The 144,179-nt window shown below is 34.2% G+C and overlaps 4 protein-coding genes across 17 annotated transcripts; all 4 read right to left on the bottom strand.

The window, feature by feature from the left end:
• Window positions 1–45,487: 45,487 nt before the first annotated feature.
• Window positions 45,488–46,305, bottom strand: LOC128036163 (uncharacterized mitochondrial protein AtMg00860-like). The gene is made up of 3 exons (XM_052627056.1): window positions 46,221–46,305; window positions 46,012–46,130; window positions 45,488–45,829 (listed from the first exon to the last, which is right to left on the bottom strand). Exons 1-3 carry the CDS (start codon window positions 46,303–46,305, stop codon window positions 45,488–45,490), a joined length of 546 nt encoding a protein of 181 aa, XP_052483016.1.
• A 3-nt stretch (window positions 46,306–46,308) lies between these two features.
• On the bottom strand, window positions 46,309–48,222 carry LOC105782546 (uncharacterized). The gene has a single exon (XM_012607347.2). It carries the CDS (start codon window positions 48,220–48,222, stop codon window positions 46,309–46,311), a length of 1,914 nt encoding a protein of 637 aa, XP_012462801.2.
• A 2,256-nt stretch (window positions 48,223–50,478) lies between these two features.
• Window positions 50,479–64,703, bottom strand: LOC105782548 (CMP-sialic acid transporter 3). 9 transcript variants are annotated; one of them, XR_008193001.1, is made up of 16 exons: window positions 64,338–64,703; window positions 64,093–64,239; window positions 63,107–63,163; window positions 61,946–62,023; window positions 61,697–61,741; window positions 61,310–61,369; window positions 61,038–61,160; window positions 59,766–59,843; window positions 59,543–59,612; window positions 58,031–58,138; window positions 55,458–55,591; window positions 55,212–55,291; window positions 53,356–53,528; window positions 51,685–51,733; window positions 51,509–51,570; window positions 50,479–50,863 (listed from the first exon to the last, which is right to left on the bottom strand). XR_008193001.1 is itself a non-coding variant. In XM_052626968.1 (16 exons), exons 4-15 carry the CDS (start codon window positions 62,551–62,553, stop codon window positions 51,523–51,525), a joined length of 945 nt encoding a protein of 314 aa, XP_052482928.1. In that variant the 5' UTR covers window positions 62,554–62,576; window positions 63,107–63,163; window positions 63,574–63,644; window positions 64,093–64,224; the 3' UTR covers window positions 50,479–50,863; window positions 51,509–51,522. The 9 variants fall into 9 exon arrangements, 6 of the variants coding, with proteins under 6 accessions (XP_052482928.1, XP_012462803.1, XP_052482925.1 ...); XR_008193000.1 differs by having other exon boundaries at window positions 53,294–53,474; window positions 64,338–64,699; XR_008192999.1 differs by having other exon boundaries at window positions 53,356–53,474; window positions 64,338–64,698.
• A 12,793-nt stretch (window positions 64,704–77,496) lies between these two features.
• Window positions 77,497–106,727, bottom strand: LOC105782804 (putative acyl-activating enzyme 19). Of its 6 annotated transcripts, none has more exons than XM_012607805.2 (17): window positions 106,413–106,727; window positions 105,387–105,890; window positions 99,694–99,860; window positions 98,652–98,855; window positions 96,425–97,147; window positions 95,298–95,980; window positions 93,595–93,670; window positions 93,408–93,494; window positions 91,580–91,623; window positions 90,240–90,348; window positions 84,126–84,185; window positions 79,199–79,283; window positions 79,034–79,098; window positions 78,767–78,826; window positions 78,496–78,540; window positions 78,021–78,133; window positions 77,497–77,943 (listed from the first exon to the last, which is right to left on the bottom strand). In XM_012607805.2, exons 1-17 carry the CDS (start codon window positions 106,720–106,722, stop codon window positions 77,730–77,732), a joined length of 3,549 nt encoding a protein of 1,182 aa, XP_012463259.1. In that variant the 5' UTR covers window positions 106,723–106,727; the 3' UTR covers window positions 77,497–77,729. The 6 variants fall into 6 exon arrangements, 5 of the variants coding, with proteins under 5 accessions (XP_012463259.1, XP_052482705.1, XP_012463257.1 ...); XM_052626745.1 differs by having other exon boundaries at window positions 99,694–99,890; XM_012607803.2 differs by lacking the exon at window positions 84,126–84,185 and adding an exon at window positions 89,240–89,299 and having other exon boundaries at window positions 99,694–99,890.
• Window positions 106,728–144,179: the final 37,452 nt, after the last annotated feature.

Genomic DNA, 144,179 nt, shown 5'->3' on the forward strand with positions numbered 1-144,179 from the left:
CAGAAATGTTATTGCAGTCACTAACACTGGAAGGTGCAGTGACAGTTTAAGCTAATAAGCATTACAGTGGAACTTGAGTAAGGGCTAAAGGAATTTAGTCCACTTGTTCTTAATCTTTCTATATTCCCCTCATCGGAAGGTGAGGTTAATGTGCATGGTTAAGTCCCAGATTAAATAGAGGAGTGGCATTTGGTAAGACATACATTGAATTTTATTGCATCGACAACCACCCATCTTCTATACCTTGTGAGTACTTAGTATTCTGCTAAAGATTCATGTTGGGGATCCCAGTTTATCCATAGAATACTTTATCTTATTATTTTCGAGTTATTGCTTTGACAACTATCATCACAATTTATCTCGTTTCTATCTAGTTATTGCACCAACATTAATAGACAAAAGACAACCGTCCCTATAACATCAATAACTGACAGACTCACATCTGTCTACTATACTTGCACATTATTATTGTGACGTTTATAGCCGATCAAGTTTTTGGCACCGTTATCGGAGAGGGAACTTGTTTAATGTTTTTTTGTGTTTTTTTTTCATTTTGTTCTCTTTATATAATATTTAGTACTCACTAATTGGTTTTTCTTTGTTGTTAATTCTTCAACTTCGTTTTAGGTGTTTTATGGCCTGAGGCAACTCGAATTTTCTTACCGACTTTGATCCAAAAATTGAAAGAACTATTCAGAGAAGACTTCGAGAACAAAGAAATATGGATTTACCAGGGGACGATGCAGCCATAGCCCCGATGCAACAACAAAATGTTTATAACCCATTGTTGCCACATAATGCTCACATCCAAAATAGAACTATACGAGACTTTGTAGTACCTGTCTTGGATGATTTACAATCGGGAGTTGTCAGGCCAGCAATACAAGCTGGGAATTTTGAACTCAAGGTGGTGTTCCTAATGATGCCTTAAAGATGCAATTATTTCCTTATTCCTTACAGGGAAGAGCTCACACCTGGCTTCTTGGGCTACCTGCCGAATCAATTACTTCTTAGAATGCTCTAGCCACGCAATTTGTTTTGCGCTTTAACACGTCGACAATGAATGCTCGTCTTCAAAATGATATTACTACTTATCATCAGCTGGATGATGAAAATCTTCACACCACATAGAACATTATAAGTCTTTGCTTCGACATTGTCTCATGCACAGCATTCAATCAGAAACACAAATTAAGATTTTCTATAATGGTCTGATTTCTCATTCAAGGAATCTTGTCGACACATTAACTAATGGACCTCTGCTAGATTGTATTTATAATGAGGCTGTGAGAATTCTTGATAGAATTACTCAGATTGATTATCAATATCCCATCTCTAGAGCTGCACCAGCAAAAACTACTTTAGGAGTTATAGAACTAGATGCAATATCTACGCTAAGTGCCCAAGTCTCTTCGCTTACAAACATGATTAAAAATATGCAAGGGATCAGTGACGTTGCGCCTATACAGGTGGCTCAACAATTGGATGTTCCTTTCTTCTGCTATGAAATTTGTGGTGACAATCATAGTTATCAAGATTGTCCGCAACATGCAGAAAATGCATGTTACGTCAGTAATATTCACAACAATTCTCATGGAAATTCTTACAACAACTCTGTAAGCAACTAAAAGTTTTAGGGAACTCAGAATGTTGGACAAAATGCTACGACATTCAGATATGGGAATACATCTACTCAGGGCAATTATAATCCATGACAAGGGAATTACAGTCAACAACAGAACTACAATCAACATCCTCAGTTATATCCACAACAAACTCAGATTCAATCACATCAAACTTAGATGCAGCCACAAATGATGAATCCAAATGATCAAGGACAGCAACAACAACAGTATACACAAGCTTTTACTTTTGACCCATTAACTACTCTTGAGGTGTTAATACGGGAGCATATTACTTGCACAGAAGCTATTGTTCAAAGAAATTCATCTTCCATTCGAGCATTGGAGGCACAATTGGGACAGCTTGCTTTAAACCTGAATACTCGACCACAAGGCTCATTACCTAACGACACCAAAATTCCCAAGCCAAGAAGGAAAGAGCACTGTAAACCCATCACTCTTAGTAGTTATAAAAAAACTGGTGAGCCAGTTATAGATTCTAATATAGCATCCCCAGACGTTGATGATGTAAGCCCTAATAAGAAAGGTGCATCTGAAGAGCTTCTCGATGTATCCAAAAATGAAGTACCACAAATTGTCACTTGCATGCCTTATATTTGACCTTCAAAACTGTGGACGCAACCAAAAGTGTCGCCACAACTGTAACATCTTGAAATAGGGCCTAAATGGAATAGTTGTTGTGAAACCACGAATCTAAGATAGAAAAGTTTATTGTTATTAATTTTTTATGATTTACCGATTGATTGGATGCATGTGTTAGAATACCGATAAGAAATTTCAGTGATTGCATGTCTGAATTGCACATTAGGATTTAATTGCAAAAGTGGGTAAATATGAGTTTTAGATGATAAAGGATTTAATTGAAGTGCATAGCTGAAGTAGAGGTCCTTAAATGGTAATTAGACCATTAGATTTTCATGGACAAAACTGGGCATGCTAGATAAAAATAACAAAAGTTTTAATGAATGGCATTTTAGTCATTTGGTAATGAAAAGAATTAAAAGGGAAAAAGTTGGCAAAATGTGCTCATCTTCTCCATAAGGGCTGAAATTTCAAGGGACACCATAGCTAGGGTTTCTTCATTTTCTCAAGCTTATAGTAAGTTCATCCAAGCCTTGTTTTTAACGTTTTTTTTACGTTTTTGGAGTCCTTGTAGCTTGATTTAGCTTATTCTACCATTAATTCATGTTAGGGTTCATATTTGGAAAAATACCCATAGGTGAAATGTGTTTATTTTGATTTTTAATGATATATGAAGCTTTAAATTATGTTAAACAACTTTTGATAGGCGATTTTAAGTGAAAACGAGTAAAACGAAATATTCAGTAAAAATACCTAATGTTCATAAGTAAATGTTAGAGTGGGAATTTGATGTTGCCATAGAAGGGAAAGATGTTCAACATGTCATAAAACATAAGAATAAGGGATGAAGTTTAATTTCCAAGCTTTGGGGAAAAGGTGTAAATATGTAAAAGTTTAGGGGCAAAATCATAATTTTTCCAAAGTTCTAGTCAAGGACTGTTTTGATGAATGTGAGTATTAAATAAGCTAAATTTGCTATTATAGATCAAGAAGAATGAAATTCAGAGTTAGACCGAGGAAAGAAATATGATCTATAATAAAGGCAATACTTCAATAATTTTTATTAATGTTGTTATTTTCCAGCAATTATGTACTTATTTCATGAAATTATTTAATGTTGACTCAAGTATGAGATGATAGAGAATCAGTGTTAAAAAGTCTCGGTGAAACATTAGGAATGTATCGGATACCAATGTCATGACATTAAGGGAATGAGATCCCATGTAAGGTCATGTCTGGGACATGGCATTGGCATTATTGAGGTTATGAGAGGTCCGATGTAAGACCATGTCTGGGACATGGCGTTGGCACCGAGATGAGAGGTCCCCAGTAAAACCATGTTTGGGACATGGCATGGGCACCGATATGAGAACTCCCATGTAAGACCATATCTGGGATATGGCATTGGTAGTACAGGAAATATCCCATGTAAGACCATGTCTGGGACATGGCTTTGGCATGTTATTATAAGACAGGAGACCCGAGTAACCTTAGTATTCCAAGTGGTTCAACGGACTAGTAAACAGACTATGTTACATGAAAGTTCAGGTAAAAGCATAATAAATATATTCAGGTGAGTTATAAGGGTTAGGAATATCTCAGTTATCAGTTGAGAAAGAAATTTCAGCAAGGGAGGAGTAAGTTATAATCATAAGTTATTTAAGTAAGCAAGTAAGTAAACAAATAAGAGAGTAAGTAAAGAAGAAAGTAAAGACCATGATACTTGATGAAAATTTATGAGTATAATTATTTATGATAAATGTTGTTATTTATTTGCTTGTAAACTTACTAAGCTTTACGCTTACTCCCTTTATTTTCCTTCTTTTTTATAGTATCGTCAAGCCAATTCAGGTATCGTAAGGGCGTCGGAGATCGTTTCACACTATCAACAGATCAACTCGGTATTTTGTGATACGAAACGTTTAAAGTTATGGCATGTATAGGGACTTAGTCATTTTGAGTGTGTGTCCTTATGATATGGCTAATGAATAGCATGTAGATATTTGCTAATGATTAGCTATTGAAATGGCTATTTCAGAACATGTTTTGGTGTTATGTATGCCTAAATGATAGTTAATACAAAGAAATTATAAAAGAGTGAACATTTGCAATGGAACAGTTATTGGACAGCAGCAATGACGTGATTTTGAAAAATCACCAAGGATAATAGAAATAGAATTAGAGAGTAAATGAGATATAGAATTAAATCTTATCGAGTCTATTTTCATATGAAAGAAACTGTGTAGGCAAAGAAATTTTATATTTTGAGATATTTGAATTTTAGTGAGATAGAGCCAGAATGGTTTTTGAAGTCCCCTGTTCTGACTTTAGAAAATCATTAAAAATTTTATAGAAAGAATTATGAGTCATAATTTATATTTTTAGATTCCTTAGTGAGTATATTTTCAATAGAAATAAGCAGAATCATCATATTAAGCTTGTATAATGAGATAATTGATTTTTTGTCAAGAGGGGTCGGAACTGTTGAGCAGTGAAATAGTGGAGAATTTAACGAATAAACTGTACTATTTGGCTAGTCCAAAAATTTTGAAAATTTTATGATAAGAATATATATGAGTCTAGTTTTAGGGAAAATTTATGGATCTAAATTTCAATGCTGATACTATTTATCACTTTCATTCCTCCTAAATCTTTGTGGAAAAGGTATGGGTGGAAGTACATCCGGCTGTTGTAACACCCCTTACCCGAGACCGTTGCCGGAGTTGAGCACGAGGCGTTAATTGACTTAACTTACTAGTTTGGAGCATAAAAATTTACTTTTAAAATTAATTCGCTTACATTCAACAGGCATGTCCCTAAAAAGAGCCCTCGAGACCCTAAAACATGCAATGGAAATGGTTCGGGTTCAAACCGAGAACATTAAAAAATTTTTGAATACTTAAACAAATCAAAATAATTTATTTTACTGTTCACAATAAAACTGTCCACTCGCGTAACAGTCACTAATTTAATTATAACTCGAGTTACGAAACTTGAAACAACTGCAAATCAACATTTCATTAGTGAACTCTCTGGTACAAATTCCGAGTTATGGGAAATTTATGAAAGACTTCTTGTCCAAGAAGAAAAAACTTGCTGATACTGAAACTATTGCACTCACAGAAGGTTGTAGTGTTGTTTTGACAAACAATTTGCCCCCTAAATTGAAAAATCCTGGAAGCTATACCATACCATGTTCGATTGGCAACCATTATTTGGGTAAGGCTTTATGTGATTTGGGAGCTAGCATCAACCTCATGCCATTATCTACTTTCAGAAAATTGGGAATTGGTTACATGAAACCTACTGCAGTGACATTGCAAATGGCAGATTGATCTTTAGCTCAACCTGAAGTGCAAATCAAAGATGTTTTAGTTCGTGTCGATAAATTCACTTTTTTGGCTGATTTTATCATAATTGACTACGAGGCAAACAAAGAGGTTCCCATAATCTTGGGACGACCATTTTTAGCCACCGTCCTAACTCTTATTGATGTTTATAAAGGAGAACTAACCATGCGACTTAACGATAAGCAAGTTACCTTCAGTGTTTTCGAGTCTGTTCATCACAAGGATAAAGCAGAGTGCCATGCTGTCGATGTGCTAGATGATTTAATTTAGGAAGAATTCAACAACCAAAGCACAGTCCTTGCTAAAGAAATTGCAGTGACATCTAAGGCAGAATCCTTAGACAATTGTGGTAGCATGGTTGAAGCTAGTAATGTTGAAATCAAGCATAGATGGCAAATTGAATCCTTAGACTTAACCAACAGAACAAATCCAATTTTCAAACCATCAATTGAAGAAGCGCCTACTCTGGACTTGAAACCACCACCTCCTCATCTCAAATACATTTTTTCGGGTGATCACAATACTCTTCAAGTTATTGTCTCTGCAACAGTAGATGAAACACAAAAAAAGAAATTGGGTCACATTCTCAAGAACACAAACGAGCTATTGCCTTGAATATTACGGATATTAAAGGTATTAGTCATCCTTTTTGCATGCACAAAATCAAGTTAGAAGATGAAGGTAAGCAATTGATTGAACTGTAACGAAGGTTAAACGAGAAGATTAAAGAAGTTGTCAAGAAGGAAATCATAAAATGGCTTGATGCAAGAATTATTTCTCTGATTTCTAATAGCAAGTGGGTGAGTCCAGTGCAATGCGTCCCAAAAAAGAGTGTCATCACAATGGTTTGCAATGATCAGAACGAATTAATACCTACACGCATCCTCACGGGATGGAGAGTTTGTATGGATTATCGCAAATTGAATGCGACCACAAAGAATGATCAGTTTCCACTTCCCTTCATTAACCAAATGTTAGATCGACTTGCTAGAAAAGATTATTATTGCTTCCTAGATGGCTATTATGGGTACAACCAAATTGCTATTGCACCGAAGGATCAGGAGAAAACAAATTTCACCTGTCCCTTTGGTACTTTTGCTTTTCGTCGTATGCCTTTCGGTCTTTGCAATGCACCAGCCACATTTCAGAGGTGTATGATTGCAATATTCTCAGATATGATCGAAGACTCTTTAGAGGTTTTTATGGATGAATTTTCAATTTTTGGGAATGATTTTGATCATTGCGCTAACAATTTGGATAAAGTACTGAAGTGATGTGAGGACACTCATCTTGTTTTGAATTGGAAAAATGTAATTTTATGGAAATTGAAGGCATTGTGTTGGACCATCACATCTTTAATCAAGATATTCAAGTAGATAAAGCTAAGGTGGAAATCATCGAGAAATTACCCCTACCGAAAAATGTGAAAGGTATTCGTAGCTTTCTTGGACATGTGGGATTTTACCCGTGATTTATTAAGGATTTTTCAATAATTGCAAAACCATTATGCTCATTGCTGAAATAGAATAAAAAATTCCTCTTTGACGAGGCATGTCTGGATGCCTTTGTTTAGTTAGAGAAGCAGCTAGTCAATGCACCCATTATCATTGCACCGGATTGGTCTCAACATTTCAAAGTTATGTGCGATGCAAGTGACTTCGTCGTGGGTGCAGTGCTAGGACAACGCAAGGGAAAAATATTTCACGTCATTTATTATGCTAGTAAAACTCTTACAGGGACTCAATTCAATTATACCACCACAGAGAAAAAATTGTTGGCCATAGTCTTTGCTTTTGACAAGTTTCGCTCTTATCTTGTTGGCGTAAATGTTACAGTATTCACTGATCACTCTGCATTGTGATATCTCTTTGCAAAAAAAGATGTCAAACCAAGACTGATACAATGGATATTATTGTTACAAGAATTTGACATCGAGATAAAAGACCGAAAGGGGTCAGAGAATCAAGTTGTCGATCATTTGTCTAGATTGGAAATTGGCAGCGAAGAGGGAAAAATACTTCAAACTGTCGACACATTCCCAAATGAGATGTTATTCGCTATCGATGCAACTCCTTGATATGCAAATTTGGTTAATTACTTGGTGTGTGGAAAGCTCCCTTTGAGTATCACGGGCCACAAAAAAGAAAGATTTCTTCGTGACGTAGTGAAGTATCATTAGAACGAGCCATATTTATTCAAGGTATGCAATGATAACATTATTCAGCATTGTGTTTCGGAAAATGAGATGCTCTCAATTCTGAAGCATTGTCATGATGCTCCTTACTGAGGTCATTTCGGTGGTATGAGAACTACTGCTAAGGTTCTCCAATCATGATTTTACTGGCTATCATTGTTAAAGATGCTCATAACTTTGTGAATCCATGCGATAAATGTTAGCGCACCGGTTCTATTTCCCGATGCAATGAAATGTTGCAACAACCAATTATGAAAGTTGAAGTGTTCAATGTTTGGGGAATGGATTTTATGGGACCATTTTTAAATTCATTTGGAAATTTTTATATATTAGTTGTTGTTGACTATGTCTTGAAGTGGGTGGAGGTTGTTGCTGTCCCGAAGGACAATGCAAGGACAATGCTTAACTTTTTTCACAAGCATATACTCACCCGTTTCGATACACCAAGGGCATTAATTAGTAATCAGGGTACACATTTTCATTGCAACCAAGTAGCAGCCGCATTAAAGAGATATGGAGTTAATCATAGAATGGCCACTACCTATCATCCACAAACCAATGGACAAGCCGAAGTATCAAATCGACAAATCAAGAACATTATCGATTGGTCCTCCCGATTGGATGACGCTCTATGGGCTTTACGGACAGCATACAAGACTCCATTAGGGATGTCACCGTATCAATTGGTTTTTGGGAAAGCATGTCACTGTCACTTGCCAATTGAACTGGAACACAAAGCGATGTGGGCAATTAAGCAAGTGAACATGGACTATGAAGCGACTGGAAAGAAAAGGCTATTGGACATCACCGAGCTAGAGGAGATTCGAAGAAATGCTTATGAAAATGATGTGATTTATAAGGAAATGACCAAACGATAGCATGACAAGATTATTTTGCAGCGACAATTTATCGCGGGGCAACAAGTTTATTATTCAATTCTCGACTTAAATTGCACCCAAATAAATTGCATTCACGTTGGTCTGGATCGTTCAAAGTTGTCGACGTATTTCCTCATGGTGCGGTGATAGTTCGAAATTTATGTGATGGACACCAGTTCATAGTCAATGGACAGAGATTGAAACACTATTTTGGAAATAAAAATCAAGAGCAAGCAAAGACCACTAATTTGCTACTAACATTTTGAATTTTTAATTTATTACTCCTAGATTTCATCTTATTTTATTCATGTTTTGAAAAGCTTGTTTTCTTTCCTTTTGTAGAATAATAATGTATACCGAATGATCTTCGGAAAAAAAATCTAATATCCCTTCTAGAATTCTCTTTACTTACTAATCAATTCTTGGCTCTGACCATATTGTTACTAATTCAGTCGTTGAATTCTATAGCTTCTCTTTTGCAGACTTAATCAACATAATTCTTGTAAATCCCATTGTGTAAGACTTTGAGGGTGAGGGTGTGGAGATCGTAAAGCCTCTAAATTTGACTCTCAAGAATACACATAACATAACATTCATTATTAACATAACATCATGAACTTCTACTCTCACCTTTATCAGTTTCGACTCATCAAGAGTAACTTTTTAATTAGACACTTGAGTATCACTTTCAGCATTATCAGAATTAGCTCAATTGGAAAACATCTTTGTCTAAAAATGAAACAAATATCATTAGAGTTACGAGATATCACACTATCATGGGTTACATAATGGCATGTATTTCTAGACTTCATACATGCTATGTTTAGTCTAATAATCGACTAAATCGTAGCTCTAATACAACTAAATGTAACACCCCTAACCCATATTCGTCGTCGGAATAAGGTTATAAAGCATTACTGTAAAGACATAGCTCAAACCATTCGTTTCTAATCATTTCATAAATCATAAAATAATCCATTCAAACACATGTATATCGTCCCTTATTCAAGCAATCGGGGCCTTAGAAACACTTTAGAAATGATTCGGGACTACACCAAAAACATTTAAAATAATGAAGAAAAAGATAGAAAAAATCACACTATAGGGGTCACACAACTGTGTGGCTAGGCCGTGTGACTCACATGGCTGAGACACACACCAGTGTCTTAGGCCGTGTAAGTATCGAAATAGGGACACACGACCATGTCCCAACCCGTGCCCGTGCCCGTGCAACACTCTAACTTGGGACACATGCCCGTGTGCCAGGCTGTGTAACACACGAAATAGCCTCACATGTCTATGTGCCACGCCGTGTAATTTTTGAAAAGCAACCTTTAAAACCGACAGAAGACACACAACCATGTCGCATGGCCATGTGTCACACAAGGCTGAGTCATACGCCAGTGTCTTAGGCCGTGTGGACAAGAAATAGGCCAAATTCAAGCCATTTCTTTCACCAAATTCAAGCACACACCTACAAGCCATTTGCACATATAATCAAGCCTTAAAACATACCTAAACATGCATAATAAGACCAAGTCGAATACCAAGTTCCATTCAACCAATATGTTGTATAGACACCTCAAATGTATACATACAATTTATCTAAACATATACATGTATTTAACACATTTCATTCATCAACACTTGATTCATTTTCCATTTCAAAACTCATCATAAATTGACCATATTTATACAATTACAAATAGTTCATATCTACCTCAAAGCATAACTCCACTTAGTCTCATATAAACATACCAAATATGGTCATTCCAAACATACCTAAACATGTGCATATTTAAACATACCATATTAGAGTCATACCATATCAAAATAACCTTATAATTTGGGTCATTTCTCGCATACATCAAAACCATCTAAATAACACAAATCTAGCCATTTCCAAATGGTACCAACAACCAACATATATACAAACCATATTTCAATCATGCACATCTATTGAAAACCTTTCCAAAGTATACCATAACTTGACCATATTGGGGTCAATTCATTACCTACCATTTTTCCCACTCAAACATGTATTAACACATTGTCAAAATGGCACACATCAATAAGGCATCAAAAGTACCAAGGTTATATCAACCAAAATGACATATACAAGCCAAACTCATCAACTATTATAAACCACAAGACCACCTATACATGCCATTATAACCTTGATCAAGACATCAAAATCTACCAATATAATCATTGGATAGTGTGATAGATCTCCTATGAGCTTCCAACCCGGTCAAGCTTTCGATAATCTGTAAAGTAAGAGAATATGACTACATAAGCAATGAATGCTTAGTAAGTTCGTACAAACTTGAAACAACACTAATACTTTAACGTAGTATAAACCTATTGAACACCATACAACTCACAATTGAGTATTTTTTAAACATCACATACACCTTTCATTCATAACATAATAAGGTCTCATAGATTGACTTACATATTTATCAACCTTTCCTTAAAACGATGAACCATTTCATTTAGTTACTTACAAGTTCATTCACTTAGCATAAACTTAGGTAACATCATTAATTCACTAAATATGATATTCGTTTTTAATTAGGTAACTTCATCCATAGCATATTTAAGCTCCTCATATAAGTACATCATTGAACTCATCAATCCCTTTTCATCATATTACAAATAAACTATGAACTTATCATTTCATTACCTTTCCTCACCTGTTTCATATGCATAACATACAATAACATACAAGATATAAATGTAACATTAAACATAGCCACAAGATAGTGCATTTAAGCATAACTCTTTTAGAATCAACTACACATTAAATCAATTCATGAGAAATTACATACTTTGATTCTTACTTCTCATTCATGCACATAAGCATCTTTCCATTTGGTCACTTACCATTTCAATGCATATCTTTAAAACTAACATAACACAATCCAACAAATAGCTTGGCACAAGACTAAGCATCATCAACAACACATACTAGTGCATCAATTCATAATTCACTTGAATTAATATAAGATAAGTAATTAAACATGAATAACCTCACTTGAATCATCAATTTCATGAACATAGACATAATTTCATTTAACATTTCCCTTTCATTCCTTTTCATAGTTTTCATTATATAAGTCATTTGAATACTTACCATTCCTTCACTTTTCATGACCGTTGAATCACTTAGAATAATATCGAATACGCAAGAAAGCTCACACAATTTGTGCTAAACATATGGTCGAAACCATTCCTTTTCCTTTTCCTTTTCCTTTCATAGATGCTCGTATGAGCCATAATTGGATCTACTCAAACAAGATGTCGGTGGAACGTAGCTACACGGTGCTGCTCACACAAGTTGTCGAGTATCTGCAACAAATGTCAAAACTTAGCCACCGGTAGGACACTTAGGACCAACACCCAGAACATGGTAACCCTAATGACATGTCTTTTGTATCATAAATATTCCTAAGGTTCAAATGGGGCTCGATTATCGTCGAACATCGTTGGATTTCCATCGTTACTTTACTTGATAAATTGAATTTTAACACATATATATTTTGATTCATTTACAATAGAATCACACATTAAACAATCAATTTAATCAACATTTAAGTTATTTTAGTTCATACAACCTTACCTGGCTAAATTGCAGAAATAACAAAGCATAGGGGATTTTTGGTAATTTTCCATTCACCTCGATTTTCCACTCGATCTTGATCTAAATTAATAATTTCAATCAATTTATTAATTTAGATAGTAACACAATTTATTTTATGCAATTTATTCATTTTTACATTTTTACAAAATTTCTCCTAACATTTTATTTTTATTCAATTTAGTCCCTGAGCCTAAAACATGCAAATTAACCATTTTTATTGCAATTTCCCACTAGCTGAATTTTCATAGCCTCCATTTTAGCCCATTTTTGTAACAATTTCACATCAAGTCCTTGAACTATTACTATTTCAACAATTCAGTCCCTAATCGATAAATTCATAGCCTCCGCTACTGCAATTCGTGAGTCAGAATCCCCCAGGCTAGTGCAAAAAAAGGAACCAGTAATCTATTTGAATAAAGAGGCAAGGGAACGATTTTCCATTCTCCTCGATTTTTTACTTGATCTTGATCTAAATTAATAATTTTATTCAATTTATTAATTTAGATAGTAACACAATTTATTATATGCAATTTAGTCATTTTTGACATCTTTACAAAATTACCCATAACATTTTACTGTTATTCAATTTAGTCCCTGAGCCTCAAACATGCAAATTAACCATTTTTATTACAATTCCCAACTAGCTAAATTTTAATAGCCTCCATTTCAACCCATTTTTGTAACAATTTCACATCAAGTCCTTGAACTATTACTATTTCAATAATTTAGTCCCTAATTAATAAATTCATCAAAAATCACTTAAGAAAATACTTTTAAATAATAACTAATATCTCAAATTCATCATTTAACATAAAAAAATCACTAGATTCATTAATTGCAACATTCAGTATCTTTAACAGTTTCAAAATCGAAAGCACGGGTTAGCTAGACCTAGTTGCAACGATCTCAAAAATATAAAAATTACGAGAAACAGGTTCAAAACAGACTTACATGCATCATCCAAAGAAAGTTCGAAGCTTGAAGCTTCTCCCTTTCTATTTCCAAGGCACATTCGGTGATGCAAAGCAAATGGAGAAGAAACATTATGTTTTCTTTATTTTTTGACCTTTAATCTTTATTTTAATAATAAAACAACATATAAAGCATTATAATTAAAAGAAATTAAAGCATCCAACCGTCCCACTATCTTAAGGGTGGCTAATTTAATGAATAAGGTCATCCAATTATAATTCTTTAATCAATTAACGGCTTTAAACTAATAGCGATTGATTTTTTCAACTATTACGATTTAGTCTTTTTGCTTAATTAACTAACAAAACATTAAAATTTCTTAATGAAAATTTAATACGATCTTAATAACACTTCGTAAATTTTTATAAAAATATTAACGGCTAAGTTTATAGAAACGAGGTCTCGATACCCCGTTTTCTAAAACCATTTGAATTTAGGGTCTTACCACTTGAACTTAATAAATCGTTTATATAACATAAATTATCAAATCAAAAATCTTTTTAGAACCATGATTGACTCGTAAATATTAAATAATAATATTTACAGACTTGCTTGTCTGATTTATGGCCCCTAAACCATTATTTTCGACGCCACTAAAAAATGGGCTTGTAGAATTTGGGCGCAAACTCTTTCACAATTTATCCGTTAGGCACGAGGTGCCGTGTATCAATTGGACTATATAGCAAGGTTATATGAACCATTGAAAAAGGTTGGTTATAGGTATTACTAAGGAAGATTTATATTTACTTATGTATATATATGTATTCATTGGGAGATATGATATGTTTCTTGAATTGGATTATTAAAGTTGTGAATTGAATTCAAATGCTTTAGATATATTTATGGTTATTCGAACAAGTGAAGTTTATTTAATATGGATTGGTTTCCATGTCTACAGGTAGGTAAATAGTAACTCAGACTTAGCATCCTACAAGAATCCTATACTCAATGTCACTGATGTGCTCTTTTGTGTTTTTGGCATATACCCCGGGGGTATTAGTTGATTAAAATTTTTTGAGTATAGATAGTTTGTATAGGACATTTTGTAGTGGTATCTTGTGAATATGTTAATGGTGTTTTTGTATATATATATACATCACTAAATTATGTCATTTTGGTACCTTAAAATGCTTGTAAATGAAATACTCTTGGTATGTGTATGATAGTCTCTATAAATGAGGTAATATTGGCATGTTTTGATAGTTGAAGTTTTGGTACAATTGTTTTACCTTTGAATGACATATGGTTAGGTGATTTAGGTTGTCTGAAATAGCATGTTTATGTATGTTTGGATGGTATTTGAAACCCTTGAAGATGTGCCCAAATTTTATGAATGGTTAGGTAGGATTTGGTTTTGGAACAGCTTGATTTTATGTAAATTTTGGGTTCAAACGGCCTGGGACACGGGCTATCACACGGTCGTGTGAGGCACACGGCCGTGTATCATCTAAGGATTTTCTTAGGGTTCAAGTCCTTGAGTTACACGGCCTAACACACGGCCTGGCACACAGGCGTGTGACACGACCGTGTGACTCTACTTAGTGAGTTACATAGTTGAGGACACGGGCTGAGTCACGGCCGTGTGTCCCTTGTTTGAAAGTTACACAGCCCTGGGGCTATGTCACACGGCTGTGTGACCCTTGTTTTGTAATTTTTGTATCTTTTTCTTAAACTTTATGCTTTGTTTCAAATTAGCCCCGACCTATTTCTATCATATTTTTAGGGCCTCGAAGGCTCGATTTAGGGACAAAGTGCATGTGATTGAATGGATTATGATATGTTTAATCTATTTGAATATTATGATGTTAAATGTTTTAGATTGTACGGTAATGCTCCATAACCCTAATCTGGTGATGGAGACGAGTTAGTGGTGTTACATTTAGTGATATTAGAGCTTACAGGTTTAGTCGATTCTCAGACTAAATTAAGCTCGGAGTTGAGTCTAGAGGTACATGCCATTCTCGAGTCAAAGTCAGGATTTGGATGCTGACTTTTAATTATTTTGTCTTATATTCAAAAATGTCCAATGAGTTGAGCTATGTTGTAGAATAGAAATTAACAGGATAATTATTTTGTAAGAAGTGAACGTTGAAAGAAAGTAGCAGCATGATACCGGTGTGGATCCCTGGAGTACTTAGCTTGAGGTTGCTCGATAAGTCATATGAATGTTCCAGCTATAATTTTGAAATATATCCCTGTAGCTAGAGGTCAAGGAATCATTATTGATGAATTAGTAGTATGGGAATTTTGTGCCCGTATATTTTTTTTATGATTTAAAATTGATTTATGATGTTCATATGATTGTGGATTAAGATGAGTTATAATTATCGTATAAAATGAATTGTGATTATGGGTATTGAATATTGAGAAATAGACTAAAATGAATTGAATAGAAATTTCTTGATTCAATTGTTCGTTGAGGATTAGTAGGAAATTGAGTTGTCGCATATGTGTTATATGATAAATTAGTGACTTCATTGTAAAGTAAGAATAAATTAATGTAAATTATTCTAGATATAATGAACCAGAAACTTGTTATCCTATTAACTGTTCTGGTATAGTTGAATATAGTTAAATACCTTAGGACCTGAATGCTATATGAAAGTTATCGTTTTCAGGCAACCCGGGGTGATGAAATTTTGTACCTGTACTAAGTAAGAGTCTAATTAATAGAGCTTAAAAAATACATGAAACAAACAAATGATGATAAAATGAAAGTAACGAAAATATGAAACATAACATATTGAGGTTTAAGCCGAAAATGAGCCCCAATGGCTACCTGAATACGAGTAAATTTATAGACTAAAAAATTGCTAAAAAGTTAATTTGGAGTTGAACATGCAATGTGTGTGAAATGTATTTTAAATGATGAAATATCACTTGTGATTTAAATGGTAGGTTTATATATCTATATGATAAATAAAAAAAGTAGTACGATTTAACCGATTTGTGGCACTCGGTGTTAAATTGAGTTGAAATATATTATGTACTGTATTGGGATAGTGCATTGATGAAATTCAGATTGATAGAAGATGGACTGAACTTATAATGGAATTGAAAATTAGTTACCTGTTAAATGTACAGGTGATTCTTCGGTTTATCTGATAATGCACTGTGTGTGCCAGTATATTTTCTTTTGTATATCTGATGGTGCACTATATGTGCCAGTATAATTTCATTGGTTTTTCCAATAATGCATTTTCATGCCAGTATATTTTCGTCAGTTTGTCCGATTATGCACTCATGTACCAATATGATTCTTTCGGTTCAAGATTGAGATACGAGTTAGTTGATTTAAGTATCTGGCTTGAGTCTGAGCAAGATTAATAAAATAATAACATATGAATAGGATAAATGAAATTTGAATTGGGTTAGTACCGTGATTAATTATTTGAAGGTAAATTTGAATATATGAATATCGATAATATGCGAAAAACCATACGATGTAATTAAACTAGCTTGAGGACAAATATGGAAAGATAGAAAATGAATTAATTCGATTCGAAAATGAAATCTTAGTACCCTACCTCTTAGAGGTAAATTTTGGGGACAAAACTTCTTAAAGGAGGGGAGAATTGTCACGACCTAAAAGTCAGTGAAGCTGGAGAGGTGGTTTTAGAATATTGTTTCCCGATGATAGCAGTAGTGAATATTATTATTTGTAGTTATGAAGGTATTACAGTATTATATTGAGGTTGATCTAATAATTTTAATTATTTGGAAGGTTAGACAAGTTACAAGTGTATCAGTTCTAAAGTCGATGGTTTTGGAAATTGACGTATCAGGATCTCGTTTCCATAAATTGGACTCATAAATATTTTTATTAAATATGTATATTGAACTTTGGTCCAAAATTTTTGTGATTTCATTGTTAATTAAAGAAAAATGACTAAATTATAAAAAGTACAAAAGTCAACTTTTATTGATAATTTGGGTCAAAGGGTTATAAAAATATTATTGCATGGCTTAAAGTGGTAATTTGTCCATATTGGGATTTAGTGGATGGTAAACATTCATTTTAATTTTATTTTATATGATATATATGTTAAATTAAATAAAAGGTTAATATTATAATAAAAACAAAAGAATGAAAGTGTTCTTCTTCTTTATTTTCATCTATCAACAACCGAAAACTCCATTTCTAAGCTTTGGAGCTTCGGTTTTTCTATTTCAAGGTGCATGTAAGTATTTCTTCGTTCATTCTTCATAATTTTTAAGTTTTAAGCTAATTGTGATGAAATCTAGCTAGTTAGTGGGCTAATTTGTGAAATTATTAAAGAATAGAGATTATACCATTGATAATTTTTTAAAGTTTTTGGTGCTAGTTGGTTTTGTTGGAAGCTTGGTTGTTAGATATGATTAATTTTTAAAGTGATCTTTTAGTGTTTTTGAATTTAGGGACTAAATAGGTAAAATGTTGAAGTTTACTTGGTTTTATTGTAAATTTTTTAAATTTAAGGGTTGTACCAAGATGGCTTAAAACTCGATTACATGGGTATAGAATTTAATTCTGGGAATAAGCTTGTTTCGATTTAAGGACTAAATTATATAATGTGTAAAAGTTTGAGGAAAATGTGTAAAAAATTGTAAATAATAAATTATATGCATTAAATTGATTCGAATGTGAAATTGAGGCTAATAATTTAAATAAATTATATTATAGATCAGGATCAAGTTGATAATCGTGGAAAAAGGAAGATTGCTTATTAGTCTCTGCAGTTTAACCTTGGTAAGTTCGTAGTCTCGAACTTAATCTTTCTATTAATCACTCATTGTATCTTTTTCTTAAACTTTCTGTTTTGTTTCAAATTAGTCCCGAACTACTTCTATGGTATTTTTAAGGCCTCAAAGGCTCGATTTTGGGACAAAGTGCATGTGATTGGATGGATTATGATATGTTTAATCTATTTTAATACTATGATGTTAAATGTTTTAGATTGTATGGTAATGCTATGTAACCCTAATCTGGCGATGGAGACGGGTTAGGGGTGTTACATTTCAAAATTGTTTTCCAAAGGTATGTTTTTCTAACAAAATGTGTGAACTGGGTATCGCAACCTCGGCCACGAGCCTTGCACTCAAAGCATTTTCAAGACCAAAGTTTCTTTTCTTTAAAAACTCTGTTTCTAAAACAAATTCTAATGTTTCTAATTGTTCACTCAGTTCGCAATGAACTCACCCACTCTTTTCTTACTTCTTCTAAGTTAACTAGGTCACAGATTAGCATTGGGGAGGTCGATGATGTAGCAAGGTGCACTCCTAAGTAATTGTTGGTGAACCTAGGTTAAATAAAGATGGGATTATTGTTATGAGTTTAGAATTTAATGTTATATTTCTGACTTTATGAATATGACAATATTATTTGAATTTTAGACTGTTTAGTTACATTTAAATTCTTAGTACATTGATTTACAAATCATGTTTAAAGTACTTATTATTTCATAAATAAATTTGATGTTATCCATGTATGAGAGTACTGTGTTTTATTTACTTGCAGGAGTTATGATTAAGGTTTATTACATGCTGACTCTACGATCCCATAAATGTAAGTGATCTCGAGTAAGTGATGTGAACCTTAATTTCATGAGTACCCCTATTATGATTATTTTATTACATGCGAACCACTGGTAAGATATGCTAACCCTATTGAAATATAATAACCCTTGCATGCATGTTCCTTATGATTGCGCAGTCTATCTATTTGCGAAAGCATGATATATCTATGAACTATTCATATTTAGTGAACTCTTTCCTTTGTATGTAATCCTATGTGCTTTGCAAACTTATGCTAATTGTTGTTAAGCGAACTCTTGTATTATGTGATTTCATGCGAAATCTGACAAGTATGCAAGCCTATTCCTTAAACTGAACTATGAACTCATATGTTTTCTTGTTATAAGAAACTATATTGTCATTTGAAAAGCCTAAGTTGTGATGCAAACTCTTAAGTATGTTGCTATAAGGCATGCGAAACTGCTTATGTTTGTTTGTGAAGCTTGCATGTTTTTTTCTGTTACCCCTATTATTTTTCAAGTTAGCGTAACTTTTTTTAAGACTTAAGTGGGGTGTTGGAAGTTAGGTTGGGAGTCAATGGAGAGTCACCTCGGTGGCTAATGTAGCTCGCCAAATTCAGGATGAGACTTCTAGGTCGAGTTTGGGGTGTTACATTCTTAAATTATTTTCCCCCAAATTGTCTTACCGCTCAAGTTCTTTCAAAACCCTAATATATTTTCTTCTACTTTGTCTTCTTCTTTTATTCTTCTACACCCACCGAAGCATTACTGTTGTTCCTTCCAAAACTCAATCAGTTCTAAAGGTAATCATACATTTTCTATCTTACTTTGCTTCACTTTTCTTTGAATGGCTAAAGTCAAAATAGGCACAAGGGGTAGGCTCAATGGTCGTGATGGTCAAATTCAGAGAGGCCAGTAGAAGGTGGCGACAAGCCACGTAAATGCAAAGTCGATACACCAATAGAAACCACATTTTATAAATGTACAACCACCGAAGAGGAGATGATCAAGCACTTGGCAGCTAGGGAAATTAGTTTGCCCAACTTTGTCTATGATTTCAAAGTCATAAAAGGGGAGTGTCGATTGAGTGACTCCAATGATGGTTTCATTCTCCCTCTGTACCTGTTAGAGGCAGGTTTCTTTCTTTTCCTACATCATTTCTTTTGCACGGTGCTAAAAGACTATGGAATTGCATCGGAGCAACTTATTGGCATCCCATGGTGGACACTAGTGACATTCTTCATCGATTGTAGCAAACGATGTGAGCCACCCTTTATTGGCGTATTTCAACATATTTATCAGTTGAAGGTCATCACTCAAGCGACGTCAGCTAAAATGGTCCATTTTTGTACTCGCATGGGCCGCGAGCCCGTTCTCTAAAATTGGGCTTCATATATCCATTTGAATCACCAAAAAAAACATCCAAGTAAGGAGCAAGCTTGATGCTGGATTCGGTTTCCCTACCAAGTCGTCCATCCCTTTAGAGTCCACTTGTCTCTAGCAGCAAATATTTGATTGCGAGATTTCTATGGCATAATACAGCCAGTTAAAATTTGGTCGCACTCAAAAGCTAGAGAATTTGCTAACAGTTAGGAACATTTTTTGACACTATTTGGAAGGGCAGAGCCCCAATGGCTTTCGAACAGCGGACTTGATGTTGGGTGCGGATCCCCCAAGAGTACAACCTGCCACTAAAGCGTGGCTTTATGGGATCAATAATGAGATAGGTTTGGTATTGGTATAGAAGATAAGGGAACCTACCAAATTATTTTACATTATTTGTAACAGACATCCCCACCATTGGTCTTCCTCGTTAACAGGTGATAGAGGTGAGTCTTCCAATAAAGCTCTATTTCCCAGTAGGGCTGACTCTTTGTTGTTGCTACTGTAGGCTCAAACAATTCCTCTAAGTCTTCTAGTACTCAGTGCAACATCGACGTGGAAACTCTAATGGACAGTTTATGAGAGGATGAAGAAGTGGTTGCCCCGGGGGCAAGGGCCAAGAGTGGTAATCGCAAAGCACTACGAGTGGATGAAGGGTCACATAGCATTAGGGATAGTAGCGGTGAGAGGTTGGTTCACTTCAGACAAGGAAAGAAGTAGTTACTTCTTAGGGAGGAACCGCTTTGCCTGATGTCTCTCAAATTTCTGAGTCTCCTATAGAGTCCACCAATCCTATGGACCTGCTTGCACCTTCTACTGTGCCACCTCCTACGGAGCCTACCAAGGCCAACCTGAAGAACTATATGCCTAAGTTAAGACTGAATCTAATGTTGCACGCCCAAGTGGTTATGGGCCCTTTTGATGCGAGTCAAGTAAATTTCAATTCCCTACACAAACTCACATATTCGAATCTTGACTTCAACGTTCTCAACCCTTTAGGCATCGAGTGGGAAGAATTTCAAAAGGGATGGAAAGAGTCAGGTAAACTTTTCTATCCCCTGGAACCAAAGGTAACAAGCCCTGCTCCCGTAAAAGGATCTAGCCATAAAGAAGAAAGCACGAAAGGTCCCGCCACCACAGCTCCTCCAACTAATGAAGGGAATTAGAAATTTTCATGTAAATGTATTTGCCTCTCCATCAATTAAATTTTAACTATTCCTTCAACTTTTATGATTTGCTTCCTTTCCTTTCTTACTTCCTTTCCCCTTACAATTTCTTGAATGTTCGTACTACAATCAGTAGATGCGGTTTACCCTTATCATAACCTTCCCATTTTCTGTCTGCAAACACATATATACTTGATCTGCAATAATTTAATGTAGTAGATTAAACTAGTTTTCGCATTTAAGGAGCTCGAATACAAGTATTTTCATTATGTTTGAGTTAAGTTTTCTTAGTTTTAGTTATATTCAATAAAATGTGCAAATTGAGTCTTTTTGTGTAATGCACTTTTTGTGTAACACCCCTAATCCATCTCTGTCTCCGGATTAGGGTTACAAAGCATTATTGTATAATTCAGAACATTTATCATCAAAATAGAAACTAACATACAATTATATATTAACATTAGATAACATACTTTATTTATAGAAAAAATACTTTTACAACCTCAAATCGAGCCTAAGAGACCCTAAAAATAGTTTAGAAATAATCAGGGACTAATTCAAAACAAATCAAATAATTTTGGAAAAACATGAAAAATTGGGAAACAGGGGTCACACAGTCGTGTGGCCAGGCCGTGTGGACATTCGAACTATGGAACACGCGGTCGTGTCCCAGCCTGTGTTTCAAACCGTGTATCTCACTAACTTGGGTCTCACGACTGTGTCACAGGCCATGTGAAACCTGCACCTAAAAAAATAACACGATCGTGTAGGGTGACCGTGTGTGGCACACGGCCGTATGGCAACCTGTGTCCCAGACCATGTTGATGCGATCTCGTATTTGAGGTTGATTTCGAGTTACAAATGTTCCTAATCGTAAATTAAGCAGTATCAATGTTGTAAGGCTAAGTATGAATGGTTTCGAAAAATGTTAGGTTTGCAAGGGGTGTTTTTAGATTGATGGAAATGGCTAAGTTGTGTTTAAAGTTAAGGTTGAAGAATGAACCAATATTATAAGAGAATATTGACCCGATTCTTATGTCAACACTTAGTAATGGATATTAAGTTCAAAATGAATCAAATTGACGCCACTAGACTTGCTAGATAAGTCAATTTGAGTCACAAAAGAACAAAGAATTGAATAACTCACAAATTGATTAAAATTCATCAAAGGTTCAAAAGTTTCTCCAAATGTTTACAAAACAACTATTCATAGGAAAATATAAAAAAAGATGAATGGCCAACATTCAGCCATTAATGTAGTTCATGTACACAAACCATACAATGAATCGAATGATTCATGACCTCCATTAAATGCATATAAATGGTTGTTCACTCCCCTTTGATGGTTCATGGACGTTCTTCCCTTGTATTGGCATGTATTTGGATGTTCATGCACCTCATTGAATGTTATTCATGCATGAACTTTAACTTGAAGAGTCACATTCTTCCTCTCTTTGTTGTGCATGAATTCTTAGTATAGAAGAAAGCTTCAAGTGTCTTGTATGATCACCAAAAGTCTCATTCATCTCCTTGGATTGTTCATGCACTTGCATGGAACATGCATTCTCATAAATAGGCACTTTAATGGCATGTAGGTTCATGAACTAGTTACATATATCTTGCAGATTCATCCTCCATGATGTTCAGCCTTTAATTCCCCTTCAATCCCCCTAGGCCGAATGATAGATGCATGGGATATGCATCTCCTTTAATTGAAGCTTTAGTGCATCTTGAACACATGAATGGGTAGTTTGTATTTAGTTGATTCATCCTCTAATTTCGATGCATGTATATGCTGGTACATTGGCTGAATTAATGAGCTGCTTGTTAATGAACTTGAAGCATGTATCTTGTGGATTCGATGTGTGACATTTAAACCGTACAAGCCCCTTTTGGAGTGCATGAATGGGTAGATTCAACCCTCTTGAATAATTGCATGTATGAACATAATTTAATGATTCCAATTAAATGTGGAACTCCTCCCCTTGCTTCCATCCATCCATGCACTTTGTGAATGGCTATGAATCTCTCCAATTTATGACTTGCATGAATACATGAATTCGGTTTGATGGATGGAGCTTGAAAAGCCAAGCCTTGCCCATTCAAACAACCACCTTGAATATTACCCGAATATGCATGTAGTTCATTATTGATGCTTGTGATGCATGAATCTCCTTAAATGTGTTTGTGCTACAGAACAGCTTGAAGGAAACTTCCTAGTAGTAGGCAATGTGAACAACCTGTTACACATTAAAGAGATGGGTCAATGCCACATTAAGCAAAGTTTGACACACTTTAAATATGTAGGAAATTAAACGAACATTAAAGATGTCCGAATTTAAACATACTTAAAACATGTATTAAAGATGTCCTAAACTATAACATAATTAAAAACTCATATTAATCGTGTTCAAATTATGACATAATTAAAGACTCAAACTAAATTAACTAAAGTAACTAAAATGGATAAACATCCTTATTTTCCAGCAACCAAATTAACAAACTAAAATTAAAACTTCATTTTGCACTTGGGCCCTCGTGCTTGGGCCAATTCTGATGTCATCGAATTTTATCATGACATGATGTGGTCGTGCTCGCATCACGTGTGCTCCAAAATTAACCCCTAAAACAAGACAACTCAAGGCCTATGCTTTCATTCCAATACACCCTTCTTGTAACACCCCTTACCCGTGTTCCTAGCAGGAACAGAGTATGAGGTATTACTAGAACTCAACACTTATAAATTTTTTTTTATAAAAATTTCGACAGCATTTCTGCTTATCTTTATATAAAACCCCCTGCAAATTTTCAAAGACAATTTCAAACAACTTCAATATTTCCAACCAATTATAGTTATATGTTCAGACATAATTTATCCATTAATAAACACCAACATATTAAACCGAACAATACTGAATATATACATATTTATACCACATTACATAAAGTCATCTATACATGCCATGTTTCCAAAGTATTAATTGCAAAATACGCAAAAATTTGATGATAGTGTGGATGATTATCTGACGTCGTCCAAGTTCCGAGCTGATTGATGTCACTATAATCAAGGGAAAATAAAAATGAGTAAGCATATAGCTTAGTAAGTAAACATATGACCAATAAATAAATTCCTCACATGATTACATAGTAACATAATTTTAATCACACATAAACTTCATTGTTTGCTCAATTTCCAGCAAGTTGTTTTTCTGCGTCCTGGTCACTAATTTATTTTTATCTGGACCTACAGGGCTCCAAATTAAGTTCTGTAAATTTTTCCCGAAACTAGATTCATATAACTTTCCACCATAAAATTTTTAGAATTTTTGGTTTGGCCAATTAGTACAGTTTATTCTCTAAAGATTCCCTTGTTTCACTACTTGACAGTTCTGACCTCTCCCTACTAAAATTTACTTAACTCCCTGTACAGAATTCAAACGATGTTTTCTTTTGTTTATATTAAAAATAGACTCATTAAACAATCCAAACATATAAATTTCAGGCCATAATTATTTTTTTACAATTTATGGTGATTTCCCAAAGTTGGAACATGGGATTTCGAAATCAATTCAACCCTGTCTCAATAAAATTCAAATATCCCCAAATATACAACTCTTTTGCTCTATTTCTTTCATATGAAAATAAACTCATCCAGCTTCAATTTCATATATTATTCAACCTCTAATTCATTTTCCACCATTTATGGTGATTTTTCAAAGTTGCCCAACTGTTATTATTAAAAACAGTTTTGTATTTAAATTGTTCTTTTGTATTTTTTATATTTCCTCCCATCTTACATATGGATTTATTAAGTATCAAAACCCAATATTCCTCCCATAAACTTGTCCACCATATATAAATATTCACCTTTCCAATTTCCTCGTTGAACACTCGGAATGTTATCCGTTATCGGTGGATTCAGCACTTAACAACCACCAATGAGTCAGGGAATCAGCACTTAGCAACCCCTTTCACATTTAAGATACGGTGGGATCAGCACTTAGCAACCACTAATGATTCGGGGAATCAGCACTTAGCAACCCCCTTCACATTTAAGATACGGTGGAATCAACACTTAGTAACCACCAATGAGTCGGGGAATCAGCACTTAGCAACCCCTTTATATTCAATGTAATCCGACCTATTCCGAGTGTTCAACCGGACACCGTGTTTTTCAACACTTTACCACCTTTCCCAACTTAACCACACTTTTAGAATCTTTGCCAAATATTTATTCTATGTTCAAATAAATCTCAAAATATATCAAATAATATAAAAAAATATGCATTATTTCACATGTTTACTTACTTCGGTGCAAAATATCGTAATTTTGCAATTTACTCCACTATCTTCTCTTTTCCCCATTTCAGGTAGTCTTCTCGTCTTTCTTGATCTATAATAGCAAATTTAACTCATTTAATGTTCAAATTTAATAAAATAGTCTTCCACCCAAATTTTTGAAAAATTACTATTTTGCCCCCAAACTTTTGAATATTTACACTTTTGTCCCTAAGCTCGGAAATTAAATTTCATCTCTCATTATTAAGTTTTACAACATGATGAACACTTTTCCCTTCTATGGCAACATCAAATTCTCACTCTAACACATACTTTTGAACATTAACTATTTTTACCGATTATGTCAATTTACCCGTTTTCGTTTAAAATCGCTTAGCAAAAGTTGTTTAACATAATTTCTAGCTTCATATTCCACCATAAAACATCAAAATAAACACTTTTCACCTATGGGTATTTTTCCAAATATAAACCCTAGGTTAATTTATTGCCAAAATAAGCTAAATTAAGCTACCGGGACTCCAAAAATGTAAAGAACATTAAAAACGGGGCTTGGAATCACTTACTATTGAGCTTGGAAGCTTAAAAACCCTAACTATGGCTTCCCCCTTGCTGATTTCTTTCACCATGGAGAAGATGAGCACATTTTGTCATCTTTTTCCCTTTTTAATTCTTTTTATTACTAAATGACAAAAATGCCCCCATTTAAAAAAATTCTATTTCACCCATTTCTTATGTCTATTTTTCTCCATCAATTAACTAATGGTCTAATTACCATATAAGGACCACCAATTTATAATTTCATAACAATTAGACACTTCTAACATGTAGAACTCAACTTTTGCACTTTTTACTATTTAGTCCTTTTGACTGAATTGAGTGCCCAAATGTCGAAATATTCGAATGAAATTTTTATGAAATTTTTCTGTGAAATTGTAGATCATAAAAATATAATAATAATAATAATATTTTCCCTCATCAGATTTGTGGTCCCGAAACCACTATTCTGACTAGGCCCAGAATCGGGCTGTTACAATTCTCCCCTCTTAGGGATTTTCGTCCTGGAAAATCTTACCGGAAAAGAGATTTGGGTACTATTTCCTCATAACTTCCTCCAGTTCCCGCGTTGCCTCTTCCATTCCATGTTTTTGCCACAACACTTTCACTAAGACTACACTTTTATTTCTTAACTGTTTTACCTCTCGAGCCAGAATCTTTATCGGTTCCTCCTCATAAGTAATATCTGGACGAACATCAATTTCTGTAGGAGAAACTATATGTGAAGGATCAGAACGATAGCGTCGTAACATCGATACATGAAATACATTATGTATTCTTTCCGACTCTGCCGGCAAAGCTAACCGATAAGTTACTGGTCCAATTCTTTCAATAACTTCATACGATCCAATAAAGCGTGGACTCAATTTGCCTTTATGACCAACTCTCAAAATCTTCTTCCATGGAGATACTTTCAAGAACACTCTATCACCCACTTGAAACTCAATCTTTTTCCTCTTTAAATCCGCATATGACTTTTGCCGATCTGAAGCAACCTTTAAACAGTCACGGATTACTTTTACTTTTTCTTAAGTTTCTTTCACCAAGTCATCTCCATGAATCCAGTTCTCATCGAGCTCAGTCCAATATAAAGGAGTTCTACACTTATGCCCATATAATTCTTCATACGGTGCCATTCGTATACTTGACTGATAGCTATTGTTGTAAGCAAATTCAACCAATGGTAGATATTGCTCCCAACTGCCTTCAAATTCTAAAATACAACACCGGAGCATGTCTTCAAGAATCTGAATCACTCTTTCTGATTGCCCATCAGTTTGCGGATGGAACGCAGTACTAAAGTTCAATTTTGTACCCAAAGCTTCCTGCAACTTTATCCAAAACCTCGATGTGAACCTCGGATCTCTATCCGATATAATAGACTTAGGCACCCCGTGTAGTCTCACTATTTCAGCAACATATAACTCCGCCAACCTGTCAAGTGAGTAATCAATGCGTACCGGAATGAAATCCTTCTTTTTTGGAGTCAAAGGCAATCCCATCACAAAATCCATCGTGATAGTATCCCACTTCCACTCTGGAATCATTACCGACTGAAGTAAACCCGATGGTACTTGATGCTCAGCTTTCACTTGTTGACAAATTAAACACTTTGATACAAATTCCAAGATATCATTTTTCATGCCCGGCCACCAATACAATTTCTTCAAATCATTATACATTTTCACACTACCTGGATGAACTGACAAATCACCACTATGTGCCTCACATAAAATGGTCTGAATCAACTCATCATTTCTCGGTACACATACCCTATCACGGAACATTAGACAATCATCTGATCTAATTCGAAAATCTGAATCAGCACCTGCTTCACACTGAGCTCTCGTAGCTTGCAATTCACTATCATTCTTTTGTGCTTCCCGAATTTGTTGAAGGAATAACGGTCTAGCCCTCAATTTAGCCAAAATTGAACCATCATTAGATAAAATTACTCTCGTATGCATAGCTCTCAAAGCAAATAAAGATCTTCTGCTCAAGGCATCAACAACAACATTAGCTTTTCGAGGATGATAATCAATCACTATCTCATAATCTTTTATTAGCTCGAGCCATCTTCGTTGTCGCAAATTCAAGTCTTTTTGATTCATTAAATACTTCAAACTCTTATGATCAGTGAAGATTCGGCATTTCTCACCATACAGATAATGACGCCAAATTTTTAAAGCAAAAACAATGGCAGCCAATTCTAAATCATGCGTCGGATAATTCTTATCGTGCGGTTTCAGCTGTCTCGAAGCATAAGCTATTACTTTTCCCTCTTGCATTAACATACACCCAAGTCCATTCAACGATGCATCACTGTAAATTATAAACTCCTTCCCTTACTCAGGTTGTACCAACACTGGTGCCTCAGTCAATAAAGCCTTCAATTTCCCGAAACTTTGTTGACATTTATCGGTCCATTCAAACTTGACATTCTTTTGCAATAACTTAGTCATAGGAGAGGCAATCATCGAGAATCCTTTGACAAACAATCTGTAATATCCGGCTAATCCCAGAAAGCTTCTAACCTCGATCACATTCTTTGGTGGCTCCCAATCAACAATTGCTGAATTTTTTCTTGGATCAACCTGAATACCTTCACTTGAAACTATATGCCCCAAGAATCCAACCTCACGAAGCCAAAACTCACTTTTGCTAAATTTAGCATATAATTTCTTCTCTCTCAGAATCTGCAACATAGTTCTCAAATGTTCGGCATGCTCGGATTCATCTTGAGAATAAATTAAAATATCATCTATGAACACCACCACAAACTTATCTAGATACGGCCGAAAAATTCGGTTCATTAAATCCATAAAAATAGCCGGAGCATTAGTCAACCCAAAAGGCATTACCAGAAATTCATAATGGCCATACCTCGTTCTGAAAGTGGTCTTTGGAACATTGGACTCTCTAACTCTCAACTAATAGTAACCCGACCTCAGATTAATCTTTGAAAACACTGTTGCTCCTTTTAGTTGGTCGAACAAATCATCAATTCTCGGTAAATGGTACTTGTTCTTTATAGTCACTTTGTTGAGCTAACGATAGTCAATGCAAAGTCTCATAGAGCCATTTTTCTTTTTCACAAATAATACAGGAGCACCCCAAGGAGAAAAACTTGGTCACACAAATCCTTTATCTGTCAACTCTTGTAATTGAGCTTTTAATTCTTTCAACTCAGTCGGAGCCATCCGATACGGTGCAATAGAAATTGGTGCAGTACCAGGTAACAAATAAATAACAAACTCAACTTCTCTAATCGGAGGTAACCCAGGCAATTCCTCTGGAAATATGTCTGAAAATTCACAAACTACCGGCACTGATTCAAGCTTCGACCCAGTTATATCAGTATTCAACACATAAGCAAGATAAGCTTCATATCCTTTTCTCAAGTATTTTTGAGCAGACATGTGTGAAATCACCATAGGCAATTTATTCGACTCTTCTGCTTCAATCCAGAGAACTTCACCATTTTTGCATTTCAATTCCAGGATTTTCTGTCTACAATTTACCTTGGCATCATGCAATATCAACCAATCCATCCCCAGAATAACATCAAACTCATCAAATGGTAACAACATCAAATTAGCCGGGAAACAGTGACCGTGAATCATCAGAGGACAATTCCTACAAACCTTATCGACTAAGACATATTTCCCTAAAGGATTTGATACTTTAACCACAAATTCAGTATTTTCAACAGGCAAATTCTTACTAGATACTAAATTCACACATACATGTGAATGAGTAGACCGAGGGTCAATCAAAGCAACAACATCAAAATCATGAAGAGAAAATGTACCAGTAATTACGTCAGGAGATGATGCATTCTCACTAGCACGTATGGCATAAGTTCTGGCAGGCGCTTTAGCTTCTGATCTCCCAACTATATCTTTCGCCACACTTTTACCTCTGACTTTGCTCTCAACATTCCTGGGTGGTCTACCTCTACTAACAATATCACCCGATCTAGCTCTCTTCAATCTTTCTTCCTCTATTCTCTCAGGGCAATCTTTTATACAATGTTCTTGAGAACCACACCTGAAACAGGCTCGTCTAAATCCCTAACACTCTCCAGCATGTCGCCTGCCACACTGTTGACACTCAGGTCTAGTATTTCCCACATTGCCCACACTTGCCATCGAGGTAGTTTGATTTTTAGCTCCGGGGTATGATTTCCCTCAATCTCTACGTGAATACCCAGCTGAACCAGTTGATCACGGATCCATCCCTTTAAGCTTCTTTGGTTGGGATTGAAATGTCCTGCTCATTGACCTTTTTCTTACATCTCGAGCTTCAATCTTCGCTCTTCTCTTTTCTTTACTCAGTTCTTCAGCTTTACAGGCTCGGTTAACCAGTACTACAAATTCTTTCAACTCTAAAACCCCAACGTACAATCTGATATCTTCATTTAACCCTCTTCAAATATTTTACACATAATGGCCTTCGTGGGCACACATTCTTGGGCATACTTGCTGAGCCTAACAAACTCCCTTTCACATTCTGCCACAGACATCCGACCCTGCTTCAACTCAAGAAACTCATTGCGTTTCTGATCAATAAATCGTTGGCTTATATATTTCTTTTTGAATTCCTCCTGGAAGAAGTCCCAAGTAACTCTTTCTTTCGGAACCACTGATATTAATGTTTTCCACCAACAGTATGCTGAATCCTTCAGTAAAGACACAGCACATTTCAAACATTCATCAGAAGTACAAGATAGTTCATCAAATACCCGAATAGTGTTTTCCAGCCAAAACTCTACTTTTCCTGGACCATCACCAACATTAGCCCTGAAATCTTCAGCCCCATGCTTTCAGATTTTGTCAACGGGAGGTTTACTTGATCTTACCAAATCAACACTTTGTGGAGCTATGGGGACTGGTTGAGGAATAGGAGGGGGTGGAGGAGGTTGAGCATTTGGATTTACACGAACAAATTCTGTGTACCAATTACTCATCATTCGAAGGAAGCCTTCCCGAGCCTCATCCTGCCTATGCGTCTCAAGTCTACTTTCTTCAGGCACGGTCCCTTGTACGGAAGCCGCCATGTTACTTTCCACATCATCCATTACAGCTCGGCCTGGTTCCATTTACTATATAAAAAAAATATAAACACAATTTAAAATTTCAGAAATCATCACACTATCACAATACAATTACGGCATGTATAGATAGACTTTCTCGCATATTTTATTAGTCCGAGAACCAGCTAAACCGTAGCTCTGATACCACTAAAATGTAACACCCCTTACCCGCGTTCCTAGGAGGAACAGAGTATGAGGTATTACTAGAACTCAACACTTATAAAAAAATTTTGATAAAAATTTCGGCTGCATTTCTGCTTATTTTTACATAAAACCCCCAGCAAATTTTCAAAGACAATTTCAAACAACTTCAATATTTCCAACAAGTTACAGTTATATGTTCAGACATAATTTATCCATTAATAAACACTAACAAATTAAACCGAACAATATTGAATATATACATATTTATACCACATTACATAAAGTCATCTATACATGCCATGTTTCCAAAGTATTAATTGCAAAATACCCAAAAAGTTGATGATAGTGCGGATGATTATCTGACGTCGTCCAAGTTCCAAGCTGATTGATGTCACTATAATCAAGGGAAAATAAAAACAAGTAAACATATAGCTTAGTAAGTAAACATATGACCAATAAATAAATTCCTCACATGATTACATAGTAACATAATTTTAATCACACATAAACTTCATTGTTTGCTCAATATCCAGCAAGTTGATTTTTTGCGTCACGGTCACTAATTTATTTTTATCTGGAGCTACAGGGATCCAAATTAAGTTCCATAAATTTTTCCTGAAACTAGATTCATATACCTTTCCACCATAAAATTTTTAGAATTTTTGGTTTGGCCAATTAGTACAGTTTATTCTCTAAAGATTCCCCTGTTTCACTGCTTGACACTCCTGACCTCTCCTTACTAAAATTTACTTAACTCCCTGTACAGAATTCAAATAATGTTCTCGTTTGCTTATATTAAAAATAGACTCATTACGGAATCCAAACATATAAATTCAACCCTGTCTCAATAAAATTTATGGTGATTTTCCAAAGTTGGAATAGGGGATTTTGAAATCAATTCAACCCTGTCTCAATAAAATTCAAATATCCCCAAATATAAAACTCTTTTGCTTCCTCTGTTTCATTCATATGAAAATAAACTCATCCAGCTTTAATTTCATATATTATTCACCTCTAATTCATTTTCCACCATTTATGGTGATTTTTCAACGTTGCCCAACTGTTATTATTCAAAACAGTTTTGTATTTAAATTGTTCTTTTGTCTTTTTGATATTTCCTCCCATCTTACATATGGATTGATTAAGTATCAAAACCCAATATTCCTCCCATAAACTTGTCCACCATATATAAATATTCACCTTTCCAATTTCCTCATTGAACACTCGGAATGTTATCCATTGTCGGTGGATTCAGCACTTAGCAACCACCAATGAGTCAGGGAATCAGTACTTAGCAACCCCTCGGGGGAATCAGCACTTAGCAACCCCTTTCACATTTAAGATACGGTGGAATCAGCACTTAGCAACCACCAATGAGTCGGGGAATCAGCACTTAGCAACCCCTTTCACATTTAAGATACGGTGGAATCAGCACTTAGCAACCACTAATGAATCGGGGAATCAGCACTTAGCAACCCCCTTTATATTCATTGTAATCTGGCCTATTCCGAGTGTTCAACCGGAAACCGTGTTTTTCAACACTTTACCACATTTCCCAACTTAACCACACTTTTAGAATCTTTGCAAAATATTTATTCTATGTTCAAATAAATCTCAACATATATCAAATAATATCAAAAATATGCATTATTTCACATGTTTACTTACCTCGGTACAAAATATCGTGATTTTGCAATTTACTCCATTATCTTCTCTTTTCCCCGTTTGTGGTAGTCTTCTCTTCTTTCTTGATCTATAATAGAAAATTTAACTCATTTAATGTTCAAATTTAATAAAATATTCCTCCACCCAAATTTTTGAAAAATTACTATTTTGCCCCCAAACTTTTGAATATTTACACTTTTGTCCCTAAGCTCGGAAATTAAATTTCATCTCTTATTATTATGTTTTACAACATGCTGAACACTTTTCCCTTCTATGGAAACATCAAATTCTCACTCTAAAACATTCTTTTGAACATTAACTATTTTTACCGATTTTGTCAATTTACCCGTTTTCGTTTAAAATCGCTTAGTAAAAGTTGTTTAACATAATTTCTAGCTTCATATTCCACCATAAAACAGCAAAATAAACACTTTTCACCTATGAGTATTTTTCCAAATATAAACACTAGGTTAATTTATTGCCAGAATAAGCTAAATTAAGCTACTGGGACTCCAAAAACGTAAAGAACATTAAAAATGGGGCTTGGAATCACTTACTATTGAGCTTGGAAGCTTTAAAACCCTAACTATGGCTTCCCTCCTTGCTGATTTCGTTCACCATGGCGAAAATGAGCACATTTTGACATCTTTTTCCCTTTTCAATTCTTTTTATTACTAAATGACTAAAATGCCCCCATTTAAAAAAAATTCTATTTCACCCATTTCTTATGTCTATTTTTCTCCATCAATTAACTAATGGTCTAATTACCATATAAGGACCACCAATTTATAATTTCATAACAATTAGACACTTCTAACATGTAGAACTCAACTTTTGCACTTTTTACTATTTAGTCCTTTTAACTAAATTGAGTGCCCAAACGTCGAAATTTTCGAATGAAATTTTTACGAAATTTTTCTGTGAAATTGTGGATCATAAAAATATAATAATAATAATAATAATAATAATATTTCCCTTGTCGGATTTGTGGTCCCGAAACCGCTGTTTCGACTAGGCCCAGAATCGGGCTGTTACACTTCTTCCCACACATACATGCCTTAAACACCTACAAAACATGTTATTCAATCATCCTAATTGTTCTAACAAATATGCCATTCAAAGGTACCACAACTCAAACATTGATTCAACACATTTCAAGCCATTTTCATACCTTGAAGATATACCATACAAACACACAATTGACATGCTTCAATGCTATAAATATGTCTTCCATTCATCTGACCTTCAAATGTTCAAATACACATATTAACTTAAGCTTTTTACAAGGCCAAAATAAATGCATGCACAAATTTGGCATCAACAGAAATATCTCAACTTACCAAGTAGTAAACTAGCATATGCATTCAAGCCTTATACATGCCAAACACACATCACACACTCACCTATTAGTTACTTTAGTCTCAAATTTTACCACTTAATCGCATTCCTTCACAAGAGACCCACATAAGTGAGAAAACTCACCTATTAACACAAGCATATACCAACATATTTCAAAACACATATATATACGCAAGTATGCTAGGCATAGACTCCAAACATAACAAACTAACATAAAACCCTATAGATGCCATTTATAATCATTAGCCCAACTTATTCAAAAACTATCAAAATGGTCAATGGATAGTGTGATTGTGCTCCGACGAAGATTCCAATGAATCGAGCCTTCCAAGGATCTACAAAACAAGGAAAACAACTATATAAGCAACTAGTGCTTAGTAAGCTCGTATATAGGAAACTTAAACTTACCGAACATTTTAATTAAACAACCAAACCTACTTTCATCAAGTCATATGCCAAACTTCTTTTCCTATACACACCACCTTATAAGGTTAATAAGTATAACATTACATGTAAGTTTCAAGTAAATCATGGCATATACATAATAAGCATTTAGGCTTTCTATCTCATCCATCCCATATATATATATCCATTAAACACTCTTATCATTTGAATCCACATAGTTAGTAGAAGATAAATAAACATAACATCTATGGAACATATCATATATTAGGAAATAAATTCCATGCATATTTCATCCATCACATAATAAATTCTCATCATTTTCATTTCATACATGCATATACATCTTTCCATTTCATAAGAACATTAGTAACATTAAGTTTTTATACATACCTTTCCATTAACCTTTACTTACCCTATGAACCATATAGAATAACATGGGATACTCGGGAATGCTCACACATAGTGTGCCTTTTCATGTAATCGTAACATTTCCTTTCCATTAGTGCTCACATGAGCTGTGAAATGGGCCTGCTCATATGAGATGTGGGTCAGAATGTTAGTTATACGATGCTACTCACACGAGCTATGGAGTATCTGCAACAAATGTAAGACCTCAACCATCGGTAGGACATTCAAGATCAGCACCCGAAACCGTATAACCCTAATGACATGTCATTCGTATTCTAAGCATTCATAAGGTTCAAACGGGACTTTTACATCTCAAATCCTTTATTTCAATCCTATTATAACATTTCTATATACCATTATGAATTTCACATTTAAAAATTACAACTTTAAGTCAACTAACCTTCCAACAATTTCCAAATATCAATTATCAAATAAAGATTATAATTCACATAATTATACATAGTAATTCAGCCAGAACATCAAATGACAAATTTAACCTCTATACAAACTTACTTGAACTCATAACAACCTCTAACACGATCAGACCACTATTCTGCTAATTTAACTTTTCCGCAATTTGTGTCCGTTCGAGTTTTTTCTTAATCTAGATAAATATTTTTATTCAATTAACCCCATTCCAGCATTTAAAATAATCAATTTAACTTATAACACTTCATAATAAAAATGTATGAAATTGCCCTCAAATTTTACCTTTTATGCAATTTAGACCCTAAACCTGAAACTTTCAATTTCACCATTTTACACCTTAAATAATGATAGCCAATTTTACCCAATTTTATAACAGCCCATATTTATCAACAATTTACAATATTTTCCTTGAATTTTACCATTTTCATAAATAAGTCCCTAAACCTTTAAATCATCAAAATTACTTAAAAAATATGTTCATTTAACAACCAAGCTTAACAATCTATCATAAAACTTTAAAAACAAATTAAATTCATCCATGGCACAATTTATAATGTTTAATAGTTTTACAATTTAACCCTCGTGTTAGCTAGATTAAGCTTATACGAGCTCAAAAACATAAAAATTACTAAAAACAAAAACTAAAATCACTCATACGTAAGGAGGAAATCAAACCGAAGCTTCAATTTCTCTCCCAAATACATTTGGCTGGTAAAAAAAATAAATTGGAGAAGATGACCCTATTTCAGCTTTTGTTTAACATAATTAATCACCTAATTACAATTTTTCCCTTATGTCATTAACTTATAAAATGACAAAAACATGCCCATAATTGTCTACTACTAATTTATGTGGTATAATCACCCACTAAGTCCTTTACTTTAATATTTCATAGTCATTTGACCCCTTTAACATATAGAATTCAATTTTATATCTTTTCCAATTTAGTCATTTTAATTAATTAAAATCTAAACATTAAATTTTCTTAATCTAATTTTAGTATGACCCTAATAACATTTCATAAATATTTAATAATATATTTACAAGCTCGATTTAGAGAAACGAGATCCCGATACCTCATTTTTTAAACCTACTTAACTTTAAGGACACATCACTTAAACTTAGTTATTCATTCAAATAACATAATTTACCATATCAAAATTAAATATAATACAATATTTGACTTGTAAATACTAAATAATAATATTTACAGACTTATTCGTCGAATTTGTGGCCCCAAAACCACTATTTTTGACACTACTGAAAAACGGGTTGTTACATTTTGAGTGTGTAGGAGACCTTTAGAAGACATACTAAACTAATATTGGTCGCTATGTCACAACATAGGGAGCATAATGGAGAAAGCTCAAGACTGCCTTCGATGCCGCGATTACAGCTTAAGGGTGTCGCGGCACACCCTTGAAGATATCCAAAGAGAAGTACACTGGCTGCTATGTCGCGACATGGGTCCTGGCGTGTCACGACATCGACTCTGGATAGAATAAAACATGATTTAAGGGCATTTTGGTTTGTACAATCTATGGTTAAGGACGACGGCCACCTAAAATCTATAAATAGGCTCATTTAGCTCATGTTATGGACATCATTCACTTAGCCTAGATTTTCTTTAGTAAAATTAGTTTAGTTTTTTCCTTCGTTTTTAGGTTTTATAATTTATTTCAGTTGTTTTTCGTTGTTCTCAAGAGATCTGATTTGTGGAAAGCATTCAATCTTTGAGGATTCACGATTAATTTTAATACAATCAGACTCTTTCATATACTCTATACTAATTATTTAATTGGCATGCTTTCTCTTTATATTGATTTTATATTGCTTATGAAAACCATGAGGAACTAATCCCTCTATGGGGGATTAATGAGTGGAGGAATGATCTATTGATTGTTTTGTAGGGTTACTCAATGCATCAGCTGTTTAGAAAAGGAAGAACGTGAAACAAACCTTATGCCTGGCAACCTCAGGAAGTCATCAAGGTGGGAATTAACACAAAATTGGTATGGCCCATCCGTGAACACCTTCACCCTAAACCAGTCTAGACTGTGAGATTGGAAGAAAAGTAGACCATGCTGACTCATTATGTTAGTGGAAGATCGAAAGATCCTTCTAGGGTAGCGCCTAATTGATTGACGAGGAACCCTAAACAAAAGTTGATGGGGATTATTGAAGCGAGCTAATTACCTATAATCAAGATTTGATTCAGTCTCCTTTTCTATCCCTTGAAGTTTATTTCTTTTATGATATTTTGTTAAAACCCTAAAAATCATTTATTTTATGTTTTCGTACTATAACTAATTTAAAGTACTAATTAGATCTTTTAGTGTTTAGGTTAGAATTGATCTATTGATAGTGATGTTCCTAGAAACTCGTTGTTTGTCACTTTATTTTGCAAAATTTCTTTATCTTTCAAAGTTGCGGAAAAAACACTATACATATCAAATTTTAATTAGGTTGAGTAACATGCATGCATAAAACCCAAATTCGAAAACCACAAACCATAGTAAAAAATAATACTTTACAGTCCAAAAATCGAATTAATACTTATTAACAATTGTTAATAGTAAAAATAGTCCGAAGTCCATGATACATTCGCATGTCGGGTCAGATCCTAATCTTGATCATTACCAAAGAAGTTAAGACTAGGGGGTGAGCTTGAAATAGCTCATTGTGAATCAATATCAATATAATCAATTACAATTTCATTACAGTATAGTGTAGTACAAGGCAAATTTCAATAAACATACGAATATGTCATGAGCGCGATGCAATGCACAAGCGGGCGCTTCATGATATAGAATTTAAGTCTAACTATATGTACTAGGACGATTTGCCAATATCATTAGTGTAGTATTTACATCATACAAACTGGCACACTTATATTTGGTGCATTATCCTCAAAGACACCACTGCTTAATTATTTGCGCATTCTGGAAGACAATTCATCTTCCTCGATTGCCTTTAATCTATTACGGATGACTTGAAAACAGAATATTTCATGTTCCATTATACAAAGCCTTGCACACATAAAGCTTTCACTATGAGATTTCATAGATGAAATACCATAATACAGATTTTATTAAGCCATCCATTCTTAAGTCTCATTTTTTATTATTGACAGTGATGTTTCTAGAAACTCGTTGCTTCTTACTTTGTTTTGCAAAATTTCATTATCTTTCAAGGCAGCGAAAAAACACTATACATGTCAGACTTTAATTAGGTTGAGTAACATGCATTTTCTGATTAACATATATAGTCGATGTGTTTAAATAATGCATGCATAAAACCCAAATCCGAAAACCACAAACCAGAGCCAAAAATAATACTTTACAGTCCAAAAATTGAATAAATACTTATTCAAAATTATTAATAGTAAAAATAGTCCGAAGTCCATGATACGTCCGCATGTCAGGTCTGATCCTAGTCTCGATCATTACCTAAGAAGTTAAGACTAAGAGGTGAGCTTAAAATAGCTCAGTGTGAATCAATATAAATATAATCGATCAAAAATTTCATTATAGTACAGTACAATACAAGGAAAATTTCAATAAACGTACGAAAATGTCATGAGCATGATGCAATGCAAAAAGGTTCCTACCCATCCATCTGCTACACACCACGAGTTCTCCAAGACCTGTTTGCCAAACACCAAACAATGCAAGCCAAAGCTCGATGTGGATAAACCACCAGTACAGTAGTGCAGATAAACTGCTAATAAATATGCAGATAAACTGCCAATAAATATGCAGACAAGCAGTCAATTTCGTGGACAAGCCACCAATAATGGTAAATGCCGTGAAACTACCAATAGTGTGGACAAGCCAGCAACAATGCAAACAAGCTGCCAATAATGAGACAAAATTTCCAATCTCTTCGGTACTCCCAGTGCAGTGCACTGACAACAACATTGCGAAATTTAACTGTCGTCGGTACTCCACGAAACTCCTCCATCAACCACAAGAACCCACCTCATGCATATGCAATAAGACATACAACCATTGAGCAAAATCATGCTTTCAGTTTGATTTTAGTACAATGGCATGTTTCACATGCTTACGGTAACATATTCAATTCAATGGCATGCTTAAACATGCTCATAGTAACATATTCAGTTTAATGGCGTACTTAACATGCTTATGGTAATAGTTTTAGTACATGGATTGCAAGCCTTCAGTCAATCGATGAAATGGCATCGCAATCAAACACACTTAATATGCAATCAAACAATGACTCAATGAGTTGTATGCTATTCAAGTACCCAGTAAACAATAACAATCCATATCATGTCATTACAAAGTATATCAATATCAAGCATGCAACAAATTAATCAGACACACCAAATGTGCATTCATGCAAATTTGATAAGGCTTATCTCTCGATAAATTGTAAATAACGTACCATGCTCGGCACGGTTCAATATTCTTATTTGGCCACTCGGCCATGTCCTACCAGCAAGCAATATTTACCAATTCAACATATATTTTAATGTATTACAAACAATTATTTAAACTTAGGACTCACACCTTAATTCGCAACTCGCAGCATTACGTTGTAAAGAGCCACACTTTCGCGCCTTAAACGATCGTTGATTCAAAAACATCATTAAAACATTCATCTTACACTTATGACCAGCCTTGAAGCATTCCTAAGGGTTTAGACAAGGCAATATTTCAATAACAAATTTTCAAATTCAAAAAAATGATCAATCTTACACTAAAACAACGCTTAGCGAGAGTGCGATTAGGTTCCGATTTTGCTGTTGGTCTGGGATGTCACAATCAGTACCTATGATCAATTTTATAAAAAAAATCAGTAATTAAACTTTACTAAAAGGCCTTAGAAATATCTGGCCAAAACATCAACTTTAAGCGAAATTAATACAACACTAGCTTTCGCTAAATTCTGCACTTACGCTACTCGTTAACTACTTTCGTGTCACCAAATGAAGGGAAACGACTTCGCCTAAAAATTATAAAAACATGATTAAAAACTGATTATATGAGACGAGTGACAATATTTTACTAGCTAGAAAAGGGTGGCAAAAGTGATAAAACATCAACCCCCCAAAGTGGTGTTTAAGGCACACCACCATGGACGGCACAAAGAGGGGCTGCTTAGGGATTGTTTTAAGTTTGAAAAAATAAAGGAAAAGGGGATGGAAACGGAGTTATATCAGTATAATAAGGACAAAAATCGATAGACACAATAGAGGTTTTAAGGAACGGCAAACACCCCCAACGGCGGTGGTTTAGAGTGCTGCCTTGGGAAATTTTTTAGGGAATGTATAAGGCTAAAAGGAGGCTATTTTTTAACAACAAATTAACATAAAATTCCAGAAATAAATCAATAATAAATGGAAATAAAAGGAAGAGAAAATAAACATCACCTACACAAAGAGGAGAAGGGCGGCAATGGTGATTTTTTTTGTGGAAGCAATTAGGGTTGTTTTCGTGTGGTAAAAATAGAAAAATGAAGATTGGAAAATGAATGGAAAAAGGACAACAAGAAGGTGAATAAAATGAACAAAAAACCACCACCAGTAGAGGAGAAGTGGACGGTAAAGAGGGTGTAAAAGACTAGGGTATGGGTAACTCAAGAAAGGAGAAGAGAAAGGAAAAAAAATATATTGAGGGAGAAGGAAGATTAGGTGTTGGATGGTAGCTACAAAAGGAGAACAATGAAGAAGTACAGAAAATTAAAAAAAAAAAGTATACTTAACCCTAGGGTTACTAAGTTGGATAGCAATACAATAGGAGCAAGAAGAAAATTTTTTAAAAATTCAACAATATGCAATAGAAGGGATTCAAACTCAGGTCTCAAAAACTACTGCACTCACTCCTTAATTCTCTCAAAAAATTTGGGATGTTACATAAATAATCCCCCTTAGTGTGTCTTGCACCAATAATTAAAGATAATCAAATAAGCTAGATTTTGGCGAAAAGTCCTTGTTGCGAACTGCTGTTAGCGACTTGCCCTAACGAACTCAGATTCGTATTACGGTCCTTATCTATTCCTAATTTAGACCCAAGTCTGCATATTCATGTTTTACGAAAACATACTGGCAGATTCATAAAGAAGACTCCTATTGTGGGTTAAGAAAGAAAATCAGCTCATCTTAATCAAACAGACCAATCTAGTGAACCGTCGTATCCTGCCTCAATAATAATAGATAACCCATCCATAGTGGTCCACTTCTAGAAACAGATAACATGTAGGCAAATTCTTAAGAGTGAATCCCCTATTTACGGAATCATACCTATAAGATAATCCTGATGGATTATCTTATCTTGCACATATGGACTCACGTAACCAGATAACCCTCTCTTGGTGGACTTATCAAGCGGATCCCAATTTTGTGGAGGCAAAGAGCCAACATACATATATATATTCTTACACACGATTTTAACTTGCGAACTTCCCCATGATTATGCAACTTAGGCAAGTCGGGCGAATTCAAAACGCGAATTGCTTTGTAGATCTCATTGGATCTGGCCATGGCCATAGACCTGCCTCCATTCAAACGTCCCATAAAGGACTTTCATACATCCTATAAAGGGGCTCTCATATACGTCCCATAAAGGGCACTCATATACTGGCACCTTTCTTCGTACAATCCACTTGAACCTCCGCAAATCCTCTTTGTTAATTCGAGAAAGCATCGTACGATAAACCGAAAGATTTTAGGGCATTACAAAACACTTTCCAAATCATTTAATAGGGTTTTTTAACAATTAAAACATGAACATTCAATCAATTAACATCTCATCATTGAATTGAAACACAAGTAGCAGCATAATTACGTCTTTCAACACAACAATTACATTTTTAAGCATCCAAACACACCAGTAATCATAAACTCAACAATACATACAATTACATATCATTTAATCACTTCACATTTTCAAACATTCTAATTACCTTACTACCAAACCTAGGCGAAGAGCAAAGGCTAGACTATATTAGTAACAAGTAAACCCTTTGTATGTAAAAATCTCGATATATTTTTGGGATAAAGGTGAATCGTAAGGCCTAATACGACCCATAAAGCACTTGATCACGATCAACTTTGTACGCCTACTTGGGTATTGAGCATTTACCTAAAAAAAATGAAATTCCTTGGAATGTATAATTGCAACTCCGTAAAATGGAATCAGGTACCTTTTTTCTTACATATGGAACCATTCATATATGTGGAGATAACATATAGAATATAGATTTATTTTATAAGTATCCATTTGTATCCATTTGATTCGATTGACTTTTGCTTGAATCGGATGATGAAAAATTATCATGTCCGGTTCCTTTGGGGGATGGATCTAAACAAATTAACCTATACTAATAACAAAAAAACCTGACTTGAACGATCCTGTATTAAGAGCTAAATTAGCTAAAGGTATGGGTCATAATTATTATGAAAATTCAATTATATCGAGTCGTAAAGATAACTAGTACTCATTCTCAGAAATATTTTAGTTTAACTTTCCAGAACAACTCAATATTTTTTTATTTCTAGTACTTTGTAAACTTTCGACATTGAGAAATTTTGGGCCGTTACAATAAGATTCCATAATTATAGAAGATCATCATTTTCTATGAGCCAAAGAGCAAGCAAGCCTAATGGCCTTGGTTTTTAGTACCTTTATGAGAGCAGCTTGTTGAAGAATAAATCGAGATCGGACTAGGATTGAGAATAGAAAAGAAGAATTTAGAGAGGAGAAAACTGTGAGAAGAAAAGAGACTGAAAACCAAATTCAATATTGCATGCCTTTCCTCTATTCTGTTACAAATCATATATGGAATTCAATAACCGCTACTGCGATAGACAAAACGCATCCGTTTTGACAATGTAAAACTCACCGTATCATTAAGCCCTTTAATGAAACGCGGCGTTTACTTAAGTAATATTTTAACAGACTTAACAGAAATCTAAACCAAGATATGACCGTTAACGATCCATAACAATTGCCCGATCTGGAAAAGATCTTTGTCCTCAAGGATCAAATGTGGGAAACCGACGCTGAAGATCCAATAATTTCTCCCACGAAGCATCCTCAGGGAAGGTATCCGCCCATTCGACCAAGACCTCCACTGCAACTTGATTCCCTTATTTGACCAAACGTCGATACAACACCCGAACCGGTAACTTAAGAAGGCCGCCATCCGAACCAATTGGTGGTAAGGTAGGAGCACTCACAGCAGAACCAATGTGTTTTTTTAACTGGGATATATGGAAGGTATGATGAATTCGAGCAGACGGTGGTAATGCCAACCTATATGCCACCTGTCCTACCCGAGCTTCCACACCAACTTTTGATTCCTGAATCGGCACAAAGAATGTTGACGATAGGGCTGTAGCTTCAAATAGACGAGATCACCCACCTTGAATTCCCGTTCAGTTTGTTTTTTATCTGCCATTTGTTTCATTCGGTCTTGAGCTCGAGTAAGATGGAATTTGAGAGCCTGTCGCATAACTTCTCTCTGCTGCAAGGTGCGATTGACTGAAGCAACTGGAGAAGCACCTGTCACATAAGGTAAATGTAATGGAGGAGGTTGTCCATAAAGGGCCTCATAGGGTGTTGTTTGTATGGCGGAATGATAGGTAGTATTGTACCACCATTCGGCCAGTGAAAGCCAAGACACCCATGCTGAAGGCTTCTCCCCAATCATACATCTCAAGTACCCCTCCAAACATTTATTTAAGATTTCGGTCTGACCATCTGTTTGGGGATGGTAAGTTGTTGATCGTTTCATCTTGGTTCCCATATGCTTGAAGAGCTCCCGCCAAAACTGACTCAAGAAAATTTTGTCCCTATCTGAGACAATGGACTCAGGGATTCCATGAAGCTTGTAGATGTTATTGAGGTACTCTTGAGCTACTGTCAGAGCAGTAAAAGGGTAAGTTAAGGGCTCAAAGTGACTGTACTTGGTCAAACGGTCGATCACCACAAATATAGTTGATTTCCCCTGTGAAATTGGCAATCCCTCAATAAAATCCATACAAATGTCTGACCAGGCCCGTTCGGGAATTGGAAAAGGTTGCAAGAGGCCAAAAGATGACGCGTTGTCTGCCTTACACCTTTGACAAACCACACATTCCCGCACCCATGTTTTGATGTCCTTGGACAGCCCTTTCCAATACAACAAGCCTGAGATTCAATGTCTCGTAGCATGGACCCCGGAATGACCTCCCACAGGTGAGTCATGAAAGATGCAAAAAATCTGTTTCCTGAGCGAAATATCCTTGCCAACCACCATCTTATTCTTCCTTCGCAAAAAAATTCCATGCCACGAGTATTTGGGATGCAACTGTGGCTGAGTCTGCACCTGTTCACACAATTGAGAACGTTTCTAGTCCGTTACATACAAGCCAAGAATCTGCTCCCATATCTTGGACCAGTCGGATCCCATGCTAATTTCACATTGGAATAGCTGAGAACTAGAGTCAAAGGGTTGCCTAGACAAGGCATCCGCAATAGCGTTTTGAGACCCTTTTCGATACACGATTGAATAGTCATAGCCGAGCATCTTAGCCACCCATTTCTGTTGATAAGGAGTAATGGCTTGCTGCTCAGAAAGAAATTTCAGGTGATCCGTTCTGATGACAAAATGACCGCCCACCAAGTACGAGTGCCACTTTTTAACAGCTAATAACACCGTCATCATTTCTTTGTCATAAATGGACAAAGCTTGATATTTGATACCCAACGCTTTGCTATAGTAACCTATTGGCTTACCCTTCTGTTGAAGAACCGCTCCCACGCCCTGTCCACTAGCGTCTGTCTCCACACAAAACTAGTCCTGAAAGTCGGGTAATATCAATACCGGAGCTTGACAAACTGCTGACTTGAGTTGTTCAAAGGCTACTTGTTCGAGTGCAGTCCATTGCCATGAAGCTCTCTGTCTTAACAGCAAGGTAAGTGGCTTAGCTATTAACCCATAGCCTCGAATGAACCTCCGATAATATCCTGATAAGCCAAGGAAACCCCTCAATTCCTTAACCGACCGTGGAGAGGGCCAATCCAAAACACTTGCAATCTTAGCTCGGTCCATACTCACAGTGCCCCGACATATGACATGTCCCAAGTATTCTACCTGAGTGGCTCCAAAAGTACACTTGGATTTCTTAGCAAAAAGCTGGTTCGTTCACAAAACTTGAAGAACTTCATGTAAATGTCGCAAATATCCGACCACCCTTGCGAATACACAAGGATGTCATCAAAGAACACCAACACCGATCTCCTCAACATAGTTTGAAAGACCGAATTCATCAAAGACTGGAAACTGGAGGGTGCATTGGTTAAGCCAAATAGCCTTACCAACAATTTCTTAATGACCCTCATGCGTTTTAAAGGTTGTTTTGAAGCATCTTGTTCACACATTCGGATTTGATGATACCCTGAGCGTAAATCCAGCTTAGAAAAATAGTTAGCTTGTCCTAATTCATCCAACAATTCTTCAATAATCAGAATTAGAAATCTATCCTTGATAGTCAATTAATTAAGCTGCCTATAGTCTACACAGAGACGCCAGCTCCCATCCTTCTTCTTAACCATGACCACGGGAGAAGCAAAAGGACTGTTGTTGTCCCGAATAATCCCAGCCTGTAACATTTCTTAAATAAGTTTTTTGATCTCAGCCTTCTGAACAGTTGGATACCTATACGGATGCACCTTAACCACCTTGGATTCGTCCACCAAAGGTATCCTATGATCGTGTAACCGAAGGGGAGGTAACTGTGTAGGCACCTGAAATATATCCTCAAAATCATTCAGAAGTTTTTCCAAGTCAAGTGACGCCTGAGCCGGAGGCATTGTGAGAACAGTCTGATCATATGAGGTCAACAACATCGGACCAGGACCATTACCTACCAAGCTCATACACCTAGAAAATTGGCCACTAGGAATAACCTGCATTGAACCAGGTATGGTGCCCTTTAAACTGTAATTTCGCAACCCACATTTAAATTGCATGGTGAGATTGGCAAAATCCCATACAATCGGCCCTAACGAAAGCAACCATTGAATACCTAGCACCACATCAAACCCTTTGACCGATAACACTAAAAAATCAATAACACATTTATACCCTTGTGTCTCCCATTCAACAGCTTTACAAAGTCCATGAGTGTTTAATTTCACCCCGTTTGCCACCGACACTTTCAAACAAGGCACAGGTTCGATGACCAGCTTCAATCTTCTAGCTACCTTGAAATCAATGAAATTATGTGTGCTACCAGAGTCTACCAAAACCACCACCTCACATCGATCAATATTTGCTGGGAACTGCATGGTATTGTGTCCTTGTAATCCATGTAAGGCATGTAATGATAATACAGGAGATGAATTTCCAGATCCTAATTCTGTTGTTTCCAACTGCTCAGGACAGTCTTGAAAATCCTCTTGAGTAGGGCTTCTTATGTCCGGACAACTGTCCTCCCATGGTTCTACCACCAACTGGTACATTTGAGACTTCGAGCATTTATGGCCTGGAGAATATTTAAGACCACACCAAAAGTAAAGCCCCTTCTTCCTCCTATCCTCTAATTCGGCCTGAGACAAAGACTTTGAGGGTACTCTAAAATTAGACTTCCCATTTGTTGACTCACTTGTTGAATTTAAACTATTGCTTCCCCTAAAACTCCGAGTCACAGGAAGTAAGGGTCTGCCCACTGAACTACCACTGGTAAGCAGATTTTCTTTTTTGATTGGTCCGTGTACAATATTCTCCACCTGTCTCGCTAAGTTGTACCCCTCTACCAGTGTCTGAGGTTTAAACAACCTAAGGTATTGGCCTATCTCTGCCTTGAGATTGCTGAGAAAAATGCTCAGGGCGTAAGATTCAGAAAGATTCAACTGATTCAATAAACTTAGAAACCCATCATGATACTGGTCTACAGAACCAATTTGCTTGAGGATTACCAGTTCTACCATGGGATCCAAAAAAGAGTCCGATCCAAAGCGCTCCTTAAGTCCCCTCGCATAAATTTTCCCAAAACAGTTGATATAGTCCCCATGCCGTCGAGAAAAAAAATGATGCCAATCAAGAGCCTTACCTTCTAAATGCAACATAACCAACCGCACTTTTGCGTGATCCCCAATTCCCTCCGCTTCAAAGTACTGCTCAATCTTGGACCACCAACCTCGGAAGTTCTCCCCATCGAATGACGGACATTCCATCCTAAAAGTGGAACGATCAGCTTCCACCAGCACCCCACGTGAAGACATACTTGAATGACCCCGCTCTGCCATTGGAGATACTACTAAGTGCTTTTGAGATGAGAACCCAGGTTGTGTTCCCAAAATTCCTTTGCCTTTACTGTTCACCGTTCCGTTCACTGCCATTGGAGGTCCCTGCCCAAAATATTGTTCGAATAAAGAATGAAGTTCAGAATGAAGCTCCGTATGTACCTCTGATTTGATTCCCTCCTGTAGATCCTTCAACCAAACATCAATTTTTGCATCCAATTGAGAGAACTCTGTTTGAATGTGAGTAAGTTCCCCTTGAATCTGTCCAAGTTCCTTTTGCATTCTCGTGGTTACGCCGTCGCCGGTCATGAGGATCGAGAGGCTCTGATACCTTTGTTGAAGAATAAATCGAGATCGGACTAGGGTTGAGAATAGAAATGAAGAATTTAGAGAGAAGAAAACAATGAGAAGAAAAGAGACTGAAAACCAGATTCAATATTGCATGCCTTTCCTCTATTCTGTTACAAATCATATATGGAATTCAATAACCGCTACTGCGATAGACAAAACGCATCCGTTTTGACAACGTAAAACTCACCGTATCACTAAGCCCTTTAATGAAACGCGGCGTTTACTTAAGTATTATTTTAACAGACTTAACAGAAATCTAAACCAAGATATGATCGTTAACGATCCATAACACAGCTTGACGCAAAAGAATTAGCACCATCAAGGAATGAGTCATCCAAATCCCTGCAAACAACACCACCAATAGAAGAAGGCCTTTGTTAAGAAAATTCTCCCTCATTCTTTCTTCTAAAATAAAAAATCATCGTAGGCCTTATTAATAAAATTGAAAAAAAAATCCCTAAAGGCTTGCAGTCAAACCAAAACAGGTTCTTTAATAGTATTTTCCAAAACAAACATGATCCTAGCCTTCCAAAGGTGCTAGAAAATTTAACAAATACGGCGTTTAAAATCCAAAGAACCAAAATCAAGATTAAAACTTACGATATCAATCCACACCATTTTTTAAATCTTGAAAAACCCTCTTGTAGCACTTGACTCTTGAAGCAACCATATTATGACAAGCTCTACATGTAGCACCATTCAAGGCCTAAATTAGGTTCCATCCTTTATCAAACAAAATTAAAAGTTAGATCCTTTTGGTACGCTAAAAGCATAGACCAAACAAGTTGCCTATAACCCAACCTTACAAAGTAGGTTCCATCCACAAAAAAGTGCCAAACAGTTGGTTTAATAAGAAGTAGAAGCAATAGCCTTACATTTTGTTTCATTGAATGAGGACTTTTTTAGGTCCATTTTATAGGATCGACAATTTGAATCACTCAAATCTTTAAAAATAAAATCCACAGCATCAAATGGAGGCGAAGAAAACACCTCAGAAGAAGGAAGGTCCATTTTGCTTGCAAAGAAAAATGTTTTGGCCATTACAAACATTTCACTACAAAGGAAAATAAATCCCCTCGATAATCTTGACCTAAAAGAGACATAGCTTGAAGCATTACCTTAAAGTTTTACAATTACTATTTTTCTTTTTTTGGTGGTAATAGAAAAGGAAAGGAAAAGTGTCCAACTTAAACCAACCTACTTGCTCGTGGATAGAGTTTCACACCAAACTTGTAGTAACATTACCATTTACTTTACAAAAGTTGTAGATTTAGCTCTTATACTTTAATTTGATCAATTTTAGTCCCTACATGTATCTAATTGTAAAATTTTAATCACACCAAACGATAGCTATTAAATTCATTAATTTCTACTATTTCTAAATCTAATAAGTCAAAACATATTATCCCATGTTTAATGTCATGTCAAATTATTTTCACATATAATGCATCAAGAATGAGACTTTAAATTTCAAAAATATAAACTTAAAATGATTTAATTGAAAAATATGGATCAGTCTACAATTGAATGCATAGTACAAAACTAATAAATGAATTTAACCAAAATTTCAAATTAAAAAAATTATAAAGACTAAAATTAATCAACTTTAAAAACTAAATCTACAACTTTTGCAAATTATTGCAATATTTAACCTAATAACTTTTGTGTTTGTCTAAATCCGACCCAATTTTGAGGAGCTGTTTAGTAAATTAGAGCGAACCATGTTTTCACCTATTACTAAATATCTGGTGCTAATAGATATATGGGCAACGTTTTGCAAAGCGCCATTTAATTACGGAAGAAATATCCACCTCCAATCTCTCAAATCAATTGCTTGCTTGCAGCAGAAAATATATATGATCTCTAAACGCATCTGAAGCTTTGAAAAAGCTAAGATTGCAATTTGGAACTCTCAATTTCCACAGTCAATCCGTGAAGAAATGTTGTTTGCAATCAAATTTCGGTCAGAACATATACTCCCAAGCCAACTCGCAGTTAGACCGCGTTGGGTTAAAGTACAACGCAATTTAGACAAAATGGAATATTGATGGATATAGAAGAAATGCAAGGCTAAAAGTCCGAGATTATAAAATAAGAAATCACAAAAAACGAATCATTACTGATGCAAAATCAAACCCGATTAAACAAGACTAACAGTTATTTGAGCTTGAAGAAATAAATCAGCTCTTCTTGGTAAATGTAGAGTGCATTCGATTGGATTTCAAAATATTCAAGGCATATTCAATGTTCACAAATGCAATGGTCCATGAGTTTGAAGGATTTATTAAAATAACCAAGTCCTTCACTCCATGAATAAAAAAGAAATATAAGATCTCTATAATCCAGTAAAAAAAATTTCAACTTTTCTTCTATAGCAGATGCAGATCTTCAACTTACTGGTGATGCAGCCAGCAGCCCACTTGTTTCATAGACTAATGCATTAAGAGACGAATGAAGTTAAGAATTATGAGGAACCATTTAGATGGCGTTTTTTCTGTTCAGTAGCTAAAATTTGTGTTTTCTTTTGTCCATCTGAGTCCACCTAAAAAAATGTATTACTCGAAAATTGTTCCTGAAATCGAAACCATTTACAAGAATTATATACTTTTGAAGGCAGAAATATCAAACAAAACCACTTAACTGATCAAATCCTAACAAACTTGACTGACCAATAAAAAACTCACCCAACCTGCTCAAACCCTAATGCAATCCACAACACAGATTTCACTCTAAAAGAGGAAAATCGAACCCGATCTAATAACCCAACCTCAACAAGATAGTGCTTTTTCAACTCTCTCAAAACTGAATCTATTATGCCTTCGACAGGGTACAAATAAATTTAATATTTTTAGATACTTTTTCGGTCTTATTGCCAATACCAAGTAGCAGTGAAGAATTTGTATCCATTTTTCATGATATTATGCATGGATCAGATATATCATGGCGAATTCTTCAGAAAAAATTGTCTTCCACAATGGAATCTGATAAGTGAGATTAACCTGACACCCCCAATTATAACATCTATATTCTGAAATTATAAAATCCACTACAAGTTTTGGATATCAATAGAATCCATGTAGATAAGCAGAGTTTATTTTTTTCTTTTAATATTTGAAACCTCATGTTATTTTTCAATAGCACAAAAAGGAATGGTAAGTTTTAGACAGTTAGAGAACATTCTACTTATAAGCCAATACTGCACATTCATTATTCATACCAATTATGTGGAACTCAAACTGGAAGAAGTCTTTTTTCATCCTCATGAACACGATGACTAGCCTGGAGAAAATTAAAAATAAAAAATAAGAAATTGCATAACATAATTGCAGATAAAAAGTATTAAGAGAAAAAAGTCAGCATATTTAATAGAAAACTGCAGGCAAAAGCTCTCACATCTTCATTTGCTCCAGTAGTCATATTTAAGATTGATGTATCCTTAGACCTGATAAGATATTGACAAGCATCTTTAGTTTGCAATGGATCTAAGAAATAAAATATTGGAGAAGTGGGGGTAATACAAGATGTGATGTAATGAGAAGTACGTAAAAAGAGATCTACATTCACTAGAAAAAGAAGGAATGAACTTAAACCAGGAGGCCTCTCTTGCACTCTTTTTTTTTCCCCTTGCAATCATTGCACGTAAAATATACTAATAGAAATGCCAACCAATGAACCGCATGAGATTTTTCAAGAAAATAGGATAGTATATAGTGTTATACAGTGTCTATAGATCAACATATAATCATTCAGACTTCAAAACAGTTGTTCTTTTAATGGCCATCAACCAAAACTCTGAATATGTTCTCTGACAATTGTACAGAACCGTAGGACATGCCCTTTCAACTTAAGTGGTAGTATAAGCTTGATGAACCAACTGATATAGCAGGAATGAACCTCAGAAACAAAAAATTTAGGCTTGATACCTTGGTTCTCTCTGAATATATTTTTTTCTCCTTTCTTTGCACTCATTGCGCATAAAATAAGCTAAACGAAATGCCAACAAATGAACTACTCAAGACCTTTCAACAAATGAACTACACATCATAATCATTCATGAACTTCAAAAAAGTTGTCCCTTTAATGACAATCCAACCAACTCTCTGAAAAAATTCTTTGATATTCTGAACCTTAGGCATGAAACTCAGCAACAAAAGTTCACGCTTGATACCTTAGGCATGCATTATAATTAAACAAACTTGACAACTTTGTTTTCCGTCAGCTATGATCAATGACTCAGAGTATACCAGTTATACCGCAATATAAGACACAGATGAAGCATTGAAGTCACTTCATCAAAACATGGCTAGTCATTGTATCTTAATGGTTCATATCACACTGAATCAAAGAATAGGAAAAGACAACAAGGCCCAAAAAGAAGGAGCTAATGCTGTCAGCCAGAATATTGGCACCTTTTGGTCAAGCTATTAGGAAGATGCATGGAATAAAAAAGGAAAGATAAATAAATAAATAAAAGCATAATGATTTAAGGGGGAAAAGGAAGTTAGACCCAATTTTGATGATAAGCACAATGATTTGGCACCTTCTGTTGGCTCAATGGAAACCGTGTTTTTAAGGCAGAGGAGCTTTTATTTCTTTTCTAATATTTTATTATTTCAGTTGTGTTTATTAAGTATTAGATATATTATAGACAGCTAAAGCTATTAGTTATCTTAGGGTTTAAAGCTAGGGCTAGAAATAAAACTTTGCAAGATATAAGTTGTAGGCTTTACAGCTATCATTATTATTCTTACTATTTTTCTTTGAATCAATATAAAGAAACTATAGGGTTTTTTAAACCATAGTTTTCTAGAGTTCCAACTTCTTTCTTGTTTGGTCCGTCTTAATTCTTTCTATTACTGCTGTTTTCTCTCCTAAACCACATCAATTTTGGTATCAAAGCCTAAATAGCTCCTAAGGATTATATTAGGATTTGCTTTTAAGCCATGGGTGGATGCATAAAAGAGTTTGAGGAAATCAGGATCAAAAAACAAATCAACTGTACCATGCAATTAAAGAATGGTCGCATGCACTTAATGCTTGGTTGCAACAAGAACAAGAGAGAACCTTGGTGGAGATTCCAAAAGGTGCCCACAACCAGTTTGACATACAGAAAGGTAGACTTGCCGATAAAATTGATTTTCATTGTGCTTCTCTTCTTTTAGTTTGAATCTAGTGAACATACTCTGCAACAAGATGCAACTTCAAAGCAAGCTTACTTGGAGAAAAGACACTAAGGCCTGCACTCCTCAATGTGTTAGCTCGATGAAGCAAACCGAAAATGCCAAGAGGGGGGATGAATTGGCCATTAAAAAATTTGGTGAAAGCAAAGACAAGAATGAAACAATGAACACAAAGAATTTAGAGTGGTCCGGCCCCAATTGCCTACTCCACTACCTTAGCTTTCCACTACTAACGATTTTCCCAAATTCACTAATTTGTTCAACCTTTGAGGACAAGGTTTAAACCTTACAACTCCTTAAGATTTCTACCCCAAATCTTAAGTTTCAAACCCTCTCAAAAAGATACAAATGAGCAAACAAAGAAACAATCCTTACAAGATAAAATTGTTTGCAAATTGAAGCACAAATACAATGAGATACACTTGAGCAAAAGAATAGAGATAAAGCTCACAAGTGTATGTAAGAAGAATATGAAAATTTAAGCTCTAAGGTTGTTTGATTGATGATTTTTTGCTTGAAAGTACTTTCTTGGATATTGTAGTACTTTGAAAGATGGTATTTATACCCCCTAACAGATTTCCAACCGTTGAGGTTGTTGGTGAAGTTAATATGGCCGTTGGGGATGTAAAACCAGAGCATTTATTTTACCTGTAACTGCGAGTATCGATACCTCCAAAAAGGGTACCGATATTTTTTGTCATAAATGCTAATTCAATGACCGTTGGAATGAAATAATCGATACTTCGTAAGGTTTACGTAAAACAGAATGCTATTTTGTATCATTTTTAAGAATGGTATCGATTATTCCATAAAGTATCGATACCAGAAACATGATACCGATAATTTTTAGGGTTTCTGAAAACAGAATGCCTTTTTTTATCTCGATTTTTCTAAAGGTATTGATATTTCCAAAATTATCGATACCTGTGCATAAGGTATTGATACCTGTTGCCCTGGAGCAAATTTAACTTGTTTGAAAATCATTTTAAAATGATTTTAACTTGATTGAAATCATTTTGACTTGTTAAAATCATTTGCACTTGATTTTAAAATTGTTTCAAAGTTTGATCTCTTAGACTTCAAATTTAAAATTATTGTCAATTTTAGCTTATATTCAAAAACACTTTTAATTTGTTATATCAAAATATTTTATCAAATAAAGCTTAGTTTAACACAATGCTCATGTAAGACATTTTTTAGCCACTTGAGCATGAACAAAGCAATGAGGAGGATTAACTTTACTTCTAAGAAAGAAAGCCTATATAAATAAGTTGTAGGCTTTAAAGCCATCATTATTGTTCGTATTTTTTTTCTTTGAATTAATATAAAGAAACTAGAGGGTTTTTTAAACTCTGAGTTTTTCTAACTTGTTTGAACAGCCCTAGTTCTTCCTATTGTTGTTCTTTTCTCCCCAAAACCACATCATTTTAGACACAAGACACAAGTGGATGTCATATGCTTGCATCATAAAGGCATAAAAACATCTTAGATAAGTCTTAAATCTTAAGAACTCTCATTATTCCAATGTCTCTTAGACTAATCACTATCTGTTCACTTTAACCCTCCTTTTCAACTAGCTCGTGATCAGGAATAGAAATAGACCAGTCATTTCTCAATTTTGAATAATAAAAGAAAAAAAAACTTTTGAAATCATAGATCCAGTTAATGCCATAATCAATATCTGAGCATAGAACAGTTTACTTAAGGTCCACGAAAATAGCATGCATGCAAAAGGCATACCTCTTGCTGTCTTGGCTGTCCATCATCTCCAAACTACCACTTTGTTTTTCATCTTTAACCTCAGAAAGTGCTGAGAAAAACTGAAATGAAGTATATGGCACAATTATAAGCAGTCTCTCCCTCAAAGTAGCAGACAAGGATAGCACAACGGAATAGGAATATAGAAAAACAAATAGGTGAAGGATTCAGTGTGTGCTTCACTGGCCAGCATAAGCATATACAAGCACCTATATAAGCTTAAATTACCTGATGCATGGAGATAATCACAACTGATATTCCTAAAACAAAGTTGATAGTCAGTGTGTGACCAAACAACACAGCAGATGCTATGCCAGTAAAAATTGTGGCAATGGTTGAGGAGTACTTTTTCAAGATTGTATCTGCAAGAACAAGGAACCAAATTTGAGAAGACAAAATACAAACAATATGAAAATCCTATAAGCAGTAAGCAAATAAAGAAATAAACAAAATATGGTGTCACTAATAATGCAAGGTTCTACTAAGAAAGAAGCAACCAGTTGGCCAAAGAAAGAAATCTAGTGAACGTACTGAAATATGGAAACTGGTTTCACAAATTTTTAGCAGGATAATCAACAGCACTATATGGTATGAAATGTTTTGGGTCTTAATTATACAGTTAGATCATTCTCACATGAACCAAGACTACGGGAACTCCAAGTGTAGTCATAAAAACTGGTCCAAATGTCATACTTGACTGAAGAGAACTTATTCCTTTCCCATGAACATACAAAAATGATTAACCAAGTATCACATAAAGTTCCTTTCCATATATCGATGATTCTTTACAATCATGATCAGGATCAGCTAAAACTTAAATCAAACCATGATGTAAAAAAGCCACCTTTATGCCTAATTAGCAGAATAGCTGAAAAGTTTCCAGTTAAACTAGATATTTAGCTACAGAACAGTTTAACATTTTCCCAAAAATGGTTTTTTGAAAAAGGTAAATTGCATACATGTAATTTCCGGGTGTTTTGTTAGCTTAACTTGCAGAATAGCTGAAACCATCTTTCTTTTTATTTTTTTTATTAATATTTTTATAACAGGTTGCACAAAGAACCCTCTCCTATCCCTCTAACCACAGTATCTAGATGACCAGACTATGACCTTGAATCACTAACTTCCCTAAGAAATGTTTTTTTGGGTAAAAGCTTCAATTAGGAGATAGCATCAGTTGCCATTATTGCTTTATACATTTGCATGGCCTCTATGACAGACACAGTTGATGGTTGTAAAATTTTCCAAAGAGCTTCAATCAATGATGGCAGCTATTTAGGCTATGATGTCAGCAGGAATTACTTTCTCTACAAACAAGCTGGAAACCATAAGCAGTTAATATTAGTGTACGATTTAGTCTGTTGCACATTGTCATAAAGGCATGAAGGATAACCAAGCGTTAAACTTACAATATGTTTCGTTGGCATGAATAGCTAACTAACTCAGGGCTAATTCAGAGAGCTATATCAAGTCATGCGTTTGATTCACCTCAATATTATTCAGCTGAATAGCCTATTACAGCCAAACCATGAATATAGCTCAAGGAATAGCCTCAAAAAATTTATTCCCAAAACACCCACAATACCAACATTCACAAAACTAAAATCTTAACAAAATACCAAATCAAAAATAATCAATAATTTTAAAATATAATAAATCAAAATGATCTTTTCCACTCCCATGCGAAGGGAGTTTTGGTTGCTCCAAATATTGCAAAAGAAAAAAGAAGAGGAAGAACATATCAAGAATCTGGAGCACTTGGAGTGGCAGCCGACATGGATTTTGCCAATTTCTTTTGTAGATTTACAGTTTTCTGGTGATTTTTAGAGAAAATTAACTGAAAAAAACTGAAATGTTGATATTGAAATGATGGATGACATGAAGTTGGGGAATTTTTTGGGTAAGGTTACAGCGGTCAGCAACGGTGGTCATGGTGGCTGGAGGTGGTTGAGTCGTCAAAAACTGGAAAGAGACTAATTTGTTTTTCTGGGTTTAGTAAAGAGACGAACATTTAGATGGGTTTTTCTGGGCTTAGTATATAGAAGATGAAAGTTTACGGTAAGGGGAAGAATGGGAAAGAATCCGGAAAGAGAAAGGCTAAAAAAGCTAACTTATATATTTCTAAAATTCCTAAAATAATAAATTATATCCAAAATTATTTTTTAATGTAATATCTAAAATATTTTTAAATAATATTTTAAATTAATGTAAAATATGATTTATATTAAATTTGATATAAAGTAAATAACATATAAAATTTACTTAAATCAAATATTAACGTTTAGTATATTTTATTAAAATAACTAATTTTAAATGCTTATAATTATTATTTTGATAATGAAATTTTAATATAATTGTAAAAATATTTTAATTAATTATATTTTAAAAAGTTGATAATAGTTTTATATATTATTAAATAATTTATTTAGATCTAAGATATTAATAATATAATTAAAATACTATTGTTATATAAATGTAAAGTTGTACCATAAATCATTTTACCCAACCAAACAATGTAAACTATTACTACTCTATTTCATGCCAATACTATTACCTCTTTATTTCATTCCCACCAAATAGGCTAATTCAATTCCTACTCTATTTCATCTCAGTGAACCAAACGTGCTCTTAATGTTGGTACCTCCTTTTCACCCTTTTAAAACCAATTCAGGTCATGCAGATATGCATGCATTAACTCTATTTTTCCAAGGTCTTATTAGCTATTAGTATTTTCCAGTAACCCCTTCATCTGCTTAGACTTTTTCCATTATCTACACACACTCTTTACGATTGAAATTTACCTGCATATTTGAAGAAGAAAGATGATAAGATCCCTTGGGCTGCATTGTTGTATATTAAGAGCACGGTAGCCTTTGAATGTCCCTGCAGGATATCCAAGCTATTGGGACCTAAAATAAAAGCAAGAAGATCATGGAATTACGGCAACTAATCAGAAAAAGATTGAGTTTGCTTAAAGCAATATATACTAGCACTACAGGTTAAAATATCAGTACAGATATATAGAGAGAGGAGGAATATAATTACACGTGCAAAACTAAATTTTTGAATCAATCTAATATTTTAACAAGCTGACTGTTGGATTTAGGAATATTATTCAACTTTTCATTAACATAAACTTTTGAATCAATCTGATATCACTATTACATCGCTCAAAACTGCTGAATTTCTCTAAAATATTTGATGGTTGAAATTTTTGTATTTAACAAATAGCTAAACATTTTAACTTACTCTAGACTCGATACACACAAGGACTACAATGGTTGGATTAAACAAATATACTCACTCATATAAGAAGTTATGGAAGTATGTAAAAGTAATTTAATTTTACACTAATTTAAGCCGATGACTAAAACACCAGACTAAAGGTTAAACCAGTTAAAATTTCAGTTTCTAGTTCAACTAGCCAATTCAATTATAAGAATAAAATTAATAAATTTTGACAAGACTGCCAATTTCAGGATTACTTTTATTGAATACTTTAATACTTTTTATATTGGTTAATGTGCTTATGGTCTTCCCAAGTTACTTTGTTTCAATGTTATAGTGCTGGTCTAAGAGGAGTGGTCCCACATGTTTCATCTCCACAATAGAAAAATAATAATAATTGAAAAATGGAGCTATCTTCTTCTAATGCAATTTTACTTCTCTCTTTCTTAATGCCAAAAAAGAAAGAAAATATGCATCTTCAAACTTTATTAACCAAAAAAATGTCTTTGTTAACTCACCAAACTTCCAGAGTTCAACAGAAGATACAAACTAGCTCCAAATTATTGTATTTAACATACAAACTTCCCGTTTTAAACAAGAAAGTTCAAGAAACTTATCAGTGTTTTGGAAGAGACATAGTGGAGTTAGAGGTTCGCAGACACAGAGGGTTCTAATTCCGATTTTATAGGGATTTTCAGGTTCAATGATGATTTTTTCAGTACTGATTTCTGGTTTTTCTCCGGTTTTGGCTGGTTCATTATTTTTCCAGTTGCTTGTGATGTTGAACTGCCGGACCTAACGGTTCCCAATTGAATTGGTCAATTGGATCCTGTTCTTACATCGTGGATTGAAGTGGATCCCTTATATGTATGTAAGTAAGTATGTATGTATGTATGTATGTATGTATGTATGTATGTATGTATGTATGCATGCATGTCTGAAGAAATTTGTGCGGAAAAAGTAGCAAAATGTGATCAATGAAAGCTCAGTTGATAATCATCATAATTTCCTCCAAATATTCAAAGCTTATCAGCAGCTTCAGGCCACCAGGCAGCAACAGTGAATTCCAAGCTTAGACTTCCTACCTTTAAAAATTGCAGTTCCAAGAATGGCTAGGAAATTGAAAATGGCACCATATCCATAAAGAAACAAGTTCTGTGGAACACATAAAGCAACCACAAATTAATGGAGTATTCAAACTAATGGTCAAAAAATCCTTGTTGACCACTTGGAGAGTTTTTATTTTTCTTTCCCTCATTAAGAATCAATGCTAAAGTCCAGAACACAATAATATCATTATAAACGCACCTGATGGTAAATGCTTGTCTCAAACTGGCTCTTTAAAGCATATTCATTAAAGACAGATGCTAGGGATGGAACAGTAACCTGCATTAATGTCATAGAGTTAAGTTTCATTGAGTCACAATCTCTAGCATAATAGATGCATTAATGTTATACATATAACTAAAGATTGTTCACACTATGCTATAGCAGTGTCTTTGTGAGAGGGGCACAATTAGCACAATAGTTCACCCTTCATTATTCTTTGCAGTTTGTGTTTTCATAGTCTTTTGGGCCATATGTAGGTTTTCTTCACTAGTTGTTTTTACCATGCTGTAGCACTTCCCATATTTATTTATTACCAGCCATTTTTGAACTTATGTCTGTAAAACATCATTTTTTGGTCCTGAAATCCTATTATCCTAAACTATCAATTGACTCTAAAATCCCAACCCAAAAAAGTAAGTTTGTCAACTATGAACTATCAATTGATTCTATTTCTATTCTTTTTTTTTCTATTGACATATTAAAATTACTAGGGAGTAGGGATCTTTATGAAACCAACATAGTATTCAACTATTCTAGTAACTTGATTTGATCAACTCTAGCATCAAGATCTTAACTAGATATATATTTAGATAGATGATTTTGAAAGACTGCATAGTCAATTATGAGAATTTATTAGTCAATTTACTCAAGCTCAAACCTAAATAGCTGGAATAATTATTGTATAATTTCTAAGAGATAGTCAAGTAGTTGTAATAATGGAGAGTTTTGATTAATTTACAAATTTGTAACAGCTTAGAAAGTGCAATGGTTAACAAATAGTGTGAAAGCCCTGTTTATATTATAACTAAAGTTAGTTTTTTATCTTTTCTAATTCACATTTAACATTAATTGCTTCAAAAGACCAAAGGTCTAAATCAACCATTTAATATAGTTTTAACTTAACAAATCATAAAATTTACCTTACTCATCCTTAATTTCGTTACTATTTTAACTTTGATAGGTAACCAAAAAGTCCTCCCCCAAACACACTATTAGTATATTACCTGTTGCAACTTTCACACGCCCCACTAGTTCATTGCAAAATAACTGCTTAAGCTGTGTTAAGCTAAACTATAATCTGTAAATAAGCAATTTCTAATTTTCTATATTTATGAACAAAGTGCAAAAAAATATGCATCTCAAAAGTCCTACTGTATGAATAACATCATTGCAAGATAAAATCCTTCGTAATAGAGCCAGTTCAAACTGTCACCATATCGATTAAGTGAAGCAATTGTTTTAAGAACTTACGAAAATTAGTGTATACAAGTATGCGCCAGTTGCAACCGGAAGACCAAATGAAGTAGTACCCTCTGGTAAAGACCGCAACTGGTTTATGCTAATTCCAATAAGCAACAAAGCAAGAGCCTCCCACTGTTATAAACATGTATCAGCAACCACATGTGCAACATGGATAAACTATAACCAATTAATTATTCCAAAGACCCACATATTTGCTTTCAGTTTTTGGATAATTGGCTGAGATGCAGTGCAATGAAAAAAATCATTCTGCTCAAACAAACCTGAATGATAGAAAACCGCCGTTTCATGATCATCTTTAACAAGATAGCTATTACCAAAACCTGCATATGTTGGACGGCACTGAAATAGATTCACTAAGAATTCTCACAGAAAACCAAAAGAAACAGTAAGATCATGTGCATAGTACTTATTTTTTTCCATGGAGGACAGCAGTATAAAGTTAGTTTTCACTTCTAGATAAAATGAGTCATAAAAAAAATAGTATTTAGGATCCATCACTCATTGATTGTGGTGGTAATTACCATGTGATGAGCGAGCAAAAGGAAATGATCATAAACTAACCCAAAATACATTTTGTTAGAGTGAAAAGGAGATTGGTTAGAAACTATGCTATTTAAGTAATCCTTAAACAATATGTATTATTCTACCTTCAGGTTGCTAAGCATCTTCACAGTTGCAGGATTGAAATAAAGCTACAAAGGAATAACAGCATAATTATTAGAAAACTACTACTTTAAGAAAAACAAGCCAAAGAATATTAATAAGTTATTTTAGTTGTGGATAAATAGTTTAACAGAAACACAGTGCATAGTTAAATTCTATTTCTCAAAATTCTATAGAATTTTGTTATTATGGTGACATAGAAGAAGCAGAAAAGATAAGTAAGAAAACACCACCTGCATGATAAACTTTAGGTAATTATTAATAGCATAAAGCAGAGCTGGAACTGCAAGAAGCACATTATTTCGAGCAGCCTGTCAAATTTTAAGAACAAAGAGAACGACACCTTGAGGTCAAAAAGATGTTGTCGATGAATTCCCATGGTTCGTATCATTTCAGAGAAGTGGATTCTGAGAAAAACAATTCAGTCTAGATAAGGAGAATAATGAACTAAAAGTTTCAAAAGGACTTGATGTCACATAATGATGGTTTTGCTAGACCAAAGTGATATCACGTTAATAGTAGTACAGATATTTAGTTTACAGAATGCAACCCAAACACATTTTTGTCAACCAAAAAGATGCATAATTGAAAGCATTTTTGTCAGAAAACCCATAATATGAATAGAGTTCAAATTATATAAACTATTAAGAAAATTAAAGGAACAACTTTTTTATGGTTCAGCTATAACACAGACACACACACCAGTAGACGCACAAGTGAAGCATAAAAAATACAGCCACTCAAAAAAAAAAGAAGGCTAGGAACATAACTTCACTACGGAAAGATAAAACAAAATTGATGGCTCATCTAACATTAGTCTCATCAAAGTTGAACACTGCATAGTGCTGTGTCCCACCAAATTTACTGCAAAAGATCAAGAAAACGTATAAAGAAGCCAAATCTATGTGAAATTAAAAACATTTCACCAACCTGCTGCATCTTTACTTTCAGGATGGCAACTGGAATTCTTCTAACTTCTCTACATTTTTTACCCAAAATATCTAAAAAGCATCAACTAGGATCACAAAAAATAACCATGTTGGTATTACCAGAAAGCATGTATGGTTAAGTCAGTTCCTTAATCAGTCACACAATTTAACACTCAATACAAAGTGATCCCATTTCATCAGAAGAACCCTAAAAGATTAACATTAAACTACTAATAAGCCCAACCGTTGGTCTTCAGCATTGCCTACAAGTTCTAATCACTTGTTGCAACACATATTTAACTCAAGCTTGGAGTAGTTTCCTTCTTTATCAGAAGCTTAATGAGATACAACATAAAACCATCAAGATTATTAATATTACTCAGAATCAATAGTGAAATTAGTGATACAAAAACTAATGATACAATTGCAATCAGAATCATAGAGTTGTGGAAGTAAATTTCTTACCTGCACTAATGAAGAAATTGAAAGAAGAGATTTCTCACCAACTTTCTTATGTCGAGCCTTTAAAGAGAGAAAGAGTTAAATAAGAACAACAGTTACATCTAACAAACGATTTAATAAAAAGAATCTGAACATTTCATAAGATATAATTGATGGACTTGGACTTCCACTAATCTTTGAAATGCAACTGTTCCTATTCCTACTGAATGCTAACAGCAAGCACATTGATCTTATACAGGCTCTGCTTGGTAACTTTTTCTAACACTGTAGGTCAATCAGCACAAACAATTTTTACCTTAGCAATCCCTCTAATTTCCAGAACTAATGCAGCAGATCTCTCTGTCCTTGACAACTCTAGATTATCTGATAATGGTTAGAAACGAACATAATCTATTTGTTCCTGCATGTCAGGAGTGCCCCCACTAAATATAATTTCTATTGTCTTATACTAGGAGAATTTGTGAGCTTACAGAAATAGTTGACGAATTTTGTAACCCCGTCCCTCTTTCAGACCCCTCCAGTTTTCTTTGACTTATCTAACCTAGTATAGAAAACAAATCTAAATCAACCTTAAACTCAGCAGGTAAAACCACCACTCAATTGAGAATACAACTCCAAAAGGACAAAAGAGTCATGCAATGGACACCAAACTTGATTTAGTGAAGAAAAGGGATTCAATAGGAGATAATGGTCTAAGCCTCATAAACTTTATGATAATTAAAGCAGAAAAAACAAAGAATAAATGGCAGCAATACTTAGTAAAAGAGTTCAAAATTTCACAAGAGGGTTTATCTGAATGCTGAATGATATGTCTAACAAACTATATATGCTGACTCAATCCTTCAATGTTGACTTATTTATTTATAGCTAAATGAACACTTGACAAGCATATGAACCTGTTTGTGGAGTTCTTAAACCCCACTTTACCTATATGGGTGAAAAAACACCTCCTATTCGAAAGATGAAGGTTAATAAAATGCTAGAAGTACCTGGAACAAGAGCATAGTAATGGCGAAAATAACTTTGGCCACCTCAGTGAGAAAGTTAACGCTAATGGGACTAAACTTGAAACCGCCATCCACCTTTGACATATAAACCAATATAGGCTGCAATAATACACACACACACACACATATCTATATATATATAGAGAGAGAGAGAGAGAGTTAGAATGCAAGGAAATCACAGATCAACATTGCCGGCTAGATTTGATGATTACAAGAAATGAACTGACCTGAAAACCGACCAAAACACAGTCCCCACCGACCAAAAGAACATTGAGGAAACGAGTTTTGGAGGAGAGATGGCTGCGGTGCCTGTCATAAGCCCTCGAAATGGTTTTACTAGTGGGCGATGCTATTTTTGAATGACAAACACTGCATTCTATCATCCCCGCCTGCGCCTGCACCTTCCCAACTAAATTTTTATATTTTCATGATCATCCAAGCTTGATTAAGCTTACTCATGCCTTGGATTTTTCAATTTTTAAATGTTTATCAAGTTTTCACTAATGGGTATTTGAAGAAATTGTGTTTGATTTTGATGGAAATTAGAAGTAAGACTTTTGCGCATGTTAGAACTGTAATGATCCTGGTGTTAAAAAATATGGTTTCGAAATCCATCTTCATAAACTGAGTCCATAAATATAAAATAGAAATATTTATAGAGTTAATATGAAAATATAATAAAGTTCGATTAAGAAATTGGTTATGAAAATATAATAAAGTTCGATTAAGAAATTGGTTAATTAAAGTTTAGGGATTAAATTGTAAAAGTTCAATCGTTATAGAGTTTTAATTTAGAAAAGGATTAAGGACCTAATTAGTAATTATCCAAATTAGCATTTAGCCAACTAAAATTCATAAGGTAATTAAGTTAATTTCATGTGATTTTTATAGATTTATGATCACGGAAGTTTGATTTAGCTAGCTTATGTATCAATTTGTCCAATCGTTAAGTTTTTAGCAAGTTGTCATTGTTGAGAAATGTAACAGCTCGTTTTTAGTGAAATCAAAATAGTGGTTTCGGGACCACAAATCCATGAGAAAATTTTTATTTTATTATTATTTTAATGTCTATGGTATATTGGTAGAGTCATATAAATATTTGGTTAAGAAATTTTGATGTTTGTATGCTTAATTTAGTAAAAGGACTAAATCGTAAAAGGTGCAAAAGTAGAGTTTTATTGGTTAAAGGTAGCTATTAACTATGAAATTAAATTGTAAAGGGATTTAATGGTAATTAGACCACTATTATTATTAGTGGACATTATGGACAAAAATTAAGTGAATTTAAGGTTAATTAACAAGGATAAATATGTAAATTAATAAATATGTGAAGTAAAATGAAGAAAACAAAAGATATCATATTTTGTGTCATCTTCCTCCACCGAAATTTTAAAAGAAGAAAACTCCATGGAAGCTTGCTAGGGTTCAGCTAGGTTGTGGTGCTTGCATGGTATGTTTTACAACCCCATTTTTAAGGATTTCTATGTTTTTAAAGTCGTTGTAGCTTAACCTAGCTAGCCCAGGGACTAATTTGCAAAATTGTTAAAGGTTTAGGGTTTTTGCATGAATATTATTGCATGATTCTTAAAATTTAATTAAAGAATATGAGTAATTGTTGTTAAATAAACAAGTTTTGTAAATGGATTTTTTATGAAATTATCATTTAGGGATTTATTTGTAAAAGTAGTTAAATACCATGATAAATTGTAAAATTTTAATTTGCATAAATGTCAATTTACGAGCATAAGGACTAAATTGTAAAGAAGTTAAAATATTAGGGGCTAAAGGTAAAGTTTCAAAAGTATGAATTTTGGACTAAATTGAATAGTATGAATATTAAATGGATTGAATTTACTTATTTAGATCAAGATAAACCTCGTACGAATCTAGATCGAGGAAAAGCGAAAGCCTTAGATTAGTTAACCTTGTTTTGATATCTTTATTATCGAGGTAAGCTCGTATGTTTAAATAACGTTGTAATGTTATTTTGGAATTTATGAATTGTGCTATATATCATGTAATGAAATGATGAGAATCTAACAACATTTCGACAATTATTGAGCCCCATTTGAACCTTAAGAATATATAGGATACAAATGACATGTCATTAGGGTTACCATGTTTCGGGTGCTGGTCTTGAATGTCCTACCGATGGCTGAGGTCTTGCATTTGTTATGGATGCTCATCAGCTTGTGTGAGTGGCATCGTGTAGCTTACATTTTTACCGTCAGCTTGTGTGAGCAGACCCATTTTATAGCTTGAGTGAGCAACGATGTAAAGGAAAAGGAAAAGGAATGGTTTCGACCATATGTTTAGCACACTTTGTGTGAGCTATGTCGCGTATCCGATACTATTCTAAGTGGTTCAATGGGCATGTAAAGGGAAGGAACATGTTCCGATCGACTATGTTATGAATTTATGGAAAGGTATGAAATTATAATGATTAATGTATGTATATCTATGTTTATGGAAAGCATGAATTCAATGACACTATGTTCATGAAAATCTATCTTACCATGTGATAGTTCAATTGAGTTATGTGTTATAGCACTAACTTGTGTTGTTGTTTATGCTTAGACAGGTGCCAAACTTGTTGTTGGATTATATCATGCTTAATTTTAATGTTATACAATGAAATGGTAAGTTATGTTTAGGTTTTATGAACTTACTAAGCATTATACACTTACGTAGTTTTCTTTCTTATGTTTTATAGTTTATCGGAAGCTCAATCAGTTTGGAAGCTTGTTGGAGACTTATCACACTATCTAGAGATTATATTGGTAGATTTTGATGTTTTGATCAAGGTTATAATGGCATGTATAGGTGGACTTGTGGTTTATGTTAGTTGATAAGTTTGGCATGTATATGCGCTATTATGGTTTATACACTTTTGGTACTTATGGCATCTTGTTGATGTTTGATAGTATGGTTAAGTTGATGCGTGTTTTCAATATTCAATTTGGTATGTGATGAAGTAGTTATAATGTGCTCAAGTATGGTATATTTGAGATGGATATGAGCTAGATGTGTTTGTATGAAATACGGCCAATTATGCACAAGTTTAGGTAGGTTAGTTTGATTGTGATTGAGGTGCCTATATGTCATATTGGTTGAATGAGATTTGGTCATTTGAATTGGTCAATTTATGTATGTTTTGATATGTTTTTATGCCTTGGTCATATGTACAAATTGTGTTTAGGTACATGCTTGAAGTGGGTGAAGGAAATGGCTTGATTTTGGCCAATTTCTTGTCCAATACAATATTAACACATCAGTTAAATGGTAGACAATTCTAGTTCAGATATAGAACAGATCAGGAAAAGATACAGTTATTCCTATCCCCATCAGCTACATACCATCTCTGACCATCCAACACACTGTTAAGGGAGTTTAATACCCATCTAGCCCTACACACCATATAGTGTCGGTTTGACACGTTCTATGTGATTGTAAATCAGCTGCCAGATCAAATAGCAATAAAACACCATATTTACATATAAATTATGGTTTAGCCACTAAATCAGAACATATCAGTTCCTCCTTTACATAATTCTCATCCAATGCAAGTGCATATTACAGATGTCAGGAATGTACACATAGTCATTCAGATTCAATTCATAGTTAGGTAGTACAGATCAACATCATCAACAGTCACCACAGTTAGTATATATTTATATAATCAACAACTCAGTCTCAGATCATCAGATAACAACTCATACAGTCTAGTTCAGATCATAAGTACACTACGGAAGGCCTACGTTTGATTAGACAACGTTTATGACCTCGAAGATAAATTCTAGATCTGACCCACACCCCCATGTGGTTCCACATGGCCAAGGTGACTAGCCTGTATGACCCCACACGGCTTAGCACACACCCGTGTGCCTACCCGTGTCTCACACGACCTAACACATGCTAATGGTCCTAAATTGCAAGCAATGAGTCACACGTCTTGGACACACGCCCATGTCTCTACCCTGTGTGATCCTTATCTTGTAATCAGGGAGTTACATGGCCTGGACACTCGCCCGTGTACTTGGCCCGTGTGACCCCTACAGTAACATGATCACACACGGCTTGGACACACGCTCATGTCCCTTACCTGTGTGGCTCATTTTTGGCAGATAGTGAGTTACACGGCCTACCACATAGCCTGGCACAAAGCCATGTAGCGTTGACAACCATGTTTTATGGCGTCTGAAATTCACAAAAACTTGGGTTTTCAGTACGCACCTGAAGTAATTTCGAAGTCAGAACAATTTAGAAGACTTTCGTAGCCTAAAACAACCATCCAATAACTCAATCAACCAATTATATTGACAATAATACACAATTATACACAAAATACTTAAGTCGAAAGTTTCGACACGAAACCTTCAACGAAACCAACACTTATTGAAAGATCAACAACGATTACTCGAATTGACGTTTTGAGGTTTGCTACTCCCGATATCCCCGCCTAATAAGGAAACCAAACAATTGATTATCAGAGAATTACACAATACACTTGAAACACCTAATTCAAAACATGCTACGAAGAACAAAAGGAAAAACCACATAATTAAACGAATTGGCAATGAAACTTACTTAATAACCTTTTGATTGACGCAACTAACAATGTATAACTTTGATTAGTCTCGTATTCACTTACGACAGTAATCAAAATGAAGGAAAAAGTAAAAGAATCGGAAAAGAAAAAGATAAGTAAAAAAGAAGAAACAATAAAAAGAAAAGAAAAGAAAGAAGATGACTAACGTTAGATCCTAATTAACTACCAATTAGATTCCTAGCATTTAGCAAAAATGTTTCCTATACACACTCCAGGACTCGAACACAGGACCAAACAAAATACAGAAGCTTAATCAATGAACTAGCAGGCTCATTCTTAACACAGGTTTGCACTAAATTAAAATTAAGTCCATGGCTTAGGAATAGAGGTTAGTTTAACTTAAAATAACAAGATTTTCAAAAACAAAAACATGACTTAAGCTCCTGATCTCTAACACATAAGTAGGATTATTCTGTAAAGTAAGGAGTAATTCATAAAAATGTTAAATGTTTTGATTTATGCCATCGATGAATTTGTGATATTTTTGAAGTTTGATGATTGATTTATAAGCTTGATAATTAAATAGGATTATTCAGTAAAGTATTTTTAGTTGGTATTATAGTTACATGAAATTCTTGTAAAAATGATAAATATGGGTTATATAGAGATTATATAAAAGTCGGCTAACATTGATTTGGTTAAATTGTGATAGATTTGAAAGTTTTGGATTTGTAGACTAAATTGAATAAAAGATAAAAGTTTGGGGTAAAAGTGTAGAATGTTGATTAAGAGTCAAATATGTGAATTTAAGTGTTTTAAGATATTGGATCTGTTTAATTGAATTAAATTATTACATTTAGATCAATAATCAGCTGGTTGATAATCGCGAGAAAGGGAAAGTCGTTGAATAGTCTTCGTCAAAGTATTGGTAACTATTGCGTTTTGGTAAGTTCATATTAGATGTTATTATGCTTATTAATGTTGAAATCATAGATGTATATATATATTTGTATGTTTTTATGTGTATAATAAATATAGTTGATTAAGGTAAGTTGCAAATGTAATCAAAGACTTGAACGGAAAAATATGGCTTTTGTATTTGTTCGAATTGAATCATGTTATGCTATGGAGAGTTGGTATACAATTAATCTTGGTATATGGTTAATGTCATGCAAAGTTTAAATTATACAGGTTAAAGCTCGTTTGAACTTAGTGAATAGCTAGGATACAAATGACATGTCATTAAGGCGTTCTAGACACTAGTTGCCGGTGATTATAATTTCAGGTACTATGTACCGATGTTACAATTCCAGGCACTCTATGCCGGTGTTTATAGTTTCAGGTACTATGTACTGGTGGTGGATGCCAACCGATGGCTTGAGATTCTGCATGTGTTGCGGATTTTTGAAGCTTGTGTGAGTAGCATCATGTATTGGTTAATGTCTCGTTTGTTAGCTTGTGTGAGTATTACTCTCTAGCGTATCCGAAGTAAATTTACTATAGTTCTTAGGGCAAAACAGTTAATTATTGAAATGGAAATGAAATAAAATGACATGATAAATTATGTTATATTGAGTATAACTTGGTACATGTATCTTGGCATGTTATGTTTTGATGATTTGATTTATTCAGGCCTAACCATTTGACATGGTAGAAATTATGGAACAAGACAACGGGATGTAATTTTTGTGTTATGTATGAATTGTAAACTTAAATTGACAGGCATGTAATATTTTGTTTTACGAACTTACTAAGCTTTACGTAAGCTTACTCTATTTGGTTTTCTTCTTTGTAGATTGTCGAACTCTTGCTGTCGATTGAAACATCATTGGAGATCGCACTATCCGGCAACTCTATCGGTAGCTATTTGTTTATTTTTTCCTGTTTATAAATGACATGTAAATAGGGTTTTGGTATGTTTATGTTAATAGGTATCTTGGTGATGATTTGTGCTATTTGAGATGTAAATATGTATATGGTGCTCTGGGGACTTGAATTGGTAGCCTATCATTTGATGGCTAACTTGGATAATTGTTGTTGATATGGCCATTTTGTTTTGGTACTTATCAAATTTTGGTTGGATTTTGTTAGCCTTTGGAAACTTGGTAAGAATGGATGAATTTTAGCATTTGATGTTTGTGGTTTAGTTAATGTATAAACAAGCTTGATAAGTTAGTTATGTTTTAGTTTGGATGGTTAATGGTTATGCTTGAATTGTGGTGCCAATGAGGACATATTGGTTAAACATTTAGGTTGGATTTGATGTGTATATATATGTTACATGTTTGTCTATATGCATCCTTAAGCTAGGTTTTGAGATTTGTATGAAGTGATCTTTTCAACTTGATATTTTTTTATCATTTTAGTGAAAGTCTTGATATAATGGGCTAAAGTATCTATACCAAACCATATGAACAGTTTAAAATTGACATAATACAAAATTAGTATTGATAATTTTACTTAGTATCGATAATTTTCTAATTTGTATTAATATTGTGGATATAATATCGATACTTTGATTTGGCGAATGACAAAATGATATCTATAAATATTTTCGTATCGATACTTTTTACAAAATATTGATACTTATTTACTTGGTATCAATACTAGTCCAAAGTTTTAAAAGTTTTATAATTTAATTCATTTTTTCAAACACGAATCAAATTTTATAGTAGTTTAAAGCTTGATATAGTTTTATTTTCATTCTTAATGGTTAATGTTTGTATAATTATGTATAGTTGATGGTTAAGGTGAACAAGTTTATTCTGGTTTGTTTGTAGCATCTCGTAACTTGGGTCTGGTGATCAAACCGGGTATGAGGTGTTACACAAGGTTTTTAATTTCCGATTTCAATCATGTATGATCAATATATGTATCACAAGTACATGTGACATTCTTTCCTAAACTATATGGTATGCTTATCTCATGTATGCATGACATGCTATGGCAATTTTATAATATTCACATTCAATTATTCACAATAGTAAATCAAACAATTTTGATTCTCCACAGTTTTTCTTTTAAAGGAAAAACCAAAGAAGTGAATGCGAACCGTGCACCAGGTAGGACTGAATATCAAATTGTAAGCTGGATAAATTTTAGGACGAACTTTATTGAGAAGTAACTATTTCCTTATAATAAAGTCCTTAAAATTTCAAAATAAAAGTTTACTATTTTCAAACTCAAACTCTAAGGATCTTCATAACTACAATATGTTCCACCTTAAGGTGAAGCCTCTAAAGGTACCCCTTCCTATGTGCATGACTCCCTACTAACGTTGATTCTTGTTTTACCAATATCTAGATTGATCCCACCTCGAGTTCCTTATCCAACGAGTTCTGCAATCATAAGCTAAGACATTTGTAAGTTCAAGTGAACTTAATGAGTTTCTTGGCTACTACCATGCATAGCTCACCCCTTTTTAGCTGGGGTATTAAATTAAAAGAAATTAAAATACTTTAACTCCCTTATTTACTCAGGCTTTTGAGTCATGCCTAAACTGGCAGGTTCTCAAATGTTTTCAACCTTTTTTATTGGTAGTTTGATTGCTAATACCATAAGAACTTAGTCGAGCTTATATCTTGTCCATAGGGTTTTAATGGTTTCTACATGTTATGTTATCTTGACGGATTCTCACTTTACCAACATACTTCTGGGAATGAATTATTGTTTCCCCTTACCCCAATACTAAGTTTTTAAATCTCGAAGCTTATTGGGATGTACCCCTATCATCCTTCTTGGGATGAGGTTAATCTAAACACTCTATTCTCAATAGAGCTCCCAATACACTACACTAATCTTTTTTGAATTTCTTGTCTTACCCTTCTTTATCCTAACCTACACTTGGGTTACAATGTTGTTTAGATTGCTTCTTGGTAACTCGCCTTGTTCGCTATACCTTTCCTTTAAGGTGAAACACATCCATCTATAGAGGACCCTTATGGACGTCGGTTTCCATCAAATGGTTACCTCAACAACTATACAAGTTTGCAGTTCCTCTTGTGTAAGGGTTTCCTTTTTGGAACTAGCTTCGTGGCGGTTGTACTTGCAATAGAACTTCCTTTGAGAGGAAGTCTTGACAAATATATTTGTCACTTGGTATCCCTTATTGGTACCCTACTCTCGCATACAAAATTTATTGAACGCCTTCTGGCTGACCTTAGTGGTGGATCCTCATTGGCGATCTTTGGATACATCTCTCGCTTGTCATTACCCCAATCCTTACTAGCATGTCATTTCCCTTGTCTGAATCTTGCTCGATTTCCATCCATATGCCCTTTTAGCTTTTCTGATTGTTGTTTTGGCCGATTGTTTCCTTTTCTACTTCCTTTTCCTTATTCGATAGATTCCCCAATAATCCGCTGGCTCATTATTATTTTGTCATTACTTATTTTTTTTCCAACCCTTTTTCCTAGATTGCTCATCTTCCTATGATTTCCATCATAGAGATATATTTAGTGTTCTTTGTTCTAACAAACTACCTTGTATCCATAGTTTCAATGGACTATCCCATGTTTATTGTCCCAATAGACTACGTCGTGTTTACTGTCTTGGTGGACTACCCCGTGTTTACTGTCCCGATGGACTTTATTGGTCGTCATTGCTAAGCAATGGTCTTACACCTAAAACCTCTTAGAGGTGTCGCCCTGAAAGACCTTACTGTCGTAGTAGTGTCACCTTATGGAGCTTGCTGATCGTCGTCGTGGTGTTGCTCTATGGAACCTTATAACTGTCGACATTGATTTATTTCGTATCTACCTTAATGCTCGAACACCGAAGTGTCCCCCCAAGCGTAAGGCCCGGAGCTTCACACATCATGATTTGCTTCCAGCAATCCCGGATGGTAGAATATTAATGAAATTCTATTTTCTCTATTCCTCCACCCATTCCTCTATTTCTCCATTTCTAACCTTGATGCTCGAACACTATAGTGCCCCTCCAAAAGGCCAGGAGCTTCGCACATCACGGGTGGACTCAGCATCACTGTATGGCGGTCTCTAATGGAATCACCCTTTTTCTCATTCCTTACTTCGTCTAACCCATCAATAATTCCCTTTCACATTATACCATTATAAACAAGGAACACATGCATTTCATAGATGAAATTCCATGGAATCTTATTTAGTTCATACATACTTAACTAAAGTGGTGGATATGCATGTACCTATACGATCTGAAACATACTTAACATTTCAAGAATGGAGTGTAGAAACTAACCTGATGACTCTTGATGTGTGCTCGTAATCGTGAATTTGATTGCAAGACGTTGAGCTGCCCGATTGTCTAATGTTGTATCGTTTCGAAATAGACTTTAAGGTGAAAATGGGATTAATGGTTATTGATTTGATAGAAAGGATATAAATGGTGTTGGATGGATAACTTGCACGAAATGGACACTTAGAAATAACAAACAAGTCTTTGAAGAAAAAGAAGACTGTGACCCACTATTTAGCAAAATAGGAACCAGCAATATGTTAGAACGCCACACTTCAGAACAAAGAAAGAAAATGATAAGTTCAAAAGAAAAAGGTTTGACGCCACAAGGAGAACCTTGATAAGTCCAAGTAAGTTCTTTCAAGAACAATGAGATAGAATTCTCGCAGTAACTCAAAAATATTCATTCATCATAGTCTCCTAAACATTTTCCTCTTACAAACTATTTATAGGCAGTATTGTGACTATTCCAATGCCTATGTGAGACATTTCATCCTAAACAATTAAGTAAGGTTATTACAAGCAGTAATTTTGTTTTAAACTCATGTAGGGAAGCCAATGAGTTATGCCTCTTCATTGGAATCTAATGTAGTTAAAAAGGCATGTCAATTCTCCTTAATGAAGACTTAATGTATCCTTAATATGTTTAATTAATGTCCCTTCAGCTCCCTTGAAACCAAATTATAAAAATTTGTGTAACATCCTCTTAAATGGCATCATGATGAAGGTTTAAGATTCAAAAAACGTTCAGACTTGAAGAGGATCCTTTGGTCCATTAAACAACCTCCATAATGTTCTTTAAAAAGCTTTGAAACCGTACAACTTGGAGAGTATATTAGTCTTATGAAAAGTCACCTGCAAAATAGATAATTAAGTATTAAACAATAACTTAAAACACTCATAAAAATAACATATTTAATAACACTCATGCACACAAATTAATTGAACATGCAACTAGAAGTGCTCATGGGCCGGGCTCAACTAAAAAATTCAGGCCCATTTACTAGGCCTAGGCCTGGCCCGACCCAAAAAATAGGCCTAAAATTTTGCCCAAGCTCGACCCAGATAAAAATGCTAAAACTCGAGTCCCACAGCCGCTCAGTATTAATTTTTATATTATTTTATATAATTTTAAATATATATAGTACATCAAAATACTAAAACATCAAAATAAATATTTCCCAATAAATTGAAAATAAATTTTAAAAAATATGTAGACTAAATAACACTAAGATAAATGCAACTTAACAAGAAAATGCCTCTAAAATAATAACAAAATTAACAAATGCCTTTAAAATAATAACAAAATTAACAATAAAATAAGTTTTATACAATATCCAAACAATAACAACAAAATGGTAGCAACATAATAGTAAAATTGTAGCAAAATAGGGAGAAAACAACAAGAAAATAACATTCAAAAACAAAAAAAGAAAGCAGATTTTTTTTCCTTTAGTGAATTCGGGCCAGGCCGGCCCAAGCAAAAATGCCATACCTGAGGCCCGGCCCGTTTAAAACGGGCCTTATTTTTTTTGTCCAAGCCCATTTTTCGGGCCTATATTTTTGCCCAAACCTTTCCACATTTCGGGCGTGCCTTCGGGCCGGACCGCGTGACCCGACCCATGATCAGGTCTATATGCAACTTAAATCACCTTATTTAAAATGAAAATAAACACACTTTAATTTATGCATTAAAAAATAACAACCAAATTAAATAACATACTTATATAAACAAACTCAAACATATTTAACAACTAAAATGCTTAAATGCAAGGTTTAAAATGCAAACTAAATGAACAAATGAGTTACTTAATCCATGACTTAACTTAATGATGCAAACTTTAACTAACATGGGAGTTACATAATGCTTGTCATAATTTATGATGCAAACTTAACTAACACGAGAGTTACATAATGCTTGTCATAATTTATGATGCAAACTTAACTAACACGAGAGTTACATAATGCATGATTTTATTAAATGCAGAAAACATAGTGCATGTCATAATTAAAAGATGAAGATTAATATTGCAAGACATTAATTAAAGATGCATATAATAAACAAGACATAATTAAAAGCTGTAGAATTAATTAAACTAAACTAACAACCACATGCAAAATATTGCATGGACTTGGGACGTTATTTTGGGTCCAATAAGGGTTGGACATCTCATGTTCAGCCCAAACTTGTTGAATGAGGCCCATCATCTCCTCTTTAAACTTCTTTGATCTAGCACGTGTTATAAACCTGATGAGAATTTCAATTGGATCTTTTCTTGAAACAAGCAACTTGGAGTTTGGTCCACTTAATGAACTCGAATGCACTTCAATTGTTCCCGTGCATGTATCAACTCTTACCTCCCAAGCTTAACTTTTTTAAATGCCAGAGCTTCAATTCTCCTGGCAGCTAAGCATTATAGCCAAAATCATGAGTTAAGCTCAGAATTTTTCAATTTAAAACATGGTTTTCCAGAAACATGCAAAACCCCTCAAAGGTTTTGTAAATTCTTAGCTTACGAGCATTAGAGGACTTAATGCCTTACTAGTTCGTTAGATTTCCTCCTTTTCAGACTTAAACCTCTTGATCATCGCCCCATGCAGAGCTTCCATAGTTATCTCTCATTTTCCCAGTTATTTAGAGCTCTTTTCGCTCAGCTATAAACCCGTTGGTAATCATTTTGTCTCCCGTTAAGGAATCTGCAGGTTCTAATCCAACCAAACCAGACTTGGATCTCAACCCTGTCAAGTTCAGTTAATGGTTTATATACATGTAGTATTTGTATTTGAATGTTCAATGGTTTTAATTTGAATATAATTATCGTAGTTGTTCCAGCAACAAATATAACATCTTGTAGCTTAGACTCGACCATCAGGTCAAGTACCAGGGTGTTACATGTCATTTTCAAGCTCCCACAATTTAGCCCATATGCCACTTGAGTATTTGTAACACATTCAATTCCGATACTTTCTCCATATCATAATAAATAACACTAGTGTTGTTTAAACCAAACCGATCCATTGCATTGAGAACTAATACAAACTAGTTAAACCAACTAAAAATCGATTAAACCGACTAAAAACCAATTGAATTGGATTTTAATTTTGCTTTTAGATTTTTAATAATTTTAATCAAATTAATTATACTAGTTAGACCAACTGAACCAACAAATCGATAACCTGACTTATTCAACCACCAATCTGATTTTAAAAATATTAAATAATAATTAATTGATGATTGGTACAACACTTATACTTGTAAATTTAGTTCGCGTGATTACTGTAACTACATGAATTATTACATGAATTATGACATCAACCATTTTGGGACGATACAACTTTAGATCCAAATATCAAACACAAACCTTGATTTCATGATCCAACTAAGGATTAGTTCTCCAATGCTATTGCAGTTGAAAAATAATTTCAAACGTGCTTTTTGTTAAGTAACCCTGAAAAATGTAGTAAAAAAATACGATGAAAATGAATAATTTGTTAATTTTTAATATTTTCTATTGGTGCCAAAAAAATGAAGGTCAAAATATCCTTTTAGTGATACTTTAAATATTTTAAAATTTTAAAATATAATAATAAATGATATTTAAATAATTTAATATAATAATATCTAAAATATAAATAATCTAATTTTTATATATTTTTAAATAGTTAATATAAATAACGATATTTTAATAATTTTTACTTCCAAATGTGAAAGGCAAAAATACTTAAATCTTAGTTTTTGCCTTTAAACAATTTTTTAACAATAGTTTTGACTCAAAAAGACGAGTATTCTTTGTTGCTTTTGCAGTGAAAAAACACTTTTGGCTTTCCCACCACAACGAAGAATGCACCCTAAATTTCAAGTTTCCACAGCAATGCAGTGCAAATAATCATCCCTGCAACCAACAAAAATTCTGCCTCCAATAATCACAGGTGATGAAAACACATCCCCCTCCAGCTTAAGCGTTGCAAATTTCTGCACCACATATTTTTTTCGATGATCTCCGGTCCCTTCGTCCAAGTTGATTCGAAACAAAAATATGCCTCCAGAGCTAGTACAAACACAAACCAATCTGCAAGATAAATCATACGAATTTGTTTAAAAAGAAATGTTTGCAATCATCTTATAGCATTCAAGCAGTTTGTTTACCTGTCAACTGAAATGGACGGATCATTTGAAACCAACTGTAAGTTCTCATCAACATAAGCAGATGCGGTGATTGGATCTCCAACATTCACTTCCCAGAGCAGTTCACCTTTCTCCTGAAGAGAACAAAAGATATAGTCTCAACAGAAGTAAAAGAGAATAGTATACTTCAACTCAGAATGGCTTTTGGATGAAACTTCAGACTTTTAGGGTTTTGCATGGTTCACTTCAATGTTAAGATTAATGGCTTTGAGGAAAAACAAAGTACTAGAAGTTGTGAATCAATTCAATTGAGATGGAGCACTAATTATCATTTGATTGGCTCGACCAAGTGATTTTCAGGCACTTTTAGCTGGCAATCTGGCATGAGCTTGAATTTTCAAGTCATAGCAGAAAAGCATAAAAGAATGACCACTAAATCGTGGTGAAAACATATTTCTCGTATATACACTCATACCAATTCAATTCTCCTCCTTACCATTTCAAAGGAATACACACTTCCATTTCGGGAACAGATTAGCACCTATAGGACAAGTAGACAGAATCTCAGTCAACCATAAATATCCCATCGGATCACAAAATAAGATAAAATATAGAGAAAGTTTGAACGTTAAAACAAAGTGAATTAAAATCTCAACAGTCAATTACCGTCAAGCCAAAGAAATTGTGGCGATCATTCACCATCTAGACTCTTAATAAGTAATAAATTTTCACCAGGTTTAATCTTAAAACTGAAAGAGATGCATTACTTGAGAAGGAAGCGCAGAAGATATGCAAGCTCCAGCAAATATTGGACCACCAGTTTTCCACTGTACTAGAAAATAGGATAATCAGCATGAAGGTGACAAAAACAGAAAAGAAAAATCACTGTGCAAGAGAAAAGTCCATAGTACAGATATAAATTGGGAACAGACCTTGGAATATTTTCTTGAGGGAGCAAAAATAATGGGCAAGCTAATTAGTCAAAACATTTTATTTTAAATTCTTAACAAATATGATGAATTTTAAGCACATACCTTCCAAACAATGCATCCACTAGAATCCAATGCAACAACATGACCATCCACCAAGCAACAAATGACTACAAAAAGACAAATAATCGATTATTTAGACGCAGCATACAGAAATAAAGATACAGTAGGGGGATCCGGATACTGATTGAAAGATAGAGAAAAATGTACCATATCCATGTGGTGAACTGACAGAAAGTGACCCAAACACTGGCACCTCAAGTTCATGTAACCACAAAGTACAAAAGGGCATTTCCTGTAATTAGAGCATAGAACATCCAAAAAGGGAAGAGTTTCACCTTGTTGGGTTTGAACATGAAGGAAATAACCACTGATAAATTCAACTAAGAAAGACCTTCAGACATACCATGTCCAGGAACATAGTTATTTAGACAAAAGTTGAAGCAAATACCAATGTTACTCAAACTCGGGTATGAGTATTGGATATAGGTACGTGTCAGACAAGGGTATGTTTAAGATTTCTAAGGTAGTGTTTAGGAATTTGGATTTTAGAATTTGGTTTGGATTTCAAAAATAGTGTAAATTGATAGTAAACTATTTAGAAATGTAACATTCATGATAATTTCTCAAATCATGTATTTGTCAGAGGCTTATTTAGTAATGAAATAGAATTTCTAAATAGATCTTTGTTGAAATATGCGAAACCCATATATTTTGGGATATATTTTAAATTTATTTAGATAGATAAATCTTAGAATAAATCATTTGAGATATTCTAAGAATATTTTATTTTATGTTTTAGTAGTTTATTAGAATAAGAGAATTATTTTCCTTATCTTTTAGTAGTTTATTAGAATAAAGGAATTATTTTCTCAATTAAGTTATACTCTTTTCTCTATTTAAATTCAGTTGTTTAGTTAATAAAATATAGAATAGTTTTATTAAATGCTCTCTTGAAAACTTTCATGGTATTAGAGCTAGGTTATCTCTAGTAGCATCATGGTTAAAACAACCTTCATTAGATATAAAAGATCCAGCAATCAAATAGAGGAAGAAAGTTTTACCGTTGAAACAACTAATGAAAATTATGAGGGCCAAAGTTCACTAAGGAACAACTAGAGCATCTACACAAGCTTTTTCAATCATCACAATTTCGGATGAATTCTTATCTTCCTAACTCATCCAATAATCCTTCTTCCTAACTCATCCAATAATCCTTCTTCCTCCTTTGCCTAATCAGGTACTGATTTTTCTATTTTTTTCAGTGCCAAGCCTTGTAAAACAAACACGTGGATCGTTGATTCTGGAGCTAGTGATCACATGACTTGTAGTCATTTTCTTTTTTCAACTTACACACCTTGTGCAGAAAATAAAAAAATCAAAGTAGCAGATGGGTCATTCTCGGCAATAGCCGGGAAAGGCACTGTTAAAATTTCACCATCCTTGGTTTTACATGATGTTTTACATGTGCCAAATCTAGCTTGAAATTTCATATCGATCAGTAAATTATCCCAGTTCTCGAATTGTCATGTTATATTTGACTCCTCTATGTGTAAATTTCAGGACATAGTCTCGGGTAGGATAATTGGCAATGCTAAAGAATCTGATGGAATTTACTTTCTTGACGACGACCATCTAATTCAACCAATAGCTATTTTATGTTTAAATTCTGATTCTAGTTTTGATAAAGTTATAATTTGGCATTATAGGCTTGGACATCCTCATTTTTACTATTTAAGATATTTGTTACCTGATCTATTTAAAAATAAAAGTCCTTCATATCACTGTGAATTTTGTGAATTGGCTAAATATCATCGGTCATTCTTCCCTCCTCAAAAATATAAAGCTTCCAAATCTTTTTCGTTAACTCATAGTAATGTTTGGGGACCTTCAAGAGTCTCAACTTTTTCAGGAAAACGTTGGTTTGTTACATTTATGAATGATCATATTCGCATTTGTTGGGTGCTTTTATTAAAAGATAAGTCTGAAGTTAAAAATGTGTTTTAGTCTTTTTATGCTATAGTGAAAACACAATTTGGTGTGAGAATATAAGTACTTCGGAGTGACAATGGTGGAGAATTTTTTAGTGACCAATTAAGTGTTTTCTTAACCAAACATGGTATAGTCCACCAAAGCTCTTGTACAAAAACACCACAACAAAATGGGGTTGTAGAAAGAAAAAATTGACATATTTTGGAACTAGAGCCTTGATGTTCACTAGTCAGGTACCACATTATCTTTGGGGTGAAGCCTTGTTAACAACTATATATCTTATTAATAGAATGCCTAGTAAAACTCTAAACTATAGAACTCCTTTTGGTCTCTTTAAAGATAACTTTCCTAACTCTAAATTAATCATAGATTTATCCCTCCGAGTTTTTGGGTGTAGTGTTTTTGTTCATCTTCACAACCAAAGTAAACTAGATCCTAGAACAAAAAAATACATCTTTGTCGGCTATGCTTCTAATAAAAAGGGTTACAAATGTTACGATCCAATTGATAGGAAGATTATTGTTACCATGAATATCACATTTGTTGAAACATAAACTTCCTTTGATTCTAATATTCGGGAGGAATTATAGTAAGGAAGATTCTATAATTGATCGATAAAACGCTAAGAATATACAACATAGGGATTCTAATAATGGGGATGGTGCATTTATGATTAACACGAAATTAATGATGTTAATGTTTTTAATGAAAAATAGTATGAAGGTGTAGAGTCTGATAATGAGAATAAAGAACAAACAAAGGAGTTAATTGTTTACTCAAGAAGAAATCGAAATCAAGAAAGTGGAATCCACCAGATTCATCACCAAGAATCCAACGTGCAAGATCTTGTCAAAAGTCCAAGTAAAGCTCATAATCCAACCAATGAATTTTCTGATTTAGATATTCCAATTGCTAAAAGAAAAGGTGTTAGAAATGTTGTCAAATATCCCATGTCTAACTTTGTGTCCTATAAAGCCTTATCTTCGACATTCTCAACCTTTGTTTCGTGTCTTGATGCTGTGAAAATACCCAAAAATGTGAAAGATGCTTTACAAGTTCCTGAGTGGAAGGAGGCTATTTTAGAGGAGATGCACAATCTTGAAAAAACAGGTACATGGAAAACAGTGGAATTACCTGTAGGGAAGAAAATTGTGGGCTGTAAATGGGTGTTCACAACCAAATTCAAACCGGATAGATCTTTAGACAAATACAAAGCTCGACTGGTGGCTAAAGGATACACTCAAACATACGGGATAGATTATCTTGAAACATCTGCTCCAGTAGCCAAATTAAATTATGTTATCAATTGCTGTTAATCTCGATTGGTCCTTACAATAACTAGATGTGAAGAATACTTTCCTAAATGGGAAACTTGAAAAAGAAGTTTACATGGATCCTCCTCCAGGTTTTGAATAAAAATTTGGAACCCGAGTCTGTACGCTCAGGAAATCTTTGTATGGTCTAAAACTGTCTCCTCGAGCTTGGTTTGAATGGTTCACTCAAATTGTTAAAAAATAAGGTTACTCACAAGGACAAGCTGATCACACAATGTTCTATCAACACTCACAAAGAGGTAGAATAGCAATTATTATAGTTTATGTCGATAATATCATTTTTACAGGAGATGATCTGGATGAATAAGGCGTCTCAAGAAGCATCTAGCATTAGAGTTTGAGATCAAAGAATTGGGTCCTTTGAAATACTTTCTTGGAATGGAAGTTGCTCGATCAAAGAAGGGTCTTGTGGTCTCTACGAAAAAATATGTGATTGATCTTTTAAAAGAGGTTTGGGATGAGTGGTTACCCTTGGTGACACACCAATTGATCCAAATGTAAAATTCGAAAATAAAAATGTCAATTAGTTGATAAAAGGCGTTACCAAAGATTAGTCGGTAAGTTAATTTACTTATCACATACAAGACCGACAAAGCTTTTGCAAATGTGCTTAGTGAGTCAATTTATGCACTTTCCAATAGGGAACATGAAGAAGCAGTGTTTGAATTCAGGATACTTAAAGAGTTCACCGAAAGGGCTCATTCTTCAAAAATCGGAACAAAGAGGAATTGAAGCTTACGGATGCAAATGGCGAGACTCAATAATGAGATAGAAGATTTACATCGGATATTGTACATTTGTTTGGGAAACCTTGTGACTTGGCGAAGCAAAAACAAAATGTTGTAGCAAGAAGTAGTCAGAGGTGAGTTTAGATCAATGGCTCAAGAAATTTGTGAAATGACGTGGTTAAAAAGAATTATGGAAAACGAGGAAACCAATAACTTCACCATGAAGTTGTACTATGATAGCAAAGTCGCCATTAGTATTGCTCACAACCCATCCAACATGATAGAACTAAACATGTTGAGATTGATAGACACTTTATCAAGGAAAAGCTTGAAGAAGGCCAAGTGTGCATGCCGCTTGTTCCTTCAAAACAACAAATTGCCTTGACATACTCACCAAAAGGCTCTCTAAGACAAGCTTTGATTTTCTTGTAAGCAAGTTGAGCATGATTGATATATATGCATCAACTTGAGGGAGGTGTTGAAATATGTGAAACCCATTTATTTTGGAATATATTTTAAAATTATTTAGGTAGATAAATCTTAGAATAAATCATTTGAGATATTCTAAGAATATTTTATTTTATCTTTTAGTAGTTTACTAGAAAAAGGAAATTATTTTCCTTATCTTTTAGTAGTTTATTAGAATAAGGAATTATTTTCCCAATTAGGTTACGACTCTTTTCTCTATTTAAATTCAATTGTTTAGTTAATAAAATACGAGCAGTTTTATTAAATGCTCTCTTAAAACTTTCAATCTTTTTTGACAAATCATGTTTTATACCTTTCAAACATATATTATATTAAATTCCAACTAATTTGTCCATAATATATACATTTCATTCTTATCATTTACATAATAATGAAATCCAAATTCAAATTTGAAAATTCATGTTCCCAAATGGAGCATAAGGGTTTTTTTTGTATGTATTCAGACAGTCCATACCCATATTCAAAAATATTCCGGATGAGGATGCTGGGACATAGGAACTTCAAGAAAAATGAAGACACGTGGAAATATAAGCAAATACACATTGTAAGAATGTAACGTTTTATTCCAAATAACAAGGTCACAAATAGTTGTACCTTAATTGATATAGCTGTCACACGGCCACTAGTAGATGCTGCATAAAGTGCACCATGTGTCTATTGGAACATAAACCACAAAGTACATCAAGTGATGATAAACAACTCGGCTAGAGTGATTTACTTGAAAGCTATTCATAACATGTACAACCATAGGTAAGGAGAAGAAAATGCAATCTATCATACTTCAGATTCTATTAGTCACACAATACAGTTAGACTAGTAATCCAAATTCTATTTGATTTTGGTACAAGCTCTATACATGATGATTATCCATTTGAAAACAGCCAATAAGCTACTTAGACCAGTACACTGCTAACACCTCCCAGCCATGTTAGTTTTACCTTCAAAGAACCTCTCTAGATGGCTGAATTCGGGATAATTCCAACAATAAGCTTTATGCCCTTAGTGCTCTGTGTTTTCCATGAGACAACACATGAATGTTTTTATGCCTAAGATCATAGACAACTAGAATCTTGCAAAACCCTTTATTAAATAACCATAGCCCAATTATTCAGTCCTAGCCTAGGAGCTTTTAGCTGATTTACTTTAATCAGAGCTGAATTTGAATATATCCTAGCATCTCACTTGGAATCAAACATGTCCTGTATTGGTTATTTAGTTTGTTTCAGGGCTCTATGCTGTCCCTCATCACTCTAAGCCAATAATAAATTCCCAAAAGAAACCTATAATCTAAGATCAAATCCCCAATATTCATTAGAAAACTTATGATACAATCTATTAAATTTCTATTGAGTGAAATTACCCAGAGATTAAACAGACATGTCAGAAACCAACAGGATGATATACAAAGAAATAAAACAAGGATGCAATGCAAGGCACAAAGATCGATAAATAAGAAAAGAAATTAAAAAAAAAAACAGCATTTGAGCACAGAAAGTACATTGCGCTGTTAGAAAGAATTCAATATATACTTGAAAACAGTTCCATCGGACAAATGAGATTAAAGGTTCAGTATATACTTGAAAGAAAAATCTCACCTCATCAATTGCAGGTGACCCAAAAATGCTACCACCACAAGGAAGCGTATATACACAGCACTTATTTCTATAATCAAGAGCATACAAGTTATGGTCATGTGATTTTCAATCATCACAATTTCGGATGAATTCTTATCTTCCTAACTCATCCAATAATCCTTCTTCCTAACTCATCCAATAATCCTTCTTCCTCCTTTGCCTAATCAGGTACTGATTTTTCTATTTTTTTCAGTGCCAAGCCTTGTAAAACAAACACGTGGATCGTTGATTCTGGAGCTAGTGATCACATGACTTGTAGTCATTTTCTTTTTTCAACTTACACACCTTGTGCAGAAAATAAAAAAATCAAAGTAGCAGATGGGTCATTCTCGGCAATAGCCGGGAAAGGCACTGTTAAAATTTCACCATCCTTGGTTTTACATGATGTTTTACATGTGCCAAATCTAGCTTGAAATTTCATATCGATCAGTAAATTATCCCAGTTCTCGAATTGTCATGTTATATTTGACTCCTCTATGTGTAAATTTCAGGACATAGTCTCGGGTAGGATAATTGGCAATGCTAAAGAATCTGATGGAATTTACTTTCTTGGCACGACCATCTAATTCAACCAATAGCTATTTTATGTTTAAATTCGATTCTAGTTTTGATAAAGTTATAATTTGGCATTATAGGCTTGGACATCCTCATTTTACTATTTAAGATATTTGTTACGATCTATTTAAAATAAAAGTCCTTCATATCACTTGTGAATTTTGTGAATTGGCTAAATATCATCGGTCATTCTTCCTCCTCAAAATATAAAGCTTCCAAATCTTTTCGTTAACTCATAGTAATGTTTGGGGACCTTCAAGAGTCTCAACTTTTCAGAAAAGCGTTGGTTTGTTACATTTATGAATGATCATATTCGCATTTGTTGGGTGCTTTTATTAAAAGATAAGTCTGAAGTTAAAAATGTGTTTTAGTCTTTTTATGCTATAGTGAAAACACAATTTGGTGTGAGAATATAAGTACTTCGGAGTGACAATGGTGGAGAATTTTTTAGTGACCAATTAAGTGTTTTCTTAACCAAACATGGTATAGTCCACCAAAGCTCTTGTACAAAAACACCACAACAAAATGGGGTTGTAGAAAGAAAAATTGACATATTTTGGAACTAGAGCCTTGATGTTCACTAGTCGGTACCACATTATCTTTGGGGTGAAGCCTTGTTAACAACTATATATCTTATTAATAGAATGCCTAGTAAAACTCTAAACTATAGAACTCCTTTTGGTCTCTTTAAAGATAACTTTCCTAACTCTAAATTAATCATAGATTTATCCCTCCGAGTTTTTGGGTGTAGTGTTTTTGTTCATCTTCACAACCAAAGTAAACTAGATCCTAGAACAAAAAAATACATCTTTGTCGGCTATGCTTCTAATAAAAAGGGTTACAAATGTTACGATCCAATTGATAGGAAGATTATTGTTACCATGAATATCACATTTGTTGAAACGCAAACTTCCTTTGATTCTAATATTCAGGGAGGGAATTATAGTAAGGAAGATTCTATAATTGATCGATAAAACGCTAAGAATATACAACATAGGGATTCTAATAATGGGGATGGTGCATTTATGATTAACACAGAAATTAATGATGTTAATGTTTTTAATGAAAAATAGTATGAAGGTGTAGAGTCTGATAATGAGAATAAAGAACAAACAAAGGAGTTAATTGTTTACTCAAGAAGAAATCGAAATCAAGAAAGTGGAATCCACCAGATTCATCACCAAGAATCCAACGTGCAAGATCTTGTCAAAAGTCCAAGTAAAGCTCATAATCCAACCAATGAATTTTCTGATTTAGATATTCCAATTGCTAAAAGAAAAGGTGTTAGAAATGTTGTCAAATATCCCATGTCTAACTTTGTGTCCTATAAAGCCTTATCTTCGACATTCTCAACCTTTGTTTCGTGTCTTGATGCTGTGAAAATACCCAAAAATGTGAAAGATGCTTTACAAGTTCCTGAGTGGAAGGAGGCTATTTTAGAGGAGATGCACAATCTTGAAAAAACAGGTACATGGAAAACAGTGGAATTACCTGTAGGGAAGAAAATTGTGGGCTGTAAATGGGTGTTCACAACCAAATTCAAACCGGATAGATCTTTAGACAAATACAAAGCTCGACTGGTGGCTAAAGGATACACTCAAACATACGGGATAGATTATCTTGAAACATCTGCTCCAGTAGCCAAATTAAATTATGTTATCAATTCTTTGTTAATCTCGATTGGTCCTTACAATAACTAGATGTGAAGAATACTTTCCTAAATGGGAAACTTGAAAAGAAGTTTACATGGATCCTCCTCCGGTTTTGAATAAAATTTGGAACCCGAGTCAGTCATTTTCAGAAATCTTTGTATGGTCTAAAAGCTGTCTCCTCGAGCTTGGTTTGAATGGTTCACTCAAATTGTTAAAAATAAGGTTACTCACAAGGACAAGTGATCACACAATGTTCTATCAACACTCACAAAGAGGTAGAATAGCAATTATTATAGTTTATGTCGATAATATCATTTTTACAGGAGATGATCTGGATGAATAAGGCGTCTCAAGAAGCATCTAGCATTAGAGTTTGAGATCAAAGAATTGGGTCCTTTGAAATACTTTCTTGGAATGGAAGTTGCTCGATCAAAGAAGGGTCTTGTGGTCTCTACGAAAAAATATGTGATTGATCTTTTAAAAGAGGCTGGGATGAGTGGTTACCGCCCAGCTGACACACCAATTGATCCAAATGTAAAATTCGAAAATAAAAAATGTCAATTAGTTGATAAAAGGCAGTACCAAAGATTAGTCGGTAAGTTAATTTACTTATCACATACAAGACCAGACAAAGCTTTTGCAGTGTGCTTAGTGAGTCAATTTATGCACTTTCCAATAGGGGAACATGAAGAAACAGTGTTTCGAATTCTGGGATACTTAAAGAGTTCACCTGGAAAGGGCTCATTCTTCAAAAAATCGGAACAAAGAGGAATTGAAGCTTACACAGATGCAAACTGGGCAGACTCAATAACAGATAGAAGATTTACATCAGGATATTGTACATTTGTTTGGGGAAACCTTGTGACTTGGCGAAGCAAAAAACAAAATGTTGTAGCAAGAAGTAGTGCAGAGGCTGAGTTTAGATCAATGGCTCAAGAAATTTGTGAAATGACGTGGTTAAAAAGAATTATGGAAAAACTGAGGAAACCAATAACTTCACCACTGAAGTTGTACTATGATAGCAAAGCTGCCATTAGTATTGCTCACAACCCAGTCCAACATGATAGAACTAAACATGTTGAGATTGATAGACACTTTATCAAGGAAAAGCTTGAAGAAGGCCAAGTGTGCATGCCGCTTGTTCCTTCAAAACAACAAATTGCTGACATACTCACCAAAAGGCTCTCTAAGACAAGCTTTGATTTTCTTGTAAGCAAGTTGAGCATGATTGATATATATGCATCAACTTGAGGGAGGGTGTTGAAATATGTGAAACCCATTTATTTTGGAATATATTTTAAAATTATTTAGGTAGATAAATCTTAGAATAAATCATTTGAGATATTCTAAGAATATTTTATTTTATCTTTTAGTAGTTTACTAGAAAAAGGAAATTATTTTCCTTATCTTTTAGTAGTTTATTAGAATAAGGAATTATTTTCCCAATTAGGTTACGACTCTTTTCTCTATTTAAATTCAATTGTTTAGTTAATAAAATACGAGCAGTTTTATTAAATGCTCTCTTAAAACTTTCAATCTTTTTTGACAAATCATGTTTTATACCTTTCAAACATATATTATATTAAATTCCAACTAATTTGTCCATAATATATACATTTCATTCTTATCATTTACATAATAATGAAATCCAAATTCAAATTTGAAAATTCATGTTCCCAAATGGAGCATAAGGGTTTTTTTTTTGTATGTATTCAGACAGTCCCATACCCATATTCAAAAATATTCCAGATGAGGATGCCGGACATAGGAACTTCAAGAAAAATGAAGACACGTGGAAATATAAGCAAATACACATTGTAAGAATGTAACGTTTTATTCCAAATAACAAGGTCACAAATAGTTGTACCTTAATTGATATAGCTGTCACACGGCCACTAGTAGATGCTGCATAAAGTGCACCATGTGTCTATTGGAACATAAACCACAAAGTACATCAAGTGATGATAAACAACTCGGCTAGAGTGATTTACTTGAAAGCTATTCATAACATGTACAACCATAGGTAAGGAGAAGAAAATGCAATCTATCATACTTCAGATTCTATTAGTCACACAATACAGTTAGACTAGTAATCCAAATTCTATTTGATTTTGGTACAAGCTCTATACATGATGATTATCCATTTGAAAACAGCCAATAAGCTACTTAGACCAGTACACTGCTAACACCTCCCAGCCATGTTAGTTTTACCTTCAAAGAACCTCTCTAGATGGCTGAATTGGGATAATTCCAACAATAAGCTTTATGCCCTTAGTGCTCTGTGTTTTCCATGAGACAACACATGAATGTTTTTATGCCTAAGATCATAGACAACTAGAATCTTGCAAAACCCTTTATTAAATAACCATAGCCCAATTATTCAGTCCTAGCCTAGGAGCTTTTAGCTGATTTACTTTAATCAGAGCTGAATTTGAATATATCCTAGCATCTCACTTGGAATCAAACATGTCCTGTATTGGTTATTTAGTTTGTTTCAGGGCTCTATGCTGTCCCTCATCACTCTAAGCCAATAATAAATTCCCAAAAGAAACCTATAATCTAAGATCAAATCCCCAATATTCATTAGAAAACTTATGATACAATCTATTAAATTTCTATTGAGTGAAATTACCCAGAGATTAAACAGACATGTCAGAAACCAACAGGATGATATACAAAGAAATAAAACAAGGATGCAATGCAAGGCACAAAGATCGATAAATAAGAAAAGAAATTAAAAAAAAAAACAGCATTTGAGCACAGAAAGTACATTGCGCTGTTAGAAAGAATTCAATATATACTTGAAAACAGTTCCATCGGACAAATGAGATTAAAGGTTCAGTATATACTTGAAAGAAAAATCTCACCTCATCAATTGCAGGTGACCCAAAAATGCTACCACCACAAGGAAGCGTATATACACAGCACTTATTTCTATAATCAAGAGCATACAAGTTATGGTCATGTGATCCACACCTGCATATAATTCTTCCAGAGATTAGATCATGTAAATAGGTCATCAAAACTTGAAGGGGGAAGGAGGGGGGTATTGACTTAATTTGGAAATGTAAAATGATAAAGAATTTCCAATAATTGACATGTTGATGGTAATGACAGAAAAGATATGTTCATAGTGTCAGTTATAATATGGTTATCAATACAATAATGCATAACGCAATGCATCAGAAATCAGAATAACTGATAATCATGTGCCAGTAGTGATAACTTTGTAGCCATTACCGAACATAGAGGAACAGCAATCCAATAAAATGATTCATTGAACCGGGTTTCATGAAGTTCTACCACTGGAAGTAGCAAGCAACATGCATTCCATCTAACTAGAGAATGGAACACAGATTATTGACTTTTAAACTGATTTTAGAATCCATATGATAAACATGGCATCACTTTTACTATAAAAGCAAACCTGTCACTCAACCCTATACAACCAACAACCAATAACAATCTCTCTTATGTTTAAAGCTGAAGAGAGAGGAACTTCTTACAACTACCTTCCAATTATTTACCATATGGTAAGAACCCAAGTCCCAGATATATATTTTGTCTACGACCCCAGCCATGATAATCATCCTAGAAAAATGGGTACTTTTTCCTAACAAATCACTATATTATTAATCTAAGTAGATGCTGACATCCAAAATTTTCAGAAACATAGCTTCTTCACATCATCTAGAATTACTAGGAAAAATACATGCACATCATATGCAAAATAACAAGGACATCCAAGTTTTAGATCATCACAAAATCCATATTGATCACGAAGATCAATTCTTAAACAAATCAGCGATCCTTACTAACCGTCACCGCCAACAACAACAAATGGATATAGTACTAGCAACAAGCCCTTTAAATAATTGCAGCCAAATCAAAATATGACTAAGTTGTCACCCATTAGCAAAGAGAAAATTATAAAATCCAAGTATCAAAACCATAAAAAAATAAATAAATATTTTATGCTTCCCAGAAGTTGGTTGACAATCTGAATGCAGACACTAATGTCGGTAAATACTGTTACCAATCCAGCTCAATTTCATGATAAAAAAACATGGTACAGATCCATGCTCATCTGATGCAAAGGAGAACCATAATCTTGAAAATGAGCTTAAGAAACATTGAGCAATTATAAGAAATAGAACAAAAGAAGCAGCATGAAGATAAAAACATTCATGAACGGAGAAACTCTTACCAGATCAATCCCCTATGTGCATGCACAATTGGCTGGCATTTCACCTACAAACATTCACAACAGAAAAGTTCAACATGAATAATAGCATCAAGCAAGGAAATAAAATGTTTACTGCAAAGTAGAAAGATTACCAGGAAATGTTTTACAAGGGACCCTATAAAGATGGTATTGATTCTTAGGGATGAAATGTGAGATTAACATTTCAATAGAAGGCAGTCAGGTGAGAGAGGGAAAAACAGAGAAGCAAAAATACTGCAGCTGTAATTAAATGTTAATGTTATTTTTAATCAAATCCTATAGAGAAATGATGAAAGTTAAAACACTCCAAATTAATGCAAAAGGCATTCCAAATCAACAAGACTTAACATCAAAGCCTCACTTAATAGTGAACCTTCACTTCTGGAGATTATTAAGGATGATCATCATCGAAGCCTCACTTCTCGAATTTTTGACATCCAGACAAACGGGATTATTAAGGAATAAACCATCAAGTCTCATTTAACTTGCCTAATCAGCACAATCTGAGTTATGGCCTTGGTTTGTGTTATGAATGGAAAGAATCAATAGAATCAAGGCAAGAATCAAGGATGCAATCAAGATCTCACAAATTAAGGCAACAACATAAAATAATAAAGGGATTAGAATCCCTATTATATGTATTACCTAAATTAGTAAGCCTAGCTTTGTTATTTGAACAGCAAAATGAAATGAAAGAGTAAGAAGAAAATTATTAAAGTTTGGGATAGGCAGCTCTCTCTCTTTTAGCTCCAGCCTCCAAGGTTGGTAGCCCACTTTGAATAGCAGTCTCTCTTTACAATTCTCTCACCATAGGTTCTCATAGAAAATCCAATCCAAATCATCCTGTGACTAGATCCCTATCTAAGGCTTATTACAATTTGGCCTCAGAGCCAGGTTCCAGGGAAGATCCAAGCAACCAAAAGAATCAAATTATGAAGATGATAAAGCTCATGTTGGGAAGCGCTGCCTTGACTGATAACAGGCTGCACTTGCTTTGTTGACCGTTCAAATTGATAGTCTATCCCAAAGTCAGGAAGCGCTGTCAGGCCAAAGGCTTGAACAAGAAACAGTAACAGCAAGGCGCCAATGCTTGCACAACCAGAATATTAGGGGGACAATCAAACAGCAGCTTTGTTCCTCGATATGCAAAGCTTTGTTCCTAGCGTTGTTATTCAAACAGCAAAATGGAATGGAAAGAGTAAGTAGAAAATTATTCAAGTTTGAGAGAGGAAGCTCTCCCTCTTTGAGATCCAAGGTTGGTATCCCCTTTTCAAGTGCTCCAGTAAAGTCCATCCAACCCTGAATACTCCACAGAACTCTTCCCATTTTGAGCTTGAAAATCAAAAGAATACACCAACAAGGTCTTGCATAATTGCATCTAATATTTCAAGAGCCAACAAGATAGCATTGACCTATTCCTTTACCATCTATTGAATCCCGGTGTCGTTAAAAAATTAAATTGGCTAAAGTTTGAAGCCAATGAATAAGAAACCTTAGAAAATTTCCACGTATGTAAAAAACAGTACAGTAAAAGAACATATTATAAAGTCATATCTACAATATAATCAAATGCATTTCATTCTTCTTTTCAGAACAATATATTCTTGGATAAGTAAAAATAAACAAAGATTTAAATGAAAACTGAAAACATTAAATGTCTCAAACAGGATACCAAATAGACCTAAAAGCTAACAGATTAACCTGCTCAACACTCTAAAGTGCTCAGAAAACTTATTTCCTGATCAATGCACATCTATCTCTAACACAAGAAAACTTTGTACAACGTGGTAAAGCTTTTTAAACCACATACCTCGCCAGATGTATGGAAAGTCCAACAGATGTTGCCATTTAAAAGCTCAAGAAAATATATGTTCCCATCATAGCAACCTACAACCACCTATGGACATAAAGTATCCAGGAAATAGAAACAATAGTTACTTGCTTGGCTGCAAAAGGAATCTATATAGTGAAGGCAACAGAGAAGAAATCATGAACACCTGAGAGAAGTCTGCTACAATTGCTGCAGAACCTTCAACTCGTCCTTGCAGTTTGGTTTCCCACTGGATAAAACCACTAAAAAAGATTAAGTAGTAATAAACTGGTCGAGGTAGAACACGAAAAAAATTGAGGAAAAATGTTCAGGATATCTCATGCATAATTAAATTCCTCTAGACTTTAACTGCATCACCCTAATGATTAAATTTCTTCCCCATCTCTTAGTCATCTGGCAAATTTTACTGCAAAGATATCAGATAGGTTGCCAATAAAGAAGATGGGACATGAGATAAATCAACAAGTGCTAGATGATGAATAATATTATAGTTAGCCTCAATTCAGAATTGGATAGTCTGCTTTATCATCGCTAAAGAATTGGCAATATAAGATATGTGTAATTTTGTATATTGTTAGACAAAACATATATAAAAATTAGGAAATAACAATAGCCTATGTTACTGGGAATGGCCCATGAAATGCCATATTCCCATACCACAAGAACATATTATAAAGACGTATCTACAATATAAAGCCAACATGAAAATGTTTAATTTTTCCTAAACTTTTTCCATATATTTGGAGGGTCCTTGAAAGGTCATATTCCCATACCTCTGGTTGAATATGCTGTACATGGATACTTAATTTAAATAGTCAGAGCAACATAGTGTAACAGGCCAAAGTTTGAATAATGGAACATTGGGGCTTGTAGCCATTGGAGCTTGCGAGAATTGGCTGGAAAGTTGTTAAGTCAGGCTGAGTCTAGAGTGGTCGGTGTCTAGCAATGTCATTTTGTTATTTTGTTACTTTGGTAGTTTTACTTTTTTCTTTCTGATATAATTAGTTGTTACAATTACTCGTTTCTGGATTCCAAGGGACCAGGACGGGAGGTCACTTTCATGTCTAAGACAGCACCTCAGAATAATTACGAATGAATTAACATTGGATTCCTTCTCTCTCTCTTCTTCCATTATACATGTGATGCAAAAATCAAAACTTCAGGCCACGAACTATATTTAGTCCATAAAAAAATGATTCCTTATCCTTTAACTTTCAAGAGCATTTTGATGATGAATAAAACCAGCAGCAGCAGAAGTCAAGCATGAAGCTCTTGTTACTAAGGAAACCAAATATCCAATAAGAGAGAGACAACAATTTTAGCCAAATAAATCTCAATAATTGTTCACAGTGATGAGCTTCCAATGAGAGAGAGAGAGAGAACAATTTTTAGCCAAATAAAACCAGCTAACTGTTAGTGAACTGACGCACCAAGTTGATGAAATAAAACACACAGACATACAAAAAGAATGTTGAAGTTGAGTATGTACATTCATATTTCAGATATCCAATTTACATATAGTCCCTTCATCACTTTCACATTTCTAATTTTCAGTTTTAACAATGAAATTTGACGTTCATATGGTTAAATGGCTACACGTAAACTTAAACAATTATTTCCATTAGCCAGAATGACCACAGCAAAACCATATACATTAATTTTTCTGAAAAGGAAATATGCTAATTGCATATATCTACATCTAGAGCTGAAATGAAATACTGTAACAGCAAAAATAAATTCAATTTGGTCTTCATTAGTTGATGCTAATAACAAAGAATCAAGTACGAAATGAAGTCGAAAAGATGTTCAACTGAGTGAATAAAGCTTAATTCATTAGTTTTCTCTAAGGGATTAAGGTGAGATCCATACCTTTTGGCGTTAATGCAGAGGAACTTGTATGAGTGCGATCCAACAAATAAATAAATATCAGAATCATTGAACACAACAAGTGGTGAGGCATCAACACATGCCTCCATGTTAACTTTCCACAGTTCTTGCATATATCCTGTTCTAGTTCTTGAAACTTCCACTAACTGAGCTTGCCAGGTACCATTGACCACCTGTCCACCTTCATGCATAACCTTGTTGCAGCGACTAAATGAAAATGAGTCGCGCATTGGTGCAGAGTTCCATGGATATCCACAGAACAAATCAATGGGCTCCAGAACATAATATTTATTTAAATCGACCTTCAAACGTTTAGACTGATCAGCTTGATCATCATTCCTTTCATGAGGCATCAATGACAAATGTCCTTGTAGCTTTGAGCCAAGGGGATCAGGAGTTTCAGATTCAGGAAAAGAAAATCGATTCACCTTGTCTGGTTCAATTGTTGATTCTGGGATATCATTGACTCCAAATTTTGTATTATTTAATACATTTTTCTCTAGGAGGGAAATTACGAGCTTAGCTGGAGTTGAAAAGGTATACAGCAATCTCATATCAATCCCAAGATTATGAGAAACATGTGCTGCAGTGATGGAGTTACCACCTATCATAAAGAAATCATCATCATCTGAAACATCTTCCACCATTAAAGCGTCACAAATAGCCTGCAGTATATTCATAAAAAATAAGCTTAATTCTTCTCAACACAGCACATTGAATAAAAGCCAAAAGTATTTCCAAGCATTCTATATTACTTTCTTAATCCATGCATCATAACTAGTAAGACTTCAAGTTTCATCATATTTTTCTTTTGAAATCATTAACTCCTTCACCCAATATTAGTTCTTTACCTCCTCCCCCAAAAAAAAAAAAAAAAGAAGAAGAAACAAAGTGTATGCTTAGTCTAAATCATTAAATTAATCTCCATAAGAAAATTTGCAATTGAATCTCTACATTAGATTGCTGCTATAGTTTCAATACCGCCATGGTGCAACCTTCCAATAATTCCTCCAGATATGGTAACTAAAAGAAGAAACTAAGGACATCATGGTGTCACACAAAAAAAGGAAATTAAAAAAAAAAAGACGGAGAATAAAAACAGAGGAAACCTTTTTTATAATTTGCATGAGATTGCTAGCCCCAATGTCACCTATCTCATCCTTAACATGACTGGTGGAGAATATTGAGTCTGTCAACTGTGCATAGTCTACTTTTCCACTGGCAGACATTGGCAATGATTCCAAAAAAACATACCTACTAGGAACCATCACTGAAGGAAATTTATTGATCATCGAGTTTCTGATGGATGTTTTAACTATTTCAGCAGACTTTACCTTCTCTTTTAATGATATGAATGCTACAATGAATTCATTGTCTCCCTGGTCCTTTTGAGAAATAACAGAAGCATCAACAACATCATTAAGCCCCCTTAATGTATCTTCTAACTCTTCTAAAGCAATGCGTTGGCCATTAACTTTTATGGTACGGTCCTTTCTCCCCAGGAAAACCAAGTCACCACTTGATAACAGGTGAGCAAAATCACCAGTCCTAAAATATATCTGACCTCCACACTCCACCATAGAACACTTGCAAATTGAATTCTGGTGCAACTTTGCATTGTTCAAAGGTATAATAGCATTTTCAAAAAGGTAACCAGTAGAAACACATACACCTCTAACGCATATTTCTCCGACATTAGAATTACCGGTTTCACCAATAAGTACAGTACTGCATTTAGAAATAGGCAAACCAATTGGAACACTTGTTAGTTTCTCCATCTCCAAAATCGAAGGCAACCCCTTGCAGTCAAAATATAAACAATCTCCAGATACCTTAAATCACAAGTTCAGATGTTAGCAAACGAAAAAAAATGCTGCAGAAGTAGTTATTATGATGATAATAATGAATAGGGGACAATAAACATAGTTCCTTAAGGATTGACCTTAATTACAAATGACACTAGTATGATAAACCTACCATAACATCTATGTTAGCTTTTTGTCTGAATGCATTCAAAGCAATTTTCTTTCCAGATGATCCCTCTAGAAGAGTGGGATTAGAATAGAAATTCTTTTCTGGTTACTGCCTTCTCTCTTTCTATCTGAGAATCCTTAGGAAAAGCATTATGTCAAACCAAAGTTATAGTTTAATAGCTATTTTGCTTCAATCTATCTTATCAATGAAAAAAAATGAAGATTTAATCATGTTTAGAAATACCGTTTTCTACCTTTACCTATGGATCTTTTCCTCATTCAATTGGAAAAAGCAGAGATGAGCATATCTATAGTTTGTTTATCTAATAAAATTATTTCTTAAAGTGATAATAGCACTAATAAAGATTATATACGAGTGCATGAAAAGTGAAAACCCAAAGGTCCCGTGAAACTTATTCAAGAGCCTATAAACTCTGGGGATATTGGTATATCTAATATTAACACTAAAAAGTTGCGAAAAACAAGATGGTATAAGGGGGAGCCGGGGTGGAAATCTTTAGAGATCCATGAAACTCAAAAGTAATTTCATCTAAATTGTAAAATAAAAAATTTAAACTCATAAAAACAAAATTCAGCACCAAAGAACAAGAAAAAAAATACAACTCAACATTCTTTGAAGGCTACAAGCATGGCAAGCAAGACTAGTACTCAAATTCTTTCTTCTCACTATGGTCTGCTTCATCCATGTTTCTCTTTCTTATAAATGCCACATAACAAAATTTGAAGCGAATAGACAAATAAGAAGAGAAGTAAATTCATAAAATAACTTCTTTGCTTGATGAGTTGGTGTCAAAAAAAGAAAAGACAAAAAAAAAAAAAAAACTCTCTTCAGCGGTTTGTCTTGGTTGAGAAGAGAGCACGTAGAGAAGAAAACATTGATGAAGACTGGTTTTAGCAATATGATAATTTTCTAATTTCCATTAACAATGTTTACATTTTTAGGCTAGGGTGTAGTTTCCTATAACTGATGTCTTCTATAATTTTATAGCTAAATATTGAGGATCTCTATGTAATTATAGTGACAGGACCAGTTCATTCTTATAATTTGTTATTATTAGCACGTCAATTTAGGTGGAAAAATAACTGATAAAGGGGAAAAGATAAAAAGAATACCCAAGGGGTCTTTGGCAACCTACAAAAGAGGAAATATAACGATCTTCTCCCTCAATAATTAAAGTACAATTAAATGTAACAAATTCATAGAGACAGAGACCGAAAGACCATGAAGATGCATGCAGGATTTAAGTAGAAGATTAAAATTATCAATTCCTCAAAAACTTCTAGGGCCAGACATCATGAATTAATCCGCTATAGTAGAAATAACCTAAAATGAAAAAAATACCTCTGTGCTCCCATACAAATTCAGAATAGAGGTTTTGGGTAACAAATTGGAAAGCACGTTCCACAAGGATAAGGGTAGGACTTCACCACTTAGAACTAACAACTTCAGAGAACTTGAAATACGAATATCATGTTGACTTTGCATGGCAGGAAGGATCATCCTCATAAGTGACGGAACAGCTGTGAGCCTATTAATGCTGTATGCCTACAACAGCAGTGCAAAATACTATTAGCAAATAAGCTAAAAAATCACTAACATTTTGATTGGCTAACAAGGAGGTAAATGGAAACATTTACATATCACATCCAGAGCCGAGTAGAGCAGTCATTCAGTAAAGGACATCTTACATGACAAAGTTTCTTAAAGCAGAAACTCCACAAGATTCACATCCAAACCCTGTGAATATTATTCTAGGTTTCTCTGTTCTAACAAAATTTGATTCAAAATATTCATTGGGGACCCAGAAGAAGCTGTCCATTTTCTTCTTGACATGATTTTCTAGATCACATTCTCAGGGTAATTTTTTTTCTGAATTATGTCTCTAGTTACTCCATACATTTCCATATTCTCTCAATTTTTTATCAATCTCATTCTTCACTTCCATGCACATATTTCATGTAGTAAATCTTTTAATGAGTTTATATTTATAAGAAAATATATACAAGAATTCAAGCATAACTTAAGATCATTCAATTTCACCAAATCATAAATGCCTCTAACAAGCTATTGACAGCTGACAGCTCAAATAAATAGATTTCAACCACCCTGCCCACTAGTTTCAAGCTATAGACAGCTGAATGAATTACAAGTCCTAAGTTGTGAAAACGATAACAAATTTGCAGCCAAGACCAGAATTAAATTGCCATGTTAGACATCTAAATAACCATTGACCATAACAAAAAACAACAGCAAAAGTTTTAATCATTCAATTCTGACTTAATAACTTTTTGCTGTATTTCAAGAAGTGCAGCCAAAACAATGTGAATTCAACTATTAACTTAAGAAAACATGGAGGACAATAAGTAATGTATGAAAAGATTACCTGGAGAAAATCAATGATAGAAAAAACATTTTGTTTTAACTCAGTGAAAGGAGGTATGACCAGCGTACAAGCAGTAAGAGCAGCAATAAGAAATTCTTGCAGATGATCAATAAAGCTTATTGATGTCTTGAATAACAAAAGTTCCTCTCCTTGCATGGGATACAATTCTTGCATCCACAGAAAGCGATTTAAAAGACCTTAAAAAGGTAGAGGAGGTTGCATCATCAAAATGAACTTTGCATGCAAAAGCAATAATAAGACAACTGGCCTAAAAAAACAGAAAAACTAACTCAGGATGTCAAACAGGCATTGATCAGGAGAGAAAGTATCATTTACAGCTAAATACAAACCCTTTATAACCTGACTTTGTTGTTTATCTCTCTTAAACAAACCCGACGCAGGAGCTTTATTTCTATTATAACATTTTATTATTTCAGTTTTATTTTATAATATGTATTTTAAGTGTTAGATATATTATAGATGGTTAGGGTTATTAGTTAACTTAGGACTTAAATCCAACACTAGGAATAAAACATTATTTGCAAGAAAGCCTAGAAACTTTACTTGCAAAAAAGAAAGCCTATATAAATAAGTTGTAGGCTTTACAACCATATTATTCTCATTATTTTTCTTAGAGAATATAAAGAAACTAGAGGTTTTTTTAAAACCTAAGTTTTTTGGAGTTCCAACTTTCTAACTAGTTTTACCATCCTACTTCTCTTGTTTGCTACTGTTTTCTCCCTTAAACCACATCAATTTTGGCATCATAACCTAATTAGATCCTAGGGTTTAAAGTAGAGTTTGCTTTAAGACATGGTCAGTCAATCTAGAGGTCAAGGAAGAGGAAGTCAAAATCAAGAAACAGAATTGGCTACAATACGAGGTGAGATTGAAGAAATGTAGGTGCAGTTTACGCTTGGCTGCAACAAGAACAAGAAGGAACTTTGATGGAGATTCTAGAAGGTGCCTACAACCAAATTAACATATCAGAAGATAGCGTAGCTAATAAATCTGATTTTGGTAAGAAAGAAAACCCCTTTCATGATGCTGGACACGTAAACCTTACAGTACAAGCTGGACTGAAGGAGTAGTTAGCGCATGTCGTCGAATTAAATGAGGATCAAATTAAGGTTGAGGTTGTTGATTTTCTTGGAAAGATAGATTCATGCATAAGAGCCAAACTATGATTTGTTAAATCCTATTTATGATGAGTATCCAAAAAAAAAATTGAGGTAGAATCCTTCATTGTTTTTGATGTGTTGGCAACAAAACCAATAGTGGGAGAGAAGTCTAGCGTTGTGGTAGATGCACTTAGCTAACAATCTTCACAAGGCATTGAGTGCTCAAGTGAAAGGTTTTTGTCTTTTTAAATAAGTTAGGGATCAGTTTGAAACTTAACCATATTTGAGTCCCATGAGATCTCTGAAGGTGAATTAATGAGGAAGCTCGAAGATGATAATGATGAGACCCAGTCAGATATAGAAATAGATGTTCTCTTAAGTGGTGATTAGGATCATGTCAAGCATTTTAAGAAGAAGCATTACCATCGCCATACCCAACATAAAATCCAACATATGGAAGCATTCTTTCAAGAGTGGCCTCACCTGGATGATCCTTCCTTTCGTGATGTTACTATGGATGTGGATCATACTACTGTGGGGATACCTTTCTTGATTAATTGGCTGGTTTTATGGTGTGTTCAAAGTTCAATTCGAAGAGCAAATATCATCAAATCAAGTTGAGAAGTATTGATGAATGGAAGACAATTTTTAAAGATCAAAGATGACTTTTGTGATTTGTTAGAAATGCCAAATACATTTATGCAGATCATGCGTGAGGTAACTAGACCACTAGACATTGCAAAACAACATGTTGTTGTTCAAGTAGCTACTTTAAACGCAATAAGTGCTTGTGCCAAATGGCCAACTTTGTTTGATCTTGCTAAATTTGGCATCATTCATGGATTTGGTTTCCTATTTATTGTTGACATTCTTATTAACCTAGCTCAGAAAGGTCTTACTAAAGGAAAAAGATAAGTATTCTCACACAGAGGCCAATGGCCATAGTAGAATTCAAGCATTATCTACTATTGGTGATGAAACTTGGGAACAGGGAAATAATAAAATTAAAGACATTGAAGCCTGTCAAGATGTTGCAAGACATTAGTAGGTAGTAGTAAACAAAAAAGTTTAAAATTTTTTCTAGTCATCAAGTATAAGTCGTGTCAGCAAGTGAAGATTGTTACTGTCCTAATCTTTAACATGGTTGGATTTCCCCAATTGTTGCAAGAGATAATTTTGAAAATTCTTGAATATGTTGTGACTATAGTGAATTGTGTTCTTAGATGGAAATTGTTGTCTTGATGTTGCTTATCATAGCAACCAAATACATTAGAGGTATAGCTCAACATTATTCTTTTTTTCGTAAGGATCCTTTGATCGACAACCTAAGAAAGTCCAACGAGAAAGTAGCTGTGATAGAAGTCTTGCTAGATGATTTGAAGCAACATAATAAGTTTATTTGATGGTAATGTTAAACAATTGGAGAGGAAATCGAATTGTAACAACTTCAAACAATACTTTGACAGTAAGGGTGTTACCCAAGCTCATGGAACTAGTTCAAGGAAGTTTCCTATTTTTGAAGCTGTGGATTGGAATTGATTCTGCATATAAGAATCACAATGTTTCTATCAGACATTCACTTGAAGCTTGGTCAGGTTCACAAAGTGATTTGGGTTTGGTGGAGTTCAAAATAAAACATATTTCTTGTGATGATGCTAATAAACCTATTCTCATATTCCTCACTATTTGGGATGACACTTCTAAGCTCCTTGACAAAATTAAAGTAAACAACTTTCATGGGAATCTTAGCAAGTTTATGATTTTTCCTCTACATAGTTTTATGCTAACCATTAATCAACTAGAAATATTTGACCTTGTTGCACCTAAAAAGCGAAAAATTATTTTGGCAACAAATATTGGTGAAAGTAACATCATAAATGATGTTTATGTTAGATTTGATACCCTAAGTGTAATGTATTTATTTACATATTTGTAATTTTTAAAACATATTGGGTAATAAAATATTTCATAAATTATATTAATATACTTTGTATAATTGTTCAAATGTGGTTTTTGCATGCAAAACAAAATAGGAGCAAATATAAGCTCACTGATTGTCTAATTTTTAAACTAATACTAAAGGATATTACGTGGTTGGATTGTAATATGAAAAGATAACTTATATTAATAGACAAACCTAAATATGTCATTAGTCTAATAAAAAATGATAAAACCAATTGAAAGACTAGTATGTCATCTATCAAGTCCAATTGTTGAGATGTCTTATCTTGGACATCGAAGTGGATGACTCCCAAAAGATATAGACATAAATGTGACTGACTGGGCTAACAGTAAATCGGACTGAACCCAAAAAAAAAAATAGATTCTAAATCCGTTTATTGATTTATTCACCTGTTACATTCAAAGTGTGGCATACCTTAATTTTGAATAAATGACGGACTATATACGTGACTCGTATACTTTAATATAAGTAAAAGTTTGAGTTCAAATAGATAAGTAACTGAAAACTAGTGCATTGGGCATACAACTTCTATAGCATGTAGCATCATTCACAATAGTAGAATTCGTAACACGAGATATTGGTAAATGGTATCCTCTTATTGGCGTTACATTTTTGATTAAAAATAAACGTGATCACAGATCATTTGTGTTTGTGATGGATGATTTGATTACTATTTGATAGTAACTGACTTTTTATGAAAGAAGATGTAATGATCACCATGAAATAAAATAATATTAGAAGAACAGATTTATCTCAAAGAGATTAAAAATATCCTACAAGTATAACAAACTTATAATAAGGTCATTGGACGAGCACTAATTGAGTTACTTTCGTAAAGGTATATATTTAGGAAAAGATCAATTTCGATACTATAGTAGAATTATTTCATGACTAAATAAGTTTATAATTAATAGATGAAAATTTGAAACTTAATTATAAATCATTAGAGCCCTAATCGCATGCCCAATCGATCCTTTCGCTAGCTAGTTGAAATCGAAATGAGTTACATTTTAATCAAAATGAATAGAAATGGAAAAGTTAAAGAAATAAAAATATTTAAAAATAAATGTGGTTTTCTTTAAATAGAAATGACTTGAAAAATGACTTTATTGCTTTTGAAATAATAATTAATTGATGTTCAAAATGAAAATAAATTAATTAGTCATGGTGAGTTCATTCAATGTAGAAATATTAAATATATTTTTATAAATTCTTTTACAAGAAAATCGTCATAATTTTAACGAACTAGAATCGGGTTTAGAAAATTAATTAATTAACTATAATTAATTTAACATATTTATTTCAAGAAATAAAAAAACAAGTATCGAGTTGGATTGAATTATAAAGTACTGAGTTAAAAGTCAAAAAAGTAATTGTAATTAGACTTGATACAGGAAAGGCCGAAAATCCCCTCATTTAATGCTAGAGACGACAAACATTAGTTTATTTAACTAGGGTTGCTACCCCACCTAATTATAGTTAAACTAGGAGTTTGTTTTCCTATTGGAATAGACTTCTACAATTTAACGTTTCCTATTGGAATAGACTTCTACAATTTAACGAGGGTTTCATCTCTTCTCTCTATAAATAAATAACAATGATAGAGCTAAACATACAACTTTGAGATATTGTTATCATTATTATTATTCTTACTATTATTCTTTTAATTAATATAAACAAAGGCTTTTTAAAGCCTACGTTTTCAAGAGTTCCAACTTTGTTCTAACTAATTTTAAAACCCTAGCTTTCTTGTTTTTTGTTGTTTTCTCGTTTAAACCACGTCAAGATTAAAGGTCACAAAGATTAACATAATTCATAAGTAAAAGATATTTGGTTGGTTGACTGGGTATGGATCAAAACTTGCTCGTTGATGTTATGTTGTAGCACAAGATGAAAAGGCCCCGGAAACAATACATTTTGGCATTTTATTGCACTATGCACATGTTATCTTGCAATAATGAAGGGATTAATTAGTGAACTATACAATGATCAACCAATAACATGATAAGAAACTACAACATCTATTGTATTGACATTTATATGGGAACACAATCATGGAGCAACTTGTATTTAAATCCAAATATACAACCTCCAATTATCCTATGGTGGTTACAACCAAAATTTCTTTATTTATTTTGTTCCTTAATTCAAAAAAACACAAGCCCTCCTCATACAATCTCAAGTGGATGGTTTAAGAATTTAAGATAAAGAAAGGTAGCAAGGTAGCATTATGAACCACAAAAGATTACTCAAATCTCTCAAGACTTAGGAAGTCTCTATTAGGTTATGAGCTCTTTATAATGTTGTCTGCCAATTAGTTGCAGAAATCAAGTTTGATTTTTCCTTAAGAGACTAGTACTAGGATACGAAAGAACGGTTTTTTTTTTTTTTGTTAAGCTATGAAAGAACAATTATATTTTCACATGAATTCAGGTCTCTCTAGTTCAACTAGGAGCCTAGTTCCTGACCAGATTTTCTAAGAAAAAGTTATTAACAATGATAAGATGAAAGAGATAACATAGATCCATATTGTGAAACATAAACTACTTCCAGCAGCATAGTTGTACACAAACACTACGGTAGTATTCAAATCATGACAAAAAACATACCTTCTTCTGTGCCACATACACCTTTAGGCTTTCCCGTAGATCCTGAAGTGTAAATTAGATAACAAAACAATCTTTTTCTTTCATTTTCACAAGGCCATGCTAGACTTGATTGACTTTTATGCGGTTCAATACTTGCCTCCATAGAAAAGCGCATGATAGGACAACTGCAGCATTCTAAGAGCCAATCTAATTGATCAACCAGCTCACTACCACTTTTCACAAGTGAAGATCCACAAGTGACAACAAGAGCAGCATCTAAAGAATCCAAAACCGACAATATTCTATCTCTCGGCCATGCAGGATCAACAGGCAAGAAAGCCTCCCCACACTTCAAAACAGAAAGAACAGAAACTACGTATTCCACTGAAGGTGGCATAAAAAGTGCAACAATCTTTGGTACATACATATTCTCAAGGTCAGTATGTTGACAAACTCCTCGAATGAAATCCAATGAAGCTTCCGACATTTGAACAGACTGAGGATGCTTGCCATTGGAGTTATCACCTTCATTGATACAGAAAATGACCAATAAGGATTCTTAAAACACACACACACCCGCAATTCCTTCTAAAACAACAAAATACTTGTACACAACTCTTAACGTTTCTAATTAATTCATGCCTTTTTTTCCTCTTGCAGTCATCATCAACATGAAATATTCAAACCCATTTCATCAAATCATATAAGAAATTAAGAATTAAGAAACAATTAAAATTCCTTTAAAAAGCATTGGTTTTTATTTCTCCTACTTTCTCTTTGATATATCAAAAGTTACCGTGAAGAAGAACCAACAAATGAAATAAAGAAATAAATATATTAAAATTCACAGAATACCAACAAACGATTGAGGAGTTTCCTCCTCTTCTTATGGACAGTATTCAAGCTGAATTATATTTGAAATCCTTTTTATTAATCAAAAAGACAAACCTTTGTAATTTATACAAATTGCACTCATTTTTCTAGTAACAAACAAACAGAATCTTAATAAACAAATTCATAACTGAAGGGGAAAAAAGAAAAAAGTACCTGAGGTTTGGGGTTTAATCAAGTAACGATCATCAGCACCATCAAGAACGGAACATATACGAAAACTGAGACATTCAACGGACGCTAAAAGGTTAGCGAAAGTGAAACACCGGTCGCCTTTATACACCGGAGGATTCCCACCGTTGATCAACTCTCTGTCAATCCGGACCTCATTAGCTGACGGGTTAGATGGTGACGCGTGGATGATGGCTATTTTGTCAGGGCTTTTGCTTGCTGCTCTGTAAAATTCATGGATTAAGCAGCAGTGCTTACGCTGCAGCGTCTCCTGCTCGCCACTCGGAAAAGCCATTTACTTTTTCCAAAGGTTTCGGATTTGAATATATAATGTCGAAATATTAATTGGACCAGGTTAACAAAAGTTGGATTGAGGAATGTAATGTGGGCTTTACCTAATTGGAGTTTTCGTTCGCATGGACCCAATATAAACCCAAAAATACCTGTGTATTTATGAAATTGCCATGAGTTGGGTCAAATTCGAACAGAAAAACTAAAAATGGTTGGATCCGGTTTAACTTTGAAATATTGTTTTGGTATTTAAAATTATTCCATAACCATATTTATGTATTTTATGATTTTCAATTAAATAAAAATTAATCTTATTGGTCAAATATCAATTTAGGTAGTTAGTAAAAATATAAATTAAATAAGGGTGCATTTGTTTTACTTGTGTTTATTTTATAGTTAATGACTTAGTCAAAGGAAAATGATTTACATGTCAATAGAAAATAAATTTCTCTCTTTTTTAATTGACTTACCCTTTCAAAAAAGTAAATTAATTTTCAAAAAGATCTCATTTATGAATAATTTTATTTTATATAAAAATAACTTGAATCAAATCTAATATTATGATATTAATAAGAATTTTTATTTTAATTTTAAAATATTAAAATAAAATATTGTAATCTTCAATATTATTAAACATATTGTGACAAAAAATACTATTAAACATACATATTTAATTATTTGTATTTAATAATATAAAAACTTTTAATATAATTTATCATTTTAATAATTTATTTACTATTACAATTTTATTTTAACAATAATAATTTTAATTTTAAATAATATTCTTAGTACATTATTGAAAAATATTTATATTAATAATTTAATAATAAATATATATTACAATTTATAAACATTTAATAAGAAATGTTTTATGGTATAAAATATGAATATTTTAATTATATAAATATGAGTATTTGTTTAAATTATGCTTAGCTTCAAGAATATATGTAGTTTAAATAAAGTTTTAATTAGACTTTGTTTATAATCAAGTTTATATATGATATTAATTATTATAAAATATTATATTATTATAAAATAAATTTCAATTGTCAAAAGAAAATTTTACTATAATATTTTGTAGCAAATGTATTTTTGTTGTGTTTGTTTTGCTAAAAACAACTTTAAGAAAATGATTTCAGAAAAATTGTCAAACAATGAAAAATATGTTATGTAAAATCATCCCAACATCGAAAATATCTTTTCTTCCAAAATAATCAATCCATTTGAGAAATCATTTTCATAAACTATTTCCAATTAAACAAACACTACGTAAGATTATTAAATTTTTCATTTAGGGTTTAAAAAGTAATGGGTAATATATATTTTACCCTTTAAATTTAATTATGGTTTTGTATAATTTTCGCCGCATGTCTCAATTAATGGGATATTTGTATTTTTTATATTAATTTAATTTAGATAAAAGTTTGGGTGGCACCACCTATTAATGCTTATGTTATTTTGTGCATGTTGAAAGTACTATAAATTTATATAATTTTTATATGTTAATAATATATTTCATATAAATTTTGATGTGTACATTTAGGTTTTGTTGTAACATGTTATAATTATTTTCTCATGTTGTATCTAGATTTGTTTTATATTTGACAATATTTATCTAATTCAATTTTAACTTTAAATTCATTTATTTAAAGTTTATATATGTTATATTTTACGTCGTGGTACCCTATTCTATGACACTTCTAAGAAACCAAGCTACAACAATACAGGTGGTTTGATGGCTGATGCCAAAACACATGTAACACCTCAAATTCGGTCGAGAAAGAGCGACCCAAGTCCAGCGAACTACATTGATCACCGGAGTGACTCTCCATTAACTTCCAACCTAACCTCCAACACACCACTTAATAATAGCAAAAGTTGTGCTAAAACAAAAATATAGTAGTGGAAACAGAATGTAAAACAAGCAAGCTTCATAAAGTAACTTAAGCAGGTTTGCATGCTTGATAATAAACTTAAGAGTTCGCAGCACAACTTAGGTTTGCATACAACAACACAAATTGTACAACAAAGAAATCTTAAGAGTTTACAAAATAGTATGAGGCACGAATTCATATACTTTCCAGCCTTTACTTAAAAACACTTAACTCATAGGTTCACATAACTCCCAATGTATGGGTTTCACACAAAATCATAGGTTCGCATAGTACCTAAAATTCTTAACATACATCATGGTTTTGTTAATAAACAAACTTCACAAACAAAGGAAACATGCATGCAAGGGTTATCATACTGGAAACACGAAAATATACACATTTTTTCATGCCCTTTTTAACTCAAATTCATGCAGTTTCGGTAAAATTCTTGTCGAAAAATTTATAATAATTTTAAAATAATTAAACTACACTTAAATTTTTAACATGCTAAATTTTAATTAATTTTACATTAAATTTTGATTAATTTTGATCATTTTCGACAGAATCGCACAAATGGTGAAAATTGGCTCGGCAAACACTACTGGAAGCGCAAAACTGAGAAGCGATTTTGAAGTATTAAGGCGAATTAATTTTTTAGCCTAAGACAGTCCAAATTATGAATATTAATTCATAATATAATTAATTTTAATTTTAATCAAAATTATTTTGGGTTAAATAAATTATTATTAATTAATTATGAAAAGAGGCCCAGTTGAGCTGAACCAAGAAAACCGATCCGATCGAGCACTAGGCAGCCCAAAACCGTCCCACATGCTGACCCAATCAGCTTGTTTGACTGATTTTTTGGCTTGCAAAATAGCCCTTGAAGACATCTTGAATTTGCATTCAAACCCCTCCACTATTCATGCCTTTCTAGATTTGCCCCTACATTAAAATAGCAAGTTTGAAACTTTCAAACTTGCCACATGTGTGGCCAGTCATGGGGGGACTCTATGGCTGCTAATTTTTTCAATTTTTAGCAGCCTAATCAACCTATCAAAACCCCCATTGGATGTTAATTAGAAACACATCTAAAATCCTCTCATCATTTCACTTCTCTTTCACTTTCTCTATTCAAACCCCTTCCATTGTTCTTCATTTTCTTCCCCATTCCTTTGTCGATTTCACCTCTTGAAAAAGAGTCCTTCAACCACCATTTGAAGTAGCATTTAAGTGTTTGTGGAAGCATCGGATCAACAAGAACAAGCGGAGAAGGAGGAGCGGAGCAAACTAGTCAAGCCTCGGAAAAACACCAGATTGATTCTTGTTCCTTATCCTTTTAATTTTATTGTTGTTGTTATGAATATGTCTATGAATATTTGTGATGTTGATATGTTTAATTTAATTAATATGACTTAAATTTAATTCGTGTTAGGTTGATTGCATTTTGTCTACTTAATTTATTAAAATTGTGTTTGTGTTGTTATAGGCCTTGGTAAGATGTTTGATTAAATAAAACCATGACTAAGTTATTCTTGCATTACAATTGTAAGATAACTAATGAATTAATTATTTAAACGGATTGAAATTGTAATTAATTGACATAATACTTAATTAGTGCATGTTTAATCATCTAAGGTAGCTAAGGGTTAAATTAGCAACGGTATCTAACGATATATTAGCCTTGCATAACTTGCAAGATTATTGTAATTAAACTGTTTCAAGGTAGGAATACATTGTTACCTCACGTAATCTTTTATGTGCTTATGAGATTGAATTAATTGTTTGAATTGACATAGAAATATGTACAAGAGATTATTTTAATTTCATAAGTATGTATGTGCATTAATACATTTGCTTATTCAAGAGATAAATGGATTTTGGTAGGTGAGTATGTTCATAAGTTAGCAAATTACCAAGTTGTTGTGAATTTATTCGTAGCAACATGAACATGAGTTTAATAATTCTAAGTTAAAAATGTAATTAATCTAGAACAATTATGTCATCTTGATTAAAATCATCTTTTGAAATCGTGCATTGGAACTTTTTTTTTCTCTTTATTTATTTTACATAGTTAAAAATCTTAGTTTTAATCATCTCCTCAAATCAAAATATTTTTCTTCACCAAAGTGTTTTTAATTGCATTAATAAATAATTCTTTTCATAGTTCCTGTAGGTACGATAACTCGACATTTACTTGTCAGTTTATTACTTGTTGCGGTTGTGTACACTTACATATTTCTGTCGTTCCACATACTTTAGTGGGGCTCGCAAAAAAAAAAACATAGGTTCACACACATATATGGGTTCGTAACATCAAGATTACGCATGTAATTAAGACATATAGCATACATGAGTCCGCTAAGTTAAGGGTACACATGTAAATATGGCACGCAACATATAGGATTCACAGAAAAACATATTCATAAGTCTATCTCGTAAATAAATAATACATAACATTCTCGTACATGGATAACATCAATTTTTATTCATGAAATAATCAGATATTTTAAGACATGTTTTGCAAAACAATACTAAAAATTTAAGCAAAGCAAAATATTAGGAATAATATAATAAGTCTAAAACCTATAAAACACAGTAAATCCCATCGCCTTTATCCCAGGTTTGCCAATATCTACTCAGGAGTGATCCATGCCAATTATCGACCTCACCAATGCTATCTGCAACCTATTTACCTGAGAAGTAAGAGATGAGTGGGTGAATTTATTGAGAACTCAATGAATAATCAGAAACCAATAGGTTATGCTTAAAACAGAGTTTTAAAAAACATAAAAAACTTAAACTTTGAAAAACGTTTTACGTGCTAGGTTCACGGGTGAGGTTGCGAGACCTAGTTCACGTATTCTGTCAAAAACATAACTTTTGGGAAAAAAGTTTGAAAACTCATTAGGCTTTTCGAAACTTGCTTAGCAGGGTTTACCTTAATCGCAATGCCTGTTTCATTGTTCAAAAACATTTAAAACCCGAGTTTGGGTTCGCATTAGGTCACGATGCCACCTCGTGTATATTTTTCAAAAAAACCTTTGAACAGGGTCTGCCTTAGGTCGTAAGATCGATTCTCACATATGAACAGAGTTTGCCTTAGGTCGCAAGACTAGTTTGTTAAATAGAAACAACAGACAGGGTCTGCCTTAGGTCGTAAGACTGGTTCGGTTAAATAGAAGACACGAACAGAGTCTACCTTAGGTCACAAAACCGGTTCGATTAAACAAGAGTCTCATTGGGTATAATACATCCAACCTAGCTCGCAAAGGCGCACATAGAGCGAGACATACAGAAAGCTCATAGAGCTAGGCTCGCTAAGGAGAAAAATCTTATCACAGAGAGTTCACATAGGGAGCTTGGTTGATACAAAAATTCTTATCATAGTGAGCTCGCGTAAGGAGATTGACTGATACACAACTTGTAAAAATGTTTCTTAAAACATTCTTAAAAACATCGGCTTGCTTAGCAGCTCACATAAAACTGTTGCTTAAAATCATATTTGAAAACAGAGTCTTGTAGCTTAAAACAATAACTTACTTTTGAAACTTGTTTCGAAACATAGTTATTAGAAAACATATTTGTTAAACTGAAAATCATGGCAGTTAGCATACTCCTAATAATTCAAACCACTCACACTTTTGAAAACTTAAAAAGAACATACTCATGTTGAATCCCTGATCACTCATCGAAAAATGGAGAAACTTAAACAAGTTTACCTTTTCCTTTATCCTTGCTGGTAGACGGTTCGGCTGGTTCACAACAAATACATAGATTACTTAAACATAACAGAACATACATAGTTTATGCAAGTGAACCTAGGCAATCAAATCTAACAAGACAAAGGCTTACCTAGATGCTATGAACTGAACTTAGAATAGAGGTTTTGATGGCAGAATATTCAGAGAAGAATTTCACATAATTAAGGGTCCTATTTATAGACCTAGGAGTCTTGGAAATCTTAGGATATCCTACTTAACTTAGGAAAGATGTTACTTGCACGTAAAGTATTCCTAGATACACTATATCTTTATTTCCTAAATTGAGTTTGACTATATCATTGACTAGCGAACCCAGTTTGCAACTTGACTGGCGAACCCTAGTTCTCAACTTACTTGGCGAACACTAGTTTCCCAAACACACTGGTGAACATACATCGCAAAGAACTGGAGAACCTTTTTTTTCTGATACCCATTTGGCGAACCCCCAGCTAGCATCAATCTTGGTGAATCCTCAGTTTGTCGAAACACTAGTGAACCCTCACATGCTAAGCCAAAACTTCCAGGCTTGACTTCGAGATGTTATAATTCTCTCCCTCTTAAGACATTTCGGCCTCAAAATGTTTATCTTTGAATAGCTAAAGATACTATTTCTTCATTGCTTCTTCTGTCTCCCATGTAGGTTATTTGGTTTTATGGTTTCGCCACAAAACTTTAACTAAAGGGATCCATTTTCTTCTCAAGACTTTCACCTCGTGAGCCACAATCTTCACTAGGTCTTCCTCATAATTCAAATCTAGTCGTACTTCAATATCATCTACTACTACTACTACTACTACATGAAAATGGGTTTGTGTGATACCTCATTAGCCTAAACACATGGAAAATATCATGGATCTTATCAAGTTTGCGGGGCAACTTGAGTCGGTAAGCTATAGGACCAACTCGTTCTAACAATTTATAGGGACCAATAAACCTTGGGCTTAACTTGCCTTTATGCCCAAACCATAGGACTTTCTTCCATGGTGATACTTTAAGAAACATATGCTCACCCACTTGGTACTCCACGTCTCGCCGTTTTAAGTTAGCATACGACTTTTGTCTGTCTGAAGTAGCCTTAAGCCTTTCACATATCATCTTCTCTTTGTTTTTAGTCTCGCGAACCAACTCAAGTCCAATGATTCTCTTTTCATCTAACTCAACCCAACACAAAGGTGTTCAACACCTCATTCTATACAATGTTTCAAAATGTGCCATCTGAATACTTGTAACACCCCTAACCTATCTACGCTATTGGATTAAGGTTACGGGGTATTAGACAAATAAAGATTCTCAATAAATCATAAAAACAAATCAATTATTAACTATTCATAACCAATCATCACCCACGATATTTATACTAAAATGACCTTTAAATCGAGTATACAAAACCTAAAATTAAATTTGGAAACAATTTGGGACTAAACTAAAACAAAACAGAGAAATGTAGAAAAAACTGAAAACAGAGGTCACATTGCCGTGTGGCCATGCCTGTGATAGAGCCCAGGCTGTATGGCTCAGGGACGTGGCCATGTGGCCAGATTGTGTACAATTCGAAAATAGGGTCACACCGTTGTGTAACAACCTGTGGCTGTGTGGGAAAAACCAACACCAAAATTAAACAGGTCACATGGCCGTGTGGAGTAACCATGTGTGGCACATGATTGTGTGACAGACCGTGTCCTAGACCGTATTCATTGAAAATGACTTCTAAAATAAGGCAAATCATCACCCATTTCTGAGGTACTAAGCTAAACCAATTTCAACCATTTTCATACATTCAAAACACATTCAAACATGCTTAAAACATACCATAATTCAAAATCAATCTAAACTCACATTTAATATTCACAACTTCTTATTTATAATCAAACCAAACATGCCATTTCATTCCTTTCATTCACATTCATTTTACCAAATTATCAACCACTTTCAATAAAAACATGAACCAAATACCGAAAGTGTAACACCCTAAACTCGGCCTAGACATTATGGTCGGATCTGGTGTGCCACATTGAAGTGTCTCTCAAAAAAATTAGATTTTTTTGTAAAAAACTCGTTTATTAAGTTTGGAAAAACTCTTTATTAATGTTTAACAGAACGCTTAATCAAATGTTTGCCTTGTTATCTGCTATTGTTATATTAAGTTGATATAAAACATGACAGCATTTGAAAACTCTAACGTCTAAAGTTCGTGTCTTTGAAAACATATATTATTTTAAAAATTCATTTTCCTTAAGCTAGTAATTTATAGTAAGTAAGCAAAGCCCAAATTAAAAATTAAAACCAACTTAAAGGCCTTATTACACAAAAATAACCCAACATATACATTAAGTTAAAATAAAAGCAAATATAAGCAACAGTAGTTGTGTGGCCACCTCCGAGTCCCTCGCAGCACTGAATCATCTATGGCTGAGGATTACCTGCACAGTTAAGAGGAGAGGGTGAGTTTACAAAACTCAGTGTGTAATCCCCTATCAGTCAAACAGTAAACAATATACAGTAACAGTCTGGGCCTGAGCCCTATTCAGTGATAGTACAGTGAGGGCCTTATCCTAAATCAGTAGCAAAGTGGGCCTTAGCCCAATACAATATCAGTGTGGGCCCTAGCCCAATACAGTACAAAAAAATGCAACCCATCCCAATCTAGCGAACACACCACTCCGTACCACCAACACACCATGTGGGGATAAAATCGACCTACCCAGCCAACACACCAATATCGTAGTAAAATTGTCAGTAATAGAATCGCAACAAAGCTTCCAGTAACAGTATATGTGGCAAAGCCACCAGTAGGTCCACAGTCGTCTTGGGCGACCCGTGTGACCTTACAGTACACTTCCTCCAAATATAACAACCCAACCCCATGCTATATGTCGTGACATAATATCATACGTGTATGCAAGATGTCATGCTCAATCATAATCATAAATATCATAAGGCCATAATAGTCATTTCATCTCCTAAGGGTATAACAATTATTTTACCCTTCGGGGGTATTTCAGTCATTTTACCCTATGAGGGTAGTTTGGTCATTTTACCTTATAGGGGTAATTCAGTCATTTTAACCTATGGGAGTATTTCGATCATTCTACCCTACAGAGGTATTTTGATCATTTTACCCTTCAAGGGTTTTTCGATCATTTTACTCTTCGGGGTATTTCGGTCATTTTAACCTTTGAGGGTATTTTGATTATTTTACCCTTCGGAAGTATTTTGGTCATTTTACCCTTTGAGGGTATTTCGATCATTTTACCCTTCGAGGGTAATTCGGTATTTCGGTTATTTTACCCTTCGGGGGTATTTCAGTCATTTTACCCTTCGGGGGTATTTCGGTCATTTTACCTTTCGAGGGTATTTCGAGAGCTCGTCGATCTACGGTTGCAGTGGGGTGATTACACACTTGTTTACGAGAAAGGCGCAAGTCTCCACGCACACCAACCTAGATTCAACCAAACGTCATTTCATTAACTACCAAAATTCGTTAATCAAACAAAGCCAAACGATGCTAAGGAAAAATCAGTACTCGAAGCCCCTTACTGAAATAAACCAAACCGCACCCTCAGCTCCTTGGAGAAGCACCAACCAACTCTTGAACTCCACCTAGCACAAAAGCTACAAAACCTTTACTTCCAACCTTTATATCACATTTCGCTTAACAATCCAATTAAACCCATTAATGTACATTCATCCTTTCAAACCGCATCCCATACAACGAATAATAAACACTTACTCACCTACCAAACTGTTGACAGGGTAGAGTGCAACTTGAAACACAAGAAAGAGGAAATAAAAAAGGGATCCGAAAACTGAAAAGAGGCAAAGCAGGAAAAAAGAGATCAATGGATAGAAAAGCACAAACCAAACTAGACAAAGGGTGTTGCAGAACTCACCTATCAACATTCAACTAAGGAGACAAAGAAGAACCAGCACCAATACTCCCTTTTAGAAGAATCTAGAGTGGAGAAGGAACAAGGATTTGACAAGGTTTGGGAAAGGTAGGGGAGAGGAAGAAGCAGTAAAGAGAAGAGGGAAGAGAGAAAAGAAGATTCGGCAACACAGAGAAGAGGGAAAAGAAAGGGGATTCGGTAGAGGGGACTAAAGAACTATTCGGTCAAAACAAAAACAAGAAAAAAAGAATAAAAGGGGAAAGCAGGAAAACAAATGAGAAAACCCGAGAGGTATCCGAAGTCTTTAGCAAAATTCGGCACAAGCAAAAGGTGAAAGGAGAACTGACCAAAGCCGAATCAAACGGAGAGAAAAACAACCCCAAAATCGATTCCTTCAATGCCTAAATACCAAATTCAGCACAAGCATACCCCCAAATGGCACAACTCCCCCTCACTCTCAAACTCCTTGATTTTCTCTTAAAATCTCTCGCCTTATCCCTCCTCGAATCACTCCACCAATTTCTCCTCAACTCACTCTATGACCGGTTCAAACTCCTTTTAGCAGTATTCTAGTCCAACTCCACAACCTACCCAGCTCAAGCAGCAAAATAAATACTCCATTGCGTAACCCAGGACTTGAACCTCAGACCTCACAATTACACAACACGCCACCTTGCCACTAGATCACAAGCTCTCTTTGTGTCATAAAACCAACACTAACATTTATAAGGCCTAAATGCCAATGTTCAGATTCATTCAAGAGCAAAACTAAAAATTCTGCAGAAGCCAAGGCTGGAACCTCTTACTTCTCAGACACTTCCAAACACTCCTAAATCACTTAACCACTGAAGCAGACATTCATTTATGTCACTTCCCTATACAACTAAATATTTATGTGCAGTCTCCTAACTGTTCCCCTGTTCAAAACCTATTTCTTCTAAGCCCAAAATTCGGGGTGTTACAGAAAGCACTTATGTGGACATATATGAGCTAAAACCTATGATATAACATATCCACAAGTGTACTTAAACCAAAGTTTAAACAACATTTATCATAACAAAAGAACTTAAAAGCTCCTAGTACATGCCATTCATAACCTAACTTCAAAATGATTAAACTTCTACCGAGTTGAAGAACGGATAGTGTGAATGTTTCGACTTGCTTCCAACCGACCGAGATTTCCGATGATCTACAAGGAAAGAAAACAACTAACGTAACCAACCAGTGCTTAGTAAGCTCATATAACGTAAATTTAACTTACCGGATATGTATCTATTCAAACCGTTCATGCATAGATTCATTCATTATATCATGAGCATATATTTCTTTCCTATAGAACACAAACCTCATAAGGTTAGTAAGTACAACAATGAAACATATAATCTCAACTTATAATGGAACATGTAATAGTAAACATGAAGAATATACATTTCATTGGGCACATCTCCAATAAGCATCACTATTTCATTTTAAAGCATTCATACCAACATTTTCCATTTCATCTATTAAGATCACATAATGTTTCATATAAATATGTTCATTTGTTTAAGCCTTTATAACCCGTTGAACCAAATGAAATAACATTGGATACTCGGGAAAATTCTCACACAAGCTATGATTGTAACCATATTTGCTCATACGAGTTGTAAAATGGGCTTGCTCACATGAGCTATGGGTTGGGATATTAGGCTACACGATACTGCTCAGATGAACTGTGGAGAATCTACAACAACTGCAGGACCTCAGCCATCGGTAGGACATCCAAGACCATTACTCGAAGTTGTAAATAACCCTTAATGACATGCCATTTGTATCTTAGGCATTCATGAGGTTCATACGAGTCACTTTTAGATTCCAAACCATTTAAATTCACAGATTTTATACTTTCTAAATTCACACCCATATAATTCTTATTTTTCAGGCATATCCATCAATTTAGCCTTTAATGCAATTTGATCTAAATTACCAATTATCACATAACATTCATTTTAAAACTATACTTAACATAGATATTTATTAAAATTTCATCTAAAACAACAACTTAATAAATTCAATCATTATACAAACTTGCCAAAATAAAAACGGCTGCTAACATGATGCTGACGACTATTTCGCTAACTTCATTTTTCCACGATTTATGTCTGTTTGATTTGTTTCTTGATTGATTGCCTCTGGATGTACCAACGACCAGAGTAGAATTCCTGCACAAAAGATGTGAAAGAGTAGCATATGCAAGAATACGGGTCAGGTTGTAATATAGTTACAACGAAGTAGGTAAGTACTCTTAGGATCGTATCGAAGAGAGGCGAGCACTAAATTAATTTTAACTTAAACATAAATAGATCTTATTAATACTAATCGAATTATAGTACAAAAGTTTAAAAGAAGGGCTTTTAATGAACTATACTAGTAATAAGCAATGACATAAAAGAAAATTAAATAAACGCAAAGTAAGAATTCAAATAAGAAAATATGTATCAGATCTGGGCATGGGTGATTAGCTCGCTTTGGTAATCTTAATCACCTATTGTCTGAAGTTTTCTTGTTCAATCAACTAGTCAATACCTTAGCAGGATCTTTCGATACATCCACTAAAATACTGAGTGGGTAAGAACTACTTATCTTCTTATCTCATAGTTGAGATTGATTTAGGGTTAAGGTGTTCACGGATAGACCATACAAAATTTGGGTTAATTCTCACTTTGATGATTTCCTAGGGTTGTTAGGCCTAGGGTTTAGGTTCTTCCTTTCCTGAATAACTGATCCGTTAAAAAATCCCTACAAAATAGTTATTCATACCTCCACTTGCTAATCCCCCACAGGAGGATTAGTTCCTCATGGATCTAGTAAACAATATAAAATTGAATGAAAGAATGATCATAAAGACGCCCCTGGCTTGTATTAATTTCCCGTTCAGAGGTAATGTCGTGGCACACCTAGTCCTATGTCGCGACATCGAGGGTAGTATGCTAAACTTCAAGGTGTCTTTAGGGGTATGTCGCGACATCCTTAGGCTATGTCACAACATTGAAGGCAGTCTTGGACTTTTCTTATTTACTCCCTATGTTGTGACATCCCATGCTCCGTGTTACAACCTAGCGACCATTATCGAGTTAATGTGCCTTCTAATGGTCTCCTACACACTCACAAAGTATATTAGCCCACCCTCAGGCCTCATTCGACCTCTAAGGTCAATAAAAGACTCAAATTACACATTTTTAACTTAACTAATACTTATTCAAATGTAATTAAAACTTAATTAAAATGCTTATATTCAAGCTCCTAAAGTGCGAAAAGTAGTTTAATCTGCTATAACAAATTACGACAGATCAAAATCCCCCACACTTAAGTTATTATTTGTCCTTAAGCAACACAAACAAAAAACAAAAAATGAAAAGACGACCCTTGAGCAAGTATGGTAAAAATGTTAAGTTTGAAGCACATGACTAAGCATTTCATACTTACACTAATCTTGGCATGAGATATAACTGACTTACCACTTTTGATATCAAAAACCTAAGTTCGGTATATTACAAAGTATACAAACATGAAGGGTTTCAAATGTATGAATCTATCAATAAATTATATAAGTAATTTGATTATCCTAGTAGAATACAAGCAGTTATAAATGCAATTATTTCATATGATTTTGAATTTTGAAAAAGTTTTCCTAGATTACATAGGGCTTTTCGACTTGTAACGTTTTCAGGCTTAGGATAGGTATAGATTTCAAAAATAGTTTCAAGCACAGAAATAGTTTGGCACTTCATATTGTCCCCTATTTCCTCCTTAGTAACCCTTTCACGCTCACCGCCTTATGTCTCATTCGCTCGCCTTCCTTATTTCTCCACATAGGAAGTCAAAGCCTAATATACCAATCATGGTTAGCTCACGAGTTTTTGTGCACTGAACGAGCTTTTCTTCTTTTGTGACTTTGTCATTTTTTTCTTTTTCAATACATCCCACTCACAAATGCTTTTACTTTTCAAGTACTTTTTCTACTCGTTTTGATTTTCTTCTTGAAATTTTATTTTGTTGCACATATTGGCTAACCATAATTACTATATCACACAGATCCCTTCTATTTCACTTTATTTTTACAAAATTCATCATAATGTATTTACTTAACCGTCAATACGTATGGCCAGGCATCTATAGTTGGGTAATTTAGGACCAAAGAAAAATGGTAAGTACAAATTGATATTTTGGCTTGGGTTTTGTATGAAGGTTCATCAAGAAGTGTTTTCTAGCTAAAAAATAGGTACTAAAGATAAATAACAGGGTTATCTTTTTGGCTCTGGGTGTATACCAAAGGATGCCTTAGGTCATCCCTAGGTATCTTAATATTTACAACTCTAATCAACCAAACAACCACAAATTCAACAATTTATCATTCATACCGACATGCTCGTTTCCTTGTATTCTTTATATCATTTGGTACATTCAATTGCTTATCTATTTTACAGTGTAATATATAAAACTTATTAGTCTAAAAATAAAAAATTTAAAGCCACCTATCCTTATGCCAAATTTATTGTTCATACAAGCAACCTATGTGCATGTTCCTAACCAATCACTTGTATTTCTACAAGCTCAAGAAAGTTAAAACAAATTTTCTATGTTACTCCCCACGCTATAGATAACACATTGTCCTTAATGTGTAGGCCCTAAAAAGATAAGGAAAAAAGTTACCTGATTGATTGTGATTGTTCCATAGACCATTGGTGGGTGCTTATTCCATGTGGGGTTCCTACATAGAAAATTAAACAGGACACAAAACTACCAATAATCTACTATTAACTCTACTCCTAAAAGAAAAATCAAATTAAAATCATCCAAAAATTAATACAATATTTAAAATAAAACTTAAAAAGTTCAGTCATTTTCCTCAAAATCCATCTCCTCGTCTCCTTCTTCATCGCTTTCGTTTTCTTCACTTCTCTACTCTTCCCCTTTTTGGTGGGTTTGGGGTGGGCCAAGCATATTTGATAGATAATTTGGAACTCTCATGTTGTTTTGCTGTGCAAATTCTTGAAGAACTGGGCCCATTTCCTGCATTCGTCGTACTATTCCACCTATTTTAGCTTTGCTGCTCTCACCTATTTTTCTTGCTCTTATCTTTTCTTTTCTTTTGATTGGGGGCACATCCATCTTTTCCTTTCTCCTTTGATTCCAACCCATGATTTTTTTCGGTTGAGTTCCACATACTAAATGTATATAGAATTGTAACACCCCAAATTGGCTCTAGAAGTTTCAAGAGTAAAGTGGAAATCTTTGTCACAGATTAGGTTCAAAAATTTTGAATTCTGGTAACCCGAAATTGTTTTCATCAATGGCTTTTTTGGAAATTAAATAAATTTTAGAAAATAATGCTGAAAAGACTTTCAATGTTAAAATAAGGACTGTTTTGTAAAAAGGGTTCAATTTAGGAGTAGTTAAAAAGCAATTTTACCAAAGTTTTAAAAATACCCTATTTTCCCCCTCCATCTTTATAAAACCCACGTTAGTCTATTCTCTGTATTTTTGTTTTGCCGTCCATTGCATTCCAAAGATTTTCCCATTCAAAATTTGATTCCCAAACTCCATTCCCTTGATTTCTTTCATTCTTCCAACATTAAACATCCATAGTATTTCAAGAAGAACACTCAAAATACCATATATTTCTCCATTGTTGCATTTTTGGGGTTTTTAGATTTTTGTTCAAACATTCGATTTTTCATCAACTAAGGTAACGATTTGATCCCTAATTTTTTAAATGTTATCTGGTCTTTTAAACTAAATTATTAGCCGTTAAATCACATGTTTTGAATAAAAGCTGAAAATTGGTTGTTAATGGTGAATTTCAGGATTTTGGGTAAAAATGTGGTTTCAAAGTGTTTTTCAATTAGTCTTGATAAGATTAAAAGGTTTTTAAACTTACCTTGAAGTTTTTTTAAATATTTTTAAGGATTTAATGAATTTTCGTGAAAATTGCCATAAAAATGTCAAAAATTTTGATACCATGAATTGAGTAGTTTTGCATGGTTTAAAGGTTAAGAATCTGTCGTAGGTGAATAATTAGATAAATGGAATTCATTTTAGGGAAAAAGATTAAGTATAGGATAAGATATTTGAATTTTAAGTTTGCTTTGTCGAAGGTTTCGATTACAAGAGAATTTAGCTTAGACTTGTGTTTTGATTATTTGAAGTGAGTCTTTGGCTGATTGTTGGTTGTGTTGTTGTGTGATTTACCTTGTTGAAGTTTTGAAATCTTTAGTACCTTCAACGAGTAAAGATAAAGGCAAGGAAAAGCTAGTTAAACTCTTAGTGATCAGGCAAAAATGTAAACGGTGAGTGTTTAGAATCGCTGCTTGTAGACACGATTCATTGTGTTAATTTAGAATTTAGAAGTAGCCTAAACCCCTAGCCTAAATTTTGATTGTAAGCTTTCTCATGCTCTTTATTTAATTTGTGAAATATGTTCTAATGTGATTACAAAAATGTGAACTGAGACGAGATGCTATAACATGTGTTATGTGTTCATGATTACTGTTGTTAAAGTGTAAATGTAGGCATATTATACATGCTAAATGACAGAGATAATGTTGTGTTTATAATGTGATATTTGGCCTTGTGATCTTTGAGACCGTTGGATATAGTTGGCATGCCATAAGATTGTAAGTACTCACCTATATGTATTGTGCTTTTGGGCATTGAGGCCTTGGGACAGGGTGGAGAGATAAGAGAATGTGAGCTAAGCTCCATTCAATGAGACATGTTTGGTGTGTTGGAGAGTGTTAGTTTTATGCTTCACTTTTTGGGATATGTTCGACTCTATGAGTCTTTTGGTGTGTTAGAGATCCGTGTATCCGGTGAGTGGTGATAAAGCCCACATTTATGTTTCATAGCTCGTGTCAAATTATCTTTAAATATGTTTATGAGTATTGTAATATATGCTTAAATGATATGTGTTTATTATGTAAATAAATCAATAGATAATGCATGGATAAGTAACATGACACTAAGGTTGAAATGTTGTAATTCTGCTATATGGTTGTTTTGATAAATGCATGATGACATGTTTGTGTGGTATTTATTCTGATCATTCACTAAGCTAGTAAAGCTCACCCACTCCTCTTTAAACCATTGTAGATTAGTTGTGTTCCGGTGTGAGTGGTATGGTTCCAAGGGAGTGATCCAAGCGAGACTTTTACATTATTCATAGGTGTTTATTTATTCATTCATGATTTGGGGAAATAAAGGCAATATGGTAGAAATGTTGCATGATATTGCTATGATGTTTTGGATATTTTATAGCTTAATTGTTCTTAGAAATTATAGGCTTGGACTTTGGTATGTTAATTCTTGGTTGGACAATGTTTTTGATGTTTTGAACTGCTATTTTGGTCATTTTGACATTGGTTTAAAGAGGTAAATGATGCACGTTGATTAGATATTTGTTAGAACGAGATAAATGCTTAGATGTGTGGTATTTTTTTGGTCTGGAGGTATTATTATTCGGGTTATAAAAATGATGCCTCTATGATATTTTGGTGTGCAAGAAGTCAGTATTATAATTTGGTATCGATATCTTATCTTGAGTATCGGTACTTAAGGTAATAAAACTGATACTTTTTGAAATGTACCAATATTTTCCTATTTTTTAATTTTTAAAATGAGAAACAGAATGCTGTTTTGGTATCGATCTTCCAAATGGTATTGGTACCATATAAGATAAATATCGATAACTTTGTTTTAGTATCGGTACCTACGTAACTTGTTTTGAAATTTTGCTAAGTGGCTCTAATGCATGTTTAATTGATATTATAAGTTAGTTTGAAGTATGCTAATAAAGTATGCTAAGTGACTTAAATTTGCAAGAATGCAAATAAAGAGGACGATTTCTTTACAATGTGACATTTCATTTCGTGTTTGATGTGTGACTGTGGTATGGCATCCTATTACTTGGGCTCGACAATCGGGCTGGGTATAGGGTGTTACAAGAATCACTAATTGAACTCTTTGTTGGATGCATAAATTGCTCGTTCTTCTCCATAGGTACCTTTGCTCTTTTGGAAAGTACCGTCACTAAATGGGGAAAGAAAATCCTAACCTTCTAGCCACCGACACAATGCTTCATGTTTTGATAGATCTACTTTTCAATGCATATTTGGCTTTTTCTGTAAAATACCATATAACAAGATAGCTCTAAAAGTATTTAGATTGGAAACATTTAATACAGGTGCTACTCTAGTATAGATAAATTGCATCCATATCGTAACTATTGGAAACATGATTACCTGATTAAAATTGGTCGAAAGTCTTGTATCTGGTCGAAGAATCCATTCACCACAATTCTCAGTTAAATATTTTACGATGCTCACCATGTCTAAATCCTCAAATTTATTTAAATAACTATTTTCTAAGTAATCAATTTCATAATAATAAGCATCATAAAATTCACAAATAGTTTATGGGTTGAATGGAATATCTTTACCTATCACTGTTACTATATTCCACTGGACACTGTGTGGTCTTCGTGTCTTTTCATCCCTAGGAGCAGCCAAAAACTCTTGGACTAAAGGAATAATAGCATTTTCTTTCGGGGTTACGCAAAAGCATTCCTAGCTATGGTACAAGACTAACGGCCATATTTCTTTAGAAAGAATAATGGTTGGTTTGAATCCCCGTTCTTGAATAAAATTTTTCCCTTGAAGTTCAAGATAATACTTCTTAGCATTTTGATTCAAAATTTTAAGGGATCCGAGACTATTGGTGGTTCCTGCACAATCGAATTTTTAAGCTTCCTAGGAGGCATATTTACTAAAATCTACAAATAAGCTATTCAAGCAATATTTCCAATGGAACAGTAAAAAGGAAGTTTAGAACCCTTAACCTTAATGTTGTAACCCTTATTGCTTCGTTCTCCACTGGTTGAGACAATCCTGCGTTTAGGAACTTAGCAAAGAAGGGTTATAGATTTAGAGTTTTATTGGAAAAGGGTCTTGGTTTTGAGAGAGTTGCGAGGTGTTTAAAATGTTAAAATATGGGTATAACATATATTTAGGTTATAAAATAGGTGTTTTGAGGGTTAAAATTCGGGTAAAGTAAGGTTTAATTTGCTGGGTGGCACGAACGAGTCGGGTCAACCCTGTAAAAACTTGCAACAACGTCGCGACACAGGGGTTCCATATCGCGACACCCCTGTTAGTTTGTCGTTGTTGCAACATTAAGGTTTGATGTCACGACACACTCTAAAATTTTGGACTTCTAGGTATACTAATTTCAGTGTTGCAGCACACACAGTCTGTGTCGCGACATTGTGATGATTTTCTCAATTGCATCAAGTTTGGCCTTGGTTTTGTGACACGAGGTTGCCGTGTTGTAACACTATCTCTATTTTTACCCAAAATTCCAATTTCTAGAGGGTTTTGGTTTCTATAAAACATAAAGTTAAGAAAAATTAAAATCTAAACAAAACAGTTAGCTAATTGAACAATAATTTACAAAAATTTAAATATTAATTTAAATAGTTGAAGTTTTATTACCAAATTCATCTGACAACATTATTAATTCACAAAAGGACGATTCTCTGGTTCTATCTGTATTAGTCCATCGTTCGTCATGCTGTTCCACCTTTGTCCACTTATCCTTTTCCTTAAATTTGCTTTTTCAACCTACATGGATTAAAGGAAGTAAGTCCCTTGCCTCAGGAGTATTAGAAATAAATAATTCATTGCAATGCTCCCCTGACTTTTTCCTACCTTTCTCACTCAGTTGGTGACCACACTTAAAAGTTTCGGTTTCACCATTGATTTTCATGGTTTATTCATTTTTTCTGAATCAATAGTGGACCTTGAGGTGGCTAAAAAAGGTCTACCTAGTAGGATTTGTATTTCTCAATCTTCCTCAAAGTCTAGAACCACAAAATTCACTGGTATGATAAAGCCGCGCACTTTGACTAACACACTTTACCTGAGTGGAGCACTATGGCTTTTACGTGCTCATTCCCTTCTCTACGAGGATTATTTTCAGTATTGTTAGGAATACCTATGCCAATTTATCTTTTTATATCACACATCATGCTCATCAAGTGGCTCATCCGATCTTCAAGTTTAGTCAATGTTCTCATTGAATTTGTGCACTCAGAATTCACCTGCTTCACATCTATTCTCATTGACTGCATCTCCCCCTTGATTCTATCCAAACATTGACTACATACAGTATGGTCTTTCGGGTTGGCCCTTTCTTAAGGTTTCTGTAAATAAGGAGGTTGATAGTTTGATTTTTTAACTTAATTTCAGTTATTACCTCCTCCTTGTTTCCTCCCCATCTCAGATTCAATGATCTCTCTATTCAGGATTATATGTATTCAAATAGGGTTTTCACCCTTATTTCTGATGTAGTTTATATCCTTGGTGGGATTATGGGTAGGATCTCACATGTGCATTTTTCACAATCATGCGTATTTGAAAATTATTATTGTTAATGTTTGATTGTGCTATTGGTACCTCTATGAAATTGCCTGTATGAATGCTTAATACTCGTTTAGTCTCACACTAAGCTTGTTAAGCTCAGCCCATTATCTTAACTTCTCAAGTAATGATCGAACTTAGGATCGAAATTGGCATGCGGATGTATGGCGGGCTTCCGACTTTACTTCATCAGATTATTTTAACTTAATTATATTTTTAGGTTATTTTATTATTATTATTTGGTTTTGGATTGTAAAGTTTCTTTAAACTGTGGTTTGGGACTGTTTTAGATTTTGGGGTTTTTCATGCATGCATGACACACGTATTTGGTATAGATACATGGTTTTTATAATATGTTGAAATAGAGTATGCATGATATATGACTAAATTAATAATTTGACTAGTAATGATACATTTCTATTGTTAAGAAGATAAAAAAATGATTTTTCAAAGGCAACGCCGCTAGTAAGGTTTTACAAAAACTCACCTAATTCACTAATTTGATCTAAGCATGGTTGGACTAAGTAAATTGACGTTTTCCAAAGCTAACAATAGAAACCACGATTTTATAAAAAGTACCTGAAGGTTTTTTTAACTATCATTAGGGTAAGTTCGACACTAAGGTGTCCAATTTGGCCTTCTCAATTCGACCATAATTTTTAGGTCGGGTTTGGGTGGTTACATTTAGTGTTATTAGTGCCTTGGTTCAAAACCTCAGACTGAGATTTTAAATCTACTTAAGTTAGCATGCATGCATGCATACATGAAAGGGGAAAATTTTGGGGAAAAACAAACCACAATGGATTTGGAAAATGTTTTATACAGGAAATGATGAAGTCCGAAGGTCCGATGCCAAGTTCATAGAATCAATATTGAAAATCTATTCAGACTATAGAGACTATTGCATAAAACTTTTATAAAAGAATTATAAAATGTGAGTGCGTAAAAGACTAAAACAAGGTACTAAAAGCTCTTACTTGTAAAATTATAGATCCATAAAACACCGAAATAAATGCACGTGGAATGATAACTCGTGGTAGGAGGGGCTATAGGGGGCGACCTCTGAGAGCTCCGGTTGAGTCAGCTGCATCATTAGGGCCATAATTGGGTAATGAATAGAATAAGGTTAATAATGAACCCACTATTGAGGGTGGGAATATGGAAATTGGGAATATGAATGATGACCATGTTGGGAATAATCCAGTAACTCAGGCTTTATTGAGGGCTTTGAATAGGGTTGTTGGGGCTCCAATAGGAGGTGTCAGTCGTGGGACGATTGCTGAAAGGCTCTGCTCTAGTGGGGAAGAATTATTTAGGGGTATTGCTGGAACTACTCCTACTGTGGCTGAGTACTGGATGGAAACCACTGAACGAATTTTCACTTCAGAACAGAAACTTAAGGGTGACGTGTCTCTGTTAAGGGATCAGGCATATCAGTGGTGGCAATTAGTGGTTAGAGTAACGCTACCAGAACGTATTGATTAGGGTTCTTTTCAGGGGGCCTGTCAGGGTAAGTATGTGGGACATCGTTATGTGGACGCTTGACAGTTGGAAATTATTAAATTTAAACAGGGAGACAAGACAATTTCTGAGTATGAGGCAAGATTTGTAAGGTTAAGCCGTTATGTGGGCCGTTTTTAGGAAGGTCTAAGGTATGACCTCAAGGTTTAGGTAGCTCCACACCAAGAGCATGTGTTTGAGACTTTGGTCGAGAAAACCAAAATTATTGAGGAGATTAAAAGCGTTGAGCGCGAGAGGAAAGGGAAAATAGAGGGGCTATCCCAAAAGAGAAACGGGCCTTACTGGCCCAAATCCACAACCTGTTAAGCGGGCCAGAGAGGCTAGGCCATCGCAAAATAATGAAGTTGTGGACCCTAGAGAAGGGCAGATTTAGGTTTGCCAGTATTGTCAGATGTACAATCCAAGTGAGTGTTGGAGGAGGATGGGTGCTTGTTTGGTATGTGGTTCGATAGAGCATAAGATTAGTGATTGTCCTTGTTGTCAGTATTAGGTGCAAGCTCTGGCTCAGAATCAATGCCCAGTTGGGGGTCAAAATCAGAGAGGTAATCGGGAGGCTCAGAAGGGCTGTAATTAGAATCGAAATGGGAATGGTAATCGGGGTCAGAGAGCACCAGCACAAGGTGTGAACCGAGTTAAGGTGAGACAACCTGCCTTTGTTTATACGGCTAGGTATTGAGAGGATAGAGATGCGTCTGATATCATAGCAGGTACCTTCACTATTTACTCGATACCCTATTTTTCTTTGATTGACATAGGATCTACCCGTTCATATGTTGCTTGTAATGTGGCTGTAAATTTAGGGATTAGGGTAGAGAAAGCCGAAAACACTGTAATTGTAGTTAGTCTTTTAGGATCCTCCACACTTGTGAATAATTTTATAAAAGATGTCCTTTAGAGGTTCAATGAGAGGTATCCCTTGCCGATTTGATGGAACTTCCTTTCAATGAATTTGATTTGATTTTGGGGATGGACTGGTTGATTGAGCATCAAGTTCGCTTAGATTGTGCATTGTAGAGGGTGAATTTGGTGACTGAGTCTGGGAAAGAAGTTATTATAGTAGGGGAACATCAGAATTATTTGTCGAATATAATATTTTCTTTAGTAGTGAAAAAGATGGTTTGAAAAGGGTGCGAAGCGTTTTTGGCTTATGTCTGAGATGTAAGCTTCGTTGACCCTGTAGTTGAAGGTATTCGTACAGTGAGGGAATTTACAGATGTGTTTCTTGATGAACTACTAGGGTTACCTTCGGAGAGGGAAGCGAAATTCAAAATTGAGTTGTTGCCGGGAACGGCACTGGTGTCCATCGCTCCCTATCGTATGGCACTGAAAGAGCTTATGGAGTTGAATGTGTAGTTGCAAGAACTGTTGGATAAAGGTTTTATTAGACTAAGTGTTTCACCATGGGGTGCACCAGTTTTATTTATAAAGAAGAAAGATGGAACCTTACGGTTGTGTATTGATTATCGATAATTGAATAAATTAACTATCAAGAATAAGTACCCTCTGCCAAGGATTGATGACCTATTCGATCAGTGCAGAGATGCAACTGTCTTTTCCAAAATTGACTTAAGATCTGGGTATTACCAACTCAAAGTGAAAGGATCCAATATTCCTAAAACTTCTTTTAGGACTCGTTATGGACATTACGAGTTCCTTTTCATGAATTTTGGGTTGGCTAATGCACCAGCAGCCTTCATAGATCTTATGAATCGTGTCTTCCAACCTTCCCTTGATCAGCTCGTTCTGGTTTTCATTAATGACATCCTTGTTTACTCCAAGACAGAAATCGAGCATGATGAGCATTTAAGAGTGGTTTTGCAGATACTCCATGAAAAATAACTTTTTGCCAAACTTAGTAAGTGTGAATTTTGGTTAAAGGAAGTGATGTTTTTGGGTCACGTGGTATCAACTAAGGGTATTCACGTAGATCCCAAGAAGGTTGAAGCTATCCTAGATTGGAAGCAACCGAAGAATGTTTTAGAAATTCAAAGTTTCCTGGGTCTTGCTGGGTGTTATTGAAGGTTTGTCGAGGGTTTTTCCTTGATAGCAGCCCCATTGACTTGGTTGTTGAGGAATGATGCTCCATTTAAGTGGGAAGACGAACAACAAGCTAGTTTCAAAAAGTTGAAGTTTGTGTTGACAGAAGCTCCCGTCTTAATTCAACCGAAATCTGGTAAGGAATATGTTGTGTATAGCGATGCTTCGCATGTTGGGCTTGGTTGTGTTCTAATGCAAGATGGTAAAGTTGTAGCATATACCTCAAGACAACTTAGGCCACATGAATGGAATTACCCCGCTCATGATTTGGAGTTTGCAACTGTTGTTTTTGCTCTCAAAATTTGGAGACACTACTTGTATGTTGAGAATTGTATTATTTACACCGATCACAAAGTCTCAAATATCTACTCACCTAGAAGGAACTTAATTTGAGGCAGCGGAGGTGGATTGAGTTGTTAAAGGATTATGATTGTACGATTGAGTATCACCCTAGAAAGGCCAATGTTGTGGCTGATGCCTTGAGTAGAAATACGATGTTTGTTTTGAGGGCTATGTTCTCTCGCTTGAGTCTTTTTGATGATGGGGATATCTTGGCGAAATTGCAAGTAAGGCCTACGTGGGTTTAGGAAATCAAGGATAAACAGAGTTTGGATGAAACTTTAACAACTCGATTTAAACAGGTCGAGGATGGTCTCACTGAGGACTTTGGGATTAATTCTGATGGAATTTTATGCTTTAAGGGGAGATATTGTGTGCCTAATGACCAGAATTTGAAATAGTCCATACTTTAGGAAGTACATAACAGTCCTTATGGTATGCATCCTGGTATTACTAAGATGTATTGTGATTTGAGGGAAATATATTGGTGGCTGGGTCTTAAACGTGAAGTGACCGAATGTGTATCTAAATGTTTGACTTGCCAGCAGGTTAAAGCTGAACATCAGTTTCCATCAGGGTTGCTCCAACTGATTCGAATTCCACAGTGGAAGTGGGAGAGAGTGACAATGGACTTTGTTAGTGGGTTGCCCTTAACGCCTAATAAGAAAGATTCAGTTTAGGTTGTGGTTGATAGATTGACTAAGTCCACCCATTTTGTTCCTATTCATACCGATTACTCTCTCCAGAAGTAAGCTAAGCTTTATGTTTCTAAGATAGCGAGATTACGTGGTGTGCCAGTGCCGATTATTTTAGATCGGGATCCTAGATTCACATCTTGATTCTGGAAGAAATTGCACGAGGCTTTGGGTACTCGATTGGATTTCAATATGGCTTTTCATCCACAATTCGAAGGTCAGTCAGAAAGGGTCATTCAGATATTGGAAGATATGCTGAGGAGTTGTGTAATTGACTTCCAAGGTAGTTGGGAGGAGCATTTGCCAATGGCAGAATTTGCCTATAATAACATTTTTCAGTCAAGTATCTAAATGGCACCTTACGAAGCACTTTATGGTCGTAAATGTCGCTCGCCTTTATGTTGGACTAAAGTGGGCGAAAGGAAGTTGATTGGTCCAAAATCGGGTATAGAAACTGAGGATAAAATTTGTTTAATTTAAAAAAGATTGAAGGCAGCTTCTGATAGACAGAAGTCATATGCCGATTTGAAGTGCAAGGACATTGAGTTCAATGTGAGGGATTTCATGTTCCTTAAAGTCTCTCCATGGAAGAAAGTTTTGAGATTTGGTCGAAAGGGCAAGTTAAGCCCTAGATTCATTGGTCCCAATCGAGTATTTAGAAGGGTTGGTTCTGTGGCTTATCAATTGGAGTTGCCACCTGAGTTAGATTGTATTCACGATGTGTTTCATGTCTTGATGTTGAGACGTATCGATCCGATCCCTCGCATATTGTTCTAGATGAAGAGATTGAGGTTAGACCGGATTTATCATTTGAAGAAGAACTAGTTCGAATATTAGAATGTGAGACCAAAGTGCTAAGATGAAAGAAAATTCCATTAGTTAAAGTACTGTGGAGAAATCATGGCATCAAAGTGGCTACTTGGGAGCCGGAGGACTCAATTGGGCTTCAGTATCCTCATCTCTTCGAAACATGTAATTTCGAGGATGAAATTTCTTTAAGGGGGTAAAGCTATAACATCCCAAATATAGCTCCATAAAGTTTAGAAATATATCAAAAATAAGGAATTGACCCAATGATTAGTCATTAAATGTGAAAGCTTTAAGGTTAGTTGGAGGTCCTAAGTTCAAGTATCAACTTTTGCAAAATAAATTAATTTTTTGCAAATTCCTTTGTTTTTTTATGTGTTGGCATCCAAGTTTAGGAACCTAGGTATAAATACAATTTTTTTATCAAAATAATCAGCCTTTTAATCCATTTTCTTCTATCTTAGCCGTCCCTAATCCCCTCTCCCTCTCTTCATCTCTATTTTTTTTATTTTCCCTTTTTCCTCCATTGTTGTCGTTGCCTACACCTCCCCTTTTATCATCACCATATTCTTCTTTTTGCATCAAGATTGTGCACCATCTACTTTTCTATATTGCTGCAATTTCCCCTCAATTAAATTATCCCTAAATCTGAAATTTTGAACTCCAAGATCGATCCCAAACATCGCCTAGAAGTGCCTTTGCTGTTTCTCTCGACTAACTTGTGTAAGGTCTCTTCTCTCTTCAATTTCTTAATTAATCTTGTCATTAAAAACCTAAAATTCTAGATCTGGAATTTAGGGGATTTTAAATGTTTTTAAATTTATTTTTCAAGATTTTAATGAGGTTTCAAATTATTTTAAAATTCAGCCCCAATTTCGACCACCATGGGCGGTGGTGCGTGCGCATATGTGTAGAATAGGGGCTGTTTTGTTTCTTGAATCTTTCCCAATTAATTCCAGCCTTAATTTGAGTTCTTGAACCCTCCTAATCATCTATTAAACCCATGTAAATTAGGGAAAAAACGTTCTTGATCATTTGGGCATTCGAATCTCACAAATCATGAAGCATAAGTGCGGTTAAGTGTAAAATTAATTGTTGCTTTGACATAGTTGTAGGATAAATGTTATGGATTGATTAAACGAAAGAATTGAATAATTATTAGCTACTTATTTTCTAGTATATTATGGAATTAGGTTCTGATCCAAACGCCTCGAATCAACTGTAAAGCCGAAGAACGATCACACGTACGGTTTGCATCGATACAAGGTAAGGAATCGAACTAGTTGAATTCGTAAAATAGTTATTAATTCGACAATTGATTTGAACCCATAAGTGGGTAATTGGGAGTTGGTTAAGTGATAATTTGATTTAATTTATACAGATTTTTTTTAGGATCGTATAAAGATTTATTAAGGAAAATTGGAAGATTCACTAGGGTGCTGCGAGAAAGAGAAAAATAAGGTGTGGGTCCTAAACTTGTAAAATTTGTTTGATAATGATAAATGTTAGGTTATATTTGATAATTAGCTTGCTGATTGGTTTGGAATAGTAGCCAAAATATTAGTTTTGCGAGTGGCCGAATCAGGTATGTTTCGAGCCTTAAAAGATTAATGTGTTGGCAAAATTGCTAGTTTGACTGTATGAATGTGTAAGAGATTGTTATGCATAGTTATATTATGTGGTATGAGAATGTTTGATGGAATGGTATGAAATGTTGAGATATTAGTTTTATGCTTGATTTAAATGCATGAAATATTTACTATGATATATATACGTGAGGTTGGTATTAGTGCACAATGAAGTTCGTAAAGTATGTGAATTGAACGATATTGATGGATACCGTCTTAATGATAATTTGAAAATTGGAACATTGTTTCCTTTCTATGAAAGTATGTGATTATTGATGACATGTTGGGCATGTCGAATAAAAGTGAAAAGTATTGAAATGTTATTGTGTATGAATTTGTATGACAAATTGCATGTGCAATGGGATGAGATTTTGTGGTTGACGAAGGAGTTACGTGGAGTACGAGTGGCATATTAAGTCCGCATAAATTTTTAGTCAGTGCACTGCATTTGGAGTACCGAGGAGATTGGCGATTATACCGCATTATATATTTGGTAGTTTCAGTGCATTATTGATTATTGGTTGTTTTACCGCATCGCGCATTTCTCACATATGTTGGAGTTTGGCAGACGGGTTCTAGGGAACTCGTGGTGTGTAGCGGATGGTATGGGTAGGATCTCACATGTGCATTTTTCACGATCATGTGCATTTGAAAATTATTATTGTTAATGTTTGATTGTGCTATTGGTACCTCTATGAAATTGCCTATATGAATGCTTAATACTTGTTTAGTCTCACACTGAGCTTGTTAAGCTCACCCTATTATCTGAACTTCTCAGTTATGATCAAACTTAGGATCGGAATTGGCATGCAGACGTATGGCGGGCTTCGGACTTTACTTTGTCATATTATTTTAACTTAATTATATTTTTAGGTTATTTTATTATTATTATTTGGTTTTGGATTGTAAAGATTCTTTAAACTATGGTTTGGAACTGTTCGAGATTTTGGGGTTTTTCATGCATGCATGACACACATACTTGATATAGATACATGGTTTTTATAATATGTTGAAGTGGAGTATGCATGATATATGAGTAAATTAATAATTTGACTAGTAATGGTACAATTCTACTTCTAAGAAGATAGCAAAATGATTTTTCAAAGGCAATGCTGTAAGTAAGGTTTTACAAAAACTCACCTAATTTGCTAATTTGATCTAAGCATGGTTGGACTAAGTAAATGGAAGTTTTCCAAAGCTAACATTAGAAACCACGATTTTATAAAAAGAAGTACCTTAAGGTTTTTTTAACCATCATTAGCGTAAGTTCGACACTAAGGTGTCCAATGTGGTCTTCCTGTTTCGACCATAATATTTAGGCCGAGTTTGGGAGGTTACAGGATTCCTTCGTGGTATGTTGTCTACAGTAGGTGGTGGATTCTGCATCTGTATCTGCTATTGTTGTTGCTGTCGATGATTTTTGCATATTATTCTTTCTGGATCTGTGACTGACTCTATAGGTGTTCCCCTACTACAAGTCATACGCTAAACCCAAAAAGATAAAATTTGTAGAAAAGAAAATGAAATTCAGAACTATGAAGTAAAATTTTCTTACTTATTCTATTATTATGAAAAAAATTAAAACTAATATAGTGATGTTGCCTCCCCGGCAACAGTGCCAACAACTTGAACGCCTCCGAACGTACCAATGTCCAGAGTAAATCCTGTACAAAAGTTGTGAAAAAGCGGTATCTGTAAGTATACAGGCTAGGTTGTAATATAGTTACAACAAAGTAGGTAAGTACTCCGAGGATTGTACCCAAGGGAGGCGAGCACTAAATTAATTCTAACTTAAATATAAATAGATCTTATTAATACTTTAATTGAATTATAGTACGACAGATTAAAAGAAGGGTTTTTAATGAACTATACTAATAATAAGCAAGGACATAAAAGAAAATTAAATAAACGCAAAGTAAGAAATAAAATAAGAAAATATGTATCAAATTTTGACATGGGTGATTAGCTTGCTTTGGTAATCTTAATCACTTGTCGTCTCAGCTTTTCTTGTTCAATCAACTAGTCAATACCCCAACAAGATCTTCCGATACATCCACTAAAATACTGAGTGGGCAAGAACTACTTATCTTCTGTCTTCACAGTCCAAACCCATTCAGGGTTATGGTGTTCACAGATAGTCCATATCAAATTTGGGTTAATTCCCAACTTAATGACTTCCTAGTGTTGTCAGGCCTAGGGTTTAGGTTCTTCCATTCTTGAACAACTAATACGTTGAGAAATCCTTAAAAAACAGTTAATTATTCATACTTCCACTTGCAAATCCCCCACCGAAGGATTAGTTTCTCATGGATCTAGTAAACAATATAAACTTAAATGAAAGAATGATCATAAAAACAATTTCAAGAATAGAGTTTAGAAGAAGCCTGATTGTATTGAATTTAAGCGCAGAATCCTTATAGAGCTTGAGAATAATTCCAGAATCTGATTTCTCCCCAAAAGTAAATAATAAGAACGGAAATAAAATTTAAAACCTAAGAAAAGGGAAAAAATAAAGACTAAAACTAAAGAGAAAATTATTGTAACAACCCAATTTTGACCCTAATCGGACAAAGTGGTTTCGGGACCACAAATTTGAGTTAGAAAATATTTTAGACTTATTTATGGTATTTGCAATATGTGAATTACTATGTGTGAAAATTTCGTATAAAATTTGATTGTTTGAGTGCTCAATTTAATAAAAAGGTCTTAATCTCGTAAAATGAAAATTTAGGATTTTAATTTAAAAGCATCTATTTGTGGTTGTCTTTTTAATTAGGAGGCTTAAAAGTGCAATTAACCCACTATATAAATAGTGGATGGTTATGGACTAAATTAACCTTAATTTTTATATATATATTATATATTTAGAAACCAAGGTTAATTAAGTAAATGCTAAATATTAATATATATGTTAATTAAAACATAAAAATTAGATTAGCCTTCATCTTCTTTAGCCAAAAGTAGGAGAAGAAAAAACCATGGAAGCTTTGAAAGGTCCGGCTATGTTCATCCAAAATTAGAGATCAAGAACCAAAGAAATCGGAATTGGATAGGGGAAAAGCTAAAGTCGTCGACTAATTGTCTGGTTTCGATTTTTCACCTTCCGAGGTAAGTCTATTAGCTATTTAATGTTATTAAATCAATATGCATGTATGTATGTATGTATGTATGTATGTATGTATGTATGTATGTATGTCTATTGTATTTTTGTTGAGCTATAAATAAAAGTAATTTGATTGAATAAATTGAAGCATAAATGGTATAAATGTATATACAATGTTCGAATATATAGGTATATACTTATATAAATCTTTGAATTAAGTTAAAGTATGAATAGTATATAGATATATATATAATGTTCGAATATTTATATAGGTATCTATATGTATATGTTCTTAAATTTAGTTGATTGTGTGAGGGTTATATATGTATACACAAGGTTGAATACATATATGTATATACATGTATAAATTCTTGGTTTAATTAAAGGTATGTATATTGTAATTGTATAGGTAATTTGAATAAGTATGTATATGTGGGTTGGAATGTATATGAAAATACTTGAATAAATTTTGAATATATTTTAAGGTATGAAAGTTAAGTATGCATGTGCGCTTTTGAATATGTATGAATATACATGTATATGTTTTATATTGAACTTAGGTATGAAATTAAATATATATATATGTTATTTTAATAAGCGTGTATATATACATGTAAATTTCTTGTATTGAATTTAGTTAAGTAATTATATATATACATACATGAATAAATTATGAACTTAGATAAATACAAGAATGTGTATATGAATATATATAGATTCGAATATAAATGTATATACATGTATGAGTTTATGATTTTAGCTAAAGGTATAAATGTTAAATACGTATATGGGAGTTCGAGTTTATCTATATGTATATTCGTATATAGGTTCTTGGATTGAATTAAAGATATAAAATCTTATATTTTTATATATGAGGTTTGATTATATATATGTTTATAAATTTATAAATACTTGAATTGAATTAAAAGTATGATTTGTAAACTCTTTTATGATTGAACATGTACTACAACAAACATGTGTTTGCTATTAAGAATTTTTCGAGGAATTATTTTGTGTATGTGAAACTGAGATTTCAGGTTTAGCGCCTAGCAGGCTTATAGCCAGTGAAACAATATCAGATTTTACTTCTAGTAGGCTTAATGCCAGTGAAATAATTTCAGACTTTACGTCTAGCAGGCTTAATGTCGGTGAAACAATATCAGACTTTACATCTAGCAGGCTTAATGCCGGTGAAACATTTCAGACTATATGTCTAGCAGGCTAAGTGTCGGTGTACTGAATCAGGCTTTAAGCCCAGCAGGCTAAGTGCCGGTGAATCTGTTTAAAGTATGTGATTAAGTGTATAGTTATATGATTTTGGTTATCTTTAATTGATGAGCATATATACATTCGGTTAAGTGTGTTTAATGAATATGTATATATTCGATCTATGCATTTGTAAAAGATACATATATGCTTTCGGTTTATGTAGTTGATAAATGTATACGTATAAATATTCGGTATATGTATTTGATAAGCATCTACATATGAAATTGAGATGTATATACCTTTGTTTATAAGTATTTGATAGAGATGAATGCATCCGGTCATATGTATTAGATTTGTATTTGGTTATAAGTTTATTTGAGTATAAATATACAATGGATATGATATGTATTTAACATATATATATATATGCTCGGTTATATACATTCTCGGTTGTAATGTTGTTTGGTATAAATATACATATATTCATTGAACGCATTTGACAGTGCACATATTTGACTATAAATAAAATGGTCTCGAGTACAACAAATGTATGAATATTAGTTATATGTGTTAATTACAATCTCAGTGAATTTATGTTTAGTTATGCTATAGAATTACTAAGCTACAAAAGCTTACTTTGTTTGTTTATGTCTTTCCGTTTTATAGACTTAAAGATCAAGCTTCAAGCTCGAGGATCGTCAACAAGATCATCACTCTATTTATTGTCTCGGTATTAAAATGTTTAAATTCTAACTATGGTATGTACAGACTAGATAAATGTTTTGAAGTTCGTAATTTGTTATATTGTATATGAATTTAATAGCTATACGAAAATGGTTTATTTCATTATGGATTTGCTAGTTTGTAATGTCTTTGTTTTGTTTTAAATGGTCAAAAGAGAAGCTTACAATTTTGCATGTTTAATATTAGACCTAGCTTATCATATGTAACTGTTATAATTATTGAACTTTAATGAATGTCTATTATGAGTTGTGTTTTAATTAGTAATGCCTTTTAACCCTAATTTGCCGATGGATATGGGTTAGGGGTGTTACATTTGATTGGTATCAGAGTTACGGTTAGTCGATTCTAAGACTAACGTAGCGCGTGTGAGTCTAGCTTTACATGGCATATTCTATATTCCGATAGTGTGATGACTTTTGACATTTGAAAATATGTTTTCGTATAGTAATGGATCCCGATCGAGCTGTAGCTGACGACGTTGAAAGTATAGTGCTTCCTCCTGTGCAAGGGGTAGTGCCAGTTGATTCTCGGCCTACCTCGAGTAGCCAAGAGAGGGAGGCAAAGCAAGCCTTCTACCAAAAGATGAATGATTGTTTTGCACAATATATTTGAACCAATCCGGCTGTGCAACAACCCCCACCTCAGAATAATCCATCTCCGATACCTGTAATACCTCCGATGATTGATTCGATGAGGTTAAGTAGGCCCCCTGTTGATAAAATTAGAAAATACGGGGCTGAAGAGTTCTGGGCCACAGTTAATGATGATGCTGAGCGGGCTGAATTTTGGCTTGATAACATTATTCGTGTATTTGAAAAACTGTCACGTATACCCGATTTGAAATGTGCCATATCCTTGTTACATGACTCTGCCTACCATTGGTGGAATGCTCTAGTGTCTGTTGTACCTAAAGAGCGTGTCACCTGGGAATTCTTTCAGACGGAGTTCCACAATAAATATATCAGTCAGAGGTTCATTGATCAGAAACATAAAGAATTTCTTGAACTTAAATAGGGTCGTATGACTGTTATTGAATATGAGCGGGAATTGTACTACTTAGCAGATATGCCCGAGAGTGTGTGTTGACTGAAGTTGTTATGTGTAAGAGATTTGAAGATGGGTTGAATGAAGACATTAAACTGTTAGTTGGCATACTTGAGATAAAAGAGTTTGTGGTACTTGTTGAACGAGCTTGCAAAGCCGAAGAACTTGGAAAAGAGAAGAGAAAGGCTGACTTTGAAGCTAGAGATTCTCGTAAAAGAACATTCAGTAAATCATTTCAGTCGACTTCCAAGAAATTCAGAGAAGATCACAGCCGATCTAAAGCTACTGCAGGGTTTTCTATATGGGATCGAGATCGACCTCCTGTGAGTTCACGAGCTACTTCAGTTGCTAGTGTTTGTAATATTCGACAAAATAGATTAGAGTGCAAGCATTGTGGTAAATTGCATCCAGGAGATTGCAGATTGCATGATTGTTCTTGCTTTAAGTGTGGATCAAAAGATCATTTTTATTCGAGAGTGTCTGATGGCGGTCGAGCAAAACACAGTACAGAGTACCAGATCGAGTAATGTGTCAGTACGAGGTAGACCACCTAGGCATACATGTAATGTAAGTGGTAGTCAGAGAGGAACAAAGGACATGACAGTTCAATCTGAGGCTCGTGCGCCTGCCAGAGCATATGCCATCCGTGCTTGAGATGAGGCTTCTTCCCCTGATGTTATTACTGGTACTTTCACTCTTTATGATACTAATGTTATTGCATTGATTGATCTTGGTTCGACTCATTCAAATGTGTGTGAGACTTTAGTATCCAATAAGACTCTACCTGTTGAGTCTACTGAGTTTGTCATTAAAGTACCAAACCCCCTGGGCCGGTGTGTTTTAGTTGACAAAGTGTGTAAGAATTGCTCGTTGATGATTCGAGATTCATGTTTTTCAGCTGATTTGATGTTGTTGCCATTCGACGAGTTTGATATTATTCTGGGTATGGACTGGTTGACTTTACATGATGCTGTGGTAAATTGTAAAAGGAAGACCATTGATTTGAGATGTCAAAATGATAAGATTATTCGGGTTGAATCAAATGATTTGAATGGTTTACCAGTTGTGATATCTTCGATGTTAGCTTAGAAGTATGTGAGAAAGGGCTGCCAAGCTTACTTTGCATATGTGATTGATAGTAAAGTGACTGACAAAAAGATTGAATTAGTACCAGTTGTGTGTAAATATTTGGACGTGTTTCCTGAAAAGTTGCCAGGGTTGCCGCCGATTAGGGAGGTAGAGTTTGGGATTTAGTTGGTACCAGGGACGACTACGATATTCATAGCTCCATATAGAATGACACCTATAGAATTAAAAGAATTGAAAGCGTTGCAAGAATTGACAGATAAGGGTTTCGTGCGATCGAGTTTTTCCCCTTGGGGCGCACCAGTTTTGTTTGTGAAAAAATAAAGATGGGACAATGAGAATGTGTATTGATTACTGACAACTAAATAAGGTAACCATAAAGAATAAGTATCCATTGCAACAAATTGATGATTTGTTCGATCAGTTGAAAGGGGCCACTATGTTTTCAAAGATAAATATGAGGTCAGACTATTATCAGTTGCGAGTTAAAGACTCTGATGTGCCAAAGACTGCTTTCAGAATGAGATATGGACATTATGAGTTTCTGGTCATGCCTTTTGGACTTATTAATGCACCTGCAGTTTTCATGGATTTGATGAATTGGATCTTCAGATAGTATTTGGATCGGTTTGTGGTGGTATTCATAGATGACATTTTGATTTACTCCCGTGATGAGACTGAGCATGCTAAACATTTGAGACTTGTGTTACAGTTTTTATGAGATAAACAGTTGTATGCAAAGTTCTATAAATGTGAGTTCTGGTTACGTGAAGTCAGTTTCCTGGGTCATGTTGTATCAGCATCTGATATTAGGGTTGATCCGAGTAAAGTTTTAGCTATACTTGATTGGGAGCCTCCGAGAAATGTCTCTAAAGTTTGAAGTTTTATGGGATTAGCTGGTTACTATAGATGATTTGTGAATGGTTTTTCTATGATTGCGACTCTGATAACGAAGTTGTTGCAAAATTATGTTAAATTTGAGTGGTCCGGAAAGTGTCAGAAAAGCTTCGACCAGTTGAAAGCCTTATTAACTGAAGCTCCAGTATTAATTCAGCCAGAATGGGGAAAAGAATTTGTTATTTACAGTGATGCATATTTGAATGGTCTGGGTTGTGTATTAATGCAGGAAGGTCAGGTCATAGCTTATGCTTCGAGATAGCTGAAACCGCACGAAAAGAACACATGATTTAGAGTTGGCAGCTATTGTATTTGCTTTGAAGATATGGCGCAATTATCTGTTCGACGAGAAATGTCATGTTTACTCCGATCATAAGAGTTTGAAATATTTGATGACACAGAAAGACCTGAATCTGAGACAACGTCGATGGTTAGAGTTGTTTAAGATTACGACCTCGTGATTGATATCATCCAGGAAAAACTAATGTTGTTGCTGATGCTTTAAGTCAAAAATCACTGTTTGCTTTGCGTGCATTGAACACTCATTTAGCTATGTCTGATGATGGTACGATAATATCATAGTTGAAAGCAAAATTGCTATTTGTTCAATAGATTTGTAAAGCTTAGAAAGCCGATGAGGAATTAATTGCAAAACGGGCTCATGGTGACTTAAACGTTGATTCAGAGTTTCTAGTTGATGCTGACGATTGCTTGAGGTACAGAAACCGTTTATGTATAATAATCTAAAATAGCACTATTGGTGGCGCGGTATGATCTTGAATGAAGCTCACAGTAGTTGATATTCTATTCACCCGGGTAGCACAAAAATGTATAATAATCTAAAATAGCACTATTGGTGGCGCGGTATGAAACGAGACATTTTTGAATTTGTTTCGTAGTGTTTAATTTGTTAGCAAGTAAAAGACGAACATCAGGTACCTTCTGGGTTGTTTCAACCAATCATGATACCTGAATGGAAATTGGACAAAATCATGATGGATTTTGTATCTGGTTTACCGTTGACATCGAGCAAGAAAGATGCTATTTGGGTTGTTGTGGATAGATTGACTAAATCGGCACATTTTCTTCCGATTCGCACAGATTATTCATTTGATAAGCTAGCTGAGATATATGTTTCACAGATTGTGAGATTGCATGGTGTTCCTATTTCTATAGTTTCGGACAGAGACCCGAGATTTACATCCAAAACCGCAATATGCTTTGGGAACAAAACTACACTTTAGCACAACTTTTCATCCCCAAATAGATGGTTAGTCTGAACAAATTATTTAGATACTCGAGGATATGTTGAGATGTTGCATTCTCGAGTTTGAAGGTACATGGGAACGATATTTGTCTTTGATTGAATTTGCATATAATAATAGTTTTCACTCTAGCATCAAAATGGCACCCTACGAGACTTTATACGATCGTAAATGTCATACACCATTGTATTGGACCGAGCTTAGCGAGAATAAGATACACGGGGTTGATTTGATTAATGAAACTGAGCAAAAAATGAAAGTGATTCGAGATAGTTTGAAGGCAGCACCTGATCGTCAGAAATCATATGCGGATTTGAAAAGAAAAGATATAGAATTTCAAATTTGGGACAAAGTGTTTTTGAAAGTCTCAACATGGAAGAAAATAATCAGATTCGGTCGTAAAGGTAAATTGAGCCTGAGATTCATTGGACCTTATGAGATTATTAAGCGTATCGGGCAGGTTGCTTATAGATTATTGTTGCCACCTGAGCTAGAAAAGATTCAAAATGTATTCCATGTTTTGATGCTTCGTAGATACCGATCTAATCCTTCACATGTGATTAATCCGACAGAGGCTGAGATTAAATTTGATATGTCATACGAAGAAGAACCGATTAGTATTTTGGCTCGTGAAGTTAAAGAGTTATGAAACAAGAGAATTTCGTTAGTTAAAGTATTGTGACATAAACACGGAGTTGAAGAAGCAACTTGGGAACCAAAGGACGCAGTGAAAGAACGTTATCCAAACCTATTCACCGGTAAGATTTCGAGGACGAAAATCCCTAAGGGGGAGAGTTGTAACAGCCCGATTTTGACCCTAATCAGACAAAGTGGTTTTGGGACCACAAATTTGAGTCAAAAATATTTTAAAATTATTTATGGTATTTGCAGTATGTGAATTACTATGTGCGAAAATTTCGTATGAAAATTTGATCATTTGAGTACTCAATTTAATAAAAAGGGCTTAATCGTGTAAAATGAAAATTTAGGGTTTTAATTTAAAAGCATCTATTTCTGGTTGTCTTTTTAATTAGGAGGCATAAAAGTGAAATTAACCCACTATATAGATAGTGGATGGTTATGGACTAAATTAACCTTAATGTTTAT

Source organism: Gossypium raimondii, chromosome 13, assembly GCF_025698545.1.
Source record: "Gossypium raimondii isolate GPD5lz chromosome 13, ASM2569854v1, whole genome shotgun sequence".
Classification (NCBI taxonomy): domain Eukaryota; kingdom Viridiplantae; phylum Streptophyta; class Magnoliopsida; order Malvales; family Malvaceae; genus Gossypium; species Gossypium raimondii.

Bases quoted from the DNA above. Each gene is read 5' to 3' on its own strand.
- LOC128036163 (XM_052627056.1), bottom strand. From the start codon at position 46,305: ATGTTACAGGCTGGGATTATTCGGGACAACAACAGTCCTTTTGCTTCT. The intron at 46,131-46,220 runs GTCTCTGTGTAG...TGGATGAATTAG, and splicing joins GAAGAAGGATGGGAGCTGGC to GACAAGCTAACTATTTTTCT. The intron at 45,830-46,011 runs GTAAGGCTATTT...TGAACGAACCAG, and splicing joins GGGTCATTAAGAAATTGTTG to CTTTTTGCTAAGAAATCCAA.
- LOC105782546 (XM_012607347.2), bottom strand. From the start codon at position 48,222: ATGCAAAAGGAACTTGGACAGATTCAAGGGGAACTTACTCACATTCAA.
- LOC105782548 (XM_052626965.1), bottom strand. From the start codon at position 64,493: ATGATAGAATGCAGTGTTTGTCATTCAAAAATAGCATCGCCCACTAGT. The intron at 63,164-64,092 runs GTACTTCTAGCA...CTCTCTTTAAAG, and splicing joins TTACTATGCTCTTGTTCCAG to GCTCGACATAAGAAAGTTGG. The intron at 61,742-61,945 runs GTGGTGTTTTCT...ATTCCTTTGTAG, and splicing joins ACCTAAAGTTTATCATGCAG to CTTTATTTCAATCCTGCAAC.
- LOC105782804 (XM_052626745.1), bottom strand. From the start codon at position 106,722: ATGGCTTTTCCGAGTGGCGAGCAGGAGACGCTGCAGCGTAAGCACTGC. The intron at 93,671-95,297 runs GTATGGATCTCA...AATCTTTTTTAG, and splicing joins CTCTGCATTAACGCCAAAAG to TGGTTTTATCCAGTGGGAAA. The intron at 93,495-93,594 runs GTGTTCATGATT...TTATGTCCATAG, and splicing joins TTGTAGCAGACTTCTCTCAG to GTGGTTGTAGGTTGCTATGA.